The following is a 144,179-nucleotide window of genomic DNA, read 5'->3' as shown; positions in this document are numbered from 1 at the left end:
TATGTGTATATATATGTGTATATATATATATATATATATATATATATATATATATATATATATATATATATATATATATATATATATATATATATATATATATATATATATATATATATATTGACCTTATTTCCCAGTTCAATTCCAAAAGTTGCCTATTCCTGTTTAAAGGCCCATGAGCAATTTATTCATTGTACTCCGTGTTGTAAAATGGTTCAACTGATCCATAGACACAATTCTTAACATGCACACAGAAGTATGAATATCAATTTCTCCCCCCACATTCCTATGAACACGGGTATACAGGAATGCATTGGGCCAGTTATTGCATATACAGACGAATGCACTGAAATATACTGCTCAGCATCCACAGCAGGAAATGCTTCATATTATATAGATTTACATTTTTAAAATCTAAATAAAAATATATTTAACCAGCTGCCGTGTTCAGTCATTATTAAGCTCCTACATATTCCCCAGCACTGTACAATTTAAAGGTGAATGCTGACAGATACAGGATTTGAATGAGGCCTGTTCATTGACATGTTATTGCTGTTTATTGATCTGGCCCTTGACTTCTGGATTATTGTAACTTGTATCACTGACTTTTCTTATTAACCCATCTCCATGCTTTAGGTCACAATGGCAGACAGAGCCGCAGCTGAAAGGGCTTGCAAAGATCCCAATCCAATTATAGATGGCAGAAAGGCAAATGTGAATCTTGCATACCTGGGAGCAAAACCACGGATAATGCAGCCAGGTATGATCTTATGTTTCCAAGCAAGTCTATAGAAGCAGTCTATTAACTGATCAACCAGTAGTGATTCTGACCTATTTGTAGTCACTAAAGCTTTACAGAAATAACTCCTTATCTGTATCTGCAGTATATTAATCGGGAAAATGTATATTTTTCTTTATTTTAAATTAGAAATCAAAGTGAATGCTAAATTGGTGTATTTTGAACTTTATTGGATTAAAATTTGGAATTACGCAAATTGGTTTAGAATAAATTATGCATCAGTTTTAATTACTATTGTCTTTACATGACCTTGCATTTGTTCAGAGGACATTTAATTGGATTAAAATCATGCTGGCCCACCTTAAATACTCGGGCCTTGTTTATGGACCACACAGTCCCAGACCTGGGGTGGTAGCCTGTGAGCTGTATTCTGCCGGTGGATGGGTTTGCTGGAAAGCTTGTATTGTTCTTATTGCAACACTAGGTACCTGTGGGATATTTAGATAGCCAGTGCATTTGTAGTAAATTCAGAAACCAAGTTGTCTCCCATTTGTCTTCTTGATTTATTATAGAGGGTAGCCATTGCTTACATAGATCATAAGAACTCTGAAAGTCACTGGGAAAAATGCCACAAACGAAAACTGTGTATTCATATTTATTTGTGAGAGGAGTGGAGAGTTAGTGAGACTGTAAATTATAAAGCCTCAAACTTTGTAGTAATAGTAGAGTATGATTTGTACCCATATACAATTATTAGATTCTTCAGTGGAACCTTTTAAAATCGAAGGCCTTGTACCCAGCTAGCATCACTTAGTCCAGTTTTACAAGCAAAGAAGAGTGCAACTGTGTATCTGAAACAAGGAAAGCTGATTACTTTCAATAACCTTTATTGTGGGGTTGCCTTTTAACCTACCACAGTCAACTATGTTGTCCTTGTTCAAACTATATCAACAAATCAAATGTGTGCTTTAAACTATGTATTGTGGCCACACAAGTAATACACTTATAAGTTTGTGGAAGGGCTAATGAAGCAGTTCCTTTGTCCTACCTGACAACTCTTGCACTAGTCTCGTGACTGTCCGCATCTGTAGTGTGGGCACTTGAGTGTGAACCAGTTAAAATATGAAGATCGGGTTTGACAAGGTTGTTAGTAGATTTTGACTGGCATTTGTTCCCCCCACAACATCCTTAATAGCCTCCTGCTGCTGTGCTTCTGGCACACATTCGTTCCGTTTCACTTTAGCTGTTTCAGTATAACGACTTGACATTAACTCTCTTGGTTTTTCTTTTTATATTATGATAGGTTTTGCATTTGGTGTTCAGCAGATTCACCCGGCACTTATACAAAGACCTTTTGGGTAAGTCAAAGTAGTAACGAATATTTCCACAAAGTGTTTTGCATCTGATACCTCATTAATTAGTATTATATAGAAATAACCATGTTAAAACTTTTTTTTTCCCTTTCCTTGAAAATTATCACATTAATATGCAATTTGAGCCACCATCCATTTACATATAACAACAATAAATGACATTATTAAATTCACAGAGCCTTTTTTTTTTTTTTTTTTTTTTAAAGAATGTAGGATAGTTATTCTAACTTTACATCTGATCTTATAAACTTAGATCAGTATATTTTCCCACACTGACATGCTTTTTATGTCAATTACATAAAGAAATGTATCGAGCCCAACCCCAAAGAAAAAATATAGTAGTTCCCATATTGGGAAGAAGGAGGGACCTTACACAATTAGATACATTTTTTTTTTTTTTGCTACTTTCCATTTGGAAAGGCAGTTGCTGGACCATAACAAGCCCCTTCCCTCAATAGCTTCACTCAATGTTCTCTATCTCTTTCTAATCTGACAGGGGTCGTTTACAGTTAAGATAACTGATGAGAAGGATTTGATGATAAGAAATGGAATAGTTCTGTTTGGAAATAATCTGTGTCACCAGTAGACTCAGAAAACGAGCTCAAATGGTGATTAAAGATGCATGTATGTTGTTGGATTTGTATTTTACACGTGTACTTCTCTAGCCCTAGATCTGTGTGCCTTTTTTATATGACGGTAATGAAGTGGTTTTAGCTAAACTGTGTGCTGTTTTTGTTTTTACCCCATTATTTTATTGAACAGCAAGTGTCACATTATAGTGGGGCGTGTGGTTTGGGAGGGAGCCTTGTCATTGTGTTTTCAGTTTGTTGAGGGGTGTTTTTGCCATGGGGAACAGTGGGCCCTGTTTTGACAGCAATGGGCCTTTTTTGCTATAGCTTGTGAGTTCTTTAACCATATTTTGTAGTGAGTTTTCATTTGGTGTGATATTTGTTTCCTATTCCATTTGGCTTGCATGCAACAGATAATAGAATTTTCCTGCCCCTATTAACCATGTGATAAATTTGGGCTTCTAATTTTTACAAATTTTTGGCAATGTTTTCCCATTCTGACACCCTTTGGATCCCAGCAAAGCCTCCAAAAGTAGCTGGAGACCTTTTTGTTGCTCAAAGGGTTAACTTCTTTCTTTCCTACCTTCCTGTGTTCTAATCTTCTTGCAAAATAACCAAAGCCTTGTAGCAACATTATTTGCATCAGGTGTATCTGAAAGCAAGCCATGATTCTGTGCCAATCATCCTTTTATTATAGTACAAAACTTTTTGTGTTCCAAATAGTCGTCATATTTTTTTTTTTTTTTTAACTGAATTGAAATATTAATCATGTCATGCTACCACTAAACTGTCTTCTTACCAACAAATATATTGTCAAACATGGCAGCCTGCACTGACCTTAGGAGCCCTCATAATTGAGGCTGCCTCTGCCCATGGAACCAGATATTGCTAACTCTTCCCTTCTAACTAATGTGATGTCTGCTGGTTTCTGGTGCAGTGTCCTACAAGTAAAAATTGTCTACAAAAACATGACTGCTTCTTTGTGAACTGCAATGACCAATACATATTTTGTATAACTCCGTCTTGTTTGCTCTGGATCTTTATAGGAGAGAAATATACCTTTCTCTATTTAGAAGGCTAATATATTGTGTTTGCTTTAAATACACAGCAGTATGTGTAATAGCAATCGTTTTTAGTTCCATGGTTGATTACCATATCCATTTTCCCAAATAACTGCCTACTGTAGTGGCTGGAGACCACTGTCATGGTGCAAAGTGCATCCTTCCTTCAGCCAGCATTTAAATGTGAATATTGGATTGGAAGGATGTGTCTGCATATGAACTCATTGTTGCATGCCATGTGAGTAAAAAAGTAACATTTTATGGTTTAATACAAGCTGTAGTATAGAATCCGGAATGTTTCAAGACCATTTCTGGTAGCTGTTTTGCCTTCCAATGGACCATATAAAGGCACATCAAGTGTTAAAGCACACATTCTTCCCTGGCACCTGTTCATGTGACTCATCTGTCAGTCATGTGGGTACCTGGTGACTTAGTATCTGTAGCATTATGCACAATTGCTTCCATGACTTTTAGGGCAACGGTATTCCTCCTCCCTGAAGTATATGACTAGTTTCTCAAGCCGTTTTTAAACCTGTTGTAGGGGATGTTAGTTCAAGTATGTATCTTAAATAGTGCTATTAATGTACTACAGGGCTGCCTATTTTAAATACTGGCACTAATGACCGGCATTATGCTAATTTTGCACTGAAACACTGAAGGCACAGTTCAAGGTATTTTAGCTTAAGGTGCTTCTTTCTTTTTCAGAATTGTAATAGGATATAGACATGGATTGTTTCAGCAGGTTCTTTGTAGAATGATTGTTTCCATTTGATAAAATAAGGCTGAAACTGGATATGCAGTATGCCTATTTGGCTATAGTCTTTGGCAGCCAAAGTTTGCTATTTAATGCTGAGATTGCTGTTTGGGGAACCCTGCTATGCTGTTGCCTGTCCAGGTCCACTGGTCCAGTTACCAGGGCAAATAAGCTTATTGTTAACTGGCCAACTGCTCAGATTGCTGTGCCTAGTGAGAGAAGTACTAGCTTTTCCCCAATAATCTTTGGAATACTTTTTTATAATGTTTTTGTTTTGGATAATGCAGGGTAGGCACTAACCGCTCTAATGTAGACTGTAGCATAAGTAGACCTTTGGTATGGCACAACATGCTAAGAAATGTATTCCAACATCAGTAGAACAATGCAATGTTTGGGTGCCATTGCTAGCAGACACATTTCAATTTCATTTTCTATGCAAGACCCCCCCCCCCATGCATAAAACCTGAGGTCTCTAAGAGTTTTATTTCTGCTGAGCAGTGCAACTGTTTTTATGTTCTTTTCATCTATTATATTTGCCTTCTTAATAAAAATTGAGGGATTTTATGCATGAGTAGTCATGACCGTTAACTGTAGGTGAGGTATTTACTTTGTTTATTGCTAGTGAGACTTGCTTGTTAACTAGCATTTCTAAAACCCATACCTAGTTTCTGTTTAACTACATCTATTGTGTAGTGTTTAGTAATGTGTAGTAGCCTTAGAGGATTAAACTAATTCTTGCTGTATCTCTAGCTTTTAAACCAAAGTATGCAACAAGTGTTCTATTGTAGACCAAATGGCATTGTTTATTTTTGAACACAATTTTATCTAGGTTATGTGCTTGGCCTTCAGGGTAGCTCAATGTTCCTTCTGGCCATATAAAGACATTATACTTGTAGCCCCTTCTCATGTATCGGGTCAAAAATAGCCCAGTTGCAGCATACCCTGTCAATCATTTTGAATGGGAATGGAGTTTCGAAAACTATGAAGCAACTGGGCATTCTATAGCGTGTCATTCCTCAGCATGGTTTTGTGATATGCCTGTTGCTTTGTAGTCTACTATGGAGCTAGGCATATATTTTCCTTGGTATCTTGTTTTGTACATGGCAACAGAACTTTTGCATGACACTCTTTATTTTAATTTTTTTTTGTACTCCATCTGAACAAAGATTCATTTGTTCGGATACAGTTTAATTTTGGCTTATGTAGACTGAAGATATTAAATTCATAGATTTTAATTTGACGTGTTTTTTTTTTTGTTGTTTTACTTATTTGCTTTCTTTCCCTAACCTGAGTTGCTTGAGTCTTTGACACTTGGCCAATGGTCAGAATTGGCCAAGGCTAAAATTATATTTCTATTCCTAATCTAAACCTACATTCACCTCTATCATTCAAACTGTTGCCAGTTTGTCAGTGTGACCCTAGCATCTGGTTAACTGTTTCACACCTGCATATACATTTATTTAGAATACTACTGTCTTTCCACTGTTCTTATACTTAAATTAAATCTTTAAGCAAAGGTCTTTGATATACACTTTGAATACAATACAAATATTTCCCTGCACTTATTCCTCACACTATCAACTTTTAACATTATGTAAGAATTTGAATTGAAATCGGCTGAACAAGATAATACATTTATCCTGGTTAAATTATACCTCATAGTATGTTCTTTAACACTGAGGATTGTGCAGCCTCTTTCCAACAAGACACTGGGCAGTTAGCTTGTAGCGGCTAAAGTGTGTATATACTTCACCCACACACAGACTTGATCATTTACAACTTTATCAAACAGCACAGTATTGTTAAATTATTGCAGTTCCTGCACTAAGAAGTTTAATTTTTGTATGTTGCATCTAATGGGCACCCTAAAGTAATGTGCTCGACTTCTGCAATGTGTCGACCTACAGAAGGATATAATTTATTTTTCCTTAACTCTAGGTTTCTTTAAATTCATTAAACTCCTTTTACATGTATGGCTGAGCAGTAAACAAGCTGAATCTACTCTGGAAATTTAGTTGGCCGGTATTTGAAACCACTTTGACTTGTTTTTGTCCTTATAACAGTGTGATGCACACATACCTGAGATCTAATGCTATGGAGTGACATAGCATCTGAAAAGCTTCACCACTACAGCCTTGTAAAGAGTTTTCTGCACCAATGTTTTGAATGTGTGACTCTGCTGTGCCTTCCACCACTTTGTTTTGTCGCCTGCATTTTTTTTTTATTTCATTTATTTGAAGGGTGACTAAGGTTGCAGAGATTAATGTGTGCTGAGTCTGCAGAGTAATTACTGTAGGGTTGCCACGATATATATGTGAAGAGACACCGTACCATCAAAAAAAAAAAAAAAAAAAAATATTTGAAAGTCTTCCATACCACTTGCATGACAAACCTTTGCTTCAGAAGTACTACTCTACAAAGGCTGGCTGTGCCAATTTAAAAAGCCAATTTGGTTGCACTACCAAGTAGTATACGGAATCCTACATTACACCCAATGACTGATTTTATTTACATGCAACTATATTTGAACACTGCTTTTAAACTTCCAGTATATTTGCTATTGTGGCAACCCTATTCACAAAATAACCACTAAATGCCATTTTGGGTTAAATTGTGTTTTATCTGAGCACCTGTTTGGGGTGGGGGGCATGATCAAATTTTTATTTCCACTTTGATAACATACTATATGTATTTATTTCTACAGAATCCCTGCACATTACGTTTACCCACAGGCTTATGTGCAGCCTGGAGTCGTAATTCCACATGTCCAGCCGACAGCTGCTACATCCACAAGCCCCTACATTGACTACACCAGTGCTGCCTATGCACAGTACTCTGCTGCTGCCGCTGCTGCTGCTGCCGCCGCATATGATCAGTACCCCTATGCTGCCTCTCCAGCTGCAACAGGATACGTCACCGCTGCGGGTTATGGTTATGCAGTCCCGCAACCACTTACAGCTGCAGCACCAGGATCTGCTGCTGCAGCGGCTGCTGCCTTTGGTCAATACCAGCCACAACAACTGCAAGCTGACCGCATGCAGTAGCACTTAGACTTTTGAGCAAGTCAATCACTCTCTTGTTTTCAGCCATCCTGTTTCAGTAGATGAGACCATGTACATTTAGGCAAATGGCTTTAACTAAAATTGAAAAAAAATTTTTTTGGAGAGCAAAAGTATTCCAGCTTCTCTATGCAGTACATATCCATGACTGGTGTACATGTTGATTATCAAGGACAAGCTAATATACAACTTGAAAAGATTATTAATTTGATACGGCACAATGAGACTTTTTGTATCAGGGAAAGAAACTGCCTTTAACTAATCTAGGATGACTTTTTCTGTAAATAGTAAATTCTTTTTTTTTTTCTATTTTCACAAAGCTTCTAAACCAGGGAAATATCAGCAATATGTAGCCTGTTCAGAGTAAAACATGGGCAGCAGAGACAGTCGCGTCTTCTCAGTGCAGCCTTTTTTTTTTTTTTTCTAAAGTGTTCATGGTCTCAGAATGGGCATGGAAGAACATGACCTGCTGGTCACAGGATGGGCAGGCACCAAAGCAATCTTCTTGTCTGTCCTCTACATGAGTGGAACTATATGGAGCAAGTGATGTGGAATTAACATGTGCAACAGCTGTACAGACAATCAATAACACAGACCGTTCTGGAGAGAACACATCACTTGTGCTTATTTGATGAGCTTGTCACATTCTAATCCCTCTCCCCATCCTGTTTCGCTTTTGGGAAACTTTGAACCGCTGGTGTCAGCTTTTCTGCTTCTGAAACGGGATCAGTCCTTTACTAAAACAGCCTTCTATTTTATTACTCCTATTCATAGCTTGCAGCCTACAAAAAAAAGCAACTTGCTAAGTTTAACCCTTTAAAGAACTGGGGGATTTTTCTTTTTGTTCATCCCCTTGGTTAAAAAAAGGTATGACGTTGCATTGCAGTTTTTTAAAGGGTTAATTCAAAATGGTCTGTACTGTGCCTTAACTGTAATGTTATTGAAAGAAACATATATTTATTTTGAAAGTTTTACTACAGTGTGCTCTGAAGAAGGGACCTTTAGATGCAACACGAAAATGATGTATTCATCTCATGGTATAAGTTATTTAAGTAAGTTTAGATGTAGTAAATTAAAATATTAATCTATTCAACTAAAAATGTTGACCTGGATTTATTTAAATTCTGTATGTGCACTGTATAATGATATCCCTAACTTAACATTTAGAATTTTACATTAAATTTGTTTAGCTTTATTAGCTTTATTATTTTTTTTTTCTCCTTTCTGACGACCCCTCTTGCGCAATAACACAAAACATTTAATTTATACGTAGGGGGTAACTTCTGAATTTTTTTTTTTTCCTAATTAGTAAAGTGCTGCTTTACACAACAAACTTGTAAAAACTGCAATACTTGCAATTTTTATTCTTGAACTTAAGTTTAAATATTTTACACTGTAATGGGTTTTTATACTTGAAAAAAAAAATCATACAAGGGAAGAAAAAAAGACAGCATTTTTATGGACATTGTCTAAATGTCACTGGATTTATTTTTAAGTATTCCAAAAACTAGCCAGTGTTATATAACTTGTAGACAAGGAATCCATGCTTATTTATTCATTACATATTGCTTTATAACATTAAAATCTATTCACTTGTATTAAATAAAACCTTTATTTGCTGCATTGTGTTTTCTTTTGTGTTCTAGAGAAATATTTGACCGGCATTGGGAAGGAAGTGTCTTGTGAAAAGACATGTTGCTTTTGCAGGGTCTAGTGCTGTTCAACAAGCCAGAGCAGGCAACTGTATCGCTAATGTACAGCATGTTCATTCATACTAAAGCTTACATATATCATCCATAGATAACTATGTAGAAGTTTTCCATACCTTTTATAGAAATAAGATCTGATCTTGCTTGTGCTGACTTTCAGCTGGCTGGTGACAGTGGTTCAACTTTGATTCATACTAGGATGTTGTAGGGAAACTCCTGGTTCTACAGCTGTTCTCGCGCTAATATTCTGTGTTAAGGCAGCCATTGCTAGCCCAAACACATGCTCGGAGTTTCCCTCTGTAATGTGATCAGGAATATGTAACTTCTCTAGTTAAGTCCTAGACTGCCCAGTCATTCCACTGGTTGTAAAGAGATCACAGCACTTATTTTTAAGGCTAAGCTTCATTCACATAGTAAATATATATATATATATATATATATATATATATATATATATATATATATATATATATATATATATATATATATATATATATATATATATATATATATATATATATATATATATATATATATATATATATTTTGTATGCGTGTTGGTTTTGTAAAGTCATAATCAAATGAAAGCGGTTGTATGCCTTAGCTCTGTTATTTTTCTTTTGAGTTACAGGGAAAATTAGGCCTTTTTGCCTTGGCTGCCACTAAGATACTTTTTGAATTGCTAGATGCATATGAAATGTTACTGTGGCTAGCTACCATTGTCTGAGAACAGTTATTGCAGATGTCTGTGCTTTTTTGATTTTGAGATCATCCTTCCTTGCAAAGACTGCAAATCTTGAGTGGACTTTTACTCACACATACTATGCCCGACGCATGGACTGGAGTTCTCCAGACAGCTCAGCCATACTGTTAAAATGTATTGCTTAAAGAGATAATGACACTAGAAATCAAACTTTTTTGTTTGTATGTATCGTAACATTCTCTGCATACAGTTGGTAGTATTTGCCTAGTGCTGATGCCCCATGTTTCTCTGTGAGGGGGCTGCCATATTTGTGCAGTTGTAGAAACCGTTTCAGAAGGGACAGTCAGGTTGGCAAAAAAACAGTCAGATTTGGGAACTTCAAGTAAAATTTACTTACAAAAGCTGACCATCATGAAAACCAATCAATGTAACCTATAGGTAACTTTTAAATGAGAACTAAACCCTAAAAAGGGCCATACTATGGCTAGAGTGGGTGTTCCCAAAGTTTTTTGCCTACAAGTCCTATTCAGATGTAAACGAGTTGGGGAACAAGCAAGCATGATAAATATTCCTGGGTAGTGCTAAATAAGTGCTGTGCTTTGCCATTTGATAGCCCCTATATAGACTGGCAGCTTAAAGGAGACTCAATTAGGCAGATTTTTTTTTCACTCTGCTTAGCTTTATTGACAAAAAGAAATCACAGTTCTCATACAATTATCCATGACACTATACAAATAATGAACATCTAGGGGCCCATTTACTTAGTTTGAGTGAAGGAATAGAATAAAAAAAACTTCAAATTTCGAATGTTTTTTTGGCTACTTCGACCTTCGACTGACTTTGAATCGAACGTTTCAAACTAAAAATCGTTAGACTATTCGACCATTCGATAGTTGAAGTACTGTCTCTTAAAAAAAAAAAAACTTCGACCCCCTAGTTTGCCACCTAAAACCTACCGAAGTCAATGTTAGCCTATGGGAAAGGTCCCCATAGGCTTTGCAATCTTTTTTTGGTCGAAGAAAAATCGTTAGATCGATGGATTAAAATCCTTCGATCAAACTATTTGCGGTAAATACTTAGACTTCGATAGTCGAAGGATTTCCATTCGCCAGTCGAATATGGAGGGTTAATTAACCCTCCCTATTCGAGCATAAGTAAATTTGCCCCCTAGTGTAACATATTATCTTTTTATGATAACATGCATGTATACCATTTGTTTGCAACATATATTGCTATGGTACCTCCCCTGCTTATAATGAGGGGGTGCCATTGTTGGCTAAGCCTTAAAGGAAAACTATACCCCCCCCAAACAATGTATGTCTCTATAAAAAGATATTGCAACAGCTCATATGTAAAACCCTGCTTCATGTAAACAAACATTTTCATAATATACTTTTCTAGTAGTATGTGCCATTGGGTAATCATAAATAGAAATTTGCCATTTTAAAAAATAAGGGCCGCCCCATGGGATCACACGATTCACTGTGCACACAAACAAACTATACTTCCAGGCCTGGACTGGCAATCTGTGGGTTCTGGCAAATGCCAGAGGGGCTGCTATAAGGTCCCATAGAAAGTCAGTATTTAGTGGGCTGGTAGGGGGTATTTTAATTCTCAGTCCGGACCTGTATACTTCTTAGGTCACATGAGCCAATTAACAAACAGAGTTGTGTCTTTTGCTCCCACACTTCTTCATGTTACAGTTAGAGTTGTAGTTTTTCTGGGCAGGTGATCTCTGAAGCAGCACACAGACCATCAAGGCAAGAGATGTAAAAGGGCAATATTTACTTAAATATATATTCCAGTTTGATAAGATTCTTTAATATGCCACTTAATATGATATAAACGATCTGTTGCTTAAGTATTCATTTTGGGGTATAGTATTCCTTTAAGGGGAAAAAGGGGTATAATCCAACTGGGTAACATATAAAGTTATAAACCAGTATTTAGGTCAGACGGGTGTCATGTTATAGTGGTGTGCAGGCTGGGTTCATATTGGGTGCTATAGATATATAAAGTTTACCTTGAACCTTCCGGTTATGAAGTGTGAAGTGTTTTGATTTGTTTATTCTATTATCTTTGATTTCTAAAGTCATAAAACTTGGTCCATTGCTTTCAATTGTGGTTTTCACTGAAGGGATGGTTAATGACCTTTAGTGCTGCTTTTTCATATTGTATATAAGTGTAGATTTCTGTTAATAGTTGGTTGTATGTTGGTGCTTCCTTTTGTTTCCAGGATCTGGTTTCTAGCTCCAATGAGGATATGGATGAAGATCTTTTCAGACATCTCCCAAATCTGGGAATATACCAAGGAGGGCCATGTATGGGTACTTTGGTAGATTAATGTTTAGGACTTTTGTAACAGTCTGAAAGACAGAGTTCCAAAAACTGCTCAGTTTCTTACAGCTCCACGAGATATGAAGAATTGATCCTTCGTTATTACAGTCTCTCCAGCATAACATAGATGTCCCCGGATATATATCCGAGCAAGTTTTTCTGGTTTAAGGTACCATCTATGTAGGACTTTGTAGTAGTTTTCTAGGTGGTCTGCGCAGCTGGTGTGCGGTTTCAGTTTTCTGATAGCTATCAATAAGTCCTCTATTGAAAACGATTGGTGAAAGTCTTTTTCCCATTGAAGTATTGCTGGGAATTTACCTTGCTGTATGTTTTCGGATAATAGATCGTAGCATATTGCAATGCCTTTAGTGCTGCCAGGTTTTCCAATCATAGAATCTCCAGTGTGGCCGGGTCCCTATTGCAAGGGTTAGGAAATTTGGTTAAAGAAACTTGTAAAATTCTGATTTATGTACCCAAAAGTCCTGTAAGGCTACTCACCGTTGTGTGGAAGGGATGTCTGGTTCTGTCCGTCCTTGCAGGCAAGTAGTTTGTCGCAGTCGCCGGCGAAAGCGCGCCTGTGCACGGGCGTGCGCTTTGATGCGCGTGCGTCTTTGCGCGCGCTGCGTATGTTCGTGCGTGCGTTGCGTCGCCCGGCGTTTTTGCGCATGCGAGTTCACGCCAGGCCTATATCAACTCAGTTGACATACAAACAAACTGCTAGGTTATCTTAGTTCATTTCCAAGAGACCCCAGCGTTATAGATTTGATCTCCTGTTGTTGACCCGGCTATTCCTGACTCGCTTGAACTCTGCCTGCACCCGACCTCGGCCTGACTTTGGCTACGAACCTAATCTGCCTGCATCTGACCCCGGCCTGATCCCGTTTATGAATCTGAGCTGCCTGCCTCTGACCCGGACCTGTTTGACCTCAGCCTTCATACTCCTGTTACTTCGTCTGGACTCTCCGGCCTCTTTTCACAGCGCATTCTTCCTGTTTCATCCTCAGGTTAGTCTGTCGCTGGTGAAAGCTGCTTGTGAGCCCTCTTCTACTAATTGATCCACATAAAGCCTTATAGTATAACCTAGCCATGGATCAAGAAGAAGAGGAATCTGTGTTAAGTCAAATGACACAGCAACTGGCTGCTCTCACCCAAGCAGTCCAAGAACTACAAGGAGGGTACAATCAACTCCAGGACCAGCTGCAGAATGTGCAACCTGCTGCTGGACCACCTCCTGTTATAAATATACAGCAACCCAGTACTTCTGCCTCTTCCGCTTCTGCTGCTGAGCCCAAGTTATCTCTCCCAGAGAAATTTTCCGGTGACCGGAAGAAATTCAGAATTTTTGTTAACAATTGCAAGTTGTTTTAAACCCTTATCTTATCCGACAGATCAAGTGAAGGTGGGGTTTATTATTTCCTTGCTTCAAGGTCAACCTCAGTCCTGGGCCTTTCATCTTATGGAACAACAAAACCCTGCACTCTCATCTGTGGAAACCTTCTTTTCTGCCATGGCTGTCATTTATGACGATCCACATCGTACTGAGACTGCTGAAGCTGCATTAAGAGCTCTCACTCAGGGCCGACGGCCTGTAGAGGACTATGCTATGGAGTTTTCGGGAACTTGCTGTGGAGACTGAGTGGAATGATGCAGCACTCAAACATCAATTTCGTTTGGGATTATCCATAGGTTTAAAAGATGAGGTTGCTCGTGTGGGAATTCCTGGCTCCCTGGAGGAATTGATTCTTCTGGCCGTACAATTGGACATAAGATTGCGCGAAAGGAGAACTGAAAGAGTTGCTGAGACCTCTCCTTCTTGGGTCACTCCCAGAGCTCCTCCTCCAGTGAGAAACGTTCCTGTGCTTCCTGACACTGAGCCAATGCAAATCGGGACTATCAGACCCAATCTTTCGGCTGAGGAGAGATTGAGAAGACGAAGGCTTAACTTATGCCTCTATTGTGGGCAAGCAGGACATCTTCGAACCTGCCCTATTCGTCCAGCCTCCCCAAGTAAAAGAACTTCCTTTTCCGTTACTAATCAGTCATTAAGCTACTCCCCTTTACTGATTATATCTCTTTCTTTACAGTGGGGAGAGGAACAGATGAATCTTCCAGCCCTTGTTGATTCTGGTGCAAATGGGTGCTTTATTGACTCTCAAGTAGTGGATAATCTTCACATTCCTCTTCTGTCTAAAGAGAGTCCTGTCTTTATTAGAGTCGCGGACGGTTCTGCAATCAGCTCCGGACCTGTGACTCAAGAGACTATTTCCCTGATCACTTGTTTGAATAAAATTCACTTTGAGCAATTGAGTTTTGATGTTGTTGCCTCCCCATTATTTGCAGTCATATTAGGTCTTCCGTGGCTTCGCAAGCATAACCCTGTTATTGATTGGGTCTCCGGAAAAATAACCTTTTACTCTGAACTTTGTCGAATGTCTTGTCTACAACCCCTTGGGAAACAGTTATGTGCGGTGCCTTCAAGTATCAAACTTAATCCTCTTCCGGAACAGTACCAAGAATTCGCAGATATTTTTGTCAAGAAAGGTGCGGACATATTACCTCCTCACAGAATATATGATTGTCCGATTGAACTTTTGCCTGGCAGTCAAGTACCCTTTGGACGTATTTATCCGCTATCCGAGCCAGAACTAAAGACTCTTAAGGATTATGTGGACGAGAACCTAGCCAAAGGGTTCATAAGATATTCTACGTCCCCAGCAGGAGCTGGTATTTTTTTTGTAGGGAAGAAGGATGGTTCATTAAGGCCATGTATTGATTACAGGGAATTGAACAAAATAACCATTAAAAATTGATATCCGCTTCCTCTTGTTCCAGAACTGGTACAACAGCTTCGAGGTGCAAAGATTTTTTCAAAACCTGATCTGCGAGGAGCCTATAATTTAGTGAGGATCCGCAAGGGAGATGAGTGGAAGACTGCTTTTCGTACCCGATATGGGCATTTCGAATATCTGGTTATGCCATTCGGGCTTTGCAACGCGCCCGCAACATTTCAGCATTTTGCAAATGATGTTTTACGGGACTTTCTTGATATTTTTGCAGTTGTTTATTTGGATGATATTCTTATTTTTTCACAGTCACTTCAGGAGCATCGAATCCATATGAAAAAAGTCTTCACTCGTCTCAGAACCCATCGTCTGTATGTGAAATTAGAGAAGTGTGAATTTGAAAGAGAATCTGTGGAATTTTTGGGTTTCATCATCTCGTCTAAAGGAATTCAAATGGATCACAAGAAGGTCTCTGCCATTCTGGACTGGCCAATCCCTACTAATCGCCGGTCTGTTCAGAGTTTTATAGGATTTTCTAATTTTTATAGGAAATTTATCAAAAATTTTTCTCAGATTATTCTTCCTATAACTAAACTTACATGTTCCAATAAAAAATTTGTTTGGACTGACGAAGCACAAGTAGCCTTTTCCATTCTGAAGAAGACTTTTACTTCTGCCCCTATTTTGTGTCATCCTGATCCAACTCTACCTTTTGTGGTTGAGGTAGATGCATCAGAATCTGCAGTGGGAGCCATTTTGTCTCAAAGAACTACAGTCAAGGAGGAGCTACATCCTGTTGCTTTTTTTTCTAGGAAATTGAATAAAGCGGAACAAAACTATGATGTCTCTGACAGAGAACTGTTGGCGATTAAACTCGCATTTGAGGAATGGAGATTCTTGCTTGAGGGTGCTAAACATCCAGTCATCGTATATACAGATCATCTTGAATATTTACGTTCCGCTAAACATCTCAGACCAAGACAGGCTCGTTGGGCAATGTTTTTTATGAGATTCTGTTTTCACATTACTTATCGTCCAGGTAGTAAAAATGTTAAAGCTGATGCCCTTTCTCGCATGTTTTCCACAGACCCAACTCCAAACTCCTCTTCTGAAACAATTCTGAAATCAAGTAATTTTTTCTCTCTCCTTCAAGAATCTTTAATGGATCGTTTAAAGAGAGCATCATCTTCGGTACCTGATGTTATTTCCGGTCGATATTTCTTGTCTCGAAGGTCTAATTTATTATTTTTTGGAGCAAAGATTTTTGTACCATGTGAGATTCGGCTCGATGTTCTCAAAACTGTTCATGATTCGAAACTTGCTGGTCATCCTGGTATTAAAAAGACTATTATTTTAGCTAAAAGATTCTTTTGGTGGCCAACTTTAGCCAAAGATTGCACGGCATTTGTATCATCATGCGAGACTTGTGCTAGATTCAAGAGTCCACGTTCCAAGCCAGTGGGGTTACTTCAATCTCTTCCTATCCCAATGCGTATTTGGGGATCCGTTTCAGTGGACTTTATTTATGAGTTGCCACCTTCACAAGGACAAACTACGATTTTTGTTTGTGTCGACAGATTAACCAAGATGGCACATTTTTCATCATTACATAAATTACCTTAGGCCGCAGTCACGGCTGAAACTTTTATTAGAGAGGTGATTCGTCTACATGGAGTTCCTGATGAAATTGTGTCTGACCGTGGTGTTCAGTTCACTTCCCAATTTTGGAGAGCACTATGTAAAGCACTTCAGATCAAAGTTTCATTATCCTCTGCCTTTCATCCACAATCTAATGGACAGACGGAGAGGACTAACCAGACTCTTGAGCAGTATCTACAATGTTTTTCTTCCTTTGCTCAGGATGATTGGGTAACGTTATTACCTCTGGCAGAATTTGCCTATAATAATGCTCATCATTCTTCGATACAACAATCACCATTTTTTGCAAATTTTGGTCTTGACCCGGCTATGTTTCCAGCTTCTGTACCTGAAGTACCTGTTCCTGCAGTCCAGGATCGCCTGGCTTTTTTGTCTTCAAATTTCAAAACTCTACAGGAGACAATGGCCAAGGCACAACGTGATTATAAAGACTATGCGGACCGTAGACGTTCTTCTGGGCCAAACTTCAAAGTCGGAGATATGGTATGGTTGTCTTCTGTAAATTTGAGACTAACTTGCCCTAGTAAGAAGTTGGGTCAGAAATACCTGGGACCTTTTTCCATTATTAAACAGATTAATTCTGTTACATTTCAACTTGAGCTACCGTGCTCTTGGAAGATACATCCTGTTTTTCATATGGCTCTTCTTAAACCTGTGATTCCTAACATCTTTCAAGAACGGACTATTCCTCCTCCTCCTGCGGTTTTGGTTGATGGTCAGGAGGAGTTTGAAGTGGAGAAAATTTTGGATTCAAGATTTCAAAGTAAATGAATCCAGTATCTTGTCAAATGGAAGGGTTATGGTATGGAAGAGAACTCTTGGGAACCTGCATCTAATCTTCATACTCCCAGTCTTCTTCAGAGGTTTCATCGAGCTCATCCAGAGAAGCCAGGTTCGTTTCGCGTCCTGAGTCCGCTCCTTGGGGGGAGGCACTGTAAGGCTACTCACCGTTGTGTGGAAGGGATGTCTGGTTCTGTCCGTCCTTGCAGACAAGTAGTTTGTCGCAGTCGCCGGCGAAAGCGCGCCTGTGCGTCTGTGCGCGGGCGTGCGATTTGATGCGCGTGCGCATTGTCGCGCGCGTCTTTGCGCGCGCTGCGTATGTTCGTGCGTGCGTTGCGTCGCCCGGCGTTTTTGCGCATGCGAGTTCACGCCAGGCCTATATCAACTCAGTTGACATACAAACAAACTGCTAGGTTATCTTAGTTCATTTCCAAGAGACCCCAGCGTTATAGATTTGATCTCCTGTTGTTGACCCGGCTATTCCTGACTCGCTTGAACTCTGCCTGCACCCGACCTCGGCCTGACTTTGGCTACGAACCTAATCTGCCTGCATCTGACCCCGGCCTGATCCCGTTTATGAATCTGAGCTGCCTGCCTCTGACCCGGACCTGTTTGACCTCAGCCTTCATACTCCTGTTACTTCGTCTGGACTCTCCGGCCTCTTTTCACAGCGCATTCTTCCTGTTTCATCCTCAGGTTAGTCTGTCACTGGTGAAAGCTGCTTCTGAGCCCTCTTCTACTAATTGATCCACATAAAGCCTTATAAGTCCTTTTGTATTTGTTCAAAGGATTTCAGCTGGGAGCCGTCATATAACTCTCTACTGTGGTTATGCCTTTTTTGTTGATTTCGGTGTGGAGGTCTGACATTCTTATTAGAGCATTTAGTGATGGCAACGGCATTTTACCATTTGGTCCTGAGCATGATTGCCCATATTTGTAATCCAGCTTTCACACTGTCCATGTATATTCTCTTTGCAGCCAATACTGGATTTTGTGGCCATAGAATTTGAGTTAAGGATTGTGGTGCTACGTAGTATTGTTCCAGTTCGATCCATCTTTTGTTTTGTGAGGGTATATGTCGGGCACAAGTTTGTGCTAAAATATTAGCCTTATAGTATTGCTTGAAGTCCGGTATCACTAGTCCTCCTTTGTTATTGGCCAAGGTCATAAGGTGTTGTGCAATCCTGGGCCTCTTGTGTTCCCAAATGAACCCTGTGATAAGCTTTTGTATTTCCTGGAAAAAAAGACTTTGGTATTATTATCGAAACTGTTCATGGTGCATATAAAACAATTGGTAGGATCATGATTTTAACAATTGCCATGCGGCCAAACCATGAAACCATGCTGATTTTCCAAGTCTGCATAACCGTTTTAATTTTGGTTGGCTTTAAATAGGTGCTCCGGTGACTTTGGTAAATGTTCTGTGGCAAGATTCTGTTGTTTTTTTATGTCTAGAGGCCATTTGAATACATTGACCTCGGATGGTAGCTTTATGAGCCTGCCAATTAATAATAAAGGGAGAGGTTTGTGAAGCTCTGTTAATTTGAAAGAATTCTGATAGCAACCAGTCCCCAATCCTCTATTTTTTGAACCAATGTTTTAGCTGAGGGATAGGCAATACTTCAGCTGTTTGCAGCACACCATCAGCTGAGCTAGTGCAGGAAGGATGGTAGTAAAGCCTTAGGATATGTTAGATTAGAATATGTCCCAGTTTGAGTATTAAGTTCATTAGTGGTTCTTTTTTTGGCCAAGTAACCTTTCTTTAACTGTGCCTAGAGATGAAAAATTAATTATTCACCATCCCCCAAAGTGTACTCCAATTCAGGGACACAATAATGCCTAGAGGTGGGCAAGCTTTAATATGCCAGTAAATTCTAAAACGTTGCACTAATTTTTTGCCCTTTATTTTGAAAACATGTTTTTTTCAAAACACATCAGTTAATAGTGCTACTCCAGCAGAATTCTGCACTGAAATCCATTTCTCAAAAGAGCAAACAGATTTTTTTATATTCAATTTTGAAATCTGACATGGGGCTAGACATTTTGTCAATTTCCCAGCAGCCCCTGGTGATGTGACTTGTGCCTGCACTTTAGGAGAGAAATGCTTTCTGGCAGGCTGCTGTTTTTCCTTCTCAATGTAACTGAATGTGTCTCGGTGGGACATAGGTTTTTACTATTGAGTGTTGTTCTTATATCTACCAGGCAACTGTTATCTTGTGTTAGGGAGCTGCTATCTGGTTACCTTCCCATTGTTCTTTTGTTTGGCTGCTGGGGGGGGAAAGGGAGGGGGGTGATATCACTCCAACTTGCAGTACAGCAGTAAAGAGTGATTGAAGTTTATCAGAGCACAAGTCACATGACTTGGGGCAGCTGGGAAATTGACAATATGTCTAGCCCCATGTCAGATTTCAAAATTGAATATAAAAAAATCGGTTTGCTCTTTTGAGAAATGGATTTCAGTGCAGAATTCTGCTGGAGCAGCACTATTAACAGATTCATTTTGAAAAAAAAAAAAAATTCCTATGACAGTATCCCTTTAAAGACGTCTAGCCCCAAGACATACTGTATACTAGATTTTGGCCTAGTACTTGAATAGATAATGCCTCTCTTTCTCAAGCCGAATTTTATTTCCCATTTTAAAGGGGTCTGTGCACTATGCAAGAATGAATTGGTATGAAATCTGGTTAAGTCTATGGAACCAGGAACTGATAAAATGAATTTCAAAATGTATCATGCATTTCATTTTCAGATGTATTTTGATACTGCTGTGCCTTTTGCAGGATATGCTAAAGTCATATTTGTGAATTTAGCACTCTGTGTCAGAGGAAGCAAATCTAATGGCAAAGCAAGTATCTTCGAAACAAACCAGCCAATAACAGCAAAAAACTAAATGCTTACACTGCAACATTTTCCTGATGTTCTTGCCACACCTTTTCATCAAGCAGCAAATGCTGGTCAAGTTACTGTATTAAAAATAATATCATTATGTTCTACAGAGCTTATCTGCTATCTGCTGTGTAACCTGAGCCTTTTCTCCTGTACTACACAGCAGCTTATTTATATAAACTATAGTAGTGTTTCTGAAGCAAACACAGCAGTTTTACCAGTGCAGGGCAACACTGCATTATCTTTTTATTACTTTAAAAAACTTAAATTTTTTGATGTTATTGTTCCTTTAAGTTGAATTTGTATGTAAGTTGGAACAGGTACAATTACCTATTAAATGCAACTTAGACAGATGTTTGTCTTAACAAAGTATTTATTTTTACCTTTCTGTGCATATGTTTTACCTCTCTGTGCTGTTGGGGGAATACAAAAACCTCAGTTTTCATGTGTACAAACAAAAAATCCCGAAAACCTCTAAGGGCTAGTCCACACGGGGAGATAGGCGTTTTTACATAGGCGCCCATACAAAACTGTCGCCTGCGCCGGTCGCGGCGACTGTCGCGGCGCTTTGTCGCCGCGACCGCAAACGCGTCGCTATCTCCCCGTGTGGAATAGCCCTAAAAGCTCAAAGAAAATGTCTCCTAGGTGTAGTAGATGAAGTTACGCCTAGGGCTGCCATGAGAATTCTCTTTTGCACCCTGCTGTTTTATGCCAGGAAATTTATCCTTCTAAACTGGATGTCCCCCCAGCCCCCTCAATGGTTGGCTAAACCTGATAAATTCAACACTCCCCGTAATACAAATTACCTATGGTGCCAGGGGTTGCCCCCAAAAATATGACTTGGTATGGCGAGACTGGCTGGACTCTACCAAGGACCTCTTACCCCCAGAGATGCCAGACTAACCGTGTGTATAAACCCACACCTACCACTATAATTCATTTGGACAATAGGTACAAGATCACATCTTAGCCCAGACCATTGAGGGTAACCAAGGAATTACCTGGGGATACTTGATCTGAAGTTTTGTATTAGAGTTGCTTTGTTTATACCTAATAAATACATGTTTTGTTGTTTCATGATCTAATACACAGTTTTTAGTTTGATTCAGGGAAATTAAAAAAAATACAAACGTTAATAAATAAATGTCAGACATTTTCCCTGTCGATAAATATATATATATTGTTTCTCATGTACAGAGCAGTAGGTTTGAATGCAGCCTGCTCAAGGCGCTGTTAGTAAGTAGAGATCTATATCACCTTGCAAGCTAGGGGGCATCACCCACATACCACCCCCAACCATCCTTCATTAATACAACTCCACCAAAAGCAGCAAGCACTGGATGTATTGGGGTGTCATCTTTGTGCTCCATCTGGGTCTGTAGGTGAAGCATAAAGTGAAGCAGGGTGCAAAGCCTCAATAACATGGCAATGGCATGCTGGTTTGTACCTGAATTTTGTGCTTTGCACCCTGCCCCATTCTGCTTAAATAAGCCTCACATTCTCATTTTCAGGTATGTTTGTTTGTAGTTGAGCTTTAGCCAATAAGTAATCTCTACAAATTAAAGCTATTCTAAGTAAAACTATAATTTTCAGTGCTGGCTAACTTACATTTTCAAAGGAACATGTTTTCACTCTAGGTGGGCATTATAACTATTTTACCATGCCCCTGTGGGACTTTCTACAACATTTCCTAGTATCCAATAGGCATCTTTCTTTAGCATACACTTTTTTGTACAGGGTTATATGAGGATAACCTCCAGGAGATATTTTATTCTCTTAACTGCCAACAGCATGTCACCATATAATATTGAACCCTACTTGTCATTAGCAGACATGGGATTAAACTTGTTCACATAGTGGTCCTCTCCTCTTGATCAGAAATGTTCAAAGATCCATTCATAAACCAAAGAAAGTTATTTGCACACTTCCTATTCTTGTTCATCCTGTCCCTATCTATTGTATCTATGGTATTTCTGAAGGTATGTTTTTCTAAGAGGGTCTATCATTTCTGTCCCTCTGGAAGAAGCTAATATCCCATTGACTAGACTGGCTGACAATAAATGTGCAGTCCGCACCAGTAATGCTAAAGTAATCAGCCTTTGTCAATGCATGTGGCCTGTCTTTGTTTTCCATTAAGACTCATATACCCAACCTAACATATTAAAACAGATGCCTTATCAGGAGTTTTTAAAGGAGAAGGAAAGTGTTCTTGCACTAGGGAGCAACCCTCTTCCGTTTTCCTCTTTCATCGCGTGTCTGCACCTGTGCAGTAGATCGAAAAGCCAAGCTTTAACTAAAAAGTCGGCTCAAGCCCATGCATTTGCCCGGAGAAATTTAAAGAAAGAAGAAAAGGATCGATCCATGGTGCTCGCTGGAATAACCCCGGGCCGGTGCAGTTTTCTGCTGATAGGAGCACCCCGGGGGTTTCAGGTAAGTAAATACAATCACTTAGCGGTGCCTAACATTTGCCACCCCAAAAAGACTTTCCTTCTCCTTAAAATAAATTATAATATACTCCCAATTTTATTTTTACCCTTTGTATTTGTATAAAAACTGAATAAAGTATGTTTTTAGTCTGAGGTGCTGCTAACTCTGGCAGTATTCAACATTACAACTGTTAAAGGGGACCTGTCACCCTAAGAAAAGATTCCAAATTATCATTACCTGCTACAAAATAAAGCTTACTTTGCAATATATACATTATTTCTATAGTTTCCTTCAAGCGCCATTTTGTGAACACTGTTATAAAGGCAAGCTTTGCATCATGCCAAAATCGTATTTATGTGCCATAATAGGGGACCTGATACACATGTCCATGCACTGGCTACACAATTAGATGGGGATGAGGGTTGGGAAATGTGAGGAGTGCAGTGACTCCTACAAAGCGCAGGATAAGAAAAAGTATAAAAATGTGGCTAATGGCCTTATTTAGTATATGTAACTATTAGCAGTAACATAGAACATTTGATTTATGTTTTAGCAGCATTCGTGCTTCTTTAATTGTTCTTACTGTCTACAAGTATTATCTAAGAGAAGTATCAATAGCAACTTTAAAACATAAATGAGCGACATGTAAATTCATAACAGAATGTATAGAGTCAGTAGGGGGCAGATTTATCAAGTGTCGAATAGTAAATTCAGATTAAAATTCGAATTTTCGAGTGTCAAAATTAACACTTTTGGATTCTAATCCCCCTATTCAAATGTAAATTAGAATGTGAGATTTATCACACCTCAACCACGGAACCAGTCCTTATTCAAATATTCGCCACCTTAAACCTGCCAAGTTCATTTACAAGTCAATGACAGAGGTCTGTTGAGCCATTTGGAGATTTTATTAGCCTTCTTGACATTCAAGTTTTTTTTCCGTAGAATACAATTCGAATTTTCGGGTCGGAACCATTCGAATGAATATTAGACATTCAAATTTTTCTTAAATAACCTCCCAGTCAAATTGTGTTTGAATAAAAAAAAATTCACATGAATTTGAAATTCGACCTTTGATAAATGGGCCTCAAGGGGCAAATTTATCAAGGGTCGAATTTCGAATTCATGGGAGATTTTTAAAAATCCCACAAACTCGAAATTCGACTAATCGAAATTAATTATAAAAATCTAATTTTCGAAACTCAGGTGAATAGGTTTGACCCGAAATCTCGAATTAAATTCGAATCTAATTAAATTAGAGTTTTTAAAACTTTTCTCAGGAAAAAATTCAAGGGGCATATTTATCAAGGTTTGAATTTCAAATTGAAAAAACTTTGAGATTCAAAAAGACCAACCAAAATTAAGTCAAAGTTTTTTTTGGGTCAAATAGGTCAGTTTACGATCAAATAGGTCCATATTCGGCCGAATTAGAATCGTAAGAAACGAAGGAATAGCGCATTCGATCGAATTCGATTCAAAGTCCACCAATTGACTCCAAATAGGTTCTAGGAGGTCCCCCATAGGCTAAAACAGCAATTCAGCAGGTTTTAGATGGCGAATGGTCGAAGTCGATTTTTTAAAGAGACAGTACATGATAAATTTCGATATTCAAAATTTTAAATTTTTTTCAAATTTAAATCGAATTTGGACAATTCCTTAGTCGAAGTTCACAAAAAATAGCTCGAAATTCAAATTTTTTTTATTCGAAAATTCACCTCGACCTTTGATAAATCTGCCCCTAAATGTCAGAAAGGTGGTAAACAACTCGAAATTGATCCCATGACATCTCCCATTGACTAAAACAGCAATTCAGCAGGTTTTCGGTGAATAATAGTCAAATTCGAGTTCTTAAAGGGCCAACATTTTTAAAAACTCAAATCGAATTTTAACAATTCCGTAGTCAATTTTGACAGTTTTGGCCATAAAAAGACAAAAAAATTCAAATTCTAATTGTCACATCGACCCTTGAAAAATCTGCCCATAAGTGTGTGACTTCTGTTTGAAAGGAAAGATTATATATATTTATTAAAAAATGGCTGTGCACTCTATTGCATTTTTAGAGAATCTACTTAGTCAGCAATGGCTGATGGTGCGTGAGACCAATTGAAATAAACAATTTTAGACAAACAGACTCTCAACTCAGTAGATCTATCTTAATTCATTAAATTTTATTCAAAAATTAGTCTTCTCAATTAATCACCAACCACCAATTTCAAATTTCATAATTCATAGCAATTCATATGTAATAAATTATTGAATCAATTACAAGTTCATTGTCAATTAATTGTGTAGATAAATAAATACATATGAAACCCAAATTAAAGTTAATTGTATTGGTATTGAGTTTTAACCAGTGATTTCCTGTTAAAAAGTCCTGGAGGAAGAAATAAGAGCCAAATTGTCCCAACATTTAAATAGGTAAGGATTCCCCAACTAAATAAATATGATCCGCATGAAAGGGGAAGGTTAGAATGTTTCAATTTGCAGATGTGTCATCTGTTATAGGAATTATTTAAGTTTTATCCTCAATGCAGCCTCAATTATCTCCTGGCGAGGTCATAACACAGCACTATTACCTGATTTAAGTCACTTTTATACGCTCAGCATGGAAAGTTTAGCCAACTTTAAAGAGTCATTTAATTGTAAGGACAAGTGTGAATTGAGATACATCTACTGAGTGCGAGTTGAGATTCTCTTTGTCTAAATTTGAAAGGAAAGATTAATTTGTTTGACTTCCTCAAAGTGTCCTTTTAGTATGAGATATGATATGTGCATTGAGAACTACAATGAAATCCACATGCAAAATGATGGATGAAAAGTGAGAAATAAAACAGAGCTTGTACTGCTCTTTATTTTCAGTGCTGTTCCAATTGGGAGAGAAACAGTAGTCACAATTCCCATTACCTGCCACCTCTGAGAGAACTACCGCAATGAAATTGCATTTTGTGCATAGGCCTAACAGCAAAATTTAGCATCCTTGCACCCATTAAAATAACATATAATTGAATAGGATAAATTGATATAAAGTGATAGCCACAGACTGTATGCTTCCAAATGTGTTTAGAGAATGCATTTCAGAATTACTCAAATGATCATATGAGTCAAATTATATTCAGTGTAGAGATCAGAAGGGTCCAATTTTATTCTCAGTTTAGTTTAGTTTAGTTTATCAAAGAAGACAAAAGACCATTTGATGGGTTGGCCAAAGGTTTCAAATGTTTAACATAGGCATCTCTGAGCACTCCCCTATTTTAGACATAGCCGTCAAACTGCAAATATGTTTACAGGGTACCTGCAAAGTCGTTGTTTCTTCCACATAAAAAATAATAGCCAAAAATCTTAAAGGAGTGGTTTAACTTGAAGTATGTTATAGAAAGTCCAATTCAATTCTAAGCAACTTTTCAAATGGTCTTTCATAGTTTTTTAATTATTTGCCTTTTTCGTCTGACTTTTTCCAACTTATATTGGGGGCCACTGACCCCATCTAAAAACAAATGCCCTGTACGGCTGTTAGCTCAAAGGTGAACAACCCCTTTAAATGCAATGTAAATCCAAAGAAATAATTATCCAGTTTCTCAGCATTTGGATTCTTTCTCCCCATTAGATCACACAGCATTTTGTGTTTCAATGCCAATTTAATTCTTGCATGGAAAGCAATCTGCCAATATGAAATATGCAGAGATGAAGCAGCAGTATACACTTAAATCAGCCCAAGCAACTGAATAGCCATGTGACACCAAACAGTAAACAGTAAATTCAGTGTTCTTTTTTAGCTCCCCATTAAGACTGCTACGATGTGTACTGCGATAATGATCCTAGAATAATTGAAATGCCTTGGAAAGTGTCTTTCAGTATCATAAATCTGATTCTGTAATGCTCTGCTCAAAATGTTTACATATTTCAAAGACACCATTTGGGTGTTTTACCTTCATATATACAGGGCTCTACTGTCTAACCATTGATCTGTGTATTAATAAATATAAGTGGCTTAAGAGATATTAGAAGATGAAATAAAAGTGTTGTACTGTTTAGCGCTAATTCTTTTATTGCTTGGGATTCTCTGACACCACCTATAAACTTTCTACCACTTATATCTATGTCTTGTATAAAGCTCTCTGACTACCCACTGCAGAGTTGCAATCAACAGACTATTGAGAAGCAGAAGAAATTACCCAGCGCTGATCCTTAAAATAGAAGCTACATGATGACCAGTGATCCTGCAATCCAAGATAAAAGTTAATACAAAGGGAAACACATTCTAGTTTAGCTTGTTTCACCTGACCTTCTAAGGATGTCATTGGATCTATTCACAAGCTAACATTTAGGAGGTTATTTATCAAAGGTCGAATGTTAGAGTCTTTTATACCTCGAATGCACTTGAATGAACTCACAACTGGAATGGTATCTTATTTAAGAAAAAACTCCAATGGCAAAAGCGAATCGCTGTCGGGCAAAACAATCCGAAAAAAACTAGAATATCATGGAGGCTATAAACATCTTCAAATGGTTCAAGGGAGCTCTGCCATTGACTCCTACATGACCTTGACAGACTTTAGATGGTGTATTTTCAGATTCAAGCAATTTCCAGGGTCGAGGTATAATAAATCTTTAGGTTTTTTTTAACCCGAAAATGTGAGTTTTGACCAAAAAAATCAACTTAATACTCAAATTTTTGTGCATATCATGTTCATCATGTATGATGACCCAGACACAAGTACTAGAGTACTAAGAGGGCAGAATTACATACTTTTTACGATCATTCAAGAAGCAAATGCACCTGGCACTTGCTGAGCTCTGTACTTAGTGCTGGATTTAAAATCTGGCGTGAGGTGTGGAGCGCAGTGGTGGTGGTGGGAGTAGGTCACGTAAGTACAGGGATCATATGGACCCTCATTCACCATCAGTAAGTAAGCCCTACAGGCTTTGTTATAACTATGGTCATATATGGTTGGTGTTACTAATTAAGCCTTGGACTGTATGAATGCACAATGAAAAATAAAATACTGCATAAGAACCTGCTTCAATCTGCTAAAAAATAATCTCAGGGCCAATGTAACAACACACTGAAGCTCATTTATCAACACTGGGCAAATGTGTCCTTGGGCAGTTACCTATAGCAACCAATCAGTGATTAGCTTTTTAAAGCCAGCTGCAAGTAGAACAATGAATGCAGCAATTTGATTGGTTACCATGGGTTACTGCCCATGGGCAAATTTGCCCAGTGTTGATAAATGACCCCCAGTGGGGCAAATTTACTAGAGGGCGGATTTTCGCCTAGATAGACTCCACAATTCATCAGACGTTAATTTGCAGTGTGTACGCTTATTTTTCGAAATGCAAAGTTATGTCAGCAGCTGGGAAATTGACAATATGTCTAGCCCCATGTCAGATTTCAAAATTGAATATTAAAAAATCTGTTTGCACTTTTGAGAAATGGATTTCAGTGCAGAATTCTGCTGGAGTCGCACTATTAACTGATGCATTTTGAAACAAACATGTTTTCCGATGACAGGATCCCTTTAAGCAATAATGGCCCCTGCCAAAGAGAATGTTTTTGTCAATTGCACTGGCACCTCCAGTGGTAAATCTTAATGCATTATCAAAAAGCTGCAATTTCATTTAGTGTGACTTAATTATAGTTCCATTATTGTCCCAAAAATCCTTTTATCCCTAAGTTTCTATTTAGACTCTCTTTTAGTTCATATTCCATTGGATACCGATGTAAGTGAGCACATTCGCAGATCACAAACACGACTAGCAGATGCAATGACTTAATATTAATTCACACTAATTAAATAATGGCCGAGATAAACAAAGTGCAATGAAGGGTATTCAGCTCATCTCCTGTCCCACTGGCAATACAGGAAAGAGAGGAGGGACAGGTTCACAATCGCAGGTTTTAAACAAATGATATTGTGCTTTATTTCATTAAGTCATTCCTAATAAACACTTTACAGTGAAAAAATGCTGCAGACTCTTGTTACAAACTTAATTAAAGTAAATTCAGAGCCTCAACACCCTCAGCTAGGCTGGATTAATTTATACAGGTTGGTGATTTTCACTCGTTTTCTTTTTCCTTTCTTCTTTTTTAGTTTTTCTTTTCTTCTTTTCTAAATCACTTTGAATTAAATAGAAGTGGGTCCAATACAAGCTGTATAGCTGTATGATTGAAGTCAAAGGTATTGGAAGGTATCGATAGGCAAAATCAGTATCAGAATTAGGGTAAGCAAAAAGTTCAGTTCTTCCTCACATGGGCAAACTTGTGGTTAGACCATGTTACAACTTGCCCTGCGTGCTAACACAGTGTAATACAGTTCTGGGTCAAATGCCCAGTTGTACCTTGCCTTATACAAGAGCAGAATAAAGAGCTTCAAAAATAAACAACAACTGCAATGTTATGCCAGGAAGGTAGCAGTAGTATTTGTTGTTAAAATAATTTAACCATGGGAATGAGATTGTTAAAATAGCCATTTTGAGAGATGCAGGGAAAATATAAAACAAACACACACACACAAACTGTAAATTGTTACTTTGAATCAGTTTAGTCTGGATACTGTTACTTTTTATGTAACATAGAAACATAGTAAGTTAGGTTGAAAAAAGACACACGTCCATCAAGTTCAACCTTTTGACTTTTTTTTTTAACCAGCCTAACTGCCAGTTGATCCAGAGGAAGGCAAAAAAAACCATCTGAAGCCTCTCCAATTTGCCTCAGAGGGAGAAAAAAATCCTTCCTGACTCCAAAATGGACTAGTCCCTGGATCAACTTGTACTATGAGCTATATTCATAACCCTGTATTCCCTCACTTGCTAAAAAGCCATATTTTATGTATGATATACATAAAATAAATTATGTAGGTAGGTAGGCACTTTGCCCACTGCTGTTAACATGGACGTGCATCAAGTATGTACTGTATGTAAAACCCAGTGAAAATCATTTTGTCCAGTTCTTTTGTGGTAAGGGAGTAGCATAGAAATTATTGCACTAGGTTAAATATAAAGAGACAAGTCAAACACACCTTTTTCGTTCTCTACAAGTCCGCCAGTTCACAGTTATGTCAGATGACTTGGAATTTGGGAGGGTGTGTCTAATTTTTATAAACAGTCCCTGGCAAAGTCTTTACAATCCTGACATCTCTATGATAATAAACAGAGTGAGAGAAAATATCTTCTTATTTCAAACCGTCACCTTATTCGGAGGTTTTTATTTTCCAGAGCAAGCCTTGTATATTTCAAATATGGTACTTTATATATGGTTTATGTATGGCAGTGCTTCCATGAGAAATACAGGGTAACAGAGATTGTAAATACATAGCATAATTATGTTAGTAGCATATTTATCGTCTTCCTGCTTCTAGCTTGGAAAGTATCTATAACACAGTTTATTGTACTAAAACATTCCCTACTGTTATGCTGCCATGCAAGGGTTACTGGAGCCATAGACCTGCAACAGATTAAGAGCAGCCTGTTGCACAATGCACTAGGTACTTAGTGGGTCTAGAACCTAAAAATAAATTATGACTATACAATAAATTTGTTTTTATTCAAAGACAGGCACATGCTTTTCAACTACAACTTCCAGCATCTCAAAGACAAGTAGGATAGTGAGAGCTGTAGTTTAGTAACTTTCTCTGTTTTTGCTTATGAAACTAAATTGGTAAAATGAATGGAACAAGTAAAACCATAAGTCAAGGCTATCAAGGTTGGGGTTGTTTTCTCTTGGGAAAATACACTTGAGAGGGGATATGGTAACCCTTTACAGAGGACAACCCTTTGGACATGTGGAAATAAACCTTCACTTGAAGCAGGGGTCCCCAACCTTTTTTACTCGTGAGCCACATTTAAATGTAAAAAGACTTGGAGAGCAACACAAGCATGAAAAAGTTCATGGGATGCCAAAAAAGGGCTGTGATTGGCTGTTTGGTAGCCTTTATATTGACTGGCAACCTACAGGAGACTCTGTTTGGCAGTACACATGGTTTTTATAAAACCAAAACTTGCCTCCAAGCCTGGAATTCAAAAATAAGCACCTGCTTTGAGGACCCTGAGAGCAACATCCAAGGGGTTGGTGAGCAACATGTTGCTCGCGAGCTACTGGTTGGGGATCACTGTTGAAGCAATGCAAAATATTCTTCATGGTGATGGCAGTGAGGTAATGGAATGTCCTGCTTGGTTATGTTGTGAGTGGCTTGGATTACTTCTTGAACAAGCATAATATCCAAGGCTATTTTGATCTTAAGATCTACAGTTAGAGGCCTATTTATCAAAAGTCTCATTATAGTGGTTTTAGAGTTTTTTCAACCATGACTATACTCACTTTCTCTAAAACAACGAATGTCATGACATTTATTAAAAGATCAGAATTTAAACAGCACTAATGAATAAAAGTGCAGCATGATCCAAAATATGAGTACCTCTAAAACCTCTAAAAATTCAGGTTTTTCTGATAATTTTAAGCCAAAAAAAATAGAAAACCTCAAAAAGCCTGAATTGATTAAAAATGGTCCAATAGGATCAGCGCAGCTCCCACTGCCTTCAATAGGACCTCAACCCCTTTTACAGGGCAAATTTTTGTATTAGAGTTGTTCGTGGTTTTTACACATAATAAATCTGTGTATATATATATATATATATATATATATATATATATATATATATATATACATATATAAATATATATATATATATATATACAGACCCACTATATATATATACAGTCATATGAAAAAGTTTGTTTGGGAAGCCCTCTCAGCCTGCATAATAAGTTACTCCACTTTCAACAAAAAACAGTGGTACGTCTTTCATTTCCCAGTACTTGGGTGTTCTCTGAACAAAGATTTTTAGTGAAGCACTATTCAGTTGTATGGTTTCAAATCAAATCAAAAAAATTAGGGTACCCTTGTAATTTTGCTAATTTGAATGCATGTAACTGCTCAATACTTATTACTGGTAACACCAGATTGGTTGGATTAGCTCATTAGGTCTTGAACTTCATAGGCAGATTTGTCCAATCATGAGAAAGGGTATTTAAGGTGGCCAATTGTAAGTTGTGCTTCTGTTTGACTCTCCCCTGAAGAGTGACAGTATGGGATTCTTAAAGCAACTCTCAAAAGATGTGAAAACAAAGATTGTTCAGTATCATGGTTCAGGGGAAGGCTACAAAAAGCTATCTCAAACAGTTTCAATTTAATCAGTTTCAACCGTAAGGAATTTAATCAGTAAATGAAAGGCTCTATAGGCACAGTTGCTGTAAAACCCAGGTCTGGCAGGCCAAGAAAAATACAGGAGCGGCATATGCGGAGGATTGTGTGACAATTCAGCGCAATTTGCACAAAGAACATCTGTATAGTTGGTTGGTGAGAAAGAAGCCCTTTCTGCACTCTTGCCACAAACAGAGGGGCATGTTGTATGCAAAAGCTAATTTGGACAAACCACAGTCTTTTTGGACCAAAGTGTTTTGGACTGATGAGACAAAAATTTAGTTATTTGGTCATAACAAAAAGCACTTTGCATGGCGGAAGCAGAACACTACATTCCAAGAAAACACCTGCTACCTACTTTCAAGTTTGGTTGAGGTTCCATCATGCTGTGGGGCTGTGTGGCTAGTTCAGGGACTGGGGCCCTTGTTAAAGTCGAGGGTCAGATGAATTCAACCCAATATTAACAAATTCTTCAGGATACTGTTCAAACATAGTGACAAAGTTGAAGTTACGAAGGGGTTGGATATTCCAACAAGACAATGACCCTAAACACACTTCAAAATCTACAAAGGCATTCATGCAGAGGAAGAAGTACAATATTGTGGAATGGCCGATGATTTGAAAACAGGCTGTCCATGCTCATCAGCCATCAATTGAACTAGTGAGATTTTGTATAGACGAATGGTCAAAAATACCGCCATTCAGAATCCAGACACTCATCAAAGGCTATAGGAGGCATCTAGAGGCTGTTATATTTGCAAAAGGAGGCCCAAGTAAGTATTGATGTAATATCTCTGTCAAATCTCCAAAGAATTAAGAGGGATTCCCAAACTTTTTCATATGACTGTATATAGATAGATAGATATATTCTTGAAGGAGTGCATATGTTTCACATGCTACATTTTATCCACATCCACAGGAAAACAGGCATGGGAACTGTTATCCAGAATGCCCAGGACCTGGGATTTTCCAGATAAGGGGTCTTTCCATAATTTGGATCTCCACACCTTAAGACCAGGGCTAGATGATGGCAGATGGCAGAATCCGATGTGCTTCCACTCCTGGTCTGCCTGAACCCAGCAGCATGTTCCATTGTTTTGGGTGCAGGCAGATGCAGCGAATTTCAGTGCCGAAATGTAACATTTTGAATTTTGTGCCAAAATCCTCCCACAGTTCCAAAGACTAGGGTCTCAGCAGGGCAGCGGATTCTCTGCCTGCAGAGAAGCCACAATGTAATACATCTGCTGGCCCTAGCCTAAGTCTGCTAAAAAATGATTTAACCATTAATTAAACCCACTAGTATTGTTTTGTCTCCAGTATGGATTAATTATATCTTATTTAGGATCAAGTACACGTGTACCGTTTTATTATTACAGAGAAAAAGAAAATAATTTTTAAAAATTAGAACTATTTGATTAAAATGAATTCTATGGGAGATGGCATTGCTGTAATTTGGAACTTTCTGAATAACAGGTTTCCAGATAACTGATCCCATACCTGTACTTTATCATGGTCAACACCAAGGAGCACATTTATCAATTTTTTAAATTGGGATTTTGTCAGAGAAAGGTAAATAAAAAACACAATCAAAGATTTTTTTAAAATAGATTTTGCCATGAATTGCTGCAACATTACAACTTAAAAATATAAACAATCTGCATTGTCTTAATCTTTGGGGTATTAAAAGGGGCAGTATACCTCCTTTTTTAACATTGATTAAATGAAAAGGGCTTGCGCTGAACAAACTTTTTGCCTATCCCTTTAATTAGAAAATATATGTTTTTGTTATGTAGTTCTCTAAACAGGGCAAAATGTAAAAAATAAACAAAAGTCACATTCTACTTTCTGATCCCACAGAGCAAAGTCAAAGAAACCAGCAGCCCACTGAGAAGTCTCTGCATTATGTGCTGCCATTTATCTAAAAAGATAACAGTCTATAACTGGGGGAAGGGTTGGATTTATTAATGCAGAGCAGTGATTCCCAAACAGTGGCTTGTGAACAACATGTAGCTTAATTGAACCAATGATAAAAAGAGGGTACACCATGCCTTTAAAATATTTTGTCTATGGACAAATGTTCATAGGTCAATAAATATATTCTTTATTTTCTTTAGTTTTATTATAAAGAATGATTTCCATCGTCTCTGTGTATGTCATTTATATGGGCATGACATAACTTTATTATTATTATTCTTGGCATTTGGCCCAACTCTTGCAAAACTAAGAGAAAATCACCTAATGTTCCCTAATTAGATGTGACCTAAGTCAAGGTAGAGAGCATGACAGCATGAATCTTCCTTCCGCATTGTTACTCATAGTTCACCAACAGCTGGAGACAATGTCAGGATGATATACTGTATCCAAACATGAAAAAATGCTTGGTGTAGTAGTTATGTATACTTGCTCCTTAAGCATTATATATATTTAAAAGAGTAGTTCACCTTTATATTTAATTTAAGTATGTCATAGAGTGTTCCGTTAAATTGGACACCAACAATCATACTAAAAGTTAATTTAAAGAACTACCTCTTTAGGGCTAGGCCACACGAGGAGATTCGGGGAGATTTTGTCGCCTGGCGACTAATCGCCTCGTCTTTTGAGCGACTATCTCCCCGAACTGCCTCAGTGTTTTTCCCCATAGGCTAGAATGAAAAGTCGCCTGCGCTAATGCACATGCGGCGATGCGTTTTCAATAGTCGCCCAAAGTTGCCTCAGTGCGGCTGCTGCCACCTGAGGCAAGTAAAAGTTTCGCCAGAGGTAAAGGCTTCACCAGAGGGGAACAGAGTTCTATGCAATTTTCAGGACTGGTAGGCAATGGTAGGACTTTTAAAGGCCATGGGCGGGAACCAAAAATTGGTGTTCCAGGCAGTAGGGCCCCTACCTTACTGTGCTCAAGGCAGCTGCCTATTCTGCCTACCCCTAGTTCCCAGGACTGGATTTCAAGATGCCCACGCCCCTAGGCCCCCACTCCATACACCTGACCCCCCCCTGTATACCACCTCGCATCTGATTCCCCATGCTCAAACCTTCCCCAGCTTCCCCCTCCCCAAGGATCACCCTTGCTGTCAGTGCTGTGTGTTAAGCTGGCGCAAAGATACCATCATCGAAAAATGACAGTTCATTAGATTTTCGGACCGTGTGTGGAGTGTTCCAACATTTTTCGTACCCTGGTGATTGGTCGTTCAGTCGAACGGTCAGGTTAAAAGATTTACATTGGTTACCAATAAGATCTCTGCATGTATTGCCTATCTGACTATATGAATGGGAGACTGTCACTACTATTTGACAAAACTTTTGTAAGATTGCTGTCTGTCAATTAATGTCCCAAGCATCATGTGCTTTGTACTTTATATTACTCTGAATGTTAGTTGCAGGTCGGAAGATTGGCACAGACAATCATTCGTCCAACGCAGGCTATAATCTGAACGTCTATGGCCAGTTTAACAATCTGCTGCGTATCTAGTTTCTTGAAAAAGTATAAGTGGCTGCTGATGACAGAGTCCATTCCTCCTGCATCTCAATATAGCCTTCAAGACAGATTAGAGTAAGTGTAAGTATCTGGTAAGATAGCGATTCTATTTACATATTAATCAGATCTTCACACTACCCCCAGGCCACCATGAAGTTTACACATTTTCTTCAGAGGTACAAGAGAGTAGGAGTTTAATACCAGCAGAAATCACGGGAAAACAAAGGCCAATGCATTTTTGACAGATAATCAGAATTCATATATTTTTAGTTTAAGCTCTGCTTTTTTTGAAAACACCCTTTACACATAACATGGGCATATGTATGGAAGAGATGAGCTTTAGCACATAGTAGTGCTCACAAGCTCTTAGTAAAGCCAGAATGCCTACATGCAGTTGGGGTGTTAGAGCAAACATTAGTAGTCATACCTTCATACTATGGCCAAACATAACATTTTTTCAAGTATAAAGCATACAGTAATAATTTGGTACCTACTTGTGATTCTAAGGAGACGCAAATTAAACCGCAGATACAATTACAGAAGAGGATGTTTTATGCCCTCCATTATGAGAATTATACGATAGAGTAAAAACTGAGTGCTATATTTTCATTGGCTACAATATTTCCAGCATTGTCATTATTACTGTGTTCTATGGTTAGTCTGTTCTTGTGTTTTCCTTCACCAAATTCCAAGATTAAGCATTACAGAGACTTGGTTATTTTCAGACAATGGCTACTATTCTTTATCAGGAATCTTTATATTTTCTATGCTAGCAATAAGTTATATCAGACTTTCAATCCATTCAGCCTCCAAGAATTGGTTCTACAGATGATGAATTTTGTTCTCAATTCAGTCTAGTACAAAATATGTGATTTATGCAATTTATCTTGGTCATGTTAGAGAAGCTGATGGCACTCTAGGCGATAAGTAGCCCACGATAAAAGTCCTCTTCCGCGGCTACTTATCTCCTGCAAATGCTTTCCCACTGCCAATAATTTAAATCACAGTGGTAAAACATATGCCTCATTTCTGTTTTCCGAGGTCACCCAAAATTACCTTGAGAGGCAACTTTGAGCAACTTCGGAAATCAGAAGAGACTCGTCTGTATACCCTAACTATAGCTATAACTTTATGGGTGTCTTTTTCACCCTTATCTACTGTTACTATAAAAACCAAAACAGCGGGGAATTTTGTGTGATGTAAGAAACTTTTCTGAGGCCATTGCATTCACTGATTGAGTATTTTCTTTTAGCTTTCCCGTGACATGGCTGACAAAAGAAAAAAACTTAGTGGGTTTGCATATCGCAAGCTTGCCAAAGAAAAAGCTAGAAAGAAAATTAATGAACTGGAGCATACACGAAAAATGGAGACCTACAAGATCTACTAGTAGAGTAGATCTTGATGTTGTACCTGAAGAGGTTGAATCTTCTGAGTCACCTTGTTCTTCATCTTATGTAAGAACAACAGATATTACAGAGGAAACCTCACACAAGGAAGATATTTCTACAGAACAAGCAGATAATTCAACCTTAATGACAACTGTGGAAGGAACTCAAGAAGAATCATGTGAGGAAATCTCTTCACCAAGTTCATCAAGGATTTTTGAAAATAAGAGTTTAGAGAATGACCTAAACTTTTCTTCTGATCCTGTTGACTGGGATAAACAGAATGAAAAGCTGAACGATTTTTTTAGCTTTTCATGGTCAAAACAAGGAGGCCGACTTCTCATCATCTGCCAGCAGGCCCGGACTGGCAATCTGTGGGTTCTGGCAAATGCCAGAGGGGCTGCTATAAGGTGCCATAGAAAGACAGGATTTAGTGGGCTGGTGGAGGCTGTTTGGGCCTCTGTGTGGACTGATTGGGCCTCTGTGTACCTGAAATGCCAGGGCCTATTTTAATTCTCAGTCCAGACCTGTCTGCCATGCACTATCCTGACAAAAGTAGGTACTTACTCAATAAGTGTTAATTCAACTCCAGATGTATCACACACAGACCAGCTTGCTTTCGTTATTCACTATGTTAACAATGATGGCATCCCCAAAGAAAGGTTCATTAAATTCATCCAAAATGTGGATGATAAAGCTGAAAAGTTGTTCAGTGCAGTCATGGACACTCTAAAAGAATACCAGATTGATATAATGGATTGCAGAGGACAGTCATATGACAATGCTAGCAACATGTCAGGTACCTATTCTGGTCTTCAAGCTCAAATTAAACAGGTGAATCCTCTAGCTGTATACATCCCTTGCTCTGCAAACTCGCTAAACCTTGTTGGAACTAGTGTTGCAGGGAAGCAGTTTCTTTTTTTTTACATTCTGCAACAACTATACAACTTCTTCTCTGCATCCACTGCAAGGTGGGAAGTGTTGATCTCTCATTTACAGCAGAAAGCTACAGTAGTTAAGAATTGATCTACTATGCGGTGGTCAGCAAGGAGTGATGCATGCCTCAGTCTCAGAAGATCATGGAAGGAGATCATAGAAGCACTGGATGCAATAGAAGATGATGTTTCTCAAACACCAACAACTCAAAATGAGGCTGCAGGACTAAGCAAAAACTTGCAAAAGTTAGAGACAGTATGACAGTATTTTGGAGCTTCATTTTAGAGCGGTTTAATGCTACAAGCAAACACTTACAGTGTGTGGATATTGACATTGGGACAGTTGTAAGGCTTTATGGTGGTCTCACCACACTTGTGCAAGATACCAGGGATGCTTTTGAAAGGTTTGAGAGAGATGCTAGGAAATTATCTGGGCTAGAAGATTATGATTCATCTACTGCAAGACCAAGAAAGAAAAAATTGCCATTTGATGTCAGCCCCCAAGGACACATACAACTGAGCCCAAGAGATAAATTCAGGGTCAACACTTTCCTCCCTATACTGGATAAACTGTCCCATGAGCTTAGAAGGAGAGCAGAGGCGTATAAATCACTGAACAGTCATTTTGGCTTATTTGAAAATATGAGCATGCTTAGTAATGAGGATTTGCTTGCCCAAGCACATCATCTGTGCAGTCAGTACCCAAATGTCTTGGATGACAAACTGCCTAATGAATGCCTGCATCTCTGCTCTCATTTAAAATTTATTGGTGCCCTGGACATCACTATATCTCAGCTGATGAAAACCATTGTTGAAGACTCACTGGAAGTGATTTACCCAAATGTGTATGTAGCATTACGCATTTTTCTTTGCACACTGGTTACAAACTGGAGTGCTAAAAGATACTTTTCTTGCTCAAAAAGAGTGAAAAACTACCTGAGATCTTCTCTTAGTGAAGAAAGGCTAAACAGCTTTGCTCTACTTGCAATTGAAGCTGAGATTGTCAGAAAGTTTTCTTATGACAACATCATTGATAATTTTGCAAAGATAAAAGTTCTTTCTAAAAGGCTTTGTTAATCCTAAAGTTTTCAGATTTTCTCAGATCTATACTTCAAGATAATTTATGTGTTATTTTTTTACTGTATTTACTGATATACATACTGGTTGTATATAAAATAGTTATTTATGGTTTAATACACAATTATTTCCATTTTATTGTCTGTGTTATTTTATTTTGCAAAAATGTCCTGATTGGATAAAGATTTACTTCCAGAAAATTCTGGGCCTAGTGAGCAAGGAGGGTAAATCCGGCCCTGAAAATGTGCCCAAGGCAGGTCCCACACTTGTCACGAATAAACGCATAAACAATGGTGTATGGCTCTGTTCTTTGTGCAAAAAATCATAAAGAATAAAAAAAGAATGAAAGTTATACAGTGGTCTCTCCCCGAGAAAACTCCCAGTCCAAGGGCTGTCAATCGTTTTTTGGAGTATGCAGAAAGTTTAAAATAGGAAGAGACCCACTAGTAGTGAAGCAGTAGTCCAAGTATTAATAAAGTTAAAAAGACTTTATTAGGACATACATAAGCCTAATGCGTTTCATGCCTGAATGGGCACTTACTTGACACTTGTCACCTCTCCCTCCAGGTGTTATAGATATATCCTTCTTGGCTATGTGCTCCAAAAAATTCCTTTGTCTGCACAGGAATTTGATACACATGCTACTAAAGAGAAGAGGGAGGAAGTGGTAGGAAGAGGTGACGAGAGGGAGTGGTAGGGAGGATGACAGCTACAGAAGGGCCAGATCTTGGGGTGGGCAGAGAGAAGAGGTACATGCCTCTCCCAATCATTGTGCTCTAGACATGTGCCTCTCCTGCCTAACCCTAGTTTCAGCCCTGCCATTTGTCTTTGTATGCCTATACTATGGCCATTCATAATTTCTGTATGAGGACAAAAAGCAGGCATAGAGTGAAGAAAAGATGTTTGAAATGAAGACAAGGATAGTATATGATAATATTGTCATTGTGAGACTAATGAAAGTGAGCTAAGAACAGAGGAAAAATAATTTGTAGAGTGGACCTACAAGCTAAAGTTTTCTGGTGGGCACCTGGCTCAGTCCAAAACAGGGTGCTAACAGGTTACTTCAGGTTCTGTCTGCTTTACATAGTAGCATGACATGCTGTGTGTAGTGCTTCCAGTATAGAATGCTGTAATAAGATGTGTAGGACGCTGTCTGTAGTTGTAAAAGGATATATGGGGTGCTGTCTGTACAGGAAATAACATTTGAAACACATGCCTCATATAATGCCAATGTCAACTCCATAAGCGTTCATATTTATTATTCAGTGATGTGTTCAATAGGCATAAATCTCAGCTTGTGACACATATATACATGCCACAATTATCACTATCACCTAAAGCTGCTCTACAGATCCACAATTGTTGTTTTGCCCACACTATCTGCAAATGAGAGATTAATTGGCTATGGTTAAATTTTTGTTAAATTTTGTTACACATCTTTCTTTGCAAGCTAGGTTATTCATATGTATGAATAAAGTCATTAGTGGGTGACATAGGGAGTTATTAGGGTTTTTGTCTGCCTTCCTCTGGCCCAACAGAACAATGTTGATTTGAGAGGAATAACCAGATAGACCAAAGTGGTCATTCCAGGCTGTCCACTGCAATTTTTAAACCACCGAACCTTTTTGTGCAGTTGATCATACACAAGACTTGTAAATGCCACACTGGGCGTGCCAATACCAAACTTTGAACTAATAAATCTATTAATTAACCAATAACACAATTAGGAATATTTTCTTCCTAGAGGTATAGAGAGAACCATGGATAATGTTAACCCCTGCACGGCCCTGCATCAATTCATTCCCTTTTCTAAGGGAATCTATTAATCGAGAGCATTATGTACTTAAGTGGATGAAAACATCAAGAGCTGAAAAAGGCTGCCCTTGACATTTATATTTTGTGTAGCTGTAGTAGTGGTTTCAAAAGTGTTGGGGCTGCCCATAAATCATAGCATATAATCAACACAGTGCTATATAAATAAGTGATGATAACATCTGTGGCTATGGAACAAGCTATAAGGTACATGAACAAATTCTGTGCCACAAAGTGTGGCCTGAATCCAAGAAATCAGTTTGTGTTGAACAAACTGCCCTAAAACGGAAAGATATTGGGAATTAGGAGGAGACTATTTTGTACCTTTTGTCAGTGCCACTTCCTTTTATCTTTGAGCTGTGAAACCTTTAGGAACGATGAAAAGGATAATACAATTATCAGATGTATAACAATGCACTGCAGACACCCACATGTGTGCTATTAACAGGAAAGGTCTTCTAATTTATTGTGTCAGCTGACTTTAACCCTTTGTTAAGAAGGTGACTGTATGTCATATAATATGCAAGCGTCTTCTGGTTTTAGTGTTAGTTAATTAGCATTATGTTTAATTCTCTATATAAATTTCTCTTTTCTTCGGTATACAATTCCCACACTTAAACTCCCCATAGACGCGAAGATTCTTCTTGCCGAACGACAGATTTTAGGGAAGCCCGACCGATCCTTCGAAATTATCGTGCAGTTAGTGGGATTCGAACGATCGATTACGATTTTTCGGCCGACATCTGTCAGGAAATTGATCGGCCAGGTCAAAAAATCTTTGTCGGCCCCAGTGCAATCTATCTATGTTTGCAGGGCCAAGCAGGCAGCTCCCCTTTGTTTTCCTGGCAAATTGGTCTTTTTAGTTGATGGTAAATTCGTACGATCATACGATCGTTCTGAGAAGATCGTGGTCTCACGATCAGGATCTGATCTTTTAAAAATCTATGGCCATCTTAAGAAGCAAAGACAATTATCCAGTGGCAGAATACACCATTGCTATGTCAGCAAGCAGATTTTTAATCAGTTGAAATTGTCATTTTCTAAAATCTACTTCCAAACTTTTCTTATACTGCGCATAAACTTTGGTTCAGCCTGTCCCGATTACAGGGAGTACAAGGATTATAAATTTAAGGAATCCTCTAAGGAGATGTTACTTCCACAGTCCCTTAGTGTGTCTAGTCTAGTAAACGACACATTAACGCCATTAGTGAGGCAATTTGCCCTGAAAAACTCCTCCTTGTGTGCATGCGAGCTGCCATAGTAGATGCTAATATTCATTGTTAAATTGCCTGCAACTAAATCTGGCCATAGACGCAAAGATCCGATCGTACGAATCCTCGTTTCGTACGATTTTCGGACCATGTGTGGAAAGTCCCGTCATTTTTCGTCTCATGGAGATCGGTCGATCGGCCAGGTTAAAAGATTTCTGTCGGCTGCCGATAATATCTCTGTATGTATTGCCGATCGTACGATTTTCAGAGGGAGACTGTCACTAACTTTTGACGGACATAATTTTCGTACGATTGCTGTAGGGGCAGAATATCGGCTGATCTGTTCTTTACTACTTTATTTGATCTGAAAGGTTAGTGGCAGGTCGGGAGATGGGGAAGTCCAATCATTCGATTTGCGTCTATTGCCAGCTTTACAAGGCACACTATTCAGCAGCTGTTTTTTATTATTATGCTGGTTTTCTAAAGAAAATGCTGCATTGTGACTAAAACAAGAACTTGCCAATTTGTTGCTGCTTTTGCACTTGCAAGTGTCATTACTGAGCCTTATGCACGTCTGCCTATGTTATTTCTTTTTTTTATTATTGATATGGGCCTTATTTCACCATGTGGAAACATTTTTTCCTGTCATTTTTTCCTGCCGTTCTCCATTTTCGGTTGAACTACTACTACATTTTTCCCCAGAGAGCCAATGGAACAAAGTGCAACGCTGGGAACTGTAGTGCAACAAAAGCTGGAGAGATGCCTATCTAGCTAGGCTCTGGCATTGCAATATTACTGGCAAATTACGGGAGGCTGCCTCTGTCCATCTCGCTCTCCATCCCTTCTCCTTCTCCCCACCCCTTCTGCCATTTCCCTCAGTCTCCTTCCCTCAGGGAGACTTCTCTTTATTAGGAGATCCGGGAAGCGGAGACTCCTCTCCTGCACAACTGACACATTGCGCACAGGCGCCTGAGTATCGGCCCCTCATTGCTGCCCAATTTCTCTGCATTTTTACCTCACGCGTCTGCTTCATTTTGATACTAAACCCGCGCCCACAACAACACGAGCAGGCAGGTAAGTAGCTCTGTGCTGTGGATTTATTGGGGTGGGAGGGGATGGGGGTTGGCAGTAGATTGGCAGAAAGCAGCAGATAAGATGTGTTTGGAGGGGGTGCAGGTTGTGGGAAATGTATACATCTCCCAGCATCAGCAGGCAAATGTCCAGCAATAGCCACTCTTGTCAGCTGTGACACATTAGTGATCACTGACCCCTTCCTTCTAGTGACTGCCATTAGCAGCAGATGTACAGTTTTTAATATGTGCCCCCACCACAGCGAATAATGAGGGTTTTACTTTAACAACAGCTTCAGGCTGGCCATCCCTATGTGATCCTTTACTGCACCCACTCACACACCAAGTGGCTAGCCTTCATTTATTGTAGCAGCCATTGTGGTCTGTTTTAAAGGTGCAGTGGCAGTCAGCTTATTTGCTTGCTATGTATAATATTTTAGCTATATATTTATTGTAAATTAGCCCAAAAGAAATAACAAAGACATACCCCTGTGTTTATTTATTACATTTGTCTTGGGATCAGTCATTTATGGAATGATATAATTCCATTGCTTGGCATTTCCTATTTGCAAATGAGATATTGGCTTGTTTAAATCTAGTTCTGATTTACATTTACAGAGTAAGAAATTCTAGTAATATGCTAAGTAAAATGTGCATGGCTGCGTTATGCCTCAACCCTCAAATGAACCTGGGACTGCAAACTTACCCGTTAGATTGTAAGCTCTTTGAGCAGGGCCCATTCTTATTCTGTAAACCTTCTTTGTTAAATTAATGGAAGTGCCCTGTTTCTGTTATATTAATGTAAAGTGCTGTGTAACTTGCTGGTGCTTTATAAATAACTAGTAATGATGACGATGAAATACACACCTACTTTTCCCACCAATCTAGCAACATAGTGGTTAGTAGCCTGTGCAATATATGCAGAAATGCCCTATGGACTTGTTATATTTAAAGTAAAAAGAAAGGAATATTTTGGTATGAATGCATGTATTTATAAGCACCCACATACAACCAAATAATAATAATAACTAAGATTCTGGAAGTCCCAACGCAGCTAACTACAGAAATTAGATCCCTGAAAGAGCTTATTATGTATATACACCAGAGAATTTGTCTTTTGTGTTATTTGTAAACAGGTCCATATGCGTCCAAGACTTCATGCTCAGTTTTTTTTAAAAGAAAATGTATACCCTGTTGTAAATCATAAGAATATCTTTAGTCATCAAGGAGTTCCACCATTGTATAAAAGCACAAGACTGATCAAGACTGATCAAGTGCTGTTATACATGTCATCGAACTCCGAGGTGACTTATAATATCCCTATATTTTACAATAGGGGGAACATTATTTGTTGTAATACACAAGTTTCAGTAAATCATGTAACACAAATCACATCCAAAATTACCCATAATAAGCAATTACATCATTAAAGGGGTGGTTCACCTTTAAACTTAACCCTAAACTTAAAAAAAACCCTTCCCCCCTACCCTACATAGATCCCCTTCCTCCTCCCCCCCAGCCTAAGTGTTAACCCGGGCAAATACCCCATACGTTTTACTTACCCTTCTGTGCAAATTCAAGCATCGGAGTTCATGGGTGCCATCTTCTTCTCTTCGGAAATCTTCGGAATGAGACTGGCATGTCGGCGCATGCGCAGTTGGAGCAATCTTCTATTCCACGACAACTGCGCATGCTCTGAAACTCTCGATACTCGTCGAAGCACCAGTCTCATTCCAAAGATTACCGAAGCGGCTGAAGATGGCGCCTGTGAACTCCGATGCCTAATTCTGTACTGAGAGGTAAGTAAAATGTTATGAGCATTTGCCCGGGGTAACACTTAGGCTGGGGGGGAGGTGGGAGGGGGGTCTATGTAGGGTAGGTTTTTTTTAAGTTTATGGTTGAATTTTTTATTATTTATTATGTTATAGAACGGCCAATTCTAAGCAACTTTTGCATTGGTTTTCATATCTATATTTTATAGTTTTATAGTTATTTGCCTTTTTCTTCTGACTCTTTGCAGCTTTCAAATGGGTGTTGCTGGCTCCCTTCTAAAAAACAAATGCTCTGTAAGGCTACAAATGTATCGTTATTGTTACTTTTTATCACCGCTCCTTCTATTCAGACCCTCTCCTATTCATATTCCAGTAATGCATTTGATTGCTAGCAGTGGCCTAACTACTGGGGGAGCAGGGGGTGCGATTGGGCCAGGGCCCGCACCCCCTCAGGGCCCCCAGCAGCTCGCGCCACTGCACGCAACCAGAAAACAGAGTACGGAGGGGGGCTGGGGTCCCGGCAGCACGTCCCGCGCCAGGGCCCGCCCCCTCTTGTTACGTTACTGATTGCTAGGGTAATTTGGACCCTAGTTACCAGATTGCTTAAGATGCAAATTGAAGAGCTGCTGAATAAAAAGCTAAATAACTCAAAAGCCACAAATAAAAAAAAATGAAAACAAATTGCAAATTGTCTTAGAATATCACTCTCTACATCATACTAAAATGGGTTGTAATTTACTCGATAGTCATGGCTCTTGTGCTGCCTCACTTGTTACACTAGAAGAATTCAGGTGCTAAACTGTAGAAGTAGCAGCCAAGCAGCAATTGGTTTTGAAAATGAAAGCAAAGAGCTGAGTTGTTGCTGTGAGTAAATGCACTGCTTCAATTATATTTATATTAGGGATGCACCAAATCCACTTTTTTGGATTCAGCCGAACCCCCGAATCCTTTGCAAAAGATTCGGCCGAATACCAAACCGAATCTGAATCCTAATTTGGGGTGGGAAGGGGAAAACTGTTTTTACTTCCTTGTTTTGTGACAAAAAGCCACACAATTTCCCTCCTACCCCTAGGGTTTGGATTCATTTTGGCCAGGCAGAAGGATTCAGCCGAATCCGAATCCTGGCCGACCCCGAACCGAATCCTGGATTCGGTGCATCCCTAATTTATATATGCTAAATGCATATAGTCACATATAGATGCCACTGTTCTGCTAAATGGGTTGCTCACCTTTAGTGAGTGATATTCTGAGACACTTTGCATTTGGCTTTCATTTTTTATTACTTGTGGTTTTTGAGTTATTTCATTCTCCAGTAACAACCATGCATTGATTTGAATAAGAGGTTATAATATGAATATTAGAGGGTCTGAATAGAAAGATGATTAAACAGAAGTAGCAATACATTTGTAGCCTTACAGAGCATTTATTTTTTGGATGGGGTCAGTGACCCCTGTTTGAAAGCTTTAAAGAGTCAGAAGAAGAAAAAACATTGAAGGCCAATTGAAATCTCACCCTTTCTCAGCTTAGGCCTTAGGGCTGAGCTTTCCCCCATTGCCACTGCTCTGGCCTTTGGGAACCACTGCTGTTGATAAAACAACATGGGAGCTTAAACACCAACAAGAATCTATAAGAATATAATATTGTTTCCAGAATAAGTGACAAGACTATCTGTATTCTGGAATGTATTTCTTTGGGTGCTACAGAACTGGTATAGAGGTTAAATGAATAAAGATTAATACTAGCCATATTATAAGATAGTGTATGTCATCCAATGCATATAAAGACACAAATCACATTGTTTTTACACAGGTGACAGAACAGTGATTTATGCTAGTATAAATATAATGCTATGAATAGCTCGTTAAAAGACAAAAAGTTTAGTGATGCCATTTGTGTCACACGATTCATTGACTAAACGTGAGCATTACAAAAAGAGTGTAAATCTATGAGGATGCTAGAAGTCATACATAGTTCCACAATCTGTATTGACCTGGGGAATTCTGCCTTTATATGGTCATGGAATATGTCTCTGACTTCCAACATTCTTTTAATTTACAATATGAGTGGACTATTAAATATACATTTCATAGAAGGGGTATTATTCTTTCTTATAACACAAAACCGTGGTTTTCATATTTTGCATTGGTTGTTTGTAAGAGTTCTAAAGAATTAATATGTAATATAATGTTTGTGTATGTGCAGCTGTGGCAGCTTGCAGTATGTAAGTAATGCAGTAGTTCTAACACTGGAGAAGGACACCTGTTGTCTTTACACCTGGTGTAGCTGTTGAGAGTCCACTCTTAACAACCTTTAAGTTAACTTTTGGTATGTTATAGGATGGCTAATTTTAAGCAACTTTTCCATTGGTGTTCATTTTTTCTTTTTTCTAGTTTTTGAATTATTTGCCTTCTTCTTCTGATTCTTTCCAGCTTTCAAATGGGGGTCACTGACCCATCTAAAAAACAAATGCTCTGTAAGGCTACAAATGTATTGTTATTGATATTTTTTATTACTCATCTTTCTATTCAGGCCCTCTCCTATTCATATTCTAATTTATTATTCAAATCAATGTATGGTTGCTAGGGTAATTTAGACTGAAATTGCAAACTGGAGAACTGCTGAATAAAAAGCTAAAAAACTCAAAAAACCCACAAATAATAAAAAATGAAAACCAATTGTCTCAGAATATTACTCGCTACATCATACAAAAAGAAAAACTCAAAGGTGAATATGAACTAGAGCAGTGGTCCCCAACCAGTAGCTCGCGAGCAACATGTTGCTCTCCAACCCCTTGGATGTTGCTCTCAGGGTCCTTAAAGCAGGTGCTTATTTTTGAATTCCAAGCTTGAAAGCAAGTTTTGGTTGCATAAAAACTGAGTATAGTGCTAAGTAGAGACTCCTGTAGGCTACCAGTCCACATAGGGGCTACCAAATAGCCAATCACAGCCCTTATTTTGCACCCCAAGTGACTTTTTTATGCTTGTGTTGCTCCCCAACTCTTTTTACATTTGAATGTGGCTCACAGGTAAAAAAGGTTGGGGACCCCTGAACTAGAGGAAATAATATCACATATATGTACTAGTTATTTGCATTATCTGGTGTGCAGTTGTGTACTATATAATAATTAAGCTGTATAATGCCTGATTATAAGGAAACAATGGCTTATTGTTTGAGCAGCTGCAGGCAAGAATAGTCACAAGAGTGAGTTCAGCAAGTGGTCTTGTAACTTTATATAGCATAGACTATACTATTGTATTGTACAAAGAGACAGTCTTTTTTTAATTTACATTTTGAGACCTAACAATCATACTATAGAGGCATATGTGCATTAGAATTTGGGATGCTGGTGTTGGCCTTATTGGTTTGCTTCCCTAATATTTTAGTATAGAGTTTCCTTGAAGCAAATCTTCCTAGTATTTTGGCATTGTCAATAGTTGTCTGCACCCAGTTAATAAGTGTGTGAACAATGACATTTATTAAGTACTGTCTGTGTGTGAAGGAGAGGCTCAGGAAGCATATCAATGAATAATTCACACGTAGGAGGTTCATACAAGATTCAGTGATGTATGCCCAGATCATATCTCAGGGGTAAAATGAAGACTGGATAGTTAGTGTCTTATTTCTTCTGGGTTAAGGAGAGGGCAGAACTAAAAACATCAGGTGACATAGATAGAGCAAGGTAAGTAGGACATACGTCAGCCCAACACTGACATCAAATGCGATTAAGCAAATTTTAGTTAAATTATTGAATAAAACACTAGGAATGTATACTGAAATAATACAGTAAGTGTTGTTTTATTGTCAGTTTATTGTTCACATTTATTTACAATTACATTTTGCAATTCACTCACAAGGACACCCACATATGTGTGTGACATTGAGGCTGTATTATATTGTGGACATTATGTTATGTTCTTAGATTTTCAATAAGCCCTGTCTTGGGGACCAAGGAGGGTGGATGTGCACAATATAGTGCTGTAAAGTTAGCTCAGACTGACCTGCCATAGTACTAGAATGGGCCCCAGTCAACGACAATGCCCAGCAACACTTTCTTATTCCGACCCTAGGTATAAATGAAACCTATAACATTTTGCATTTACATTTAGATTTTGTGAGAATAGGACTTGAAAGTCACTAGAAGGCCCAGTCTAATACAAATATAAAGAGATTGCATGCTGAGAGATGTACTGTATGCCAGTGGCTTAAAGGTGAAGTCATAAATGCTTATCTGAACATCTTTATTTAACCAGACAGATTTATTTGGTAAAAAGTAGCTTCATTGCTTTCAAATCATAAATTCTCACTTTAGGATGACCAATCCCCTTCATACTTTTGAATAATTACTGCAAAAATTCCAAGGTGATGTAAAGGGGTTGTTCACCTTTAAATGAACTTCTAGTATGATGTACAGAGTGATATTCTGAGACAATTTGCAATTGGCATTGATTTTTTTTTAATATTTGTTTTTTTGGCTTTTTATTCAGCAGCTCTCTGGTTTGCAGTTTCAGTAATCTAGTTGATAGGGTCCAAATGACCCTAGCAACCATGCACTTATATGACTAAGAGACTAGAATATGAATAGAAGAGGTCCTAAACAGAAAGATAAGTAATCAAAAGAGGCAATAATAAATGTATAGCATTGCAGAGCATTTGTTTTTAAATGGGTTTAGTGACACTCATTTGAAAATTCAAAAGAGTCAGAAGAAGAAGGCAAATACCGTATATACTCGAGTATAAGCCGACCCGAGTATAAGTCGAGGTACCAAATTTTACCTACGAAAACTGGGAAAACTTATTGACTCTAGTATAAGCCTAGACACAACTACAGCCCTGTCTCCCAGCAGCGCATATTCTGCCAAAGCGACCCCCCCAGCAATCAACCGGACTTCTTTGCAAAATTGATGGTGACAGAGAATTGCCAAACGGATTACTGTGTGCATTGTCCCACTGTCCCACTACCATGTGCAGAGGGTGCTGTTTGATATTGCCATCACTGTTAATCTTTCGTATAACCAACAGAGGGCGCTGTGTGATATTGCAGTCACTGTTATTCTTTCATATAACCAACAGAGGGCACTGTGTGATATTGCAGTCACTGTTATTCTTTCATATAACCAACAGAGGGCACTGTGTGATATTGCAGTCACTGTTATTCTTTCATATAACCAACAGAGGGCGCTGTGTGATATTGCAGTCACTGTTAATCTTTCATATAACCAACAGAGGGCACTGTGTGATATTGCAGTCACTGTTATTCTTGCATATAACCAACAGATGGCGCTGTGTGATATTGCAGTCACTTTTATTCTTTCATATAACCAACAGAGGGTGCTGTGTGATATTGCAGTCACTGTTATTCTTTCATATAACCAACAGAGAGCGCACTGTTATTCTTTCATATAACCAACAGAGGGTGCTGTGTGATATTGCAGTCACTGTTATTCTTTAATATAACCAACAGAGGGCGCTGTGTGATATTGCAGTCACTGTTAATCTTTCATATAACCAACAGAGGGTGCACTGTTATTCTTTCATACAACCAACAGATGGCGCTGTGTGATATTGCAGTCACTGTTATTCTTTCATACAACCAACAGATGGCGCTGTGTGATATTGCAGTTACTGTTATTCTTTCATATAACCAACAGAGGGCGCACTGTTCTTTCATATAACCAACAGAGGGCATTGTGGGATATTGCAGTCTCTCCCCAAGTGAACTGTTGGTATAGGAATGATTAAAAGTCACTGCAATCTCAGCTACTCGGGTCGGGTACCGCTGACCCGAGTATAAGCCGAGGTAGACTTTTTCAGCACATTTTGGATGCTGAAAAACTCGGCATATACGGTAATTCAGAAACTAGAAAAAAGAAGAAATGAATAACAATTGAAAAGTTGCTTAGAATAAGCCATTCTATAACATACCAAAAGTTAACTTAAAGGTGAACCACCCCTTTAAGATCATAATGACTGAAGCGCAAGTTTTGACATTTCGAGCCATTTTGTTTGGGGGTGGGGGAAATTTGTGGCTAGGTTAAAAGTTGAATCACATCAATATATCAGTGAATATTCATAAAATGTAAAAAAGGCTCAATATTGGTCATGCAGCTAAACATTTCATGACGTGACCTTATTCACCCAAACATGTCCCCAACCAAGCTTTATGGATTGAATTCTTATAAAGCAAAATAATACCAGATACGACAACTTATTTTCAGTTACATAGAAATAAACGATGTTGATGTATCCCTCAGAGAGGAAGGGGGAGATAACAGAAAGTTTATATAGTGTAGTAATTTCAATATTAAGTAAAATACACCCACAGTGTCCTCCAAACCTTACTAAAACACTTTTTTACTGTGATGCAAAAAGAACATACACTTGTGTATTAAATTAACTTATTCACCATGTGTGTTCAATTATAGCTTTTTCACCCTTATTTTAAACAGGAAGAAAAGAGAACAGACAGGGGTGGGTGGGTCCGTAACTAAGGGATAGTGAGGTTAGCAACACAAATCCGGATTGTTGCTTTCCGGTGGTATTATATACTCACAAGAAGTGAGTTTCAACTAAGTGAAACACAAACAGGATGGTCTCTCATCCAGGCTCCTTCTTCCTGAATCTCTTGTTGGGGAGATAAAACAGATATCCTGTGCAGAAGCGCTTTTAAAAACACACTGGTATGTCACATTGAAATGTCCTTGTAAAGTCCTTCTAGCACTTAGGTTTTGGTCTCTCATCAAGTAAGGTTTGGAGGACACTGTTGGTGTATTTTACTCAATATTGAAATTACTACACTATATAAACTTTCTGTTATCTCCCCCTCCTCTCTGAGGGATACAGCAACATCGTTTATTTCTGTGAAGCTTTTGTTTGGGCAGAGGAGGGCCCTAAAAGAAGTTGCTGGATTTTGGGGGAACTTCAATCCCGGATTCGTTTTTTACATTTGGACTTATTATTTTCAGTTACGTTTGTTTTCTGCTTTTTGTTATTATCGTGTCTCTAAGATTTACATTTAAGGTTTTCCTCCTCTAGCAGCTCAGTAACTCAGGCTGCAACTCTCTAAATTATTACAATTTGCTATATTTGTTAATTATAACAGTTGCTTTGTGACAAACTTTCGTATTGGGTCATTCTATTGTTTGCCTGATTCAATAATTATTCATTTTTACAGGGGATCAGGTTTTTTTTACAGTTATGTACTTCTGTATTGTATTGGTATACAATTTTTATATAGGCCAAAGTGATAATGTCCTAGGAACATGTCTATGGGGCCTTTGGGAAGGATGCTGCTGGGGGCCATATAAATTATTTAGCTTTGTTGTAGATCAGCTACCAGGGAGATCCATGGGTTTCAATATCGTCAGGGCAAGCAACTCACATAAGCATCTTTCAGTATTAAAAAGCAATTTAGGCCATGCCCTGTTACAGGTATACATATGCCTTGTAGCTTGTACCTAGAGACAGTACAGGGCCAACGGAAATAACACTTGTCTTAAGAAGATGTTACTTCCAGAGTTCTCATTGTAGGTGGTGTCTACACATGTAACTAATCTGCACACAATGATTTGCATTCTAATGGCTTTATTGATGCCACTAGCATTGGCATAGTGAAAATGATAATCTGTGTACAAGAAAACTAGTGCAGACTTTTTGGCACACTTTACCAAAGTGCTCTGGTAGATCACATGCAGGCTGTGGTGCCAGCTGTTTATGATGCACTTGCTATTATGCTTGAATTCTGACTAAAATACTACATTATAGGAAAAAAAAAAAAAAGTGTAATTTTCCATTTTTGTGCTTTAGATGCAATATATTTAGTGAACCGTGGATGTAATGCATCCTTTAAGAACAGTAACACCAAAAAATTAAAGTGTTTAAAAGGAATGACAGTATAATGTAGTGTTGTCCTGCACTGGTAAAAAATGTTTGCTTCAGGAATACTTTAGTTCATATAAACAAGCTGCTGTGTAGCCATGGGGGCAGCCATTCAAGCACAGGATACACAGCAGATAACAGATAAGTTCTGGGGAATCCCATTGTATACTCCAGGAGAGTATCTGTTATCTGCTGTTTATCCTGTGCCTTTTCTCCTTTTTCAGCTTCGAATGGCTGCCTCCATGGATACACAGCAGTTTGTTTATATAAACTATAGTCGAGTTTCTGGAGCAAACACACCAGTTGTAACGGTGCAGGGCAACATTGGCACTGGCACATTGGCATGAAGCACAAAATTGCCATGTTGGCACTAGGCATAAGGTATAAGGTGCCGTTGTGGATAGCGTTGAAGCCCACACAAATTGCTGTACTTTGTCCTTATATTGCAAATAGTATCTCTGAGGTTGTCAGTAGTTTTTGTCCATGACAGAAGAAATATGTCTGCATTTAGAAGTCAGATGAGCAAATGCATTGAAATAAATACTGTATGATGAAAACCCAAAAGAATCTGTTTTAATTTCACAGTGTAAGTGGTTCTAGTAATTAAGTAATAAAGTAATATCATTTCAGTGTCCAATAATTCAGCAAGACAGAGCTGTTTTTTTAAAATGTGCGCCGGACGCAGGTGAAATGCAACATGCTGCGTCCCAACACATGCGTCTGTGTGAGTACAGCCCCTTTCAAAATAATTGACTGTGTTTACGGCCTTGTGTAAGAGCCCTTAGGTTGCTTGGTATCTTCCTTACTGCACATGGAATTAAAAACCCACCCAATAACTGCTCTTAACAACTTTCCAATATATAATCAAAACTATAAATGGTTTAAAGTTATTTGTAGATGTAATTGAAATTGATTTTATTGCTAATCAATGTCTGTTCTTTGGTTTGACTCTTGATTCAATGTAACATTAGTCAGTTTTCCTTTAGGTCTATTAATCAGCTGACTTCTTCTACATTGATTTAAGAATAAGAACCAGCAGTGCAGAGAATATGAAAAGTCAGCTTTACAAATAACTTTAAAACCAATGAACATTTTTAATGAATGAATACTGGAAAGCTGTTTAGAATTTGATTTTTTTTATTATGTATTGCTTAGAGTTCCCCTTTAAAAGGCGTAGGATCTGGAATAGGTGTTACACAAGCTCATATCTTTGGATGCTTCGAAAAAGAGATACTGAGTGGCTTTTAGTACCATGCTTCAGTGTGAAAAGTCTATTCAAGCAATAATGCAATACACTTGTGTGGGTGATCCTGTTCTAGCACAATAAACCCTAAGCCCACACGGCAAGGAGCCTGTAAATCAGCATTGAGTTTTAAAATAAATTAAGACATTTCACATATAGAGCTGCTGAGAATACACATATATTTCTTTGATTATACGGCTCGCTCTGTGCTGTGCTCAGCACCATATAAGGAGTGTAGCTGTTGGAAGTATATAATTAAATAGGCTGCAAGTACTTTGGAAATGTTGATTACATCTCTCGGTGCATGGAAATGAATGCTACACCCAGCGTAGAAGAATGGCGTGCAGAGATTGACACACAAATTATGGCAGTCTCCTGCGGTATGTATTCATGTAGAACAGGAAAAATGACAGCTTGGAGACATATGGATACAGAGGAGGAGTGCTAGCATACCAGGTTTCTTTCTGCAGACATGAATAGATTAGAGGCTTTAATTAGCAGGCTTTTGGATACATTTTATAAGGACACTGTTGTGCAGATTTTATACTTTTACATTATCTACATCTAAAATTGCAGAAAAAGGGAAAGTAGACCTGTCATAATTAAACCTGGTCTGCCTTCATCTCTGTGCCTTGTAGGCGTAAACTCCTGTTAGGTTAATTTCCTCTGTGTATCCATCAGCATACAATGTATATTGCTGCAGCAACAAAGCTACGAGACTTATTGATCAGTTTACAGTTTGCTTGTATCAGAAAGTGATGCATGGAAAGAAGAAAGATAGATGAATAAAAAAGATTTAGTATCTGAAGGCCTCTTTAATATCCCCAAACCCCTATGTCCACCTTGATCACCACTTACTTAATCCCAATTTCTCATTTTATCTATAACTTTCATTCCCTATTTTTTCCCTTCTTTGATGAAAGATTAGTCTGATTAGTTGTGTGCCCCCACCATAGGCTTGAGTGCGGTGATAACCCATGCAACACCTATCCCTCAGTTTGTGGCAGTCTATTAATGTGGGAGTGGGGTTAAAGAATAATGTTGCTGGGGGTTGTGTTTAGGAACGTAACGTTCTGTGACAGCCATGTTCCCTGCCAGCATTAAAGTACAGATGACTTCCAAAAAATTAGGAAGAGTTTTTTGAGTGCACCATTGTAATGTAACGACAGTGTTTCCACATTTTTTCCCTGTCACAGTCAACTTCAACTCCATCTTTCACTAATTGTATTTTTCTATTCCACCTACATATGTCTTCTGTTCTTTGTTTCTCTCCTCTATCTTGTATCTCTTTTGTCCTGTCCTTCACCCTTTTAAATTTGACCTTCATTTATATTTTCCTTTGCCCCCATTAACTCCTCCATTTTCTCAACTCTCCACTTCTGCTTCCTTTTATTTCTCTTTTGGCTTATATAATTATGGAATGCCTGCATTCCTGTATTTTATTCTAAATAATAGTCACATATATGGCGGCTTATTGCTGCATTACATTTTCCTTGTGTCTGTACATTTTTTTCCTAAAGGAAGCAATGGCCTGGGGAAAAAATGCCCTTTACTGATTTGAATAAGAGACTAGAATAGAATAGAAGAAGAGACTAGAATAGAATAATAAATATGAATAGGAGAGTGCCTGAGTAGAAAGATAATAAATAATAAAAACGAATAAACAGTAAATTTTTCTAAACTGTGCATGTGCAGACCACAACTAGGAGCCGGGTACAAGATGGCAGAAGCCTGTTCTGCAGAAAAGGACCCTTCCCTGATGTGCTCTTTAAAGGTGTGGTTCAACTTTGGGTTAACTTTTAGTATGGTATAGAATGGCCAACTGTAAGCAACTTTTCAATTGGCCTTCATTTTTTCTTTTTTTAGAGTTTTTGAATTATTTGCCTTTTTCTTCTTCTGAGTCTTTTCAACTTTCACCTAAAAGACAAAGGCTCTGTAAGGCTGCAATTTTAATGTTGCTACTTTTTATTACTCATCTTTATATTGAGGTCATCTCCTCTTCATATTCCAGTCTCTTATTCAAAGTTGCAGATACTACACTTTTCTAGAATGTCATACCAGTGATTACTGGTTAATAGGAGGCAATAGATGTGTCCCTTATTGTTACCCTATGTCCTATTTCCCAATCTTTCCATTAAAAAACGGTACTTCAGGCCACACCCTGAGCCACCCAACCCATCCCAATCCCACCCCCTTTTGGGAAAAGCCTGCTCATTTCTGGGTCTAATCTTTTAAGATATAAGATTCTAGTAGTAGTAGTTACAGGCAAAACTACTTGGGCAATTTACATGCGTTCTGACGCGAGGTGACGAAACGCTGGCGTCAAGTCCAAGGTGACGAAAATAAGGTAAGGTATAGAAATGTCAGGTGTTGCCGCAACATGCATCCGACATGACTGTCGGATGCAGACGCTGTATGTTGCACGCTGCGGCAACACCCAACATTTCTATAACTTACCTTATTTTCGGCGCATCCAACTTCACGCCAGCGTTACGTGCCTCGCATCGGAACGCATGTAAATCGCCCATGTACTTCTGCCCTAGACTTAGAATATCACTATTTGTGTTTTAAGTGCATTAAAGCTGCCAATCATTTCCTGCAGTATTTTTCTTGTCACATAAAAGTAGTCACTCTTTTGCTGCAGATAAACTGAATTCTAAGTATTTCGGAATGAGGAAATGAGAGAATCCCTGCAGGTCATTTGAATAAATGTATAACAAATGCTTTTATTTGCAACATATAGAGGCAGATTTATTAGGTGGTGTTAAAAAGGTGGAATAATACACCACACGTTGCCAAGCACCGCCGTTTAAAAAATGTGAAAATGGCGTAATATTTAACTTGCTTTTTGTTTGAGCAACTTCCCATGGAACTTACTATATTATATTACTATATATTTTATACAGCTTTTTAGACCATTTTTTTGTCAGCGAATTTCGTTTCATACAGCATAATAAATATACTCCATAGAGTAAAGCCGGATTGTCATGAGTAAAGAAATGCTGACAAATTTTTATTTAACTGTTTCTCAGGTATTCAAAATGGCAGAAATGGATGGATTAATGGACAGGCTGGAGAAAGCTGTAATTCGACTTGAATGTGTGCTTTCAAGTTCTTATTCTTCCAACTCAGCAGACAAAAATGTTGTTAATGGCATAAATGGAGGTACAGTACTTTGTAATTGAAGAATTCAAATGTGAGCTATCAGTAATGATGTGTAAAATGAAGTCAAGAACACTTTGGGGAGAAAACATTTACCTTTAGCTATTCCAGTGTAGGAGGTCTGGTGGGTAGCTTTCTACACAAAAAATGGTTTATTTTGATAAACTTGAGTGAAGGAGTCACCATATAAACAGGCATGCAGGTTTTGGCAACTAGGAGAGGGCCTAGGACCACATTTTGTACCAGCTACGCTACTATATACCAATCCCTACAGTACTAATATACTTGTGAAACTGATTCTTCTTATATGTATGTAACAAAAGTGCAAGGAACTAGCACCTTTTAATCCTCAAACGCTCATAGCCCTCTTCCCATTTTCTTCATATTTATAATATATATATGTATATACTGTATATATATATATATATATATATATATATATATATATATATATATATATATATACAGTATAAGCATGTTATAAGCTTTAAAGCTCTAATTATTACTATTAATAATACTTTTCTTCAGAATTTGATTGTTACTGTTTTAACTGCATTATCTAAAGTATTTCTTAATTTATAATAATAATAATTCTGTGCAGGTGTTGCCCCATTTGTGGAAGCTTTTGATGCGCTGATGGCAGGGACATTGGAGGAATATCTCAAGAATAGCAAAGTTATTGGCGGTGAAGTAGAGGCACATGTGAGTATTAATCTGTTTCCAAACTGCATGCTTCAAAGGTCTTGTGATCAGCAGTATTCAGTCTGCTTCGGGACAAAGTGGGCCTTATTCGGGTAAACCACCTTGTCCTAATATGATCTTAAGAAAACTTCTCTTTTCTATACACATGTTCAATGCCAAACATTCCTGATTGTTCGGAAAGGCTTTTAATGAATCTGCACATTTATCATTTATTTGTCTAAATCTGTGAAACGGCTTTAACAAATTAAACACCATTCTGTTCAGTGGAGTGTTAGAGCTCAGCTGCAACGATGAGCTCTTCACACTCTCCAAATATTTAATTGCAGCATTCAGTTTTCAGACCTAAAACAAATCATTCTGAGTAAAACGGGGGGGGGGACGTCAGCAGGCAGATTGGCTTTTGGGCACTCATGGTTCAAATCTGGGCCTGAAACCCTTAGTCAACTACCCATTACCCAGTTCTGTGAGTTTTTTGATGACACAGAGCCTAATGGGTCACCCCCAGTGTCATTCATTACAGATGGCAGTTATTATTGAGTACAACCAGCTAGTCTGTTAATGCAAAGATCTAAAATAAACTGCAGTCCCCCATTTTGAAGATTTTATGTCAGTTGTCTGCTGTACAGCCCTACAGAAATACCACTGTGTTTGTAATGAAGTTATGTTTGTTTGGTAATTAAGGGTATATAAATCAGATAACTTTTAGACGTTGTAGGTTTTCCAGAGTATAAAACGGAGAAGCACAGATACGAGCTATGCAGGTTAACATAGACAGTATGCCCCTTTTAGCCTCCATTGAGCAACGCCAAATCAGTTTTATCCAAAGGCTATTGTTTGCCACCCAGCCGTTCTGTATGAGACTATAGAAAGCACGATTTTATTTTTAACCCTATGGCATGGTTTCACCCTTCTGAAACAGCTGTGCTAAAATTAAGATATTTTTACCTTGCTTACACAGAAAATGTGGAACTACTGAACTGCAATATTTTGCAAAGTCTATGGAGTCGCAGGTCTTGTTTAAAATCTTGTGTCAGGAGCCTTTTAAATGCTTAAATACTTAATCTGGCACTTTATAAAAACTCACTTAAGAGCATGGAGCAAGTTGTCAGGTCTTTTGTTTAAAGCTGAGGATATTTTAGTAGTTATTTGTAAAATGTGTATTAATTCCCTTTAATATACTTCTAAGATTGAGTGCAGAGAACTTATTTAGTGTTGGGTATGTATACTATATATGTACAGTGGTGTGAAAAACTATTTGCCCCCTTCCTGATTTCTTATTCTTTTGCATGTTTGTCACACTTAAATGTTTCTGCTCATCAAAAACCGTTAACTATTAGTCAAAGATAACATAATTGAACACAAAATGCAGTTTTTAAATGAAGGTTTACGTTATTAAGGGAGAAAAATCTCCAAATCTACATGGGCCTGTGTGAAAAAGTGATTGCCCCCCTTGTTAAAAAATAACTTAACTGTGGTTTATCACACCTGAGTTCAATTTCAAAGGTTATAAAGCCATTTCTAAAGCTTTGGGACTCCAGCAAACCACAGTGAGAGCCATTATCCACAAATGGCAAAAACATGGAACAGTGGTGAACCTTCCCAGGAGTGGCCGGCCGACCAAAATTACCCCAAGAGCGCAGAGACAACTCATCCGAGAGGCCACAAAAGACCCCAGGACAACATCTAAAGAACTGCAGGCCTCACTTGCCTCAATTAAGGTCAGTGTTCACGACTCCACCATAAGAAAGAGACTGGGCAAAAACGGCCTGCATGGCAGATTTCCAAGGCGCAAACCACTTTTAAGCAAAAAGAACATTAAGGCTCGTCTCAATTTTGCTAAAAAAACATCTCAATGATTGCCAAGACTTTTGGGAAAATACCTTGTGGACCGACGAGACAAAAGTTGAACTTTTTGTAAGGTGCGCGTCCCGTTACATCTGGCGTAAAAGTAACACAGCATTTCAGAAAAAGAACATCATACCAACAGTAAAATATGGTGGTGGTAGTGTGATGGTCTGGGGTTGTTTTGCTGCTTCAGGACCTGGAAGACTTGCTGTGATAGATGGAACCATGAATTCTACTGTCTACCAAAAAATCCTGAAGGAGAATGTCCGGCCATCTGTTCATCAACTCAAGCTGAAGCGATCTTGGGTGCAGCAGCAGGACAATGACCCAAAACACACCAGCAAATCCACCTCTGAATGGCTGAAGAAAAACAAAATGAAGACTTTGGAGTGGCCTAGTCAAAGTCCTGACCTGAATCCTATTGAGATGTTGTGGCATGACCTTAAAAAGGCGGTTCATGCCAGAAAACCCTCAAATAAAGCTGAATTACAACAATTCTGCAAAGATGAGTGGGCCAAAATTCCTCCAGAGCGCTGTAAAAGACTCGTTGCAAGTTATCGCAAACGCTTGATTGCAGTTATTGCTGCTAAGGGTGGCCCAACCAGTTATTAGGTTCAGGGGGCAATTACTTTTTCACACAGGTTTGGATTTCTTTTCTCCCTAAATAATAAAAACCCTCATTTAAAAACTGCATTTTGTGTTTACTTGTGTTATCTTTGACTAATAGTTAAATGTGTTTGATGATCAGAAACATTTTGTGTGACAAACATGCAAAAGAATAAGAAATCAGGAAGGGGGCAAATAGTTTCTCACACCACTGTATATAATACACAAAAGCCATGAATATCCTGTAAATTATATCCTTATAAACGGTGAGTTCTGATGTCATCAGTTATAAACGGTGAGTTCTGATGTCATTTCTGTCACATGACTCATTGAAATTTGTGTATTATAATAAATAAAGTACCCCCAGTTGTAAAATATGAGGATATTAGAAGTTACCTCGGAGTTCCATGACCTGTATAAAAACACTCGGCCTTCGGCCTCGTGTTTTTATATGGTCATGAAACTCCTCGGTAACTTATAATATCCCTATATTTTACAAAAGGGGGTACTTTATTCACTATATAGTTATCTCTCTCTCTCTCTCTCTCTCTCTCTCTCTCTCTCTCTCTCTCTCTCTCTCTCCCTCTCTCTCTCTCTCTCTATATATATATATAAGCAGACCTTGCACTTGAAGGGGGGCCCAGGAAGTATATGGGCCATGAGGCCCTAATTCATATATAATTTCAATAAATGTTGGTAAAACAGGTCAATCTCTAGACATTTTGGGGGGCCTGAAAAACTATTTGCTGTGGGGCCCAGAATTTGAGGTGATTGATTGTGCTGTGTGATGATGTGAAACCTGAGTGCCGTTCTTTCCACTAGCTCTAACAATAACACATGTACTCAGGCCTTGCAGCTGCCGTCCCTGTCAAAACCCCATGATTTTACTGTATGACTTTGGCAAAACACCTGCTGTACAAGAGCATATGCTGCATATCTGACCTTGTTTGTCTGACAATGTTTGTGTTGTTCGTGGTAGATCGTAATATATGTATAAGACTCTGTGGTATAATCATGGGCAGAAATGGAATTCTATGAAACAGATACTAAATATATATATTACACGTCTCTGGAAGATCAGCATGCGTTGTACAGGGCTTCTTAGTTAGCTTCTTCAGTAAGTGCTAAATAGTAAGTGATTATTTTGGTATATCATTATACATCTTTAAGTAAGGCATAATAATGAATGTGTGTGTGACTGTATATTTATTTTTCACTGCCAGTGGCCCCTCTTTTCACTCTAGTTAGTGGCTCCTATCAAGTACAACCCTTGACCTGTTTTGGAATGTTTTTGCCATGAGGCAAGATGAGAACATTGCCTGAGGTGGCACTTTACCAGTATCAGGAAAAAAGCCTTCCCTGGTAACATTAATGCTCAATTCATTTAGGTGAAAATACATCTCAGAAAGTGAAATTTTGTTCTGTACAGCACAGAGGCAGTCCGCTCCCTGCTTCAAGCACATTTGAGGTAAGCATGGGGGTGAAAGTGTCTTCAGATCTGTTGCCTCTTAGCATTGCCCGTTAGCAGTGGCGGAACTACCGGAGGAGCAGGAGTTGTGAATGAACCAGGGCCCGTGGGCGGTTCCAACGCCCGCGTAGCTGACAAGAATGTCGCTTCTGGAGGGGGGGGCGGCTGCACGCCCACACCCGGGCCTGGCTAGTTACGTTACTGCCCATTAGAAGAGGAGGGTGAAAATAATGGCCTTCCTACATCTGCTATGTTTCTTCCATATTAACACTGCTATCAATTATAATATTTATTAGTCAGGCAAGAACCCTGCACAAGGTACAGAGGTAGCACGTACATTTACACGGCAAAAATATCATAGCTCATTTCTACCTGTGGGTGCAGCGCAAAAAGCATGCTTTTGAACTTTACTCACAGTCAACACCCAAAGGCACAGGTCCTTGCACTTTCTGATAAGACTATGAAGATTTTCATTCATCCAGGTCGTGGTATATCTAATAAGTAATTCTCAAACAACTGGACTTGCTGAGTAATTATTGGACGTTTCACTATTCACCCGAGCAGCTTCTTCAGTTGAACTGACTGGTGTGGGAAGTTTTCGTTATATAAACTCTTCCACTAATCCAATCACAATGGCACATAGTAACTCTTCAGAGAGGTGACATCTGAAATTCACAGAGGTGTTGATTCTGTATAAAACAAAGCAATGTGGTATATGCAGTCCAGTGTAGCGAGGAGTGCCCTGACCTATACATTGGGCAGACAAAACAACTACTCACCAAGTGAATGGCTTAGCATAGGAGGATGAACTCTACAGGGAAAGACTCTGCTGTCTTTCTACACCTAAAAGGCAAGAGACACTCCTTTGAATATAGATAGATAAAGAAGAGTTTATATACCGAGGACTTCCCACACCAGTCAGTTGCACTGAAGAAGCTGCTCGGATTAGCAGTGAAACGTGTTCAGTGATTACTCAGCAAATCCAGTTGTTAGAGAATTGCTTATATTAGATACACTTTCTAATAAGTATATAACACAAATCACAAAAGAGAACAGGCAAAGGGAATTCCTCCCACTAATGTGGAGCGAATGGTGTGCAAGATCAAAACAAAGCTATTTACAAAATAAAAGACAGACTGACCCATACAATAGCACATCCCTATTCAAAAATATTTCTATGAATGAGTTCCAAATTAAAACTTAGGGGCACATTTACTTTGCTCGAGTGAAGGAATAGAATAAAAAAACCCTCGAATTTCGAATGTTATTTTTGGCTGCTTCGACCATCGAATTGGCTACTTCGACCTTCGACTACGACTTTGAATCGAACGATTCGAACTAAAAATCGTTTGAATATTCGACCATTCGATAGTCGAAGTACTGGGGACCTGTGTGCTGAGCACGGCTGTGCTTTAAAAGATTTAGGTGCGAACTGGAAGTGCCGGACGTGATGTCATACACATGCACAAATGCTATCATGAAGCCACCGAAAGCTACTTGCGCATGCACAAATGCTTACTGTGCATACGCAGCCAGGAAACCAAGGAAAACCTAAAAAAATCAGGAGCATGAAGACCATGGGGATGGCCAAAAATTGGATATCTCTCAAAGAAATAGGGGGATTTGAAAGCTCTGTGAGTGCAAGCTCTGGTACATCTGTTGATGAGTAGCAGCAACTTGCATAATAAGCCACAACTTCCACTCTGCATTTTGCATTTTCCTATGTACTGCATCATTTGGCAGTAAAGGCTGAATAATGCACCTAAACAAACAATACAAAAATGAAATCATCCTCTAGACCAGTGATCCCCAACCAGTAGCTCGCGAGCAACATGTTGCTCTCCAACCCCTTGGATGTTGCTCTCAGGGTCCTCAAAGCATGTGCTTATTTTTGAATTTTAACCCTTTAAGTGCCACAGAACGTAGAATCTACGTTCTGTGGAAAAGTATCTTGAAATGCCACAGAACGTAGATTCTACGTTCTGCAGCATAAGCGTGCGGGGAGCTCAGGAGCGGCTTTAAATGCTGCTCGCTCCTTCCCCGCTCGCTCACAACCCCCTAGGCAACGAGCGGAGCGGGTGGGAAAGGGGCTCCTGAGGCGCGATCGTCCAGGGGCCCCACAAACGCAACAGACGCACGTGGCTGCGCGCTGCTGCTGCTGCCTGCACTTCCGGGTCCCTCCAGCGACGCCCACGCATCGGATCAACGGATCTGGCGACTCCCTCCTGCTTCTCCACTCCTCCTGCCATCATGGACACAGATCTGCAGCTACACACCCCAGGTTAGTGTAACACACACACAAAATACACTTACACACACTTTATACACTAATACATGCTTAGATTTACACTTACACACACTCACATACATTTTTTGGGGGATCAGGGGGGTCACACACACACTTGGGGGGGGTACATACACTTGCACACACAAACACATGCACATAACATGCAATTTACCAATTGTACACATGTGCACACACATACACTGTTGTGTAGCTTTTTTTTTTTTTTTTCATATTGCATTGTTGTGTTTTTGGCTCAAAAAAATGTTTTATTGCCTTTGCGAATAGCGTATTCGCTAACCGTACTGTGCAATACCTTTTGTATGTTATTTCGGTGATTATTTGGAAATTTTAGGGATTTTGGTGCATTGTTAGCCATTTTATTGCATTTTCAGCGCTGCATAACTGTTGCTTGCTTTATTCTGTCCGTAAAACCTATTTTGCCAAGCTATAATATTCAAACTGTAATTCTGATGTCTGATTACACTAGTCTGAAAAAAAAAAGCATAGATTTTTGTGGTTTTATTGGATTTTAGTAATTTTATTTGAATTTCACACTTTCTGTATTATTTTGTTATGTCTTGTAAATTTTATCTACTATATATCCAATTGGGCGTCTCTGTGCGCCACATAGTTTGGTAAATCTGTGAATATTGGGCATGAAAGTGTTCAGTAGACACCTGTCGTTCATATTTAGGATGGTTTATGCGGATACTTTACGAAATGTGGGACATATAATGGGGTAAAATTCAAGCTTCGTGACGATTTTCAGAAATTTGATAAAAACCGTTACGTTCAGCAGTACTTTGCAGTTTGGCAGTTTGCAGTAGAAACACATATTTACCCATATTGGATTCGTCAGAATGTGTACTTTCTGAAAATATATGGTTTTCTGGGGTCTCTGTACTGTTAGGGGGGTCTAATGTCGCATAATACACACACCAGGTGCTTATATTGCAGCAGCCAGCACGTCAGCTGTGAAAATGTATATACATATTGTCATTTGGGGTCTCTGTGCGCCACATAGTTTGGTATATCTATACATATTGGGCATCAAAGTGTTCAGTAGACCCCTGGCGTTCATATTTCGGATGTTTTATGCTGATACACTACGAAATGTGGGGCATATAATGGGGTAAAATTCAAGCTTCGTGACGATTTTCAGAAATTTGATAAAAACCGTTATGTTCAGCATTGCTTTGCAGTTTGGCAGTTTGCATTAGAAACACTTATTTACCCATATTGGATTCGTCAGAATATGTACTTTCTAAAAATATATGGTTTTCTGGGGTCTCTGTACTGTTAGGGGGGTCTAATGTCGCATAATACACACACCAGGTGCTCATATTGCAGCAGCCAGCGCGTCAGCCGTGAAAATGTATATACACTATTGTCATTTGGGGGTCTCTGTGCGCCACATAGTTTGGTATATCTATGCATATTGGGCATCAAGTGTTCAGTAGACCCCTGGCGTTCATATTTAGGATGTTTTATGCTGATACGTTACGAAATGTGGGGCATATAATGGGGTAAAATTCAAGCTTTGTGACGATTTTCAGAAATTTGATAAAAACCGTTACTTTCAGCATTGCTTTGCAGTTTGGCAGTTTGCATTAGAAACACTTATTTACCCATATTGGATTCGTCAGAATATGTACTTTCTAAAAATATATGGTTTTCTGGGGTCTCTGTACTGTTAGGGGGGTCTAATGTCGCATAATACACACACCAGGTGCTCATATTGCAGCAGCCAGCGCGTCAGCCGTGAAAATGTATATACACTATTGTCATTTGGGGGTCTCTGTGCGCCACATAGTTTGGTATATCTATGCATATTGGGCATCAAAGTGTTCAGTAGACCCCTGGCGTTCATATTTAGGATGTTTTATGCTGATACGTTACGAAATGTGGGGCATATAATGGGGTAAAATTCAAGCTTTGTGACGATTTTCAGAAATTTGATAAAAACCGTTACTTTCAGCATTGCTTTGCAGTTTGGCAGTTTGCAGTAGGAACACATATTTACCCATATTGGATTCGTCAGAATGTGTACTTTCTGAAAATATATGGTTTTCTGGGGTCTCTGTACTGTTAGGGGGGTCTAATGTCGCATAATACACACACCAGGTGCTCATATTGCAGCAGCCAGCGCGTCAGCCGTGAAAATGTATATACACTATTGTCATTTGGGGGTCTCTGTGCGCCACATAGTTTGGTATATCTATACATATTGGGCATCAAAGTGTTCAGTAGACCCCTGGCGTTCATATTTAGGATGTTTTATGCTGATACGTTACGAAATGTGGGGCATATAATGGGGTAAAATTCAAGCTTTGTGACGATTTTCAGAAATTTGATAAAAACCACTACTTTCAGCATTGCTTTGCAGTTTGGCAGTTTGCAGTAGGAACACATATTTACCCATATTGGATTCGTCAGAATGTGTACTTTCTGAAAATATATGGTTTTCTGGGGTCTCTGTACTGTTAGGGGGGTCTAATGTCGCATAATACACACACCAGGTGCTCATATTGCAGCAGCCAGCGCGTCAGCCGTGAAAATGTATATACACTATTGTCATTTGGGGGTCTCTGTGCGCCACAAAGTTTGGTATATCTATGCATATTGGGCATCAAAGTGTTCAGTAGACCCCTGGCGTTCATATTTAGGATGTTTTATGCTGATACGTTACGAAATGTGGGGCATATAATGGGGTAAAATTCAAGCTTTGTGACGATTTTCAGAAATTTGATAAAAACCATTACTTTCAGCATTGCTTTGCAGTTTGGCAGTTTGCATTAGGAACACATATTTACCCATATTGGATTCGTCAGAATGTGTACTTTCTGAAAATATATGGTTTTCTGGGGTCTCTGTACTGTTAGGGGGGGTCTAATGTCGCATATTACACACACCAGGTGCTTATATTGCAGCAGCCAGCGCGTCAGCCGTGAAAATGTATATACACTATTGTCATTTGGGGGTCTCTGTGCGCCACATAGTTTGGTATATCTATGCATATTGGGCATCAAAGTGTTCAGTAGACCCCTGGCGTTCATATTCAGGATGTTTTATGCTGATAAGTTACGAAATGTGGGGCATATAATGGGGTAAAATTCAAGCTTTGTGACGATTTTCAGAAATTTGATAAAAAACCGTTATGTTCAGCATTGCTTTGCAGTTTGGCAGTTTGCAGTAGAAACACTTATTTACCCATATTGGATTCGTCAGAATGTGTACTTTCTGAAAATATATGGTTTTCTGGGGTCTCTGTACTGTTAGGTGGTCTAATGTCGCATGATACACACACCGGGTGGTTATATTGCAGCAGCCAGCGCGTCAGCCGTGAAAATGTCTATACATATTGTCATTTGGGGGTCTCTGTGCGCCACATAGTTTGGTATATCTATGCACATTGGGCATCAAACTGTTTAGTAGACCCATATGTTTATATTTAGGATGCTTTATGCTGGTAATGATACATGGACAATACGATGCTGGAAAGTTGAAGCTTTGAGGCAATTTCCAGATATTTCACCAAAACCGCCAAATTTGGCAAAGCTTTGCGACTCAGTAGTTTGGAGCAGAAAGGCATGGGTACCCATTTTAGATTCTGTAGAATGTGTACTTTCCAAAAATATATGGGGTTGGGGGGTAAAGATATATTTCTGTGTTTTTACCCCACAAAAATGCAGTCAATGTGTTGATTTTTCATTAGCTGAAGTTACCCACAGGACAATTTGTATGTGCTAACTTCATTTTGGGGCCTCTAAATGCCATATACTTTGGTAAACTTATGAACAATGGCCACCAAAATGTTCAGAGGAACCCTGGAAATCATATTTAGGGTGCTTTTTCTTAGTACGTAATGACACATGGGTGATATGGTGCTGGGAAGTTGAAGCTTTGAGGCAATTTTCAGATATTTCACCAAAACCGACAACTTTGGGAAAGCCTTGCGACTCAGTAGTTTGGAGCAATAAGGCATGGGTACCCATTTTAGATTCTGTAGAATGTGTACTTTCCAAAAATGTATGGGTTTGGGGGGTAACCATATATTTCTGTGTTTTTACCCCACAAAAATGCAGTCAATGTGTTGATCTTTCATTAGCTGAAGTTACCCACAGGACTATTTGTATGCACTAACTTCATTTTGGGGCCTCTAAATGCCAGATACTTTGGTAAACCTATAAACAATGGCCACCAAACTGTTCGGAGGAACCCTGGCAATCATATTTAGGGTGCTTTTTCTTGGTGCATAACGATACATGGGTGATATGGTGCTGAGAAGTTGAAGGTTTGAGGCAATTTTCAGATATTTCACCAAAACCGACAATTGTGGGAAAGCCTTGCGACTCAGTAGTTTGGAGCAGAAAGGCATGGGTACCCATTTTAGATTCTGTAGAATGTGTACTTTCCAAAAATATATGGGTTTTGGGGGTAAACATATATTTCTGTGTTTTTACCCCACAAAAATGCAGTCAATGTGTTGATTTTTCATTAGCTGAAGTTACCCATGGGACTGTTTGTATGCGCTAACTTCATTTTGGGGCCTCTAAATGCCAGATACTTTGGTAAACTTATGAACAATGGCCACCAAAATGTTCAGAGGAACCCTGGCAATCATATTTAGGGTGCTTTTTCTTAGTACGTAATGACACATGGGTGATATGGTGCTGGGAAGTTGAAGCTTTGAGGCAATTTTCAGATATTTCACCAAAACCGACAACTTTGGGAAAGCCTTGCGACTCAGTAGTTTGGAGCAGAAAGGCATGGGTACCCATTTTAGATTCAGTAGAATGTGTACTTTCCAAAAATATATGGGTTTGGGGGGTAAACATATATTTCTGTGTTTTTACCCCACAAAAATGCAGTCAATGTGTTGATTTTTCATTAGATGAAGTTACCCACAGGACTATTTGTATGCGCTAACTTCATTTTGAGGCCTCTAAATGCCAGATACTTTGGTAAACCTATGAACAATGGCCACCAAACTGTTTGGAGGAATGCTGGCAATCATATTTAGGGTGCTTTTTTTGGTGCGTAACGATACATGGGTGATATGGTGCTGGGAAGTTGAAGCTTTGAGGCAATTTTCAGATATTTCACCAAAACCGACAATTGTGGGAAAGCCTTGCGACTCAGTAGTTTGGAGCAGAAAGGCATGGGTACCCATTTTAGATTCGGTAGAATGTGTACTTTCCAAAAATATATGGGTTTTGGGGGGTAAACATATATTTCTGTGTTTTTACCCCACAAAAATGCAGTCAATGTGTTGATCTTTCATTAGCTGAAGTTACCCACGGGACTGTTTGTATGCGCTAACTTCATTTTGGGGCCTCTAAATGCCAGATACTTTGGTAAACTTATGAACAATGACCACCAAAATGTTCAGAGGAACCCTGGCAATCATATTTAGGGTGCTTTTCTTAGTATGTAATGATACATGGGCGATATGGTGCTGGGAAGTTGAAGGTTTGAGGCAATTTTCAGATATTTCACCAAAACCGACAATTCTGGGAAAGCCTTGCGACTCAGTAGTTTGGAGCAGAAAGGCATGGGTACCCATTTTAGATTCAGTAGAATGTGTACTTTCCAAAAATATATGGGTTTGGGGGGTAAACATATATTTTTGTGTTTTTACCCCACAAAAAATGCAGTCAATGTGTTGATTTCTCAGTAGCTGAAGTAAAGTCCTGAACAATTTGGATGTGCTAACTTCATATTGGTGTCTCTAAATGCCAGATACTTTGGTAAACCTATGCATAATGGGTATCAAACTGTTCAGTGGACCCCTGGCAATCATATTTCAGGTGCTTTTTCTTGGTACCTAATATAGTTTGGGATATGCGGAGCAGCAAAATAAAACCTTTGAAATGATTTTTCAGAATTTTGAATTTTTTGTTGAAAAACCGCTATATTCAGACAAGGTTTTATGTTTGGTAGTTGGGAGTAGAGAGACATAGTTACCCATTTTGTAATCGGCAGAATGTGTACTTTTCAAAAATGTATGGTTTTCTGGGGTAAACCTACAGTTTCAGGATTTTTTGCCTTAGAATCTAAAGCATGCCGTTTTCTGCCTTAGTGCTTTCAAAATTCGGTAATATACTGCCGGGAGTTTTTGCTGTACAGAAATCCTAAATCTCCCTAAAACTATACATATCTGGTATTGGCACGTTCGAGAGACATAAGGCTTTCCAAATCAGTTGGATTTTCATCCGTAAAATGAAATATTTTTCTGGTATAAATTGATATACGATGAAAAATGGTAATTTTTCATATTTTTTTGGTATTTAGCACTATAAATTTTTTTGCACAGGTGGAAATACATGAAAACTTAGGCAGATTTAGAAAGCTCAGTTTCTACCGAAAAAAACAATGTATAGTTTTCCTAGGTAAACTATAGGTTTCCCCTCAGTAAATGCCCCTAAAGTGAGAGAGCACAAAATGTTTCAAAAACGGCTGGCATTTCGCGTAACCAAAATGTGAAATTCTGCTGGCACTTAAAGGGTTAAGCTTGAAAGCAAGTTTTAATTGCATAAAAACTATGTATAGTGCCAAGTAGATCCCCTTGTTGGCTGCCTGTCAACATAGGGGCTACAACATAGGCAATCACAGCCTTTATTTGGCACCCCAAGGGACTTTTTCATGTTTGTGTTGCTCCCCAACTCTTTTTACATTTGAATGTGGCTCCCAGGTAAAAAAAGGTTGGGGACCCCTGCTCTAGACTGTATCTAAACAAAGAAGGAACAGTTAAAGGGATAAATGCATTGAGAAATCTATTATGATTTCAGTTTAGAAGATTCAAAATTAGTTACCATGGAAACCACATCTTTTCCTATCTGCTACCATGGAAATAACAATGTTAAAAATAATTATATTGAAAGAGCAGTGGCTGGCTTGGCAGAAGCATTTAATCAGTGCATCGACATTAACATCATGGAGGGGGGGGCATCAAATTGCCCACATGCGTTACAACAATGTTTAATATAAAAAAAATATTTTTGAAAGAAGTTATCACATTTTGTGTTTATATAGGAAAGAGTGCTTTTTATAGCTGCTGTATTGTAATTAGAGCTTTCTTGAGAAGGTACAATTTACCATGGGGCATGACGGCATACTGATGCACTTCAGACAGCAGCCATTGTATGCATCAACAGTATGGAAAAGCAGAAGAAAACTATGCCAGTCAGGTGATTGAGCTGCTGCATTAGAACCGCCAGTTGGTGACTGCTGGTAATGCACACTTTGATCATGATCTGGAATAGGTTATACAGTCAGATTTTAAAGGGACAGTGTACACCTAAAAACATAAGCACAGTATATAGGACTTGTGTTGAAAAAATGCATTCTGCCTAGACTTTTAATTAAAAGAGATCCATAGTTTCTGAATCTGTTGCTATTTTAAAGCACAGATGTACACATAGTTTTTTTATCCACTGAGCTTCCTTCCCCTTTCCCTTTAGGGAATTGGCAGATGGGGAGATTTGTCACCTGCGATTATTTATACACGACTGTGGATGACACATCTTCCGAAAATGCCTCTCCAATCGGAAATAAATTAAATAGTTGACAGTAAAACCAACGCATCGCTTTGTTCTTTTGAAGTAGCCTGAAGTTGCCTTGGGAAGAAACCTCCAGGGATTTCATTTATTTCCAATGGAGGGGCATTTTCAGGAGATCTTTTTGTCGGTGAGAAAGCTTTTACAAGAGATAAGTCTGTAAAAGCAGAAGCAGAGATTTATCACTGGCTATAAGGCTTGTGACACTCGGGGAGATTTAGTTGCCTGGCGACTAATTTAGTTGCCTGGCGACTATTAGCAATTTAGTATCTATGCAAGTGTGTATTTTTTTTTAAGAACGGGTTTTTTATTTACAAAGTTATGTTCATAAAATTTTAAATGTTTGTGTAGCTAACTTGGCCAGATCAGTCAACCTTCCATTGTACTTATGTATTTTACTTAGCCTTGGAGTGTCTTTACATGTGCCAAAATAAAATAAGCAGCTTTTTATCACAGAGCTTCTCAGTGTACAGGTAATTTGTTTTATCGGTCCGTCCTGTGCTCTGCAGGACCAAGAACTGGTTTAATTTTCAACAAAAATCTTCTTAATTAAAACAATAGGCATAGTATGTTATGCACAAGCCCTATTCACTGAGCTCATGTTAGAAAGGAGTGTATACTGCCCCTTGAACAGAAATATTTGGTAAAAGGGCGTCCACATTTGTTGAATTACAACACACAGAAACCACAAATAGCCAAAGGCTGTATAGAATTACCTGGTGTTGCCAGTCAACAACAGCAGGTTGAAAGGCCTTGCTTTGTATACAGAAATGGGGCTCATGGGGGCTTGTTTTGTCAAGGGCCCTATCGTGAGAGAGCCCTAACTGTATTATTCATAAACCTTCAGTTGTTAACAGAACTGGTTACATAGCCACTGGAAGCTGCTGTAGTGTTATTTATGCTTTATTCCTAGTACCAGGCAGATTGAAAAAGTTCAGCAGCTCCCTTGATATTCATTATAGCAAAAGAAGAAACCCTTGCTGGTCAATTGAAAGGGCCATTCTTCCTGTAATGCTGAACCGTTATGAAACTGAATATGTCTGCTCTGCTCTTCCTCTCTCCTGCAATCATTTTTTTTTCACTGTTACTCCCTCTTCACTGGCCACACTTGTTAGAATTTCACATTCACTCAACTGGAATTTACAAGAGACAACTTGTGACTTAGGTGTCAGCACAAATATAAACAAAAGATTTTGCAATCTAGCTGCTCATTGCTTTGTTATACTAAACATTATAGCCAGCATGATGAGATTAACTGCAAAGCATAGACGATAAACAAGGGTATACAAAAGCCTTGGGCAACCTTAAGCCTCTCTGCTTGTTGCTGAACTTCAGATCTCAGATCCGCCAACAGCCAAAGAAATCTGAAGGGCAGCTAGTGGCCCAACACTTGTACAGAAGCACAGGTGCCCCACACAAACACATGTACACTCATTTACTGGGGCTAATACTGGACAAAATTAGCTCTGGTCATTCTCCAATCATATTTTATTGGTTGCTATAGGTTACTGCATTGAGCCAGTTATGCCTAGTATTAGTAAATGAGTCCTGCTGCATTTTATTTATACAAGGGCAGAACACTAGGGGGCATATTTATAATGCTGTGTAAAACTAAATTCATTGTAAAATAAATGGCGAATTTATCAAGGTGTGTGTAATTTTACACCATGCAAACACCAGATATTCCACCATTAGTTTACATTGATTCCGCCAGAAGTCACTAAGAAAAAAACGCATAAAATTTTTGCTCTGTTTTTTATCGTCGTTTGTCGTTTTTTACACGACGAAGCCTGGAGATGTGTGGTGCATTATCTTGCTGTTTTTTTATGTCAGCATAATAAAAATGCCCCTAGAAGTTTACGACCTTTCAGCATGTGGGTGAACCCAGAAGCATAGGAGGCCCAAAGGGGCCATGTGTTATATACCATTTCAGTGAATGCTTGTGATGCTCTTATGGTGAACTGCATATATCATGCTATTGGGTCCAGTAGCATATAGTTGTGCCGCTGATTTTATTTTGTCCCAAGTAAATTGCATATTCCAAAGCTGCATTTTAAATATGCTATCAAGGGAACCTGTGGCAGGGATAGTCAACCTCTGCCAACAAAGCATGGAGTGGATATAGGGTGTAGTTTCACAACACATGGTGTGGCAAAGGTTTGTACTCCTTGTTGTAGGAGAACACAGTCCTGTGTCATTCAATCTTTGCTAACATAGTACTTGGAAAACATTTTTAACTTCCCACATGTCATCATTGGGCATAATATTTTTAAATCCGCACACAGTGTTGTTGGATATTTATGTCTCATAATTTATTTTGCAATGCTTGTTGCCTCAGGGATCTAAATGAAGACATTACTGTATGTATGTTGCTAAACTTTAGGAACTGTGCAGGGGGTGACCAAAGAGATAGTATAACAAGGGGATGGATTTGTACTGCTAGGGTACCTTCTGGGCAACTGATATTCGGGATTTGTTGTTTGATTGACAGTTAAAATATTGGCTGTCCTCATTACTTACTAGTCCTGTAATTAACCTGGATTCAGTCATGGTGATAAAAAGGGTAGTCCAATCGCTCATTTTATAAAAAAAGTGTAAGTGACAGTGCAAACAGCAATTACATTTGTTCCCATTTCCTTTACCTCCCTCCGCTATTTAGAGCCTTCCATTCCTTTCTGACCCACCCATGCTTTGGCCCTTTTAGATATCTGTGCTTCTTGGTCCCACTCTCCTGTCCCTCTTGTGTTTCACTTTCTATAGTACTGCCATTTTTTAAATAAATTCTTTAAATTGAATTTATTTTAATATTAGAGAAAAAAACTTGGCAAATTTGATAATTGTGCCATTTCTGGTGTTAATTCAATTGTCGTAGCTCTGACAGTGTTTTATGCTTGCTAGTATTCTGGAATGTGGAAAATAACTATATTGTTACATACCCTGTCTACATAGTGGCTGGCATAGAGGATGGGTTTAGTTGTAGTCTTAAAAAATTACTCATTAGCAAGCATGGTTGCGTATTGTGTTTAATAAAGCAGACTCTCGCCCATTAAGACCTGGTGTCTGTGCAATTCATTTGCAGGTATTGTGGTCTGTTTGGGATCACTCAGTGGTTTTGTTATGGGATAGGGGAGCAGAGTTTTTTTCTCCACAGTTGATAGTATGGTAGGATTTTCTGTCAAAAATGTTCTCACACCAGAGGTTACATACATGCCCAGACCATCATATTCATATAAGTCTTTCTTCTTATGGTTTGCAAACCAATGGTCTGTGTAGCAGTATACAGTATGTTCATTACACACAAGCAGCACATGTATGTGAACTGTGAAAGTTGCAGCATTACATAGCTCTACTCATAGCTCTACTCATATTTGGACAGGAGAAAATCCAGATCCACCTCTGTAGAATCTTCTGAATATTGAATGGCAATTTATGTCCATGTAACCAGACGTTAAAAACTGATTCGGTGTCACTGGATCAGTGAATGGATTCTTCAGATCAGATCAGGTACATATAACAGCATACACCCACTCATATTTTAAAAACAGACGTTCCAATTGTCATATTGCAGCCCTTGAAAATGTGGTTGCTAAATAAAGGGACTACAACAGTTTGCATTTGCCATCTTGTAAAACGACATACAACGATTCTTCCAAATGAGCATACCATACATTGCAAAAAAAACCTTTCCTTATTCAGTTAATTGTGTGTGTGTCTTTATTAAAAGTATGACTGACTTAAACTTTAATATATGACTGCATTTTCATGCTTTATTGGGTTCACTCTTTAAAAACCACGTAGAAATGTTGGACTTAATCTAGTACCAGATGAGGGCTAGAGATATTTTTGATATTGTCCTGGGGTTATAAATACATGAGTTTTCACAAAGAATGATACTTTTTTCACACCAAATATTGAACCAAATCCTATACCAATTTTTTTTAAAAAATTAAAGAATCAGTGTGTGTGGGATTATGCCTGGGTTTTCTAGTTTAATGTTCTTTCATGTATGAGCACTATGTTTTATATGAGGTCTATGTGTTTTTATAGGCATGCCTTATTTTGATTGAATGACAGAACCCAGGGTTGTCAATTACCAGGCTATCATTGTGTAAATCTGTCAGTTACCGACAACATCTCCATCTGCTCAGAGGTTCAATAAAGAGAATTGTATGGACACACCTGCATTGGCTCAGGCATGATTTGTGCGCTTCTATCCATATTTAATTTATTTTTCAGTAAATTTAGAACTACAGTGTATCCACAAAAATATTAGCTTTAAGATTTGAAAAAAAAATGTTTTTATATACCATTTGTTGGTTCAATGAAGTAGATTGTTCACAGCTGTGTGGCTGTGTTGTCCACTGTTGGAAGCAATTTTCCACTTTGCATTATTTTGTCAAGATGAAGCTAAGCCTGAGATTATTTATGGACTTCAGAAATCATCTAGAAGAAGGGTCATGTAGGGCTGTGTTAGTTTATAAGCCTTTAAGTTATTGAAGGCTAGTTCTTTGCCTCTGTAATATTGACAGACAACCTTCCCTTGTCTGTTTCTATTACTCCAAATAATAATGATGGCCAGTTGTAACGCTGAATGTAGCCCAGAATCGCCCTATAAGGAGAACATTGAATAGGTTGTTGTGCTTAATTATAAAGTCTATAGGAGAGTTGCATAAAAAATAAAGAAAGGACGGTGGCAAAATCGCTGAAAATGCTTTTGAATGCATATTTGAGTGATTACTCAATTTGAGTGTTTTAGCAGAGATAGTTCTCAGTATTGTCTATGGCAGGGTATTTTCTGGCATTTTGCAACTCCATCGAAACACTGTGCAACAAATAGCACCATGTGCCATTGCCCTTATAATACCTGTAAAGCACTATATAAATGCCAGAAAATAAAAAATAAAAATAAATCCCTTAATTGCAATTTACTATACCTCTTCAAATAGTGACATACCAGACTTTTTTCTTGAGCATATATATGCAACCCCACAGTGTTCTAGCCATTCTATGCGAAGCAAGAATATGCCATGAGTGACCCAAGATTTGGCCACTAAAAGATAGCCAAAATGGTGTCATAGTTTCCCCACTGCAGTTGTATTTTCTAGCACTGTTCAGTAAAGCACATTTCCGGTCACTGTCAGCACCCTGAAGGTCAGAAGATCAGCTAATGAGTAGTGATCATCTAGGACATCTATTCATTTCCATGAATGGCCTGACTTGTAACAACACTGTAGCGACAGGCGTTTTTGGTCAGTCCCAAGGTAAATGTTTGACTTGCTTTAGCTTGAAGCAATCCAGCAAGATTTAATAACAAATTACAGCTTTTTGAAGCAACTTTGCAAAAGTTTGGTATAAGGAAGACAAAGTCCGGCGAGGTGTCATGTAAGCTAATAGGTTAAAAAAAGTCTGGGGATGAATAAATGTTTTGTATTTGTCCTTTTCATAGTTCATAGTGATCAGGAGGATTTTGCTGATCCAGTCAGGCTATTCAATCATTATTAGTCTATTAACTTATTACACCCAAACGTTGTGCTTGGTACTTATAAGTATAACTGTTTATTCAGCTATTCCATTATTATTTTTATAAAATAGATATCACTGTACCTATATATCGTGTTATTGTGTATTTATTGGCATATACTGGAATTATGTAATAGAAGGTCCATTAATAAGGTCCAGTAACAAGGTTGGCTAATTGTCTGGGCTGACTTTAAGTGGATATTTTACTAAGGGTTGATTTATTTTTTAAATGGGGAATATGCAATCATTTTAAGTTAGTCACCTAGAGATACCAACCAACACAACACAAATTTCAGCAACATAAAAACGACAAGCAGTTTACAGAGAAAAAAAATGAAAATATGAACAGGAGAGCAAGTACTTAATTTGCTTGGTAGAAGTTTTAGGGGTGGATGCACAACTGTGCCAATGTTGAACAGCTGATGGGTGCTTAGAATAGTTTTAAAATAGTGATAAATTGAAATACTCGAAGATACAAAAAAAGCTTTGGATAGATGCAAAGCTGTCATGTGCATTAAAATTCTTATCATTTTCAGACAGTCACGGAATGATCAGAGCAGATGTCAAAGTGGGTTATCTTCTGTCCTTATAGTCTATGTATTGATAGGTAGAAAATATTCTATGACACATATTCTGGCCAGTGAGTAATTCCTGTCTTGTGTGCTATTTAGAAAGTATACATTTGCAGATTAAGCCAGTAGGGTTCATTTGCTGAAGGGGTCAAGGTGCAAAGTGCAAAAAACATAAGCTAGTCTTCATGCTCTTGCTTGCAATGCACCTTAATCTCCCTCCATATATGTGGTGACACATTGCCAGCCCATTGGCGTCCACATACATGCATCTTACAAGTGTACCATTGATTATACTATAAGGAGAGCTTGTGAGAGCCATGTCATTTCCTCCTGCTTAAAAAAGATGCAATTTGCACAAACCTAGGGAGTGCAGCTGCTTTGCCCAGGACCATAGTAACATTGTAAGTTGGGTTGGAAAAAGACACCCATCAAGTTCAAACTTTAAAGTCTATAAAAAACCTGCCTAACTGGTAGTTGATTCAGAGGCTAGGGTTGCCACCTGGCCGGTATTTTACTGGCCTGGCCGGTAAAAATGATGGCTGATCCCAATGTTATTAATAGGGAAAAAAGATAAATATAGGAAGGCCGGTATTTTTTTCCAGAAAAGGTGGCAACCCTACCAGAGGCAGCCAACAAAACCCACTTGCAGCCTCTCCATTTTGCCTCAGGGAAAAAAATCCTTCCTGACTCCAAGGTGGGAATTGGGCCAGTCTCTGGATCAACTCAGTTTATATCCAGTTTTCATTCTGGAATCTGGATTCCTTCACAGCAGGACTAAGCAAAGTTGGAAGGTACAGGTCTAAAGTGTGATACAGGGGTTTCAAACTGTTTCATACTGTTGTAAAAGTAACACAGCTCTGCAAATACAGAAAACCTGTTATGAAGTGATAATGAATGTTTATTCTTACATTATTAAATATTACCTGCAATTTCTTTCTAGGCTGGAATGGTGGAAAATGCCTTCAAAGCAGAAAGAGCATTTCTGGTTTTCGCTTCGCAACACCAGCAGCCCCCTCAGGTAAGACATCATGGTATGGAATCTAACATATAGGTCTTGGTATTTTATGGTCCGCTATATCAATTTCCTGCTAAATTGTTATTGAATAGTATGTTTGATAGCATAGTTTTATGGTATCTTTTAAATGTTATGGTAAAACATAGATTGATGTTCCTGCTAGTGACCAATTTTTTCTGGCCCTGACCAAAGTGATCAAAGGCTTATGGCACACATTGAATGTGTACACATTGATGGTTCTGGGACCAACCTATTTTTGTGCGCATGGAGTGGATTTTGGGTGAAAAGCAGGCTTAAAGGGGATTCTGTCATGATTTTTATGGTGTCGATTTTATTCCTAAATTACACTGCAAATAATTCACTGTACCATATAAAATTACATTCCTAAAAGTAACTTTCTCATGATCAAACCCGTGGCACTTTATAATTGAATGAATCGTGTTGTTATCGTTTTGCAAAGAACCCCTGGCGTCCATTTTCTTTAATATTACACTTTTGGCAGTATGGAGGTGTAGTTTTAACAACACCCTCTTGTGCTCTTTCCAACATAGAGGAAAAGTGTAGCCCATGCTCTACCTATTTAGTTAGGGTTAAATTGGTATACAGTGTAGGGGAGCTGTGTACACTGTGAGTTGACAGGAAGGAAGGCCTGCAGAGGAAGGAGAGAGAAGCAGCAGAGGGAAAGCAAGGAGCTGCAAGCTCCAGAACCCCCAGTGGCAGAAAATTGTGCTCTCTTTAGGGTGCGGAAGGAAAGGGGGTCCTTGTCAGGGCTCTGAAGAGCAAAGCATGCTCTTCTCAGGGCAGGGAAAGCCAAGAAGGGGTCCTTCTCAGGACTCTGAAGCAACTGCCACATTAGTGGGGATTCCCCTCACAGCTCAAAGATCACCATCTTCAATCATCTAGGAAGTTGCACCTGGCTGGCAGGCTGTATGTATAACTGTAATTTGAGTGTCCTGCCAATAAATCCATCAATCTTTCCTGTGTGTATGTGTATTGCTGAACAGGGAAGGTCTCAGGGAGGGTTATTACAGCCCAGTCTGTCCTGACCCTGAGTGGAGGCATGCAATCCCATATAGCTACACACAGAACTCCTGTAGCGCCACAAGGGAGGAAATCAGTATTTGATTTCTGGCAGTAGCAAAAAAGGGCTAGAACAGCAAGGTAACCTCCCCTAGAGGGTTAAGCAAGGAATCCTAACATAAGATATTCACGTTTGTATTGGTTTTACTTAAGCTAGGGAACCAAAGCAAACTTTTTAGGCCAATGACACATTCACGAATGGTCCTACTTTCATATTACCAATCAATCACCAGCTGACAGCGCCTGCTTCTACCATAGATAATGTGAATGGTCAGTGACTGCAGGCGGGGAATGTAATTTTGACAACTGCGTTTCTCTCTGAGATGACCATAGCAGAATAAGAAAAACTGCGGCCCTGACCAATGATAAAGGAGAGTGCAGGAGGTAATCTACCACTGTGGTGAATTCGCTGGTTCTACTTTCAAATCACAATGTCGTTTTTTTTGTAGAAGCCAAACAGGAAAGCTCACTATTTGTCATTTGAATGCACGGGGATAGAAAGTGCCAATGAAGATGACAGCACAGCTGTTCATAGCAGAATGGGAAGAGTAATTCTGTCATTCAGCTGTCTAGACTGTTTGTTTTAGTAATGCCAAGCAGAGAATGAGCAAGTGAGTCACAACTAAAGCACAGCAGCTTTGCACACAGTCATAGACAGAGTAATGGAGTCAGAGGGGATTTGTACTGCTCATGTCACATTTAAAGTTCTGGTATGTGACTTTTAAATCTAGTTGAGGGTATTAGCAACTCGTTTTATTTAGCACTTGCCATTCTATAAGAGCATGTCTTACCAGCAACCAAAGTTTTTGGTTTTTGGTTTTGTTGAGTTTATTTTGAGGTTTATTTGCCCTTTTAGAACTCAGTGGAGCAGGGGCTTCCTTCCTCTTGTCTCTAACACGTAGCACTGAATCTTTAATGTAACTGTATTTGTATTTATTATTGTATTGGTCCTTGTCAATACATTTAGTGGCAGTTTCATGTAATATACCTCCTAGAAGCCGAATACAAGACAAGATATATGTGTATAATACCTCTGGAAAACATGGTGGGAGAAATATAATGACAGTTTTGTGTATAATACCCCCAGCAGACATGGAAGAAAAAATGCAATTCCAGCTTCATGTACAGTGTAATACCTCCATCGTGCTTGATAATAAATTGGTGTTGGTTTGGGGAAGCTTAGTCTCCCGAAGCCTTCATTCTGACATTCTGCACTCATACAGAAAGTGCTTGAGGACTGAGGCAGATGCTTGATTGTCATGCTAACTGTGAAACACTTAGACCTCTGTTTTAAATCATTTCTTGAGAGCACTTAACCATAAAATCACTAGAGTTCCCAGATTAATAGCCATTTATAGTATTATTTTCACTTAGTCTCAATGCGGTTTTACAAAAGCTGCATTAAAATTTTTCTAAGAGGGTTTAGTGGATTAGAACCTGATTATTTCAGAAACAGCAAAACATTTTTAATTGCTGACGCTTGAAGCTGATGTTACAAATTTACTGCAATGTTGTTTCTCTTAAATTTTTAACACCCTATCTTTCCTCCCTTTTGCTCATAGCAATTTCTGTTTAACTTGCCTTCTTTCTGACTGTTCCCTCAGCTCCTTATAACCCTTACATGTACAGAAGATTGTCTGCCATGTCATATGCCCACCCTTTTGTGTCGGCTTCCCACCCCTCTACATCATCAGCCATTCCTCCATATCATTGGAATTTCCCCACCTAAAGTTAGGTTTAGAAAAGGTGGCAACCTTAATGAAAACACAGGCAAGGTGCAGGCATATAATATATGATTCTCTGCACCAACTCTGCCTTTTGCTTCAGAATTCTAATCCAGCGCATAATGTAGAGTACTGGCCATTTCCACAGACATTGCTATATAATTGGGCTCTAAGGAACATAATTTTGCACCCCTTAGTCCTCTTGTCTTGTGTCTGTGGGAAAGGTAAATGAACCCTCAAGTCTTTATGTGACCTTGTTCATATTTGTGGAAATTCATACATGTTAATAGAATCCCAGCACAATGTTGATAAAGAACTTGTGTTAAGAAACAGTTAAGAGGTGACTTGGGAATGTCACTCCATTTGTGTCTAGTTTGTGGCATTATAATATATATTCCCTATACTTTATTTTTTGAACTATATGCCCTGATGTGTAATTTGCATTCATTGTATCTGACTGACATAGAAATAGGGAGAACACCCTTAATGAGAGCTGTGTGTTGTGTCCCTGAAGTGAGGCTAACCAGAGCAGTGGTTTTACTAGGTGTGAACTTGTTCCGGATAAGCACCCGACCCCCTCTTCCTCTCTTCTCTGCATTGGATGTGAGGGACGCCTGAACTGGGAATATGAACCCAGCTGGCATACCAATCCAACAGTGACTGTAATAAATGACTTTGCACTCTGCCTGCTCTGTTACTTTTTATGGTCATGTTCTATATTTGTGCAGTGGGAACAGTCAGATGCTTTGCTTTCCTACCTGATAGAAATGTTTTTGTGTGCCAGCTAGTGGCTGCTTGTTATTTCAGACAAAAGCTGACATATTCCTGGGTTTTCCTAAGTACAGTGGAGCATAGAAATTCCTTTCTAGGACAACACACTTTAATATATTATCTCTCACCGTTGTTAGTATGGAAACAATTATAGGCATGATAAATTATTATGCAAAGCAATAATACATACAGTTAGGGTTGCCATTTGGCCGGTATCTTACTACCCTGGCTGGTTAAAATTATGGTTGATGCCAATGTTATTAATAGGGCATATGTTATATAGGGCATATTGGGAATATGTAATTTACAGCCTGTTGTAATTTGGTTGTTTGGTTTTAAAGATACATGAAGTTCACCTTCAAATGAAAATTCTTTTTTAAGCTACTATGTACAAGCAGTGCTGTCTTGCTGGGGTGCATGTGTTTATTGGTTTCCTCTATTGCTAACTGAGACCCTTGAAGCTTACAAAACTACATCCCACTGTAAATCTTAAGGAGAAGAGATGAAGGAAAGCGGATCCGTTTTTCATGCCAGATTGACAGGCCCAAAGTCAGCCTAAAACACCTGGCCTGTCATTGGAGCTAAGGGGGAGCACATGAAAGCGGAACAGATTTCCTCTGTCTGTATACAAACCTCTATGTGTACCCTTGCCCTATGGAGTATTCTTGTAACTGAACATGTTAATTATGGCAATATAATACATATCATACATTATTATTATTATTATTAAAAGCATGCTTTCTCTTGTGTCTTTATGTGGGTGAGCAACTCTGAAAGGTGCATCTGAGCCGATATATATAACCTGTGAAATGTTAACCATGTTATAATATTCAGCAAATCAAAATATAGCAATAGAATAGTAGAATTAGCACAGTATTATGTTATCACTGGGATATAACTATTGTTATAATGAGTAATGTATAACCATCTAAAATGTATGGGATCCGCTATCCGCAAACTCTTTATCCAGAGCTCAGAAGGCCGTCTCCCATAGACTCCATTTTAAGCAAATAATTCAGATTTTTAAAACTGATTTTCGTTTTCTCTGTAATAATAAGACAGTAACTTGTACTTGATCTTGTACTAAGATATATTTAATCTTTATTAGAGGCAAAACAATCCAATTGGGTTTATTTAATGTTTAATTTTAAGTATACTTGATGTATGGAGATCCAAATTACGGACAGATCTCTTATCCGGGAAAACCCCAGGTCCCTAACATTTTGGATAATACTGTATGTCCCATACCTGTATATTAAAGGATCAAAACTGGATTGTGCACCTTGTAATTCATTGTGGGACTGCAACACTTTTTTGAGTTACCAAGTAGGTTGTTGAGATAGTTATTGTTACTGGATTGTTGTCAAGCTTTAGAAATTGCAAATTGTCTCAGAATAGTACTCTCTACAATCATACTAAAAGTTAACATACAACCCTTGGTATTGGTGCATTCAGCATGTATGGATATTAGATCAGAAGAATAGATTGAAAGCTACCTTTATGTTCACTAGGTCTGAGGCTGGTATTGATATTGTATATAAAAAAAACTATTTTGCTGTTATATAATAATTCTCTTTACATAGCAACAAGCCTTCAGCAGTTCTGACAATATACAGCTTCACTGAACATGTGAAAGACAGTGGGGGGTTTTTGTTCGATATTCATGGCCTGTGGTACATGAAAAGTAAACCTATTGCCAGAAACCGACCACCCTGGAACTTTCGCAGGCCTCTTTTATCGAAATGTGCTATAAATAAAGATTCAGGTCTTGGCTTATTGTACTTCAAGTGATGTTTTATTCTTTAAAGTGTGGAAGGACAGAATATTTAATATAGAAAGGTGACACTGGCCCTTTGCTGCCTTATGTTACCCCTAGTATCTCAGAATTATTGCCTTGTCTGTTTAACTCCCCTCTTGACCTTAAATTATGTTTCTGTTCAGCTGTAGCTAAAGAGAAAACTTTTCTCTATATATAAGACCTAATACAATGGTTGGGATAAGTATAAAGAATGCAGTGACAGAACATACAAAAAATAAATGTGTTTGTGACAGTCAACTAAGTAAATATGAGACATTTACTATTCTATGCATAGTTAGGGATGCCATCAGGGGGACACAGGGGCTACTGTTGTACCAGGACTAAAGGGGGGCCCTTGACAGCACCGAAGCATTGCTGAAGCGATGAAGAGCAGAAGTCCTGAAGAGCCAAACACCAGAAGCCACGAACGGAGCTGAAGCCGTGAAAAGACCTGAAGTTGACGTCCTGAAGCCGCGAAAAGACCCAAAGCCATGAAAGGAGCCGAGGTTGAAGTCCTGAAGCCACGAAAAGACCCAAAGCCATAAAAGGAGCCGAGGTTGAAGCCACGAAAGGAGCCAAAGCTAAAGATCTGAGGACCCCTGGCCGCTAATTATTTTACTACCACCAATGTTTTGGTGTTCTCTAGGGCCCAAATGTTTCTTTCTTAAGTGGGGGGCATGGCCACCAATGTTTTTTTAAAAACTTTTATGGGGGGCCCTGGTGCCAATTATTTTTTTTAACTTGTAGGGGGGCCCTGACCACCAATGTTTTTTTTAGAAACTTTTATGGGGGCCCTGGCCCCTATTATTATTATTTTTTTTTTAACTTGACCTGACCATCAACGGCTTTTTATAACTTGTGTGTGGGTTTACCATACTCTGTGTGGCCTTTTTACAGTGGTGTGGGGTGGAAGGGATCTGGGGTAGTAGGGTGAAAGGGATCTGGGGTGCTGCTTGGGGGCCGGGTGGGAGGGGCCCATAGGACCCAGAAAATTTTGTTGTATGGGGCCCTATGATTTTTAACGGCGGCCCTGTGCATAGTTTATAGCTGCTATATTTATAAAGCATAAGTTTATGCCATGATATTTTCCCTTCTGTGAGTATAACATTTATAAACAGGTTTGCACAATGTAAGGAACAATTGTTACCTTTAGCTTGGTCAGTCATATGTGAGCAAACCAACTGGTTTCCCAGAGGCCCCACATTGCAGCTGTTGGGTTCAATAATAACGGTCACTGTGCCATTGTCTGACCTGCAGCTGTCGTTGCACACTCACCTGTTTATGTGAGGGCATGATATGCAGTATAGTTTCAGTTGTTGATACCCCCCTTGCTATAGGTGTGATGGGTGAGTCCTTATAATTCAGTAGGGGGCTGTGTAAACATACTCCCCTGCAGAGTGTAAGGATATTTAGGAGCAGATGGAGACAATATGTAGCACAGTTGTTGACCTCTAAATCAGCTGTTAGGCTGCATGCATGAACAGCACAACAGTAACTGTCAGGAAGAGTTACTGGGACACAGTGCAGCTAAAACACGATTAGTGAGACACAATGGACTAGTTTATAATGAGCCTCAAATTATGTACTGGTGTGCACAGTACGAATATTTTCTGGAATTTCACCCCTCACTTTTCCAAAACTCTTGCACCCTAGAAATGTACTTCTAGGGTACTACTTATATACACCCAGTTCTGGACCTGATGGGCTACTTTTATTTTGACATGACTGATTTTAAAAAAAAACATAGAGTCTGGCATTGGTTGGGTCTCAGTATAGTATAAGCAAATTTTACTCCTTTAAACACTTTTTTTCCTATGAATTGTCACGCTACCCACTTCTAATGGTGCCACTTCTAAAAACAGTAATGTTTGTTTTTCAAAAATGCATTTTCACACAATTATTATATTCAGTTTTGCACTTTATTATCACATCTCTTTGTGAAGAGTAGAACAGTTGATGGAGGAGCAATCGCCCATCCAATTCCTAGGGTCTTACTAATTTTGAATACAACACATTGTTTTAGGTTTTAATAAAGCTGCATACTTTTATTAGTCCTCTTTACATAACTATTTAACCTATACATTTGGTATTGGAAGCACTCCAACAATCACACACAACTGTAAAGACATTACTAGCATTAGGATTGCTCTCTATAGCAGCTAAACTTTGGAATACAGGTCACATGCTGTTCTTATTGATATTTTTATATGTTAAATATTTCAGGTGAATTTTAAAGGCCATTTTATATTATTTATTTATAAATAGGATTTACATTCATGTATTTCTCTTTGCATAACTCTGAGCAATTATAGATGAAGGAATCTCTGTGAATTTACTATTGCACGAACAGGTCCTGCATAGAAATAATTTAAACAAAGTGTGATAAAGAAATAGAGCTGGATATTTTAAAGACAAAATCAAATTAACTTCCTTAGTTGTCTTTTAGTTATCCACTCCTGAAAGTCAGGCTCAGGTCCAGACTGAGTTTCAAAATAGGCCCTGGCATTTCAAGTACACAGGGCCCAATATAGCCCCCCACTGACCCAAGAAATAGTGCCTGCTGGCTGGTATCTTACAGCAGCCCCTCTGGCCTTTGCCAAAATCCCCAGATTGCCAGTCCAAGCCTACTTGTACTCTGCTAAAGAAGCCACAAGAGATGTCTTTGACAGTAATCATCTTTACACTTCTTTACAGATAAAATGCCTTCTCATTTTATCTCTGCTTTAGCCACTTACTCTGCACATCTCAGCCCGAATTTCTTTCATAGTTGATAATAGCCAGTGTCCTTGTGTACAAATATTCTTAAAATTTAGAAAAGAATACTGAATACCGTGCATAGACATCCCTTACAGGCTAAACATCAGCCATTGTCCTTGTGTACAGTATAGTGCCTAAAATTCAAAACCTAATTCTTACAGTGTATTTCAACCTAAAAAATGTATGAACACTCAATCCAGTGTTATAACTGTTAACCAAAACAGAATGGCAGTTAAAGGAATTGTTCAGTATAAAAATGAAAACAGAGTAAATAGATAGGCTGTGCACAATAAAAAAAGGTTTCTAATATAGTTAGTTAACCAAAAATGTAATGTATAAAGTCTGGAGTGACCGGATGTCTAACATAATAACCAGAACACTACTTCCTGCTTTGCAGCTCTCTTGGTTTCCACTGATTGGTTACCAGGCAGTAACCAATCAGTGACTAGAGAGGGGGCACATGGGCCATAACTGTTTGCTTTTCAATCTGAGCCACTGCTAAGGATCAATTGCAAACTCACTGAACAGTTATGTCCCATGTGGCCCTCCTTCAAGTCACTGACTGAGTTATAGAGCTGAAAAGCAGGAAGTAATGTTCTGTTATGTTAGACATCCAGTAAAGTCTTTGTACATTACATTTTTGGCTAACTAACTATATTAGAAACATTTTTTATTTTGCACAGCTTATCTTTTTACCCAGTTTTTATTTTTAAACTAAACTGTTCCTTTAAAGCTCCCACTCACGATATTCTGATGTAGTATTTTACCAAAGGCATGCTTAAAGGACAAGGAAAGTTTAAATAGAATAAGGCTAGAAATGCTGTATTTTGTATACTAAACATAAACATGAACTTACTGCACCACAAAGCCTAATCAAACAAATGATTTATGCTTTCAAAGTTGGCCACAGGGCGCTGTCATCTTGTAACTTTGTTAAACATCTTTGCCTGACCCTGCACATGCTCAGTGTGGTCTGGGCTGCTTAGGGATTGTCATAAACAAAGCTGCTTGAATTCTGCATGGCTGGTAAGTAAAGCGGGGGCTCCCCCTGCTGTTCATAAGTATGATTGTTTCCCTGCTCAGCAGTTAGGGACCATCTGACAATTCCTATCCAAAGCAGTAAATGAAGGGAGAATTTCACTGCAAACAGTCAGGTTTCTTATAAAAACTATTCTCTTTAATTAAAGTATATTGTAGATAGGTTTCTTTTTCATTAAAGATTTTATTTTTCTGCCTTTCCTTGTCCTTTAAGGAAACTAAATGAAATGAGAGAGAAACAGTTTTCTTAATTATTCAGGGGGAATGATATAATGTTATCTATGCAAGCAAAGCTGGTTACAGATTAATCATCGGGTCTTATTGACCAAAGCACGGTTTTACCCCTATTTTGGTAAGTAAGTGAGTACATCAAGGCAATGTCAGATCAGGAGTATTCTGAGCAAGTTAAGTTTAAATGGGTGGTTTACCTTTAACTTTTAGTATGTTATTGAATGGATTATTCTAAGCAACTTTTCATTTGGCCTTCATTTTTTTCTATTTTATAGTTTTTGAATTATTTGCCACCTTCTTCTGACTCTTTCCCACCTTCAAATGGGGGTCGCTGACCCCATCTAAAAAATACATGCTTTGTAAGGCTACAAATGTATTTTTATTGTTACTTTTTATTGCTCCTCTTTCTGTTCAGGCCCCCTCTCCTATTCATGGTGCAGTCTATTATTCAAATTAATGCAATGTTGCTAGGTTCATTTGGACCCTAGCGACCAGATTGCTGAAATTGCATAAAAAATTGTATAAAAAGCTAAATGGCACAAAAACTACAAATGATAAAATATGAAAACCAATTGCAAATTGTCTCAGTATATCAATCAGACAAACAGTGATGTGGAAATGGCGGAGCTCCGTCTCCTCTGCGATCGCTGCTCTTGCGATAAACCAGTTAAATCTATTCGACTGCAACTACGTGTACTCACTTACTTGTGAGTGCTGTTTGAAGGATTCTTGGAGAACGGTCAGATAAATAGCAAATTGGCTTTATTGTAGTGCACATATAAATTGTATAACAGCAGTGGTTGTGCAAAACTAACGCGTTTCGTGCCTACACAATTGGCACTTCATCAGAGCAAAGCCAATTATTAACTATTAATCTGACCGTTCTCCAAGAATCCTTTGATCAGTGCTCTCACAAGCGAGTGAGTACATGTATATAACTCTCTACATCATACCAAAAGAACATCCCCTTTAATTTTCTAATTGACTTTGCAGAGCTTTGTTGGCAAGGTGGAGAATTATGGCAGTTGCAGTCCTGCAGTAGCTGAAAGGATTAATTATACCAAATCTATATAGACATAAACAATCGTATTGTGCCTGTGTTATCCTAGGTCTTTTTGCTTTTAGCCTGCCTGGGAGTTGAGAGATAAATGTGCCAAACGTAGTTCAGGTCACAGTGAATAAATAAAGGGCTTCCTTTTACTTATATGGCAGGAACCCAATATTATCATCATTTCAGCTACTTTGGTTTTTATCCAGATGTCTTTTTTACTTATATGGCTGAAGCCCAATATTATTATTATAACAACTTTGGTCTTTATCCAGATGACAATCTCAGAACATTATAATTTTTTCTCGTATATTTTTTTAAAGGAGGCAAATACTCCAAATGTGAATATAGAGCACTCATTCTGAATTGCCATAAGGGCACAAGCAACGGTACTTGTCCTGATTTTATGCAATTCAAAGTAGAAGTGTGGGGAAATATTTTGCTAAGCTCAAAACATTTACCCCTGAGTATTCAGGCAACATGAGAGCCCTGATTGTATAATGAACAGTGGTATAACATGTTCAGTTATATGGAAAGGGAACAAATCTTCCCATAGATGGCCTTCAGTCTACCAACAGAAGTAATATATATATATATATATATATATATATATATATATATATATATATATGCACCCAAGAGAGTATCTTCTAGGACAGCAGCTCTAGTGGAGACACCCTCAGATTCCTATATAGAAAAAATGTGAAAAGGAACTCCCCCCAGCATACCACAAAATACTAAATTCATTGGAGGTGTGTACCCCTCTCTTCCACTAGCTGCTTTTCCCCACTAGTCTCACAGTTTTGAAAAGCCTATGGGTCTCTACAAGCAAAAAATAAAACAATTTAATTTAGCAAGAGCTTTCACAAAGAGGAAACTTACCTTAAACAGCCAAAAACATTGCATATCCTTTCAGTTCATATGAAAGCAGCTTATTTATTCATTACTGTCCATTTAAGGAAAGTCTTGAACAACATTCGTACATTTTGATTTCAGATCTATGTAGGAGGTATATATGAGTCAAATTGCATTGTTGAATGCACACTGAGAACACTTTATTATATGGCAAGCATAGGGGAGGAGGGAAACTTTGGTTTTGGTATGCTACTAATAGAAGGCTTTCCCCCTGATAACTCTTTTTGGGGCATTTAAGCTCCCCCTGAATCTTCATTAATCTCTGCCTATGGGCAAGCATAAAATTGCTAGTGAAGTTCGGTATTTAAACAAGTTACCCTCAACAAATTGCATTTGCAATTACTTGCAGGGAGCACCAATGTCAATGTCGGGGTGTATACATGTTTCACTAATGGGCTGCATGACTAGTAGGCAAGTGAATCACAGATCACAATTCTGTTAATACTGTAGAGTGCATTGGAGAGCACCTTTTGGTAGAAGACATCCACTGCCAAATTTGGGATTTTTGAGACATGCTTAGGCCAATATGTTACCATCTATGAAAATAGTTGGTGAGTTGCAGCCCCTCCCCCATAACAGCCATGGGCAGCTTTCTGAGGAAATCCAGAATCATTTTGTGTATAAAATCTTATACATAGAAGAAATAGTGATCCTTATTACTACCTTGCAAACCTACACATATTTCTGTCTCATTAAAATTTGATACTTGGTTTAAGTCCATTTGTTTGGGCAAAAGCTAGTATCAGTAAGAAAACTATTGAGCAAGCACCGCCCACTCTGGGCCTGAGTAACCCTTTAAATTGTGTCAGCTTTGCCCATGGCATGGTATATAACTTCCATTTAGACTGACAAAATACCAGCCTTTAGGATGTTCCAAATCTGCCTCCCCTTGAGGCAGAATTGCCTGGTTTGTATAGCAAGTAGGGATGCACCGAATCGAGCATTCGGTTCAGGATTCGGCCTTTTTCAACAGGATTCGGATTCAGTCGAATCCTTCTGCCTGGCCGAACCGAATCCGCATCCTAATTTGCATACTCAAATTAAGGGTGGGGAGGGAAATCACATGACTTTTTGTCACAAAACAAGGAAGTAAAAAAAGTTCCCCTTCCCACCCCTAATTTGCATATGTAAATTAGGATTCGGTTCATATTCGGCCGAATCTTTCATAAAGGATTCTGGGGTTTGGCCGAATCCAAAATAGTGGATTCCGTGCATCCCTAATAGCAAGGGAGTAAAGTTAAGTTGTATGTATACAAATGTATTTATTTTGCATTCTAAAATCCTGGGAGCTACTTATTAATAATCTACTAATCAATCCATCCACATTTCCAAAGGAAAATACCAACTTTGGCTAGTATGCTAACTACTACATGTAATAAAAGGCACTAAGCTTGGCAGGTGCTATAACCCATGTAAGATGACTGTGGAAAGCAAGCAGCACTCTATTCATGGGAGCAGCCGCAAGTCTTTGTACTGCTAAATGGAGTGCAGAAACCTGCAGTTATTCATGTAGGACAGAAGGCAGGGTACAAGTGCAAAGAAATGGTAGATTGTGCCCATTTAGTGTCCTTTCCACCCTGCCTTGAAGTTTATATGTGACCCTAGTGTGTTTTATTACATAACCCACATATGATAATAAAAGTGCAAGTTTGCCCAAGTGCCAGGTGCCATTGCCAGGAAATATGATTTTTTTATATAGTTACCTTCCCCCAAAAAATTATATTATTTATTATATTATATATTATATTTATATATTTTTCTCTTGGGATATGGGTATGATATACATCCATTGGTCCAGCCCTCCTGTATATGAAAAGGCTATGTTTCTGCACCAGGTCCTCCTGCATTGTCACACCTTTTATAGCATTAGGAATCATGGCCTATAGATTAGCAGTGCATGTACTTCAATCTACTTCAGCCACAGTTTGAACCACCATTTATCTTTTTATTGTTGCTACTTAGAACTCTGTATAGGTAAGTTCTACTGAGAGACAAAATAATAGCTGGGATACTGAAGCAGTGCCTAACTAGCTGTATGTCTGTGAAAGGATTGTTTCTCCCCTAAAGCAACAACATGTTTGTCTTTGATTGAATCCCTAATAAGGCTTTGTTGCCTTGTGCTGAAGTTCAAAATCACTTTCTCATTTCTTCCAAGCAGTTAAGATTATGGATCAGAGCTTTATCCTCTTCCAACTGGCACATAAGTGCAACAAGTCAATCTGCTGTACATCTAATGTAGTAGAAGTTATTTTTAGAGCGTTTATGGAAGAAGAATTTATTCTGCTTCAGAGACCTTAAAAATACTTGATGTATCGTTGGCACTCTGTGAGTGCCAGGTTATCCGTATAGGCTTTACAAAGAATGTAATCAGGGAGATGAGGAAAAAAATCCCAGGGATAACTAAGTAGCTAAATAGTGGTTGTTTTAATGTAAATTGTAACTTGTCAGTCACCTTTATGATATTTCACCCTTCTGCCTTTGTAGTCTTGAAGGCAGAACTGATAGGCTTTACTCGTCTGACATTGGAGATTGCTACATGAAAATTCCAGTCTGCTGGGTTTACTACATCTCAATTGGCACTCGCTTCTGTGCCCAAGCATATAGTACACAGCTGGACACAATGGCTTATTACAGAGAAAAGGAAAAATTAAAGCAAAGCTGCCTGCACAAAAGGGTTTTTTAATAGTTAAACAAGAACATTGAGCCAGGTACAATTGCATTCCTCATTTGCTAATTAAAATAAAGAAATTCTAAAAGAGTTTAGTCCTTTTGGTTTGTTCAAGATAGTCTATTAATGACCCTTACTTTTTGACCTCAAAGTTTTAAAGTAAGATCTTTTTAGTTGAAGTCAAAGTCACTGACTCAAGATGGATGTGGACAGCTGTTATGGCAGGACACATCCACCCATATGTTCATAGGCAGGTGCCCAAGGGGTTTACAGTTAAAATTATAAAACAATTATTGTGTGTGGTATCAGCCAGAAATGATAACACATATTATTGTTCCATTAATAGGTGCACTGCTATGAGTAACCTCAAGGGCAAGGGCATATACAGAAGATACTCCACTTTCCTCTGCCTGTGTTTTGCTGGCAGAGGAAAGCCAATTTGCTGTAATGTGCTCCTTCCTGTAGCCCCACATAGCCCGATGTCAGGTCTGTCAATGGAACTACAGGAAGGAGCACATGTCAGCGGATTCACTTTTCTCTGCTGCTTACAAAATGCAGGCAGAGGAAAGTGGAGGATCCGCTATGTGTAACTTTGCCCTACGGGCCTTGTCAGATGAGGTGCTTCTACAGCAGGGAAAGAACAGATCTGCTGCCTTTCACACCCAAGGTCATTGTGCATTGACAGGCACATATCAGCCTGTTGGTGTAGAGATTGATTTTAGAGTAAAAATGCATACTTTCCCATATCCGCAACAAAATTCGCCCTGTCTGTGCAACAAGATCCGCCCTGTCAGATGTGTGCCTGTCAATGCACAGTGACTTCAGGCACTGAAGGAAGCAGATCAGCGTTTTCTCCCCTGGTATTTAAACGCCGTCTGAGAAAACACTTTGGGGCAAATTCACTAAAGGGCAAATTTTTGCAAGCCAACGCTGTGCCACTCACCAAGCATAAATTCGGTACCACTATGCTAATTCACTAAAATGCGAAGTTGCGTCTGCAGCCAGATGGTGGTGAAGTTTCGCTAGCATTAATCTGTCAGCATTTCATAGCGATCTTTCGCTACCGTTCATTTCTGCCTAGCGAAACTTCATCAGCACTCTTAAGCTTAGGTCAATTTGAATAGGGTGAGTATATATAGGTCATATACTATATACCGTATATACTCGAGTATAAGCCGACCCGAGTATAAGCTGAGGTACCTAATTTTACCTACGAAAACTGGGAAAACTTATTGACTCTAGTATAAGCCTAGACACAACTACAGCCCTGTCTCCCAGCAGCACACATTCTGCCAAAGCGAGACCCCCCATCGATCAACCGGACTTCTTTGCAAAGTTGATGGTGACAGAGAATTGCCAAACAGATTACTGTGTGCATTGTCCCACTGTCCCACTACCATGTGCAGAGGGTGCTGTTTGATATTGCCATCACTGTTAATCTTTCGTATAACCAACAGAGGGCGCTGTGTGATATTGCAGTCACTGTTATTCTTTCATATAACCAACAGATGGCGCTGTGTGATATTGCAGTCACTGTTATTCTTTCATATAACTAACAGAGGGTGCTGTGTGATATTGCAGTCACTGTTATTCTTTAATATAACCAACAGAGGGCGCTGTGTGATGTTGCAGTCACTGTTAATCTTTCATATAACCAACAGAGGGCGCACTGTTATTCTTTCATACAACCAACAGATGGCGCTGTGTGATTTTGCAGTCACTGTTATTCTTTCATATAACCAACAGAGGGCGCACTGTTATTCTTTCATATAACCAACAGAGGGCATTGTGGGATATTGCAGTCTCTCCCCAAGTGAACTGTTGGTATAGGAATGATTAAAAGTGACTGCAATATCTGCTACTCGGGTCGTACCGCTGACCCGAGTATAAGCCGAGGTAGACTTTTTCAGCACATTTTGGATGCTGAAAAACTCGGCTTATACTCGGGTATATACGGTATGTCTTTATTAGAGATGTTGGTGCAAATCCTTGAAATGGTCACTTATTATTACAAATGCCCAAGGAAGCAAAATAACAACAAAAGAGATCCTCTAATGCTCTAGACATGACCCCTCACCAAAAAAAATGTGGCATGCCCCTCAAATGGTTGGAAAAAAATGTTAACACAAAAATCTTTAATAGTTAGGACTTTTGAAGGCGATTCCACTTTAAAATATGAAAAAACACCAGCGTTTTTTAGAACTTTTTAAGACTTTCCGGCATACAGGATACGATGATTATCAGTTTGTCTGGACTAATGTGGTGAAGGAAACTCTGGCAAAAGGTTAATGTTATGGAAAATTCACACTTTAGTGAATTTGTGTAGTAATGATCGTTCGCCTTAGTGAAAATTCGCCTAGCAATAAGGTGCAAAACTGTGCTAGCGACGGTCCCTTTTGCTAGTGAATTGTCCTCTACGCCTGTTAGTAAATTGGCGATGTGCCTGGGGATGGGATTATAGACGAATTTTCACTAGCAACAAACACATTATCAAATCTGCCCATTTGTCTGTCTTAGTTTATGTATGTTTGTAATTAACAATATTTTTTTTAATCCAGTAATCCATTTATCATTTTTCCTAGGTGGAGGAGTCCTTAATCCTAAAGCCAATTTCTGAAAGAATCCTTGAAGTACAGTTATTCAGAGAAAAAAATCGTGGAAGTCAAATGTTCAACCACCTTTCTGCCATCAGTGAAAGTGTACCAGCACTTGGTTGGATTGCCATGGTGGGGTTAATGTGTTTAATATTTTGTCTATATATAAATGGGGATTTCATTAACTGCACAATGAAAGAAAATACCATTGTACACAAACTTTTAATATATATATTATTACACATTGTCAATGATTTTAAAGTTATTTGTAAATGCAATTGCTATTTAAAGCTGTTTTGGATTATCCTTTGCTGTTTTGTGCATTGCTTGTCCTACATATTCCATTGAAACAATGTTGCATGGATCAGCTACCCTAATTCCCACAATACTTTGCATGTTCTGTGATTAACAGAAGGAAGATAATTACAGATGTGTGGAAGGCATTTTGGGAACTGAAGTTTTGGCTGAAAGGGAGATGACTATTCCCGCATTGTTTCTATAGTACATGTAGTCAGAACAAGCAGCACAGAGAATAGCGAAGGAGAGACATAAACTGATTTTAATAGCAGTGAATAGAAATGTATATTCTAAAACTGCTTAAATAAATTTATTTTCATCCTAAAGAAATTTAGATTTGGTTTTACAACCACTTTAATTTTAGCATGGTCAATTGTTGAGCAAATGCATCTTTTAGGGTTACTATATTTAAAATATGAGCTTTTCCATTAAAAAACCTCAATTTGTAACATTCACACATAAAGCACTGATATTCTAATAGTAACAGTTGTATGTCCACTGGCTAGTCAGCACCAACACTGATTTTTGTTATCAGACATCTTTAAGTGGCTACATCACCTGTCTCACCTTGTAAAGTTTACACATTAACATGTTAGCTCAAGGATGTGTCCAGAATGTTATAGGTTATAATTTTAAGAAAATTCTTTGCTCAGCATTTATTGTAAATATAACAGGGCGAGCTTATGGTACATCTACAATAAAGATATCTTTCATTTACAAGCTTGACATTTGAGCATGTCTATTTTGCATATTCAGTTTGCTACTATTTTGGTCTGATTAAGTAGCATTTCATTTACCCTGTTTGCCTTTACCCATAGTTGATGTCTAATTATCCTTTATTTTTAGTCGCCAAAACCAGGTCCCTATGTCAAAGAGATGACTGATGCTGCTACCTTTTATACTAACAGGGTACTTAAAGATTACAAAAGCACGTAAGTGTATCCAAGATGCTTATGTTTTCCAGCCCGTTATTTGCATTATCAGTAACAGGTATGGGATCTCATATCTGTAAATCTGTTATCCAAAAAGCTCCAAATTACAGGAAAGCCATGTCCTGTAGAGTCCCTTTTCTCTGTAATAATGAAACAGTACCTTGTATTTGATTCCAACTAAGCTATGAATCCATATTGGTGGCAAAACCAGTTTGTTTAATATTTGAATGATTTTTAGCAGACTTAACGAACGATGAGCCAAATTACAGAAACATTCCTTATCCAGAAAACCCCAGATCCCAAGCATTCTGGATAATATATGCTCTACCTGTATACTTTTACATTAAAGTCTTATTGTTTTTATAGGTATTACTAAGTGGCTTATGTTTTTTAGATACATTTTTGAGTAATACTAATGCTTAAAATGAAATTGCTCTCTAAGCATTTTAAATGTTTCTATATCTAAAAGTACGGTATCATTCCTAAAAAAACTGGCATGCTGGCAGTCCAACTGCAAGCAACACTATACTAGTCAATAATGCAATCCATACTACATCCAATAATGAGTCACCTAATCTGTCCTCTATAATGAATGTTGTTCCTGGGACATGCATGGAAGTAATAGAGAGAAAGAGACATGTACTGCAAGTACATCTTGTGCCAGTGCCAAAGCCCATGGGCATGGCCAAAACTTATGTCAGGCACTTGTCTACCTTTGGGGCATAACTCTTACTTAGATCAGCACTACGTGGCTTGTGATATAATTATTATATATGCATTTTCCTCTGCAGTATCTTTAATCCCTATTTTTAGAATGACAGAAGTAAGGTTTTTTATATTTATAAATATATATATATATATAGATACCTCCACTTCTAATATACGGTCTCTTTATACACATTGATACTGCTCTCTTAGGCAGCAATTCATTTTCTGCATAGGCAGTGTGGCCCTGTTTTTTGCTGGTCCACTTCACCTGCTTTTTGTAAGTCATTGCAAGCAGGGCCCTGTCTTAGTGTAATTGTAAAATGATGGATGTGAGACTCTACTGTTTTGAGACAAATCATATGTGTACAATTAAACGTCACATTAGCAGTGTAGCAGTGTGACTGTGTGCCTAGAAAGGCTAATAACCATTAGCAAACAACAGGTTTGAATAAGTAGCCTTTTGCGTAATGAGGAAGGGCAGTTTAGGGTAGTAGATTTAGGTAATTTCCCCCAAAACCCATGTAGAATTTTCCAGCTATTGTTGCAATCCAAAGAAAAAAGGAAGCACCAAATTGTATCCCTGCCCTATTTCTAAAGGTTATTTAATATGTTATGTATGATTATGAAGGATTATATAGGGCCAGTTTGTGATTAATTAACTGCTGTGATTTAAAGGAGAACTAAACCCTAAAAATGAATATGACTAAAATACCATATATTATATACTGAACTTTACCATACAGTGAAAACCACAGAGGTCCTCTGCAGTTCTATTTCCCACTCAGTATGAAGGTTATGCAGTCAAACATACTACAACATTTTGGTTTGGCTGATGCATTGATAGTTATAAATCTTCACTCTGGAAAGACCCTACAATGAATTTTTGTTGACAGAAATTAAATATTGGCAGGACAAAAAGCTGAATTGTACATAATTCTGTTGATCTTGCATGAATGGAAACATAAACAACAAAAACTAGTATTGTCAGTTATCTCTTGGCAAGGAAACAATAATTCTATTCCCTGCTGAATGTAAAACATACATTGTTAAAAAAAATATTGTTGAATGTGAATTGTCCTGTGTGCCGCCTTTGTAACAAATTAAACATTTATCATTTGATGGAGATAATTTTTACTACTTTCAGTCACAATGAAACTCATTCAGTCAAGCTCTGTACTGAGATTTTACAAATGGTTTTATATCCATGATAATAATTTCTCCATTTCAGTTATCTTTGGCTAATGCTTGTGTTCTGCCTCTTTACAGTGACCAACACCATGTGGATTGGGTCAAATCTTACTTGAATATATGGAGCGAGCTGCAAGCGTACATTAAGGAATATCACACCACAGGAGTTTCATGGGGAAATGCTGTGAGTATTTGAGTCTACTACAGTTCCTGAATTTGTATTCAAGGTAAACCACTGTTTTCATATGATTAAGCAGCATGGGTTAAACAATTATTATTGACTGAAAAAATATTTTCTTTTGATACTGTATTTGGGGTTACCTTTTGAGCCCCCTGAAACTAAGAACATATAGCAGGCAACCTTTTTGCCACAGTAGGTAAATATAAGAGCAAATCTAGAGGAATAGAAACTAACCAAGATACAATTGCATTTGGGTTGAGGTTAACTTGGGGGCTCACTTGACATGATGATGGATGCATGTATAACTGGACTTAAGAGGCTCTAAATCAGTGGCATAGCTAGTTTGCATCCGGGCCTATACCCCGATGGAGCCCACTAGAGCTACAGAAAGAAATAAAATTTGGTTGCTTGAGTGCGTTTGTGTCTAAAAATGCATGTCTGTAGAGGAAAGGGGGACCCGTTTGCACACCCTGCACTATTGCCCACATAAGGATTGTTCCCTTACTGCTCTAAACATTTTGCTCTGGAACCCTACAAAGTTTTAAATAATTAAAGCAGCTTAGAGGGCAAACTCAACTTTGTAACTCAACTTTGTAACTCAACTCAACTCAACTGTAAGGGTCTATGCACACCCATTACACAAATAACAATACGGAACATGTCAGTGCTATATGTACAGTAAAGTCAATACAATTGTCCAAAAGTGTATAACATTACAAATAATTTCATATACATACCACAGTAATGCAAATATTAGATATACTGCAAAGCATACATAATGGAAAATGTGAAATACCCTCGTTGTTTTAAATCTACGTTCTTTCTATATAGCACCCAACAATGTAATTGCATACTTAAGGTGTCAATGCACCTGACACTATTGCGGTCACTGTGTTACAATATGGTCCACCAAACAGTGTGTGTTCAGATGTCATAATTTTTGAAGCTGTACAGTTCACTGCTTCAATTGGTGCAGGCCGCTTTGAGAACCATGAAGCAGCCATGATGTAGCAGTAACTCCAGGGATACCTGTGGTCAGTAGGTGCTCTATGCACAATTTGCAAAAGGAGGCAGCCTGGCCGATGAGCACAACTACAGTATGCAGGAGTGCAAGGAACAGATTTAGACACAAGTACATTTAATGAATGGTACCAATCTGGGCAATGACTACACCAATTGCACTTGTGGTTTGTAAATGAGCCCTTTAGAGCAGGCCTGGACTGGCAATATGTGGATTCTGGCAAATGCCAATGGGGCTGCTGTAATGTGCCATAGACAACCATTTATGGGGCTGGTGATGGGGGGGGGCTTATTTGAGCCACTGTATACTTTAAATGCCACGGCCTATTTTAAATCCCAGTACTGAGCCTGCTTTAAAAGTACAAAGCCCCTGAAATACAGCTATTATTGCGAAGAATAACCTAAACATGCGAAGAATAACCTAAACATAAAGAAAAAAACCTTTCCCAGACTCTGAGGTACAACAATGTATTCCGTTAGGGCCACCCAGTGTTTACTAGTAATATTGCTATTACTGGATGATCTTGCACAAGCATAATATCATAGGCTATAGTGATACAAATATCTACAATTGGTATGGATATTGGTATATATAGTTTATGAGTGTGTGCAGAGGCCGTTATGAGTGTGTTTATGTATGTGCTTTGGGTTTCATTTGCAGGGGTTGAACTTAATGGACTTAGGTCTTTTTTCAGCTCACCTTAACTATGTAACTATGAGAGAGAAATCACATTCATCACCTTCAGAAAATGTATTTTACAAAACATGTGTTTATAAGAACCCAATTTAGCCTGAGCCAATACACAAAGAATATAAGGATAAACAAGCGCAGACCATCATACTGGGCTGGGAATGGCTGAAAAAATGTAAATATGCTATAAGGTGGCTGAGTATGGAGTTTAAAGGCAGGCTACTGGCTATCAATGGACATATGAGGGTTATTATTATTATTATTAACATTTATTTATATAGCGCCAGCATATTTCACAGCACTGTAAAGTAAATGTGTTTATACAACTAAATCACATTAATTACATACATAGAACATATTGAGTGACATACATCACAACCAATACGGTACAAAAGGTGAGGAAGGCCCTGTGCAGAGGAGCTTACAATCTAAAGCTGGCCATAGATGCAAAGATCCGATCGAACGAATCATCGTACGATCGAACTTTCCTATCTCCCGACCCGCCACTAACCATTCAGATCAAAGTCTTACCAGTCAGATCAAATAAAGTAGTTAAAGAACAGATCAGCAATGTTCTGCCCCTGACAACAATCGTACGATATCTATGTCCGACCAAAGCTAGTGACCGTCTCCCACTGAAAATCGTACGATCGGCAATACACGCAGAGATATTATCGGCAGCCGACAGAAATTTTCTAACCTGTCCGATCGACCAAACGACCGATCTTCGCCGGACGAAAAATGTCGGGACTCTCCACACACGGTTCGAAAATCGTACGAATCCTCGATTCGTACAATCACATCATTGCGTCTATGGCCAGCTTAAAGGAAAGGGAATAAGATGCAAGGTGTGGGAGGGGGCAAGATCAGAATTAAGTGAGTGAGAGATGTAATACTGTATGTGGTATTGCATTTGGTAGTTAAGCAGAGTGAAGGTAGGCTTCTCTAAAGAAGTGCGTTTTAAGAGATCTTTTGAAAGCAGAAAGGTTGGGCGAAAGTCAGACAAACTGTGGGAGAGAATTCCAGAGGAGGGGTGCAGCCCTTGCGAAGTCTTGAATGTGGGCATGTGAAAAGGTAATGAGAGAGGAGTTGAGTAGCAGGTCAGTAGAGGAGCGTAGCAAGCGGTTGGGTGAATATATAGAGATGAGATCAGAGATGTAGGGTGGGGCAGAGTTATGAATTGCTTTGAATGTCAGGGTCATTAATTAGAATTTTATTCTGAATGGTAATGGAAGACAGTGTAGGGATTGGCAGAGAGGCATGGCAGAGGAGGAGCGGTTGCTGAGGTTTATGAGCCTCGTGGCAGTGTTTATTATGGTTTGGAGGGGAAGGCCAATGAAAAGAGAGTTACAGTAGTCTAGACGTGATATGAACAGAGAGTGAATAAGAATTTTGCCAGAATCTTGGGTGATAAATTATCGTATTTTGGATATGTTCCTTAGGTGGAGGTGACATGATTTAATAAGTGACTGGATATGAGGAGTGAAGGACAGGGCAGAATTTAGGATAACCCATTCAGTCATCTCATAAACTGTTTTTACAAATGAAAGTACTTTGTGCATAGTGAAGCAATGCTGCCCCCTGTAGCTGAGTTCATAATCCAAGTTTTTATTTTTACCATAGATGACCTTTTTAAGAAACCAACAGCTGTACCAAGCAACTGTTCATTTCACTTCAGCAGCGGCTGCCAAATTCTGAGCGACTTCCTTGAGTGATGCTATTGAGCTGTGTAGTATGCTACAGTATGGGGGAGCTGCTAAGTGCCAAAAGAATGGGACAGAGCAACAGCTGTGTCATGGCCTAACAAGAAGGGCTCAGAAAAGTTTGCACTTTTGTCTACCGACACTCATAATACTTACATAAAGCACTAAAAAGCCAACAGAACAACTGGTGATTGTTTGATACTTTGCACACAAGTGTGTTCTTAACACTAGCTTATAGTTCTAGACAAACATCAATGTGTAAGATTTGTTTGCATTTAGCATTTTCAAGGTCAATTAAAGAATGAATTCATATGCTTAGTCTGTAGCCTTGTTGTACTACAATTCTCAATAACTTTTTATGGCGGCAGCCACAGCTAATAGATCCCAAACACAAATACAGTGCATACAAGTCAGGATTGCAGTTTTTTTTAGTAACTTTTAATGGAGTTATAGTATCAACATAACAACAAGAGCAGTTAAAGTGCAAAAGATGTTCCAGAGTCGAGCCGCACAGACATAGGTTTGTACAAACAAGTCATAAGTCTTGACAATAAAGAAAGAGGGTGTACAGTGGTGCCTGGACATCAGCTGCTTCTGCATGTAACATATACAGCCCACATCAGGACTGCTTAAAAACAGGTGGCTGGAAGATTTATACTGAATAGGACCTTAACAAAGAGCCCCTGCATGTGTGATAATCCACCTGTTATACAGAGCTGTTATATGATACTGATGGCTCTGACCCTGGCCATATGTCCCTATACAAAAAGGGGTGTATAATCCTTTTATTGTTTAAGTAGACGTTTCTTACAGATGTCTTCTCAGAAATGGCTAGTGTCAAATAGTGTTTTGTCTTCTTTACAGTATGCTGTTTACAAATGTTTATGTTCATTCTTAATAAGAAATCCTTATTCATATAGCGCAGTGGTCCCCAACCAGTAGCTCGTGAGCAACATGTTGCTCTCCAACCCCTTGGATGTTGCTCCCAGTGTCCTCAAAGCAGGTGCTTATTTTTGAATTTTAGTCTTGAAGGCAAGTTTTGGTTGTATAAAAACTAGGTGCACTGCCAAACAGAGCCTCAATCTAGGTTGATAATCCACATAGGGGCTATTAAATGGCCAATCACAGCACTTATTTGGCACCCCAAGAACAATTTTTCATGTTAGTGTTGCTCCCCAACTCCTTCTACTTCTGAATGTTGCTCACTCGTTCAAAAGGTTGGGGATCCCTGGCGCATGAGATGAATAGCAATTGAAACAGTTGTTACCCTTAATAAGATTCCCCTCTTACTCCGTTGTTTAAGTGCATAAAAAAAATTGGAAATTCACACATCTGGAGAATATAACTTGCCCACTATATGGAAAAATATGGATTGGAATTTCTCTTTATTTTTTGGAACAGCTACATGTAGAACAATGAAAAGTAAAACTTGATTGGGTACCATTGTGCAGTTCTCTCCAGTGTGACTAAATGTATGCCTTAAGTACCATTTTATAAGCTATTTCTATTTTATTTTGATCTTATCCCTTTTTATTGATATCTCTCTAATAATAAGAACAGCTCCTGCTAATCGTTTATCAGGTAGAAGAATGCTGAGTGAGGTGAAAAATTCTCCTCAATCAGCAGCTCTGAGAAAGTAACCAGGGGCAGCAAAAAGCCTCTCCGGGTAACCTTATAAACCAAATTTCCAGTTTTTAAACAAGAAACTCAGCTTTTCTGGTGCAAGAGAGTGCAAGTGCACTCAGTCAGCTACTGAGTTAGTATCTGCGCTGGGTTTCTGATACCTTGATTGTATTATGACTGTCAATATGTCTGTCACAGATTATTGGTTTCTGACAATGATATATGTATACTGTACCTAAACTGATTTAACCATCCCCCACACACCTTCTTAACCCTTTGCCCCCCCCCCCCCCCCGTTCTAAAAAAAATATCAGAAAATGGGAACATTGGAGCAGTACAACAGTAGGCTCTATGTTGTAAGTTAAGGTTTTATAGCATATCTGTTACCATATTATCTATTGTGTATATAGATTTGTAATAAACTAGCCAGTAACAGTGCAGCTAAACAGCTTTTCATTTTATATTGCTAGAAGGGATTCTAACTGACCATGCCTTTCTTTCTAGTAATTGGCAGGTTTCCAATGATAAGGTAGCAGTAGATAGCAATGTTTTTCATATCTTAAGCATGGCCTAAATATACCAAACCTGCAGACCCTCATGGATTTACACATATCTATGATTACCAGCGACAGCATGATTCTGGAACAGCTTGTTCGGGTTATTTGTAGTGGGTATGGCAATAGGAGATATTATGTGCCCTAAATTGACTCTGCTAAGCAGATGGTAAACAGTTTTATCTATCGTCTGCACTGTGTGCCAAAAAATGACCCGCCGTCAGTCACAAATACATATACAGAAGCTGAACCTTGCAATAACAAAAGTAGCAATTCTCAGTGATGTAGACTGGATCTGGTGTGTGCTAAAACTCTAAATAATGTGCAGTTATATAGTAACAGGGGCAAAGGTTTGCCTTCATGTTTAATGTATAGCAACCAATGAGCAGTTAAAAAACATATGTATAGCAACCAATCAGCAGTTGTACTACTCTATTGCATTTCTAATAATGATTGGTTTCTTTGGATAACAGAATCAGGTGAAATGCCTGAGCCTGTTATTGCATTATTTTAGTCACTTTAAGCAGCCAATCATATATTTACTTTCATCACCTCTAACAGCATCATACCAGTAGTAGTTTCCCTTTCCAGCATGAAAGAAGTGTAAAATAATGCTTTTTTTGTTTTCATACAGATATATTCAATTCCACCAACTGCCAATGGAGGCACTCTACTGCAAAAATCATCTGAGCCAAGTTGTCCACCCCCTCCTCCTCCCCCTCCTCCCCCTCCATGTCCTCCTCCAATGGCTGATTTTGAAGCTTCTAAAGCCAAAGATGATATTTCCCAAGATCGCTCAGCATTGTTTGCCCAGCTAAATCAGGGAGAAACTATTACAAAAGGTAAAAACCTACAGACTTGATGATTATATGATCTGTGTGTGGTCAGATTATAATGACAATACATGGCATTACTATAAATGTATTGTAGATACAAGCCCCTGCCTTATAACAAATACTTTCTAAAAGACAGAATAGCAGTGCCATGGAATAATTCATAATCAATGTTATCCAATGGCAGCCTTCTACTATAGTTCATCAACAGCTGGAGGACTGCCAGTTGCTTATATCTAGTCTTAATTGGGGCCAATTGAGGCCAGTTTTCTGCCCTAGGTGGTGGCCTTCTAATGGATTTCGGTGGGATTGAACTGGGTTTGCAATTTTTTCAACACTAAAGAGCAAAACTAAATGGAGATGTCTGTAATTATCACTGCAGGTTATTTTTGTTGGCTTTCTGTACTTTTTCTGGTTCGGATGTACAGGATAGAAATAAATAATACGTCATCACAGATGATAAATATTTATATTATGCGTATAACTGGTCCTATAGCCCTATTCTCAAGTCTTCATAGGAAACACATTCTAAAGAAATCATATAGTATTCACACAGGTACAAGACACAGCTGGTTATGCATCTGAAATCCTTTTATTTGTGTATATCTTCCTTGTAAATTATAAGCTCTCCAGGACAGTTGAGTTCTAAAGTGTTTCTATTTATATGAAATATGCAATGACATTTTGGGACAGGGCTCCGACATGTTTCAGATGAACAGAAGACTCATAAAAATCCTAAATTGAGGAGTGAAAGTGGACCAAGTAGATCCCCTACAAAAAGTCACACCCCAAGTCCAACTACACCTCCTGCACATCAGTCTTATCCTCCTTTGCTGGAACTGGAAGGAAAGAAATGGAGAGTGGTAAGCGATTTGCTGCTATGCACCTATTTTGCAATTATATGCAGGCTAATTCAACAATTGTATGTTCACCAGCTTCAAGTCATTTCACAAACTATTGCAAGTCTGGTTTTAAAGTTGTGCTTTAGTGACAATAGTGGAAGCATAATAAATTATTCTAATGGCTAGTTAGTCACTATTTGATTTAAGAGTAATCAGGATCCCTGGCAGGGTAGCAGAGGATCTCTCAATGAGCCCAAACAAAGACATTTGCCCTGAGCCCTGACACTGGTGCATGATATAATGCATACCAAGATGGGGGATAATACCTGAAATGTTTGTGAGGCACATTTCCAAATACAGAGGAATAATATTCAGTTATAAGGAAAAAAAATAAGGTTGGTGCTGCATAGAATAATGCACAGGGTACACATCTACGGCTAGAATTATTTGTTACCAATTAGTAGAACATTCTCTATTAAAGCTAACAGTGAATTTGTGGAGATAAAGTGATATGCCTATGTCCCACTGAAGTCTCCAAAAACTGAGCCCATCTCTCTGATTTAAAACCCAGTCAGTGATTTAGTCACTATTGTATTTTATTTTCAGAACTGTAGACATGCAGTTTACTTTTTGGTTATATCATTCAAATCAAAATACATATTGATCACAGCAATGTTCACATTTTTATTCTAGGAATACCAAGAGGGATCACAAGGCCTTGTCATTTCTGAAACTGAACTCAAGCAAGTGGTGTACATTTTTAAATGCAAGAAAACAACCGTACAAGTTAAAGGCAAAATAAATTCAATTATAATTGGTAGGTTAATAGAAATGTCTTCAGAATGAGCTGTTGATATATATTATATGCACTATATATTTACTAATGAAATACTACACAGATGTATTTGGCACACCAATCATCTAGTACATGTACAGTTGGTACAACTTATTTCTGGCTGTGAGACTGCCATAAGGGGGCCAATACAAAGATACTGATATAACCTTTTTAAAATGATGCTGATTTATGACTTGAATAATGCCACATGTGATATAAATACATCTGCTGACCTGCTTTCAGCCTAAAACACAATGCAATTTTAGCTGCCAAATAAGGCCCTCTAGACTGTTTGGGCAGGGGTCTGTTTCCACTGTAGGGGGACTGCGGGTGACCCACAATTTCCAGTAAATCCCCTAACAGAGGAAGCAGATACAGATCCTCCCCTCAGGCCTTCAATTTTTGCATAAAGGGTAACCCAGGATTTTGGCCATGGGGAGGTTGTGGGGAGACCTGGTATTTTGTGGATAAGGGATCTTTACAGTATTTGGATTGCCATACCTTAAGTATGCTAAAAAAAACATTAAATTCCTCATTGAATTGCATCTGGCTCTGTGTGACAGTTTTAAATTAAATTAAGAGTTAAGCTTTTGGCCCATTTCATGAGCTTTATTATGCTTGTATTGCCACCAGCATGGATTTATGCTGGCTACATTATCAAAAAGTACAGGATATTATCTTCTTATTACACAGATACAATTAAAATTAAAAACTGTTCGCTTAAGTAGGTTACTGTGGGAAAAAGCATTGCTGTATTCCTGTAGCTTTCTGTAAAACAGTTAATTGATCCCATGTCTGTATTGTAATTCTACCTACATTTTAATAGAGGTTAACAAAGGGAAATTATTTTTAAAGAATTAGAATTATTTATGTTAACTCTGTGAGAGATGGCCTTCCTGTAATTTGAAGCTTTACTGGATATAATGTATCTGGATAAGGGACCCCATAAAGATAATGTTTTTGACTGCAACATTCACAGGACGTTTCAGCTAGTGAGTCACAGTGAAGTAACAGTGAGCTGCTAATCCCAAGAAACTCTTTCAGAGTATATTTGTTTGGCAATATGAAACACTTTATCAGCTGGAAGGGATGCAAATAGCAAATTCTTACCAGATATTGTTATCTGCTTTGCTTCCTGATGGAAACTTTTTTTCCAGACAACTGCGCAAAGCTTGGACTTGTCTTTGATGATGTTGTGGGCATTGTAGAAGTAATCAATTCCAAAAATATTGAGATACAGGTAAGGCATATGTAAAAATAGAGGCAATTACTAGTAGAACTTGTCACTCATTTAATGTCCCTCGGGTTTTGCATGCGGGTGACTTTCTTGTGGATGTGATGAGGGGATCATAAGTAACCCTACTCTCTTTTTTTAGCACTCATTTGGCCTTCAAATGTGTCTTAGAACCTATTGCTAACCAGTACTTCTACTGGTTAGTAGACCTTTCTGATGTGAATGTTCTGGGGCCCATTTACTTAGCTCAAGTGAAGGAATAGAGGAAAAAAAACTTTCTGAATTTCGAATGTTTTTTTGGCTACTTCGACCATCGAATGGGCTACTTCGACCTTCGACTACGACTTCAAATCGAACGATTCAAACTAAAAATCGTTCAACTATTCGAGCATTCGATAGTCGAAGTACTGTCTCTTTAAGAAAAAACTTCGACCCCCTAGTTCGCCACCTTAAAGCTACCGAAATCAATGTTAGCCTATGGGGAAGGTCCTTAGCCTGTAGTTTGTTGAATTAATAAATGAGCATTATATAATATTTATGTGCTGTTTTTTTGGCATTTCCAAGGTTTTAGGAAAAGTACCAACCATTTCCATTAACAAGACAGATGGATGCCATGTATACCTGAGTGAAAATTCAATAGACTGTGAGATTGTGAGTGCCAAATCATCAGAAATGAACATCCTTGTCCCACACGATGGAGATTATGTAAGATTACATTTTGTATTTTATATATTTGACTGTAAGAATGATCACTTGTATAACTTTTCTGAGTGCCCAACAGGCCTATAAAACTTGCTAGTAATTATGGTAACTTGTAATTATGGTCAATTTTGTATTATATAAAATATGTGGTCAGATAGGGATGTTTTTCCCCTAAGGGAATTTTTCACTAAAGGTCATAGTACCCAAATAACCACTTGATGGTAGCAGCAGTCATAGAATTATGTGTGATATTATTGTAAACAAGTCAGCACTTTATAAATATGGACTAATACATAGATAATAATGGTAACTGTTCCTATGACTGTATGAAGAGTTCATGACAAATAATACAACTGGTATGAGTAAAGTTTCACTAATCTTAGTCGCTGCTATGAGAAATGTTTCCTGAGAAATTTAATAAGCAGAAGCTCCTAATTCCAGTTTGCCTGAATTCTAAAGGCATTGGCATTCATGCAAGTCCAGCCACATTCTCTGCAGTTTGTATATTATATCCACCAGCTTATCTGATCTCCTTTGTTGGGTTTGTCTCTCAACAGAAAGAATTTCCTGTTCCTGAACAGTTCAAGACATCATGGGATGGTTCCAAGTTGGTCACCGAGCCTGCAGAAATGATGGGATAGTCTGGCACTGTATTTTTCTAAGAGCACCAGCCTGACAGAGGGTGTTTAATTTCATCATCGTAGGCATTGCCTGCATCTCACTCGCAGTATGAACTGAATTCATATTGCTTTTGTGGGCATTTAGTAATTCCACACAGAATAATTTCTAATAAATATAACATTTATAGGAACGATATTGCATTTTTTCTATAGTAAATAATACAAAAGACAGTGGGGGAAGGGCATTTACAAAGAGGCTCAATACTAGCACAGAACATTAAAAAAATAATTTCACTTTGCTCGACTGCTCAGTGATTTAACTGGAGGCCCATGGACCCCAGATTTCTTCTGTCCAAGTACCTAAGTTCCGTTTACCAAAAATTCTCATATAATCCAAGACTTTCATGGGATAATGGGTTGGCTATTATATGCTACCGTTTTTTAATACTCTTGGGGTATCAACTGGTCCCTGGCCTGGGGTGCAGTCATAACACCGGCACCTGATTATGTCCCATATAATACTATGCATATGTGGGCACTGGCCTCGTTTCTAGGTAATGAATGGATGGCACATGACTTGGCTGGATTAATATACACGACCTGAATTTATCATTCATCATTTATTTTAGAAAAGCAAGATCACAAACGAGTGCCTTTTCTAGGCAATTATCAACTACCATATATGTTACTGCCCAGAAACCTCACAATATTGGTGTAACTGTATATACATTAAAGCAACTATTTGCGGCATGCCACAGATATGAGCAAAAAATCACTGGCCTCGATATTCAATGAGACCACTTACTAGGTGTCCAGTCAGAGAAACTATGCAGAAGCCTATGCATACAGTACATACCCTCTAGTTCTGATATATTTATATCTATGTGTGCTCAATAAGCTAATTGCAGATGCAGTATACATAACAATTTGAGGGTCATAGTGTATTACCATTTAACAAATATATTATAAAGGGGCTTTTACATCAATAATTCAGTAATCATTTACATATGAAACATTTTACATTTAACTTGAAAATTTGTTGACGTTAAGAAATGATACAGGTTGTGATAAAAACTGTTACTGTTAATAAAAATATATAGTCAAATAAAGGTACATTTACAACAGACAGTCACCTTTAGACACTGTAATATTTCCCCAAGACTGTCCAAATAGATGAAATAGCCATGCTATACATTTGCCATACTGTGGCCCTGAAAAGCACAAAAGTCTCATCCCAAACACAGACAATATTAATTCAATACAAAAAGAAACAATACTGCGTGTATATCCAGTCTTCAGATTATTCATTACACAGCAGGGAACACATATACGTGCAATAATAACAGTAAGTGTAGTAAAGATAACACAGGGAAGCAGAGCTCAGTGCTCTCTATGCTGGAGACAAATGAAACCTCTCATGTGAGAGAAATCTTTTGACAGACTAAAATTCTCACCAAATCCAGTGCTATTGTATGGAGCCTTTTGCATCAATTTCCAAAATGCTGTTTTCATTCCCTAGCCACATCTTTGAATAAGCTAATTCACAGAGCAACACAATTCTTGGAAAGCATCTACTCACTAGGTTCAGAGAATGTTACATTTTATTCAGTGTTAGACTAGCCTGCCAGTACACCAGAGCATCTCCTAGTCATTTCCAACCAGAGGATCTCCTGGTGGGCTAATTGGGCCCAGGCCAAGGACAGTTCCAATCAGCCCTTTACTATTTGTGCCATAGGCTTACATGCCTTTTATAACATTTGACACAGAGGGGCAGATTTATTAAGGCTCGAGTTGTTTTTATCTGAATTTTCGAGTTGTGGGACTTGAACTCCCAGAATCGGGTTTTTCACATTTGAGTGTGTGTATATATATATATATATATATATATATATATATATATATATATATATATATATATATATATATATATATATATATATATGAATGTTTAGAAAATAATGTATAAATAGATAGCTAGGATATGCATTCATTTCAGAGGAAACAAAAAATAAGTGAAGGTAGATTTTTGCTCAGTGGAACTAATTAGCATGACCTGGATAATTCAAGAAGATATATAGTTCCATAACCATGTGTCTCCTTTGGTATAATTAGTACAGAGCAAACTATGCTTGATTAATAAATGATGTTAAAGTGAGGACTGTAGAGTATGCCTAAGATAAACATTATGGCAGCTCTCACTTCATTGTAGAAAATTTGCTAACATAGTTAATTCTGAATTGATTCATTGATTCTGCATTTTGTAGCCTCTGTGCCACAACTAAAATTTGTATTAAATATCACTATGAAATTGTTTTATTAGTGATTCACCTTTATTTCTTTCAAAGTACAAATAGCTTGCTTGTTAATAAGGGCTATATGACTTCACATTTATCCACCTTTATCCACCTTTATCCACCTTAAAGGAGAAGGAAAGTTTTTTCACACTTGGGGGTGCCAAATGTTAGGCACCCCCAAGTGAATTTATTGAACCTGGGGCCAGTGGTCCTATCAACAGAAAACTGCAGCGGCCCAGGGTTATTCCAGCGAGCATCACAGATCGATCCTCTTCCGGCTTTTTCTCGCAGCTGCGCATGCGCATAAGAGTGAAAAGCTGAACTAAAAACCTGGCTATTTCAATCTAGTGTGCATGCGTCTGCCCCAGGAAATTTGAAGAAAGAAGAAGCTGGAAGAGGATCGCTCCTTGGTGCTCGCTGGAAGAACTCCGCAGTTCTCTGCTAAAAGGAGCATCGGCCCGGGTTTCAGGTAGGTAAATAAATTCACTTGTGGGTGCCTAACATTTGCCATCCCCAAGTGAGAAACAACTTTCCTTCTCATTTGGGTCATGTGGGCAATGCAGAGACATGGGATCTGAATAAATACCAAATGTGGGTCTGATTAAATACCAAAATGCATGTTTTTATGCAAGCCATTTGGTGTGCACTGGTCTTACAGGGAACATTGATTCACACTAAGCATTATTATTTGCTATTTCCCTGTTCATTCCAGCAACATAGCTTGCACTTATGGAACATGATCAATCACTCGAATGACAGCAGCTACTATACCCCAGCATTGTATTAAAGCCCATGTTTGCCTTATGGATCTGAAGTGTTTTTATGAAAATACAATTTGGAATTACTAAATGCCCAGTAAAAAGCAATATTTTAGTTTCCATTTTAATTGCACAATTAGCGTATTGATATCTTGCTTAATTTTTCCTTGTTTAGAATAAGATGCAGTCCTCTAGAATGTATAAATCCATGACAGCTGGTAGAATTGCATCTTTGATGCCAAAAGCAAACGTGTTACTCTGCTATATTAACCGTATCAAACTGCATTCCTTTTTATTATTTCTGTTGGTGGAGTTACGTTAGCCAGCGTGTGTTGTATCATGTTTACATTTTTTTGTGTAACGCTTACAGAATATGTTTCGTTATGGATCAACAGCTCTCTACTGAATATATTACTGGCTGCTGACATATTCCCTTTATAGTAGCGGCTTTTTAGTTTCTGCTTGACTACTGTAGGGATGAGAGCCCTTGTGCCAGGGCTTTATTTTTAATGAGGAACTATCATAAAAACAAAGAATAAATATAAGCTTTATCTCATGGATAAAAAACGAATTAATTAAACATTTCTGAAGTTATCAAGTTACTGCCGCGTGTGATCAGCGCCGGCGATTTTTCATTTTAGCCAGCGCAGAGTGAGGGAAGGCGTTCGGGGAGATTGGTCGTCGGAAAGACGAGGCGATTAGACGCCAGGCGACTAAATCTCCCCGAAACGTTCAGTGTGACCTTACCCAAAATTTCCCTCTGTTTCTCTACATGCAGGCTTTGTGTCAGATTCAGATTATAAAGGACACCTCTGCATCAGTGGCCTGTGCTCCCTTTGATGATGCATTAGAGCTAACTGGTGATTACAAAGTAAATTCTTACACAGAGCGGGATAAAAGAAAATAATAACAGTCAAGAATTTCAGAATTATCATTTTTAGAAAGTTAGAAATTGGTCTAATGTTTTAAAAAAATCTGTACATGTAACCTCTTCTATCCATGTAAGTAGATGGGTAAATGCAAAACCCAAAAAGCAATAAATATAAACAATGAATATAAAATGTGCTCTATCTGCAATTCTAATCTGCTTTTTTTGAGGACACAGCAAATGTGGGCATGGACCTTACCAAGTTATTTATTTAATAAACAGAAGAACCTAATTTGTGATGATCCAGGCATTTCCTATATATTGCAATGGCATACTTCATTACAGCTTATTTCGGTTACCATTTTCCTTGAATTTGCACTATAAAAATGGACAAACACAGGGTACAGATGCCTTAATTTTTGACAAGAATGGTCTAAAACTGTTTAATCATGTTAACTAAATACTCTTAACAATGCTATTCCTGCTAATTATGTTTTCCAGGAAATTTTTAATATATAGGAATAGGATCACATTGGATTGAATGCAGAACAAAAATCTTTTCTAATTGTGTTCCATTGTTTTCATGACATAAACCACAGTATAAGTTTTTCATAAGATTGAATCTGGCTCGGGATTCATTATCCAGAAACCCATTATCTAGAAAGCCCTGAATTACAGAAAATCTGTCTCCCATAGACTTTTTATCCAAATAATCCAAGTTTTCCCTTTTCTCTGTAGTAATAAAACAGTACCTTGTACTTGATCCCAACTAAAATATAATTAATCCTTATTGTTGGCAAAACCAGTATACTGGTTTTATTTATGGGCAGATTTATCAAGGGTTGAATAGTAAATTCGAATTTGAATTTTCGAGTTTCAAAATTCACACATTCGAATTTTAATCCCCTATTCAAATGTAAATTTAAATGTGTGGTTTATCACACCTTTACCATGGAAACCATCCTAATTCGAATATTCGCCACCTAAAACCTGACGAGTTCATGTACAAGTCAATGGCATTTGGAGATGTTAATAGCCTTCCCGACATTACGGGGCACATTTACTTAGCTCGAGTGAAGGAATAGAATAAAAAATACTTCGAATTTCGAAGGTTTTTTTTGGCTACTTCGACCATCGAATTGGCTATTTCGACCTTCGACTACGATTACGAATCGAACGATTCGAACTAAAAATCATTCGACTATTCGATAGTCAAAGTACTGTCTCTTTAAAAAAACTTCGACCACCTACTTGGCCACCTAAAACCTACCGAGCGTCAATGTTAGCGTATAGGCTTTCTAGACAATTTCTGATCGAAGGAAAATCGTTCGATCGATGGATTAAAATCCTTAGAATCGTTCGATTCGATGGATTTAATCGTTCGATCGAACAATTATTCCTTCGATCGTTCGAACGAATATTGCTAAATCCTTCGACTTCGATATTCGAAGTCGAAGGATTTAACTTCGACGGTCGAATATCGAGGGTTAATTAACCCTGAATATTCGACCCTAAGTAAATATGCCCCTCAAGGTTTTTTTCGGAAAAAAACTAGATTTGTATGAATCGAATACGATTTGAATTTTCGGGTTGGAACCATACGATCGAATATTAGACGTTCAATTTTTTTCCTAAATAACCTCCCAGTCAAATTATAAGTATATTCAAATTAAAAACATTCACATGAATTCGAAATTCTGCCTTTGATAAATGGGCCTCCCCAAGTTTAAAGGATTTTCTAGTTGACTTATAGTAGGATTTTCTACTAGGCATTGAAAATACCCAGTCTAAGGATTACAATTTGAATGCAGCCTATGAAGGAAAAAATCATATTGCCATGTAATGTTTTATACACACATACAGTATTTTAATCCATTGATTACTACACACTGGCCAATGTAGAATGAGCATTTGATGAGTGTTTTACTGGGGTGATTTGGATTCTGCTGGTGGGTCTATGCAGATTAGAATAGTTATATTTTGCACAATTTGATAAGACAAAACAAATCCTAGGGTAGTAATCATTGGCAACTAATCACAGATTTGCATAAGTATCTATGCATATTGCTCATTTAAACAAATAGCTAAATAGTACATGACGTCTCATAATATTAGACCAAACAGTATAGTGGTATGATTTTAGACAATGCTCTGCACAAGGTGATTACTAACTGAAGATTTATGGAGTTCCAGATCTACCCTTAGGCATGTCTAATTTAGTAGATCTGATTTGAACTATAATACATCTGTCCCGTAGATTACAATAAAACATATTATTGTCTCCTGTTTCACAATTACTTTTGAAAGGGGACCTGTTGCCCTAAAAAATAACTCCAAATAATATTCTATTTTGTTTTTCAAATACATAAATTATGTAAACCTTGTTTCCTTCAGTCTTGGAGTTCACAATCACAGCAAGCAGGCAGCGGCCATTGTGGGAATACTGTTATTAAGATAAGCTTTACATCATGTGAAATTCTTGTTTATGTGCCAGAATGGGGGACTTGGTGCCCATGCACTGGCTAAACAATTATATAGTGAAGATGGTAATGTTATATATAAAGAATAGAATGGAAAGTGAAAGTAAATGCCTGCCTAAGGCAAAGAGGTGGGGCAGGCATTAGATGATTGACAGATGAAATTTTTAAATACATTAAAAACATATATGGATGTTTTAATAAAAAAAAAGTGTTTGGGTTTCATGCTTAATTTGAAAAGGACATTTATTATACAGCTTTTTATGTCTGGGCGACAGGTCCCCTTTAAAGGGATACTGAGTCTTCACCTAAAAGGCCAATTTGATGAGAAAAATATTTTTCTTAATACAGTTCTAAATTTCCTTATAGCTGTCTATTGAGTTGTCAAGTTTAAACAGTGCTGTGCTATTGGTTTTCACAAGGGCCAGACTTGGTATTTAATACTTAGGTCTAGATTCAATTAACTGAGAAAAACATATCCCATGGGTTTATCTCACTAAGGGGTATATTTATCAAAGAGTGAAGTTAATAGTGAAGTTCCGCCACTAGAGTGAAATTCCGCCACTTCCCATTCATTTCTATGGGGTTTTTAAAGGCGTATTTATCAAAGGGTGAAATTTCACTTTCACCCATTGATAAATACGCCTTTCAAAATCCCATAGAAATGAATGGAGAGCTGCGGAATTTCACTCTAGTGGCGGAACTTCACTCTTTGATAAATTTACCCCAGAATCTTTGCTGAAGTCTTTGGGAAGTCTAGTAGAAAAGTTTTTCTCCTCTAATAGAATCCAGACCTAAAGGCCATTTTTAATTTGATGGGAAAGCCTTAAAGGGGTGGATCACCTGCAATTAGCTTTTAGTATGTTATAGAACGAGCAATTCTTAGCAGCCTTTTAACTAGAATTCCTTTTTATAGTTTTTTTAATTATTTGCCAGCTTTCCAGCTTTTAAATGGGGATGATTGACATCAGAGGCAACAATTATATTGTTATTATATTTTTTTAATTATATTTCTATACAGACCCTCTCTTATTTATATTGTAGTGACTGACTTACACCACTGCTATGATAATTTGGACCCTAGCATTGAAGGTAGAAAAAAAACTCACAAACCACACAAGCTCGACCTTTGATAAATAACCTCCTTTAAGTGGTGGCTCACCTTTATGTTAACTTTTAGGGGGTTATTTATCAAAGGTCGGGTTTATGATGTTTTTCTACCTCAAATAAACTCACAGCTCAAATGTTTGCTTATTTATGGAAAAAAACAAACGTAAAAACTTTTTGCAGCTTCGGGGCATAATAAATTAACTCAACCTTTTATAAATAACCCCCATAGTGTGTTGTAGAATGACCAATTATGAGCAACTTTTCAATTAGTCTTCATTATTTCTTTTTTTTATAGTTTTTAAATTATGTGCCTTCTTCTTCTGAATCTTTTCAGCTTTTAAATGGGGGTCGCCAATCTAAAAACAAATGCTCTTTAATGTTTCAAATTTATAGATATTGCTACTTTTGATTACTCACTTTTTTATTCAGACCTTCTCTTATTCATATTCCAGTCTCTTAATCAAATTAATGCACGGTACCCGGTACCGGGTAAGATTGCAAACTGGAGAGCTGCTGAATAAAAAGCGAAATAACTAAAAAAACAGAAATAAAAAAAATGTTTACCAATTGCATATTGTCTCAGAATATCACTCTTTACATCATACTAAAAGTTAACACAAATATAAACAACCCCTTTAAATTCATATTTCTCATCACATTGAATTTGGCTCTTAAAGGAGAACTAAACCCCCCGTTAATCAAAAATCCCCATCCCCTTCCATCCCTTGGCCCCACTCACTGCTTTCTCCCTCCTTAGTAACTCAGTGGAAAAAGTGTCCCTGTCATTTACCTTGGCATATTCATGTGGAGTAGCACAGCGGAGCTCTCCTGCGTCATATTCTGCATCTTCTGGTTCCTCGCGGAAGTGAGCGCCGGTACAAAGCTTTTCTGCGCATGCGCAGTTGGGACCATTCTGGTATTCCTGCCTACTGCACATGTGCGGAAAGCTCCGAAGACTGCCGAAGGAAAATAAGAGTATCTGAAGATACAGAAGATGGCGCCGGAGAGCTCCGCTTCGCTACTCTACTACATTTATCTATTTTTAAAAAAAAGTATTTATTTGCCTAGATTTCCCTTCTCTTCTCAATTTTGTGAATGAAACAGATGCAAAGCCATGGGAAAATTCAGTGCATTGTTTTTTTGGAAACCTATAAGGCAAATGTTTGTTACTGTGAAAGTAGAACTTTAGTCACATGTTTATAAATAGTTAGTATAATTAATGTTTAGCATAATCTGTGATAACAGTGTATGTAGATAGAGGAGTCTGGCAAAAGGTATGGTCAATAAAAGGGTATTGTGTGTTAGTTGGGTAACCCTGTTTAGTTATATTGGAAGCACCCGTGTAATCTAATTGTTTCTTGACCTCCTCCTTTTCTGGGCATTGGATACTACTATGTTGACAGAGGTTTTAATCTTAAACAAAATATATGTATTGGATTTTAATAGATACAACTTGACACCAAGGCATAATGGGGCTCATTTATCAACACTGGGCAAATTTGCCCATGGGCAGTTACCTATAGCAACCAATCAGTGATAAGCTTTTTAAAGCCAGCTGCAAGTAGAACGAGGAATGCATCAATTTGATTGGTTGCTGCGGGTTACTGCCCATGGGCAAATTTGCCCAGTGTTGATAAATGAGCCCCATTAATATCTTTTTTTCTAAAGCAATTTGTACCCCAACAGCTTTATTTGAAGATACTTGGATAAAGTGAATTCTAGGACAAAGTATGTAAGTGATTTCATGTTTTTATATCATTGTGTTCCAAAGGAACTACTTGATAATCTGATAATAGTAAAATCTGAAGTATCAAATCAAATTCTTCTTGGTTTTTCCAATATTACTGAAAAGATGTACTTAAAAGTCCAATAAAAAAATGTTTTGTGAATACTGTATGTGTTCCGTGATCCCTCATTTAATTAACAATGCAATAATAACCAGAGACTGACACCTTGCAGAAAAAGTCACAAACACCATCAAATCATTTATTGGGGCACCTTTAGTTGTATATTTACAGTATGTATGTTAAAGGGGTTGTTCACCTTTGAATTAACTTTTACTATGATGTAGAATGATATCCTGGACAATTTGCAATTGGTTTTCATTTTCTATTATTTGAGGTTTGCGAAGTATTTAGCTTTTCACTCAGCAGTTCTCCAGTTTGCAGCAATCTGGTAGCTAGTGTCCAAAGTACCCTAGCAACCATGAATTGATTTGAATAAAAGACTTTGAAATGAATAGCAGAGGGCCCCATTAGAAAGGTTGGTAACAAAAAGCAGCATTAACAATAAATTTGTAGCCTGATCACTTGTTTTTAGATGGGGTCAGCGACCCCCCTTTGAAAACTGGAAAGAGAAGAAAAAAGCAAATAATTCAAAAACTATAAAAAAATAAAACATGAAGGCCAGTTGAAAATTTGCTTAGAATTTGCCATTATCTAACATACTAAAAGTCTGTACCAGTGGAACTCACATCGTCAAATCCTAATCACATTCTCACAATCTGACTTTATATTTTTATGTATGGAATGTAGGAGGAGCCAACACAAGCACAAGGAGAACATGCAAACTTCAAGGGCAGCAGTGCTAAGCAGGGCACCACCATGCTACCCTATATATTTATTTATTATTTATAATTAATCATTTGTCATAGCCCTGTACAATTAATGCAAGACAGATGATACAACAGAGTAGCCATTCCCCTGATGTCTCTGTAAACATATATTATTACATTTCCATTTATTTTCAAAACAGTAAAGGAAAAATTAATGTTTTGCTCTGTACACTGCCCACATATAGATCTCCTTTAGTCGTATTTTTATGTATTTGTAAGTAAGCACACAGTGAATACTCTGTACATTCAAAAAGTACTGATCTCATACACACCATCTGTTTAATGGAAAATACATAGAAGCTAAAACAAATGAGCTTTTATACACGGCTGCCTATTCATGATGCAATTAGCTGTAACAAGCTGCTTTAATCACTTGTTATTTGTAAGTCATGTTTTGCTTGCTCTTAGTGTGCATTTAATAAGACCATAATGTTATATCAAACAATTATACACATGACATTTCTCCAGCACTGCACTAGAATCTACTGTGTTTACAGGAATAGCATTTCCTATTATTGTTTCTAGTCTATGCATTTTCCAGATAAAAATTTAGACTCATATGTCAAAAGGCATCTGTGATGTACCAAATGTAAATATCATACACTGAGCATAATTACATATAATATGTGTGTGTTTGTAATCCTGTGAGTGCTGTAATTACACAGACAGTGTAATCATCATCATCATTTTGAAATTTCTCATTAATTATGGCTTTATTGGGGCCCCTACACTCCTGGCCCCCCTGCAACTGCTTCATCTGTAGATACAGGGGTTATTTATCAAAGGTCGAGTTTTAGAGGTTTGTGAGGTTTTTTGAATCAGTGAATTTTGGGTGAAAAACTTGAATACTCGAATTGACCAAGTTTTCGGTGGAAAAAAAACCAGTTGGCAGTAATGGCTCGAATTGATCGAGTTTTCAGTGGAAAGTTTTTAAGCAAAACCTAACAAAAAAGCTTGAACAATATGCAGGCTAGTAACATCTTCAACTGGTTCAAGGGACCTCTGTCATTGACTTCTACATGACCTCGACGGGTTTTAAAAGGTGTATTTTCAGATTCAACCTATTTCCACGGTGGGGGTATAATAGGTCTCTGGTTTTTTTAACCAGAAAATGTAAGATTATTGACTGAAAAATACCCTCTAAAACTCAAATTATTTGGGTAAAAATCAACTTGACCATTGGTAAATAACCCCTTCAATATACATGTAATTGAAGTAAAGAGAGGGAACAAGCTGGTTGCAACTGGGTGCACTTCTGTGCAGATTTGGATTCATATTAGTTCCTGAGATTTTTGAAATACGGTAACTATTGTATAACTTGTTGCAGTGGCTAAATGTATTCCAGATGCATTTGGGAGAGAGTATCACAGTAATGCCACATAAAAAGTGGATCCAATGGAATTTGTGTGATTATTAGTTTAAAGTGGACCTGTCACCCAGACATAAAAATCTGTATAATAAAAGTCCTTTTCAAATTAAACTTGAAATCCAATTTCTATTTTTTATTAAAGCATTCATAGCTGTTGTAAACTCATTTAAAAATCTCAGCTGTCAATCAAATATTGATGGCTGCTACTCTATGCCTTAGACATAGAGGCGGGGCAGACAATTACTTTCACTTTCCATACAGCACTTCCTAGATGTCACTGCTCTCTCCACATTCCCCCTCTCACTTTACCATTTAATTGTGTAACCAGGGCATGGGGATAGACAGGTCCCCCATTCTGGTGCACAAACAAGATTTTGAGATGATGCAAGGCTTGCCTTTATAACAGTGTCCACAAAATGGCTCCTGCCTGCTTGCTATAATTATGAATTCCCAGACTGAAGGAAGCAAGGTTCAAATAATTTATATTGACTATGTGATAAAATAGGATTTTGAATACATTTTGCAGATGACGGGTCCCCTTTAAGAGAACAACTGTATCGTATCTTTGAATCAGTTCGGCTGCCCTCTCTCCTCAATTAAGCCTTTTCTATGTGTATTTGTTTTGTTAGTGTCCATTTTATCCATTTCATTATTATCTTAGACATATAGCAATTCTGCACAACTGCAAAGCGGCAGTCATGGCCTTGATTGGGTGGGTAGCATATAGATTGTAACCCTGGGTGCAGGGCCCTCATTACGTAATATATCAATTTGTGTGTAAATCACTTACCCTTATCTACAACTTTATAAATAAAAGTAATAACATACAACCCTAGGAGACAGGTGAAGGGCAATGTTACCTCTAATTTCTTGCTAATGGGTGTATTTTAACCCTTTACCTGAACTGTGTCACAGAACATAAAGCTACAGCATACTCTCATCAGTGCTGTTAGTTTTTGAACAAAACCACCATGGGGCATTGATGAATCCTGTGACCCAATAACCTCAAAAAATTAATTTGCAGCTATTACTAGGCTAGTAGTGAACTGGTTTTCAGTCATTGCATGCAGGCAGCATGTTTCTCACAATCTCATACAGAAAACCTGCTTCTGTTGTTTGTGTTCTAAGTTCCACTAATTAGGCTCAGCTGCATTGTATTGTGGAGTCCTCCCTGTACCTTGCAATAAAATATATTTGGCCCATACACGATCAGTTATCTTTAGGGTCTAGGCCCCGACCCCGCATATTGACGGCAGTGAAAACACTTTGTGCAGTTAATTGGAAAACCATTTGCCTTCCGAATCAACAAAGTTAAATGGATCAGATCCATGGGAACTATAAGGACACACCTACAGGACAAGGGACATGACAATGAACTGTAAGGGTGAATCCACACAGAACTAATAGTAGCAGCTACTAGTTACGGCTACAAAATAGAAAATAGTGATAATTGGCTTTGTTAAGACATAATGTGTTTTAGCAGAGGCAATTCTCAGTATTGTCTATGGGTATTTTTTGGCATTTTGTAGTCACAACAAGTAGTTGCTGCTACTAGTAGCCCTGTGTAGGCTTAAGTGTGCTTAACACCTAATAGCAGGCATGGGAAGGTTGCTGTAAAGAAAGAGTTAATTTTATATGCTTACCTGAGGTAGAAAATTGTAGTCAGCGAAGTCCCTGGCTTGATTGAAGGTCCCGGGCGACAGCTGGGTAGAATAGAAAGGCGATTGGTGGTTAGCAATCACGTGACCTAAAAGAAGGTTGTATAAAAGCTGGTTCGCGGCTAGCTTACCTGTCAGTCGGCGAAGATCGGTGAAGGAGGAGCATCGTCAACATGCTGTCCAGATTTACACCCACCCGCCCACCCGGTTGTGTAATATATTGAGTATATGTTGTTAATAAAGCTTATAAAAAAAAATAAGAAAAAAAACTATTGTCGCAGGAGGAAAAATTTAATTTTGTTATATAAGTAGTTTCCTGGCCGGAAGAATCGAAAGGCGGAACTATTTGGGATAGGCTAACCAATGAAGGAATTGGGCTGGCTAGTTTATGTATTTTGAGGGTACATGGTATGTTTAAAAATCTATTAAATTCTGCTGCGGCCATTTTCCAACTAAAGTATGTTGTCATGTGTTTGTTATTTGATATGTGTTTTTTTCTGTTTATAGCATACCGTTCCCATGTGTCCAGCCTTATGGTTCCCCTGGGCAGAATTTAGGAGAGCTCAACTCAGCTCACCTTGACTCATCATGGGATGAACTATAGTGCCGACTTATGACAGACCTGATTTTGTTGATACATATCTTTCTTATCATAATTACAATGTTTTGTAATGTCCATGTGAAAAACCAATAAACATTTATTTAACAAAAAGAACAATTCCATGATAGGTCTCCGTTTTTGAGCTCCTGTGTGTCCTGTTCCTGGTTTGTGGTTCGTTAGTCCATATGCCTGATTCCTGCTCCTTTATTCCTGGCTTATGTTTTGTAGTTCCCAGCTCCCTTGTTCCTGTGTTCCTGGCCGGTAAAAATGATGGCTGATCCCAATGTTATTAATAGGGAAAAAAGATAAATATATAGAAAGGCCAGTATTTTTTTCCAGAAAAGGTAGCAACCCTAGTTGAGCTACATTACAAGTAGCCGACATAAGCAGTATCCATCCTGCTTATGTATCTATATCTGCTTGCCATCACCCCCCAATTTTCACCCCTGTAACAGATTGCCCTTGCCCAGATTGCCCACACAATATGTATTTCTTTTTGAAAGTAACTATGTAATTATGCACAGCTTGACTAGTGGATTAAGTAGAACTGATTACACTGTGTAAGTACAATTTTTTTTACAAAATATGATGAAAAAAAAAAAAGAAAAACATAAGATACACCATATTGTAAATTATCTTAAATTACATTGTGTGCATCACTAAAATATTTTATGGTGGATTTAAATATAAATCTACATAATTTTATTTTCAAATAATCCTTAAGCAAGCCAAGTTATCTGTCCTTTAGGTTCATTGGAGACTGATTGTTGACAGTGCTGTGCCATGGAGTTTGTTAGAATTATTAGCATAGTTTTAATATAATTTCAGCAATATTGCAAAGCCTGTGTACCTGTGTGTTGCCCTGTGAAATGTTACCATTTTTAATTGTAAGACAATAGGGTTAATGGAATCACACAATATGCAAGGTATGACTTACTGGTAAATGCAGTTAAAGCGGTTCTTACAGCTGGTTGCATCATGTATACAGTATCACAACAGTATTTTGAGTTTATGCAGTCAGTTATTTAAACTTTGCAGGAAGCTGGTTAGGAAGCTGGTTAAATATATATATATATATATATATATATATATATATATATATATATATATATATATATTATATGGATAAATGTATTCTCCATTTGCTATGCATTCCCCGAAGATTGTGCCCAAAGGGGACCCTTAAGAGAAGGAGTAATGCCCCATTTCCTGGGTCACAGTATGACCCCTAGCTATCCCCTGCTTGGCAGCTGCTCTATAAATGCCTGGGCCATGGGGACCGCCCGTTTGCGTTCGCTAGGATCCCATCGTTGGGCCCTAGGGCCCACGATCGGATCAGCCCGATATTGCCCACCTCAAGGTGGGCATATCGGAGGGAGATCCGCTCGATTGGTGACATCGCCAAACGAGCGGATCTCTCCATGTATGGGCACCTTTAGTCAGGGAACTAGAGACAGTGCATTAGGGACTTAGATAGATCCCCCTGGGTTTCCCATAAGAAGTGTCCCCAGAGGAAACAGGAGAAACTCAGGGTAGACTGATTGGTCATCACTATGAGTATGTACTGACACCTTGGTTGCCTTCTGTATCGTTATACTATTCTCCCATGTGGATATGTTCCAATAAATCAGTTCGTTATTGTTAAAGAACCACTGGCCCTCAATTATTGTGCACTGCATTCAGTTACAGTTGTGCAACACCCTGCCTCCACACCATTGCGAGGGCTACACCCCTAGCAATTAAGGTCTCATCCGGAGCAAATTATTGGGGTAAAGCTCATAGAGCAACGACTGTTACAGATGGAGATATGATACCATATTTTCAAATTTGACATTGAGGGGCAGATTTATCAAGGGTCGAATTTCGAAGTTAAAAATATTTCGAAATTCGACCATCAAATTGAAATACTTTGACTTCGAATATCGAAGTCAAAGTTTTTTCCAGCAAATTTGGGTATCCTGCGGTCGAAGTAAAACCGCTCGATTGAACGATTAAATCCTTTGAATCAAAGGATTTCAGCAATCGATCAAATGATTTTACTTCTAGACATACTTCTAAAAATGCTCTAGAAGGTCCCCATAGGCTAACATAGCACTTCGGTAGGTTTAATTTGGCGAAGTATTGAAATCAAAGTTTTTTTTAAAGAGACAGTACTTCGATTATCGAATGGTCGAATATTCGAACGATTTTACTTCGAATCGAATTTGAAGTCAAAGTCGTAGTATCCTATTCGATGGTTGAAGTATCCAAAAAATTACTTAGGGGCAGATTTACAAAGCTCGAGTGAAGGATTCGAATTAAAAAAACTTCGAATTTCGAAGTGTTTTTTTGGCTACTTCGACCATCGAATGGGCTACTGCGACCTTCGACTACTACTTCGACTTCGAATCGAACGATTCGAACTAAAAATCGTTCGACTATTCGACCATTCGATACTGTCTCTTTAAGAAAAACTTCGACCCCCTACTTCGGCAGCTAAAAGCTACCGAAGTCAATGTTAGCCTATGGGGAAGGTCCCCATAGCCTTGCCTGTGATTTTTTGATCGAAGGATATTCGTTCGATCGTTGTATTAAAATCCTTCGAATCGTTCGATTCGAAGGATTTAATCGTTCGATCGAATGAATAATCCTTCGATCGTTCGATCGCAGGATATTCGAAGTTGAACGATTTTAGTTCCTAGTCGAATATCCCTCGATATTCCTCGATATTCCCTCGATATTCGACCCATAGTAAATCTGCCCCTTAGAATTTTTTTTTTTTTGCTTAGAAAATTCCCTCGAAATCACTTCGACCCTTAATAAATCTGCCCCTAGTTGTTGAACATACATTGCATTACATTATAGCATCATTCATATCAAGGATGCCTATGTGATGTCACTATAATTGGGATGATTGTGATGATGTATATAGTAGAAAAATTAGTGAATAAAAACTGGGGTATGGAAAAAATATTTTATAGTTGTTTAATTATTTGCCTTCTTCTTCTAACTCTTTCCAGATTTCAAATGGGGGTCACTGAAGCCATCTAAAAACAATTGCTCTATAGAGCTACACATCAATTATCATTGCTACTTTTTTTAAAAGGAAATGTTCATTGCTACTTTTAATTACACATCTTTCTATTCAGGTCCTCTCCTATTCATATTCCAGTCTCTTATTCATTTCAATGCATGGTTGCTAGGATACTTTGGACCCTAACAACCAGACTGCTGAAATTATAAATATTGAGAGCTGTGGAATAAAAAGCTAAATAACTCAAAAACCACAAAAAAATGAAAACCAATTGCAATTGTCTCAGAATATCACACTAAAGGGCATATTTTTCAAGGGTCGAATTTTCGAATTGAAAAAACTTCGAAATTCAAATTCAAAAAGACCAAACGAAATTAAGTCAAACGATTAGGTCCGTATTTAGCCAAATTTGAATCGTACGAAACAAAGTAATAGCGCATTCAATCCAATTGACTCCAAATAGGTTCTAGGAGGTCCCCCATAGGCTAAAACAGCAATTCAGCTGCTTTTATGTGGCGAATGGTCAAAGTCGAAGTTTTAAAGAGACAGTACATGATAAATTTCGATATTCCAATTTTTTTCCAATTCAAATCGAATTTGGACTATTCCCTAGTCGAAGTACACAAAGGGGCAGATTTATCAAGGGTCGAATTTCGGAGTGGAAAATACTTCGAAATTCGACCATCGAATAGAATCCTCCGACATACGAATTTGAAGTTGGAGGATTTTATTCATCGTACGATCGTATTCGGATTGTACTCTGATCGTACTTCGATTCGTACGAGTCGAACGATTTTATTGTATGCTTTTCCTTCGATACCCAAAAACTTAGAAATATGCTCTGGCAGGTCCCCATAGGCTATTATAGCACTTGAGCAGGTTTAAGTTGGCAAAGTATTGAAGTCGAAGTTTTTTTAAAGAGACAGTACTTCAACTATTGAATGGTCAGATATTCGAACGATTTTTACTTTGAATCTAATTTGAAGTACATTCGAAGTCGTAGTATCCTATTCGATGGTTGAAGTATCCAAAAAATTACTTCGAATTTCGAAATTTATTGAAAATTTCCTCGAATTCACTTCAACCCTTGATAAATCTGCCCCTAAATAAACCCAATAGATTGGTTTTGCTTCCAATAAGGATTCATTATATCTTAGTTTGGATCAAGTACAAGGTACTGTTTTATAATTACAGAGAAAGAAAAAACATTTTAAAAAGGTTGGCTTTTTTGGATAAAATGGGAGTCCATGGGAGATGACCTTCCCATAATTTGGAGCTTTCTGGATAATGGGTTTCCAGATCAAAAGTTTGACACCCAACAATGGTCCTTATTGGGGACTGAAACATTGAGAAGACTAATTTAGCAACTCCTGTGAGTGCCATTCTTTTGCTTTGTTTATATATAGCCTATGGTAAACTGAGTGGCGTCGTTGCTCTATGAGCTTTACCCCAATAATATGCTCCGGATGAGACCTTAATTCCTAGGGGTGTAGCCCTCGCAATGGTGTGGAGGCAGGGTGTTGCACAACTGTAACTGAATGCAGTGCACAATAATTGGGGGCCAATGGTTCTTTAACAATAACGAACTGATTTATTGGAACATATCCACATGGGAGAATAGTATAACAATACAGAAGGCAACCAAGGTGTCAGTACATACTCATAGTGATGACCAATCAGTCTACCCTGAGTTTCTCCTGTTTCCTCTGGGGACACTTCTTATGGGAAACCCAGGGGGATCTATCTAAGTCTCTGGTTCCGTGACTAAGCCACAATGCCCTTGGGATCTAATCCCTTCTATCACTCCTTGGTAGAGTCAAAGCTGTTCAATATACAGTAGGTAGCCCTAAGCTGTCTGGCTCTCCTAGAGAGACTATTACAGGGTCTAGCTATTCCTTACTAGCTCTGACTAATGATCAAATCCATTTAGGAGAGGGTCAGGCAAAAGCCTCTGGAAAAATCTTCTGTAGAACTCCCTCCTGAGACCACATGGCCTAGGCATTTATATTATTATTCGATTACGAATCGAAGTCAAAGTAAATTCGAAGTCGTAGTATCCTATTCGATGGTTGAAGTATCCAAAAAATTACTTTGAAATTCGAACTTTTTATACTTCGAAAATTCACTCGAATCTTAGTAAATCTGCCCCAAAAAGTAGCTTGAAATTCGAATTTTTTTTCATTCGAAAATTCACCTCGACCTTTGATGATAAATCTGCCCCTTTAAAAGTTAACTCAAAGGTGAACAATCCCTTAAAATTAAATAATATTGGACGACTATAATTCATTTCTAAAACCTTCTATCCGACCTGCATTCTCCACCAGGGGGCACAATAGAGTCAATTAGTGTATTATTAATAAAGGCGTTTGTCCAGCCCTCCTCACCTTTCCCCTCGTTGTAGCAAGTTCTGATTGGTTCTTTTCCTACGGAGTGTCAGACTCGCCTTGTTATGATTGGATACTAGGAACCGATGACGTAGCCCAAACAGGTTCTTGGCTTCCTCGGTGAATGATGGCGGAGGATGAGGGCTGCAGGGCAATGCTGCGGGAGCGGAAGGGGCAAAGTGGTGGAGAGGAAGTGTCCCTGGACAGCGCCTCTACCCCGGAGCCGAACGGCACAATGAATGCAGCACAGTATACGCGGCAGCTGCAGGAATGGCTCTGGCAATGTTACTGTGGCTCCATATGCTGGCAGAGCAGCTGCGCCACTACCACGGCTTTTCTAATGATGAACGCGGCCTCCAGCAGCACCGGGGAGCAACCTGGCAGAGCGGCCATCAGCAGCAGCAGGAGAGCGACCGGCACAACTCCTACAAGTGGCGGCACAGGAAGCAGTGTCACAGCAGCCGGTGAGCAGTCACATGGCATCTATTGGTCTGTCAGTCTATTCACAGGATTCCCAATTCCCAACAACACAAAACATTCACTGGGGCCTGGGAATTATTCTGGCTGGACACAATTCACCTTAGTCCCTTCTACCTCCTTCTTTGCCCAATGATAATGATAAAATAGTACTGCTCCAATAGCTCATCACCAAGGCTGCTGGGAGCTGTAGTTCAGGGATGTGTGTCAGCTTGTAGCCATCTACTAATAGAACTTTTAATATCAAGGGAAATGTAAGTCTGTGTATTGGAATCATCTCCTTGTATGAGTGACACCAGTGAACTGGAGTTAGCCGTGCGTTGGGTTGCCATCTTTTCCGGAAAAAAATACCGGCCTTCCTATATGTTTATTTTTTGTCCCTATTAATAACACTGGGCTCAACCATCATTTTTACAGGCCAGGCCGGTAAAATACCGGCTAGGTGGCAACCCTAGCCATGCATCCCGTATCATGTCTGCTATTGCCTTCCTCAAACTACATTGATCCCAAGGACCCTGTTTGCATCAGCTGAATCTCACTTGCACAGTTTATCATGGCACCATAATTATTACTAAGATATAAACATGGTTTCTGCTCTGTAAAAGGGCAACGATTAAGATGGAAGGGGAAAACAGACTAAATGCCCCTCTCTCATATAAAAAAACCCGGCTATTTGCATGTAACAATCTTATTTACATGCAAATGATAAAATCCAAAAATGACTTGCCCAGCTGAAAAATACTGTAATCTTCCCACCCCTTTTTGTCATTCAAAAACATAGCAGTACTATTCTATTCAATGGGAAAGTATTTTCAGGTTGTTGTTTTTTTTTTGCTCATCCAAGTGGTGATATAATACAGGCTACAAAGCATCATGGATACCATTACCCTTAAGGTCTGTAGGGTTACTGACTTATTTATTGCATGAAGATCAACTTAATATGCTCTTTTTTTTCTTTTCTTTTGTTTTGAAGGAGTTTAGTTGGTGTGGGTGTTGGCTAAGCATGACAGCCTTGCTCCATTTTCTCTATATTGGCAATTACATGAGGAGAATCAGCAGATGCGTCTGATTTAAAGCGGTTGTACAATACATTTGTATCCTTAAAGGACCAGTAACATCAAAAATTTATTTTACAGAATTCATTACAATACCACGAAAAAAAAACGCCAAGACAAAAAAAAATTTAAAATAGCAAAGCCTTTATTAAGAAATAACTTACAGAAACTCCACTTCCTGTCCTCTACAGAAACGGCGACCATCCATACTGCGGCGTTTGATTTCTCCTCCCTGGCTATTCTAGTGACACTGTGTTCTCTGCCCCCATCTCCTTCTCCACCTCTGTGCAAATACCTCTTCCTGTGCTGCCAGTGCCTGTGCTATCTGTCCTTCGCTACAGATAGTTGTCGGTGCCTGTTCTACTCCTGTTCTATATCCAGATGTGCACAGTACAGCACGGAGTACTTCGCAATTACCAAATCCCCGAGGTCCCAGAATGTCAGCGCTTCTCATCCTAGGCAGCAGTAAACACAATCCCGGCTGAACTGCGAAGTGGCAGTATAGTAGCAGTCAGCGGAAGCGAGTTCCAGTGCTAGGACAGCACAAAGTAGCGTAAGCTGCACGTGCCATTGCCCCAGTCCGAATTGCTCGCCCCTCTCTAGCAGTGCCTATGGAAAAGCAGAGGGTACTCACTGTGCCCATGATTCCTCGCCCGGCAGTCAGTGTTTGGCTACAGACAACAGCTCTCAAGCACTTGTGCGCCGGTTGGATCACTCATTCCGGCAGAGTGAAGGCTGTAGCGCTTATCCCATACACTTCTAGAGTAAGTGGCCGGTGCCGGCATTTTCTTTGCCAAACACCGAATGGAGTGCTCAGTGCAGAGACTTAACGATTTGCTCAGACAGCAGCGGTGCACGAGTGCCTGAGAGCTGTTGTCTGTAGTCTTCAGTCCGGCGCCGGGAGAGCCCAGGGGAAGGCAGGAGTTACACGCTCCTATGAAACCAGCAAGTGAGAAGCGCCTTTCTGTTCTGCCTGGTTATCAATCACGACACGCCGCATCTCTGCTCAGGGGAGGAGGGAAGACCGAGAGAAAGGTGGAGAGCGGAGGAGGGAAGCCGATGCACGGGGAAGGAGAGACACTGCTGCTGCTGGACGTCGCGAGGAGGATGCCTTTCAGTGAATTTCCAGGGAGGAGAAATCGATTGCTGCAGTGTGGATGGTCGCCTTTTTGCCGTTTCTGAAGAGGACAGGAAGTGGATTTTCTGTAAGTTATTTCTTAATAAAGGCTTTGCTTTTTAAAAGTTTTATTTGTCTTGGTGTTTATTTTTTGTTGTGCACTAACGAATTTTTAAACATTGTTTTTTGATGTTACTGGTCCTTTAAAGAGCATTTGTTTTTTAGATGAGGTCAGTGACCCACATTTAAAAGCTGGAAAGAGTCAGAGGAAAAAGGCAGATCCTTTAAAAACAATAAAAAAAAAATAGGCAAATTGAAAAGTTGCTTAGAATTAGTCTTTCTATAACATACTAAATGGTAACTTAAAGGTAAACCACCCCTTTAAGACCATGCATTAAGCTTGTAGGTCAGTGATGTCATAAAACAAATTGCCTTAATTTCCTGGCTTGAATGCAGAGATCCCTCCAGAGAATGGTGCAGGATCACATGTTTTATATTGCATCCATTGCTGAGCTAATTCTCTTGAACTAGAAACAAGCTATGTATGGTTGGCACTTCTCAAGCTATGTATGGTTGCCTGGGAAAGTAAGAGTCTGCATTCTCAAGCTGTACCTGTGCCATGTCTGATAAGTTTTACTTAAAAGATAATTCAACCCTTTACTAAAAAAACCCTACCCTACATAGACCCCCCCCCCCGAGCCTAGCTGCCGCCACGGGAAAATGCCCCTAACTTTTTACTTACCCCTCGGTGCAGATTCAGGGATCACAGTTCTTCGGCGCTTCAGCAATTTCCTTCTATTTCGGCACATGCACAGTTATCGCAAACCGGGAAATTCCTTCAACTGCCCCATGCGCCGCTTTGCCAGTCTCAGTCGCGGTTGTTCACAATTAAATTAGATTAAATTTGCAGTTTTTAATGTTTTATTATTTTTTTATTACCCTAGCAACCATGCATTGATTTGAATAAGAGACTGGAATATGAATAGGAAAGGCCTGAATAGAAAGATAAGTAATAAAATGTAGCAGTAACAATGCATTTTGTAAGCTTACAGCTCCTCTATTTATTTATTTTTTGATGGGGTCAGTGACCCCCATTTGAAAGCTGTAAAAAGTCAGAAGAAAAAGGCAAATAATTTAAAAAAAACTATGACAAAAAAAAAGACCTATTGAAAAGTTGCTTAGAATTGGCCACTCTAAAATATACTACTTAACGGAACAGTAACACTAAAAATTTTATGTGACAAATCCACTCTAAACTGCTTCAATAACAGCTCTATTGTGCATAAAGTTTATTATATTCAATGCTTTGTACAAAAAACATATTAAATCTCTGTGTACACTGTAGAATGGCGAAAGGGCGATTCTGCAAAATCCGAGGTGCGGCGCTCCACATCTCTGCCTAGACTGCTGAACCGGAAGCTAGTTCTTGCTGCTGTACTGAGGATTTTACAGACCTCTGCAGGACTTACTTCTGTGCTGCAAGCAGGGAAGGAATGTCCGCAGCGTAATTTACTTCTGTGAGTGCTGCGAGTGGAGAAGGAACGCCCGCAGCGGTTATTCCTAAGCTTGCTCGTTCAGTGATGCGAAAGGTAAAGGCAGATCAGCTATAAATCGAACACATAGGACCCAGTAAATTACCGCTGTGGACATTCCTTCTCCACTCGCAGCACTCACAGAAGTAAATTATGCTGAGGACATTCCTTCCCTGCTTGCAGCACAGAAGTAAGTCCTGCAGAGGTCTGTAACCACCCCTTTAAAAAGGTAGCTCCCCTTTTAAATTAATTTGTAGTAAAATGTAGACAACGATAACTGGAGACCATTTTTTGTAGTTGTTGAATTATTTTGCTTTTGGTTTGGCAGCTTTCCAGTTTGTAACTTAAAATGGGTAGAAAAGATGTCATATATGAGTTGCAACAGAAACAATGTTCGCTGAACAACAGAGTTTTGGAAAATCTTGAAATTCAGCATCTGAAAAGATGCTGTAAAGGTACACAGATAAATAAAGGCCTGTGAAGTAACATATTAAAAGTTACCTTAAAAGTGAGCTTCGCAACCAAGAATTGGAGAAAACTTGAATATATACCTTTGGTCAGGGGATCAAGAAAGCCCCTATAGTGCTGAGAATTTAATCTTAGAAGGTTATATTATTAGATGTATGCAAATAAGCCCTATTTGTCAGGGTACGTCTATGCTTGTACTTTAAAACTAACAGGCAGGTTGCTTTTTTTGTACTCAACTTCATTGTAGTAATTTATCTAAAATGGTTTGTGGTGATCATGTTTGAAAAGTCGGTATGCCTGAAATGACTTCCATTTTGCTTTGAAAAACCTAGAAGGGTATTTTCATGCTGAAAGGATTCATTCAGGTTATTAAGTTGCATTTCAATGTGCCACCAGCTGTTCATTTTGCTCTGCAGTCTCACAGGCTTTCAGGTAACAATATGTTGCTTTGTTTTTCAGGTCGTGAATATGTTATTCCTACCTTGGCACAGAGGTTCAGAGCTGAAATGGTGGATTTCTTCATCCTGTTTTTCATAAAAGCAGCTTTTATCTTAAGTATAATGCATATTAGTGGAATCCAGTAAGTAGGTGATGCAATATGTTGACACACATCCTCCAAGTATAACCAACTGTGTGAGATCAAGTTTCTTGCATGGTTTCCGCTACACTAGCTTGAAACACAGATAAAAATTCTAACTAAGAAAGCTTAAAGGACAAGGAAAGGCAAAAAAATAAAATCCCATTTTTACTTTCTTTAATGAAAAAGTAAACCTATCTCCAATATACTTTAATTAAAAAATGTGTACCGTTTTTATAAGAAACCTGACTGTATGCAGTGAAATTCTCTCTTCATTTACTGCTGTGGATAGGAATTGTCTGATGGTCCCTAACTGCTGAGCAGGGAAACAATCATATTTATGAACAGCAGGGAGAGCCCCTGTCTTACTTTCCAGCCATGCAGAATTCAAGCAGCTTTGTATATGACGATCCCTAAGCAGCCCAGACCACACTGAGCATGTGCAGGGTCAGGCAAAGATGTTTAACAAAGTTACAAGATGACAGCCCCCCTGTGGCCAACTTTGAAAGCATAAATCATTTGTTTGATTAGGCTTTGTGGTGCAGTAAGTTCATGTTTATGTTTAGTATACAAAATACAGCATTTCTAGCCTTATTCTATTTTAGACTTTCCTTGTCCTTTAAGTATGAATTTTGTTGATATTTTTTCCTTGAAGTCCTGAGTGATCATAGAAGACTTTCAATAAAGTAGAAATAGTTTGTCCCTGGGCTATTTGGGAAAGGCATGGGAAAGATATATTTGTTAACATTGATTACTAGTAATGTGCAGACCGTCCCAAAACCTGTGGGTGGGTTGGGTTTGTGCTGAATTTAGGTTGAACCGTGCCATGTGCCCACAACCTTACAATGCCCCTCTTCCACCACCCTTTAGCACTTTATTTAGGCTTGTGCATGTGTGCCCCACCCCATCTATGACATTAGGCGGACCTTTAAATACCAAAGTGTGCCGGGTTAGGGTCTGGTGCGTTTAAGAAGGGAAGGGTTGAGTGGGGTGGGGGTTAAATTTTTGTCGACCCGCACATCACTAGTGGTTACAACATACATAGCAGATCTTGCAAATTTCAGTCTGCAGATATTTCTTAGTAGAAGAAGTTGTGAGAAGACAAGAGAAAAGGCATGTTACTGCTTGTCATTTGCTGATTTATATTGACTGTTTTAGCCAAGACAGATACTGGCTCTGGATGCTTTGGATCAAGAGTCTCAAAGTTCAGAACCTGATTCCCAAAAAAAAAAAAGGTTTTCACATAATAATGTTAGCATGTATTCTCTACACACAGCTGCAACCCTTCTGTCAGACATAGATCATGTGCCTAAGTTAGTGGGTTTTTAGAATTTCTGTATGTCATCTGAGAATTTGCCTTTCCCAAGGCACCTTTGTATCATGTGGAAGAAAGTACACAATGGCTTCCCTGTTCAAATTGAAGTGTTAATCACTGTATTCTGTAGTCTTTTTAAATACTGTATGTTTGTTGTTCTCTTCCCTGTCCCTGGCACAGTAGATCAGGGATTAAATAACAACCGAAACTATATTCACTGGAGGATGGTGCCAAAATGTTGGGTATCATCAGTAAATCCAACCAGGCACTGTCCCAGGAATACTGAGTGTCATGCTGCCATTTTATTCACCTTTTCCAGGCATCCAGCACTGATTTGCACTCATGTATGTGCAGTAGATTAAACTAGAAAAATGCTGCTGTGTTGCTAATGCTGAGAAAATTGTGAAAAAAAATATAATTAAACAATTAGAATTATTTGCTTAAAATGGCCTCTATGGGAGATGGTCTTTGCAGTTTTCTGGATAACATATAAGGGATCTCATACCTGGAAATGTACCATCTCCATAACATGGCCTTTTTGCTGCACAGTTTGTTTTACACATGTTAATTCAATCTGAAGGCTGGAAATACCCACAGTGTTTACTTCAGACTTGCCCGTGGTACAGTCGGCACTGGGCACTCATTTTTACAATGGGTAAATATGGGAGGTGGCTTCTGCCAGGCAGTACTCCTCTTCCACCCTGGTCATAGGAATCTTGGTCTGTCACTACTTGTTTTTGCTTAATGGCTTCATTTTTGCTTACTCAATTCTGTTCAGGTTTGGCACATTGCATATCTATTTTTTATTTATTTTGTGAATTTCACCGAAACAACATTGCAGCGTCTGTGTGTCTTACTATTTCAAGCAAGTTAATTACATTATGTGAAGCGTTCTTCATACAGTTGATATTCAAGAATTCTTGCTATGAATCATTTGCCTTTTTAAATATGTTCATTTTTAGAGACATTTCCAAGTTTACTATGCAGTACATCATTGAAGAAGTAGATGAGGACACCTCAATGGAAGATTTGCAGAAGATGATGGTGGTAGCACTTATCTACAGAATAGTGGTGTGCTTCTATGAGGTAGGCTCTTTGTGTTCTTATGCTACAGTGTGTGGCTTATTCACTAAATACAAACAGATTTGCCTATATTAGGTCAAATAGTATTTTACTTCTATATGAAAGCGTTTCAGAGTAATTTCTCAATGGCTTCAGGCATATGGCTTTGTTATGGCCACTGCAATGCTGTCTGTTGACACTGTTGTCTTTAAGTGATTATGTCACAAATTTGTAAGTATGGTTTGGATCATTGTCAGCTGAAAGATAACGTTTCTGGTTGATAATTTGACACATTGCTTCAGAATTTCTACTTAATCCTTCCTCGTGATACCATCTATCTTCTATAGGCCACCAGTCCTTTTTCCAGCAAAACACTCCCATGGTATGCTGTTGCCACCCCATGCTTCACAGTTGGTTATTATCCTGCCTGAGGTTAAATTGAACCCTTTGAAGCAAAGTTTGTTCATTCCTGGGCATTCATTTAATAGCCTTCTTGCTGAATAATGCAGTTTGTGTATATATTGGATCATTCATCTGACACCCAACTCCTGAATGAAGACAGAATGAGGAGAAGCAGATGCTGAGAGAGGAATAGTGAAGATAAACTTGATTATTACAGAAACGATGCAGAATTTCTAATCGATTGTATTTAGAAAGTTGCTTACTTTGACAGATCGGCATGGCGGGCCTCTTGTATCTAAGTGTAATAAGGTAATAAGGGCGCCAAGTTTAATATTCACGCTGAACAAAAGGGCACATTTTCCCTTACCAGGGCTCAGTGAATAGCACAGACGTGCTGGATGTCACAGAACCCTCCCTACCAGCGGTGCCATTACACATCGCGCCTCTTCAGGAAGGTGTGCATTGCAACGCAGCTGCAGAGCTTTATAGATGTAACACGGCACAACACGTATTGGGGAGCTTGGCATAAGTGACGGTCTCATCTGCAGTCACAGTGAGTGGATATTCCAAAGGCCAGTATTCTTATGGCAAATAGAGAGGTCAGATGCACTTAGAGAGATATGGGATGACATCCAAGTCTGTGAGAAAGTCTACAAAAAAGTGTTAACACAGCCTTCAGCATCAACCTTCCACCACAGTCAGGGGATTTTTTGGAGTTTTTAAAAACCATATTCCAGAACAGAGTTCAGGAGATTCTTTTGGATTTTTCTGACCCAGGGGAAGGCCCCTCTGATATAGATGTTATTAAATCATGATTCTAATATGCAGCCTTCTGACCACCAACAGACAAACACCAATAGTGATTCTGAAGCAGAACAAACTATGTTTGCCAAGCCAGACATTTCAAAAAAGATTCTTAAAGAAAGAACTTTGTGCTCCTTTCCTATATTTAAATCTATCACTTAAACCATTAAGGCAGAATGGCAGCAACCAGACCATCATCCTGTCCTAACAAAGAGGTTTTATAACACTTATCCCATTCCGGAAGAACAACAGAAAATGTGAGATAAACCACCTAAGGTGAATTCATCTATTGTAAGACTACCCAAACAAATCACACTCTCAACTGAAGAAGTGGCTTTGAAAGATCCTATTGATAAAAGGCTGGAGTCGTCCTTAAAGTGAGCCTACACACTGACGGCTTCAATTCGGTGCCCAGCAGCAGCAGGCTGCACACACAGCGAAACTTTGGGCTCAAGAGATGACACTCAATCTGCCCACTTAAATCCAAGAATTAACATCAGACGTGGACAGATTACTATTCTAACAGGTGTTCCTGGCCTACTCAGAATAGAAACTATCACTCCTTTTTGTCCATCTTCCTTTCAAAACTCCAGATCTGACCAAGCCTGCCATTGAAATAGACCATAGTGGCAGAAGCAAAATCAGCAATCCAGGAAGCTGGTAGCATCAAAGCCTGCCTTGGCACGACTGACCTCATCAAAGTCCAGCCACTCAGGTAGGAGGTAGTCTATCCCAATTCCTCTCCTGCTGAGAGATGCACATCACAGACCAGTGGGTGTTACAAGTCATTTGAGACAGCTACAAATTCCTCTTCTCTACCATTCCTCTGAGAAATTCAGGGTCTTTTTACCCCAATCTCTTCCTTGTGAAAAACAAAGACGGTACATTCAGACCGTTTCTCAGTTTGAAGAATCTGAAGGAATTTATCCCCAAACAGTGATTAAAAATGCAATCAGTTTGGCCCACCACAGCCTTCATGAGCTCGGTCGACCCACAGGAAGCTTACTTGTACATCCCTATACACCACAAGTCACAACCATTCCTTCGGTTCATGGTTCACAGTTATACCCTCCCTGTTCTTAGGACAGCTTCTGGACGGCTCCACGTGTCTGCACTGACAGGAGTGCCGACTAGAGAAAAGTAGATTTTGGACTTACCAGAAAATCATTTTCTAGCAGGCCCGAACTGTCAATGCAGTAAGTCTCACCCAGGCTGATTGTGTATGGGCTGGGGGACTATCTCCTTCTTCTCGGTATCCTTCCAACCTTTGTCTCTTGACCTATCTTCCTCCTTTTACCGTGTCTGTTCCACCTCATCAAGCTTTGCAATAGAAATGGTAAGGAGAGGTGGAGCCAGCCCTTATATCCAGAAGGAGGGGTCAAGAGTCCAATCTTCTGTCCTGCCTCCAGAGGTGAAGCTAGAAATAACCTACATGGCCAAAATCTTTTTTTTGCTGCTATAGTCACTTTTTTCTAGACTTTAGGCAGTAATGTAAAGTAATGTTTATGGGTGCATTGTATGTTATGCCACTTTGTTGAGAAAAACACTTTTTAGTTGTGAAGGATTGCCCTTCAGATACACAGCAAAGGAGTTTATTGCCAGGCACCAAACTAGAATGCAGAGGCAGTTGTCTTCCTCCTCCCCCTTAAAGAGATACTGGCACCTGAAATTAAACTTTTTTTTACATCTATTATAATATTGGCTTTGCAAGCTACTTCTAACTTTGCCATAAAGTATTTGCATGATGCTTTTACATTACCGGTCTGATCCCCCATGTTCCTGTATGAGGGGGCTGCCATCTTTGTGCAGCAGGAGTCTGTTAGCATTAGAAACTGTAACTAACAGGCTGAGATGGGACAGTCAGGTTGGCAAAGTCAGAGTGTCAGAGAGTCAGGCTTAGGAACTTCATTAACAATTATATACAAAAACAAACCTCTCAGCAAAAAATTATCAACATGACCTATAGGTAACATTTAATGTACATTCATATGCTAAAATTCATTTTTTAGTGTCTACCACTTTAAACAATAATAAAGTGCCAACACTTTTGTTTTGTGTTACAATGATTTTTGCCTTTGTTGTTTATTTTACATCATATGAGGGTAGAACAATGCACATGCACCATGCCTGATGCTTGTAAAAAGGAGGGCCTGATTGAAGAAGGTAAGCTTGGTTACATGGGAGATAGAGTAGCCCTGTCATTGGCTGCATAGGACTTCTGGCAATAGGGTGTGGCACAGCAAGTGCAGTAAATAGCCAATGAGAATTTGACAATTGCACTGTCTGTGACCAATGGTAACACTGTGCAATGCACTTTACCAGCATGTCATTGAGCTTCACCTGCTCCTCCTAAAATATAAATAGCTGCTAGTACCTTGGACATAAGACTACTGACACATACGTGTTATGACATGCTTGTTTAAAAAAATCCAATGAGGGGGGATATACTTAATTTTTAATTCTGCACAGCAAATACATGCAGGTGTTCTACTTTTCATTCAGCGTTTTGAATAAAGAAACTAGTATGGCAGTTGTGACTCGTGTAAAATTAGGCAAATTTTAAAACATGAGATTTGGTATCAGCACTTTTTTTAGTCTACATGGTTATCTGCCGGTCATCTCACATTTGCTGCTTTTTCCATTTATTTTTTAAGATAATTTGCATTTGGGGGGCAGGAGGAGCAACCCCAGGAAAGTTCCTGCTGGGCCTGAGAGTTGTGACATGTGACAGTTCAGTGCTTATTGGTCCAAACCGAGTTCTAGTTGTTCCTTCAACAAATGTAAACCTGACTTCGTAAGTATATTCACTTCCAAATAACCCTTTATGGAGTCAAGCAGTGTGGTTTGGGGTCATGGGATTTGTCTTTAGGCTAATGCCATGCAAGGGCATACAAACTCTTGCGTTTCAGCACAGAAATCCTCCATATGGGGCAGATTTATCAAGGGTCGAAGTGAATTTGAGGGAATTTTCGAAGTAAAAAAATTAAGTCATTTTTTGGATACTTCGACCATCAAATAGGATACTACGACTTCGAATTTACTTCGACTTCGTTTTGAAGTAAAAATCATTCGACCATTCGATAATCGAAGTACTGTCTCTTTAAAAAAACTTTGACTTCAATACTTCGCTAACTTAAACCTGCCGAAGTGCTAAGTTAGCCTATGGGGACCTTCCAGAGCATATTTCTACATTTTTTGTATTCAAAGGAAAATCGTACGATAAAATCGTTGGAATCGTACGTTTCGAAGTACAATCGTGCGATTGGAATATGATTGTACAATGAATAAAATCCTCTGACTTCGAATTCAAATGTCGGAGGATTCTATTCGATGGTCAAATTTCGAAGTATTTTCCACTTCGAAATTCGACCCTTGATAAGACCACAGAATTTTACCAACCACTAATTTAAGGATGTTGTAAAAATCAATAAATTTAACTCCACCCTGGAAGTCTAGTAAAATTAAACAAAGCTGCTGCAATGTAAAAACATGCATTAAAATGGGTGCAGTTATAAGCCAAGCCTATCTCCAATGCTGGCCTACTGCTATAGTGGTTGGATGCTCAATTACCTATCAGGGACAAGTATGTGTCTCTAGGACTCCTAGACTTGCACCATTCATTAGCTATAATCACTCTTGCTGAGCTGGCTGAAGCCAAATAGATTGTTGCATTAAAGGGGTGGTTCACCTTTAAGTTAAATTTTAGTTAAACATTGCAAAATAAAAAAATGTTTCTAATATAGTAAGTTAACCAAAAATGTAAAGTATAAAGGCTGGAGTGACTGAATGTCGAACAGAACACTACTTGCTGCTGTTCAGCTCTCTAACTCTGAGTTAGTCGGCGACTTGAAGGGGGCCCACATGGTACATAACTGTTCAGTGAGTTTGTAATTGACCCTCAGCATTCAGCTCAGATTCAAAAGCAACGGATATGACCCATGTGGCCCCCCTCAAGTCACTGAAACAGTCAGTCAGTGGAAACCAAGAGAGCTGCAAAGCAGGAAGTAGTGTTCTGGCTATTATATTACATATCCAGTCACTCCAGCCTTTATAAATTACATTTCTGCCTAACTATAGCTTTATGGCTTATACATAAACCCCCATATGTAATAAAAGTCACTAAGTTTTCCCAGTAGCAGTAACCCATAGCAACCAATAAAATGCCTGCTTCTAAGTCACTTTTCAATTAGTCTTTTTTATTTTTTTTTTTAGTTAATTGCCTTTTTCTTCTGACTCTTTGCAGCGTCGCTGACCCCCATCTAAAAAGCAAATGCTCTGTAAGGCTACACAGTTACTGTTATTGCTAATTTGTATTATTCCTCTTTCTATTCACTCATATTCATAACCAAGTCTCTTATACAAATCAATGCATGGTTGCTAGGGGAATTTGTACCTAAGCTACCAGATTGCTTAAAATGCAAATCGAAGAACGGCTGAATAAAAGCTAAATTGCTCCAAAACCTTAAATAATAAAAAATGAAAACCAATTGCAAATTGTATCAGAATATCGCTCTCTACATCATACTAAAAGTTATCTCAAACGTGAACAACCCCTTTAAGTCTTTTCATGTACATACTTATACCTTTGAGTAAAGATGGGCTTTGTTTGTGGGGTACTTTTCACAATGTTTAACTTTCCCCTTTTACTCTCCATATAGATCAACAATACGAGCTGTGATCAAGAACTTCTCCATTGCCTTTTTCTTCCCTGCATTTATCACTTTACTGTTCTTCCAACATAACAGAACAGCTTATGACATTGTGGCTGGTACCATAGTTGTAAGAAGAAATGGGAGATGATCCAAGCAGTGTGCAGCCTGTGGCAGTTTACATCTAGATTGTATTTGGGAGAGTCCATTCCAAGGGCTTGTACAATCAGTATAAAATCAGTACTACAAAAGAGGAGTATTATTCAGCACTTACAGAAGGTAATGGCTATTTGGGTTTCAGTTCAATGTAGACCATATTTTAGTTTTTCGTTGTCAGACATAAGATTGTGTGAGTCTGGGATTGGAGAATCAAATGTCGTCTTGCACTCCATTGCTGTAAAAGTGACCGCTATATCCCATGAAACAGAATTATTATTATGTTGAATAGTTGTATGTACAAATATGATTCATTCAAATATTTTACAAGACCGACTTATAATACTTGTGTTTGTCTTGCTGGCAGAAGTCTTCTTTGTGGGAATGTGCAAATTGGGCGCATTTCCCCTGTAAATGTTACTATTGATGACTGCTATTTTCATGATTTCTACGAAAAGTTTTGTAAAAACCAAACAAAAAGGAAATCTTTATTAACAATATGAATTATTTGATTAACATTGAGACTATGAGAGATGGCCTTCCTGTAAAGCGGGCCTTTCTGGATAATGGGTTTCTGGATAACAGATCCCATACCTGCACTTCAAAGAAAACAATGATTTACCACTTTCAGAAACTGCTTTTTTTCTCTGTAGTAATAAAACAGTATTTTGTACTTCATCCCAACTAAACAATCCTGTTGGGTTTAATTGATGTATAAGTGAATTTGGAAAATACAAATTATGTAAAGACCCCTTATCCGGGAAAACATCAGGTCCCGAGCATTCTGGATAACAGGTCCCATATCAGTAGTTCCATGAAGCCTATTATTAAAAAAGCACCAAAACATTACAGTCTGAGCTGATTTTCACTAAAATGAACATTATTATTATGTACTGCACATGGGGCAGATTATTTGGTAGAAGATTTATATTTGTTCCCTCTAGTTGTAATACTTCATTATAATTAAAAAGCTTTATTAATTAATGTCACTTCAAAGTCTCACTGATTTAAGTTGTAAGCAAGGAAGGTGCAGGATAGGAAAATTGTTATACTTAGAATAGACATTTAGGGTCAGATTTATCAAGGGTCGTAGTAAAAAATTAGAATTTCAAGCTATTTTTGTGTATTCGATTCGAATTTGAAAAAAATTGGAATATTTGAATATCGAAATGTATCATGTACTGTCTCTTTAAAACTTCGACCATTCGCCATCTAAAACCTGCCGAATTGCTGTTTTAGCCCATGGGGGACCTCCTAAAACCTATTTGGAGTCATTTGGTGGACTTGCCCCATCCACTAGCTGCTTTTCAGAACCGAGATGGCGTGTGTTTCACTTTGCTGATCTGTTTCATGAGGCAGACTAGTCTGGTAAATGGAGGGAGACATTCAGAATATAGGAAAAGGGGCTCATGAGCAGAGGCTGCAGAAGCTGTAGTTTGAGCGAGTCCTGCACAGATCTATTGTGTGACATCTTGTGATGTAAGAAAATATAAACAAGTCCCTGCTACTTTAGCAATAGGGAAATATGTTCTCAAAAGCTGACCATCCCCTTAACACTTTAGATTGCTTGACCACTGTCGAATCTATCATCCATCATTAATGGATATTGGTATAAGCTTGCACTGAAAAGTCCAATAACTGTGACTGATAAGTATATGATGAACTTTGTATTTCAATTCAGTATTCTTTCATACCTGGGCCTTGTTCATGTCAGTTCCCCACAATTCTGGATCTTTTCATAGTAGGAAACTGACAGTTGAAAAGGAGAGGCAAAAATATTATAGATTCAGTGTTACTGCTACTTATTTTGCCTCAAGTTTAAGGCAAATTCAATGATTTAGTAAAGCACAATAGGCAAATCAGTGGCTCATGTTAAAAAGCAGTTGCATTTCCTCTTGATCTTCAACTATTTGGGTCTTCAAAAAAAAAAAAAAAGAAAACAATGCAGGAGCCATTACTGTGCAGTGTTTGATCTGATAATTATTACAGCTATCTGCATTTCCCTGAATATTAAATGTATATATTATTTGCTGCTATGAGGCAAACCATTAGAATTGCTGCCAAAAATCACTTATCTTTGTCATTAAAGGGGTGTTTCACCTTTTAAGTCAAATTTTAGTAGGTTATAGAATGGGCAATTTTAAGCAACTTTTCAATTTGCCCTTTTTATTTATCTTTTTATACTGTCGTTTTTTAAATTATTTGCCT

At 38.4% G+C, this 144,179-nt stretch overlaps 3 protein-coding genes and 1 long non-coding RNA gene across 6 annotated transcripts in view; 3 read left to right on the top strand and 1 right to left on the bottom strand.

Moving 5' to 3' along the window:
- rbm24.L (RNA binding motif protein 24 L homeolog) overlaps nucleotides 1–8,980 on the top strand; it is a 10,351-nt gene extending 1,371 nt beyond the window's left edge. The window contains 3 exon segments of the mRNA NM_001087526.1: nucleotides 637–760; nucleotides 2,043–2,097; nucleotides 7,201–8,980. Coding sequence (NP_001080995.1) covers nucleotides 637–760; nucleotides 2,043–2,097; nucleotides 7,201–7,540 — 519 coding nt within the window. The 3' untranslated portion in view covers nucleotides 7,541–8,980.
- A 34,011-nt stretch (nucleotides 8,981–42,991) lies between these two features.
- cap2.L (cyclase associated actin cytoskeleton regulatory protein 2 L homeolog) lies at nucleotides 42,992–113,423 on the top strand. 3 transcript variants are annotated; one of them, NM_001091774.1, is given in 13 exon segments: nucleotides 42,992–43,002; nucleotides 56,921–57,053; nucleotides 57,652–57,752; nucleotides 78,550–78,627; nucleotides 95,237–95,380; nucleotides 96,392–96,477; nucleotides 98,452–98,557; nucleotides 104,780–104,987; nucleotides 105,672–105,841; nucleotides 106,514–106,637; nucleotides 107,813–107,895; nucleotides 108,454–108,594; nucleotides 109,149–109,236. In NM_001091774.1, coding segments are annotated over 12 exon segments (1,449 nt in total). In that variant the 5' UTR covers nucleotides 42,992–43,002; nucleotides 56,921–56,929; the 3' UTR covers nucleotides 109,233–109,236.
- LOC108719145 lies at nucleotides 105,692–128,485 on the bottom strand. The gene is made up of 3 exons (XR_001936168.2): nucleotides 128,358–128,485; nucleotides 122,345–122,404; nucleotides 105,692–105,817 (listed from the first exon to the last, which is right to left on the bottom strand). It is a non-coding gene; the product is annotated as an uncharacterized LOC108719145 (long non-coding RNA).
- On the top strand, nucleotides 128,370–143,959 carry fam8a1.L (family with sequence similarity 8 member A1 L homeolog). The gene is made up of 5 exons (XM_018267811.2): nucleotides 128,370–128,821; nucleotides 133,466–133,586; nucleotides 135,861–135,984; nucleotides 139,821–139,960; nucleotides 141,825–143,959. Exons 1-5 carry the CDS (start codon nucleotides 128,482–128,484, stop codon nucleotides 141,964–141,966), a joined length of 867 nt encoding a protein of 288 aa, XP_018123300.1. The 5' UTR covers nucleotides 128,370–128,481; the 3' UTR covers nucleotides 141,967–143,959.
- Nucleotides 143,960–144,179: the final 220 nt, after the last annotated feature.

Source organism: Xenopus laevis, chromosome 6L (genome assembly GCF_017654675.1).
Source record: "Xenopus laevis strain J_2021 chromosome 6L, Xenopus_laevis_v10.1, whole genome shotgun sequence".
NCBI lineage: Eukaryota > Metazoa > Chordata > Amphibia > Anura > Pipidae > Xenopus > Xenopus laevis.
The sequence above is the reverse complement of the archived record's forward strand: the minus strand, read 5'-3'. Positions and strand labels throughout refer to the sequence as shown.

Excerpts from the sequence above, each read along its gene's own strand:
- cap2.L (XM_018266429.2), top strand. The coding sequence starts at position 55,609 with ATGGCAGAAGCCTGTTCTGCAGAAAAGGACCCTTCCCTGATGTGCTCT. Across the intron at positions 57,054-57,651 it reads TGTTAATGGCATAAATGGAG|GTGTTGCCCCATTTGTGGAA; the intron begins GTACAGTACTTT and ends AATTCTGTGCAG. Across the intron at positions 57,753-78,549 it reads GCGGTGAAGTAGAGGCACAT|GCTGGAATGGTGGAAAATGC; the intron begins GTGAGTATTAAT and ends ATTTCTTTCTAG.
- fam8a1.L (XM_018267811.2), top strand. The coding sequence starts at position 128,482 with ATGATGGCGGAGGATGAGGGCTGCAGGGCAATGCTGCGGGAGCGGAAG. Across the intron at positions 128,822-133,465 it reads AAGCAGTGTCACAGCAGCCG|GTCGTGAATATGTTATTCCT; the intron begins GTGAGCAGTCAC and ends TTTGTTTTTCAG. Across the intron at positions 139,961-141,824 it reads ACAAATGTAAACCTGACTTC|ATCAACAATACGAGCTGTGA; the intron begins GTAAGTATATTC and ends CTCTCCATATAG.